General features: G+C 40.3%; 2 protein-coding genes across 2 annotated transcripts in view; one reads left to right on the forward strand and one right to left on the reverse strand.

Moving 5' to 3' along the window:
- Positions 1-17,022: 17,022 nt before the first annotated feature.
- Positions 17,023-94,843, reverse strand: antxr2a (ANTXR cell adhesion molecule 2a). The gene is given in 19 exon segments (XM_034118126.1): positions 17,023-19,608; positions 58,211-58,291; positions 59,088-59,148; positions 59,150-59,259; positions 61,048-61,137; positions 62,259-62,309; positions 68,146-68,241; positions 69,925-70,003; positions 77,395-77,464; positions 79,900-79,995; positions 81,122-81,182; positions 84,029-84,109; positions 85,271-85,339; positions 85,573-85,677; positions 85,782-85,863; positions 86,229-86,300; positions 89,308-89,379; positions 94,305-94,485; positions 94,704-94,843. Coding segments are annotated over 18 exon segments (1,485 nt in total). The 5' UTR covers positions 94,478-94,485; positions 94,704-94,843; the 3' UTR covers positions 17,023-19,572.
- Positions 94,844-143,851: 49,008 nt separating this feature from the next.
- The window catches only part of prdm8b (PR domain containing 8b), a 5,888-nt gene continuing 5,560 nt past the window's right edge, over positions 143,852-144,179 (forward strand). Inside the window, exon 1 of the mRNA XM_034117700.1 lies at positions 143,852-144,173. The gene's annotated coding sequence lies outside the window, so the exon portion shown is untranslated. The remainder of the gene's footprint in view (positions 144,174-144,179) is intronic.

A 144,179-nucleotide genomic window follows, 5' to 3' on the forward strand; every position in this document is an offset into this window, starting at 1 on the left:
AGCTAACAAGGCTAGCTGTATGCTAGCGCAAAACAATGTATTCATGCAAGTTACATTGTATGGTAGCAGAATACCCGTATAAGATTGCAATTATAAACACGTTATTGCTAGCCTAATATGAACCACTATTGTGGTACTATTGTTCATAGTAGTTTTATTACACTGCATTATAGTTGCCTTTCCTCCAAGCTAACGTTCATATCGTGTTAGCTACCAAGGTAAACAAAGCTAGGTTAGCATATTAGCAGGCAAGCTGTTCATTACACTCCTAGCACAACTACTACTAACGAATCTAAAACAACTAAGTTTCTCTAATATTTTGTGATTTGCATTTGATTTCGTCCAGCCAGATCCTGGCGGACAATCCATAACGGGGACGGGACTTCTACTACTACTGAGGCCTCGTGCTAAAAGGCACCGCACCGGCTGTGCGCAGGCAAGATGCGAGGAGGAATGGATGATATACCGTGTGTATATATGTATATTTATGTTCATTTTGTACATTTCTAAAAATAAAGTTTAATGGAAATACTTAGTAGGCCTATCCTTTCTTCCCTGAATTCATATATAGCAAACCATGATTTGATTTCTCATCAAACAGTAGTAGTTTATTACAGGTAAAAATAACTTACTCTTTGTTATGACCGGCTCGTAGGCCACAACGGAAAGGCAAGGAGACATACACGAGTTTACAAAACCACGGCACATTTATTGTGGTAAATGCAGAGATAGGTGGTCGAGGGGAGAGGGTGGCTGAGTTCGTCCTTCTGCAGCCGCTTTGGAGAGAGACTCCGGGCCGCTGGGATTAATAGCACCGGCTACGGAGGTGTCCGTGATCGCGCTGATTACCCTCTTCAGCTCCACCCCACCGTAAGCCCTGCAACACACCTGAACAAAGGCCCTGGGGCCGTCACACTCTTCTATAACAACAGTTGTAGGTTCAGTTTGGTTAGTTAGTATAAAATATCAGCTGTACCGACGCCATTATTACACTGATGTTCCCCGAAAAAAGCGGGCGGAGCCTCTCTGGTGGTTGACTAATCAGAACAGAGTGGCCGAGCTGACCAATCGGAGCACACTAGGCTCACAGGGAGGGGGGGGCAAGAGCTCCAACGAGTCGTTTAGTGGAGAAAGTGAATACTGCTGAATACACATGCTTGACAGAGATGCTGTATGCGAAACCAATGTGAGTTTGGAAAATTGCACAGTATAAATCTATTTTAGTATACCTCAACAATGTAATTATGATCAGTGGAAATGGCCATGACATGGGCCCTTTAAAAACATGAAATGACTCAACTGTTGAAAAACAACTTTTTCAATCAATTTGCTTAAAAAAGGAAGGTTTGATATTGGCCTGTAGTTATTCATTACGGTTGTGTCTAAGTTATGCTTTTTTAGGAGCGGTTTAATTACTGCAGTTTTCAGGGCCTGTGGAAATACACCCGAGTGGAGAGACTTGTTTACTATGTGTAGTATATCTGAGGCCAAGCAATGAAAAACAGTTTTGAAAAATCCTGTCAGAATAATATCGAGGCTACAGGAGGAAGATTTCAGATTGAATGAATAATGTTTTCCAGGTCTGTAGCATTTATCAGACGGAATTGTGTCATGATGTCTGGATTGACTTTAGGTGGACACAGGGGCAGTACATTTGCTGTACCTGATACAGAGGAACTGACTACTTGTCTAATTTTCATGATTTTGTCAGTGAAGAAGGAGGCAACATCATTGCAGGCCCTGGTGGATAGAAATTCTGAGGCTACTGACACTGGGAGGTTTGTTAGTCTGTTGACGGTAGCAAACAAGGCACGTGAGTTTTTTTTTTTTGGTAATGATGTCAGAGAAGAACTATTGTCGTGCCTTTTTTATTTCCTGATTATAGAAACCGAGTTTTTCTTTATATATTTCCAAGTGAACTTGGAGATTTGTTTTTCTCCACCTGCGTTCAGCTTTTCTGCACTCAGTTTTTGCTGTTCTCACGGTCATGGCTTTTCTCCATGGAGATATTTTCTTGCTAGATACTTCCTTTGTTTTAATGGGAGCAATGGTATATATGACATTTGTTATTTTAGAATGAAAATGATCAACTAGCTCATTTACTGAGAAGTTAGCATGGGCAAGTGAGGGAGAAACAATCTGAGCAAACATTTCCTGTGCATTTTCAGATAAGTGACGTCTAGCGGTTACCTCTCTCTTAACAATTGTTTGGACGGGAATAGAGCTCTCAAAGAAAACACAGGAATGATCAGAGAGTGCAACATCAGTCACCACAAGCTTAGAGATGTTCAGACCCTTTGATACAATTAAGTCCAGAGTGTGCCCCTTATTGTGCGTGGGCTCCGTCACATGCTGAGTCAGTCCATAGTTATCAAGAACACAAAACAGTTCTTTAGCCCCTCTGTCCTGAGGGTTGTCAACATGGATATTAAAATCGCCAACAATGACTAGACGGTCAAAGTCAATACACACTATAGACAGCAGTTCAGTAAAGTCATCAAAAAAGCTTGCACAGTATTTGGATGGTCTATAGATGTTTAGGAAAAGAGCTCGAGAGGAGCATTTCAACTGAAGGGCCACATATTCAAAATAAGCAAAGTTTCCATACATAGTCTGCTTGCATTGAAATGCGTGAAGAGGAGGTCGCCAGACGGGATGAGGGACGCCGAGTTGACTCCACAGTGGCCTGGGAAGCAGCACAAACGCTCTCGGCTACCGGCGCAGAAGTTGCAGTGTCGGCAGGGTGCAGATCTGGATGGGTCAGTGCAGCGGGAGCATCAGCTGGATGGACCGGACCGTCAGACAGGGTCGTGAAGCGGTTCTGAAGGCTTAGGCGAGGCGGTGAAGTCACCCCATTCAATAGGCTCCTGCGCACCACCTCAGACCACGACTGCTGATGGCCAGGTGTCGAGCAGTCGGAAGGCCGTGGACAGGTGGAAGGATCCCACAGAACTGTGTCATGGATAGTTGCACTGAACGAGGCTGTTTAGACTGCACCGATGCCACCTCCATGAGACCGGACACGAGAGAGTCTTTTTCTTTCAGCTCGTCAGGAAGCCGTCGGATGTCCTCCTTGAGGTCTGTTATCTGTGTATTAGCTCTTTGAAGTAGCACATAATCCTCAGGGTGTTTTGATGGCATTCTTGAGTGTGAAAGGTTAGGGCAATTACTGTCCCGTGCACAGTGTCAGGCGTTTAAGGTACTTTTCAAGGATTTTAGGATCAACCAAACGCCTACATGGTAGATTTAAATATTACCATATATTCTAAACATTTTACAGAAATATTACAAAACAGAGTGATGTCCAGTACAGGCATTTTTCACCACACACTTCAGATGGTAGCACCCGACATCCTGCCAGCCTCATGAATAAATTACTTTACTACTCACTGCCAAGTGTGCTACAATGAGCGAGACTGTATTTTTGCCATTTAAATTCCTGAGCCCATTTTTATGCAAATGGAAATGTATTGTCACAAACCATGTAACGCTGGCAGTAACACCTTATCTTAATGAATATCAAGTGCGGCTGTATTTCCCTGCTGCAATAGCTCACTAATCAACTTTTAGTTGGAATGTGATTCATAAAGGGACGATTCATGGCCTCTCGACTTACACTCAGACTCCGCGGCCTATACGACTGCGCGTGATGAGGATTGATGAAGTCATCCATCAGATTGATCGCCAGCATTCTACCAAATGAAAATGATTATCGAATTACTGTGGCCGAGCCGTTTAAAGACCCCAGACTCGTAAAACCGTGAAGTTAGAGCTTCTCTGAACCCACTCAATTAAAAAGTACGAGGTAATCGCTTATACATGCTGTTAGTTTGAGTTATGGTGGTTAGCACCTTCTCTCGCCACTGGTGCTCCTAAGATATTGTGCAATTACTTAAGAAATTATACATTAAACCTTTAAAAAGTATCAAAGGTTTAAGTTCAGGTGACCTTTAGAAAGTGCAGTAAAGTTAAATACAAAGTTGGACTATGTTTTTTTCCTTTTATAAAACGGCTCAGCTGTGAAACATAATCCTTAAGCCTCCCTCCGCTATCAGTAGCATGACATGAATCTTAGTCCATAAGCTAAATATTGATATTAATCAAAACCTGAAAATGAATTAATCCTCTTTACTTGTTTGCCCATGTTTTTGACCTTTCTCACCAGGATGAGTATCCAGAGTAAACAGTAGATCTGTTGTTTTCTACTGGCCTCCTTGTGACTTGAATGCAACATCAGCACTGCAAATATTACAGATATCAAAGTTAACTTTGAACAGTAACGGTAAAACGTGATTTAAAGAATAAACTTGGATCCAAACAAAACCATCTGTACGTTTTAATTGTTTAGGCCAGAGAGAGTGGCTTTATTGGAGATGCTAGAGTTGAAATTGGGCGATAGAGGAGATGACATGTTCGGTGGGCTTGGGAGTGGAACCTGCCATATGGGCATTCAGCTCTTACCATAGCTATCCCTTCGGCCCCTATAAGTTTAAAAAAGAATTCTTCCATCAATATATGTCAACTGCTGTAGGGTTAAAGGGGCAACCTGGGCCAAATGCAATTTTAGGGGTACAAAATATATTAAGCATATTGTTGCATACTACCATTAGATTGATTATCCGAAAGACTTTCAATACAAATGCATTCAGTGTCAATGTTGGTTTTATCCATTGCTACACGTTAATAACTAAAGCATCCAATTTGATGGGACAAATATGGGGTGAAAAAAAAAGGAAAGTATTAGCCAGAGTTAGTGGGGCCAAATGGGCGTTTATGCTTATCATTATGGAGCCCCAATGACTTGACTTGGTTCAGTTTTGGTGGTTATCTGGATTTGTTGGCTTAAATGATTCTCCAAGTTGAAACGATACTACTCTTTTTTTTTGTTCAACACAAATACAGCAAGTAACATAAATATATAGAATAAACCGCATAGTCCCATTGGAAATCTGCGTTTGCCTAATTTGTAAAATTGAAATAGTCATTATAAACGTAACATTTCTAATGAGGCCTCCACATACTGACATACATATTGCAAATATGCAACACTGCCTTATAACTCCTATTTCGAGACTAGAAATGTCGGCCTCGATGGATACCTGCTGCATATCCGTTGAGTCCGTAGGAGGGTTTTATCTATTATTTATTCAAAATGACTAAGTAAGCCTTCATATTAGACAAAATAAGACATAAGTTATCATTAGCTTACCTACAACAATACATCCTTTGAGCTAATTGAAAACAAGGCTAAATGCAGATATATTTTAGAAGGATTTCTGGTATGGTGATGAAAAACATCCTCTCTCACTAACTAAGCTTTTAAGTCCTGTTCTTTGGTTAACAATCAGAACTATCTCCGTGCTTTGAGGCTTTCCTCACCTTTTGTCAATAAAGATGCTTTATTTAAAACAAGAGCTTTAGTACAAATGATGATTGGCCCATATGTAATACTCTCGATTTCACAGAGCAGAACGACAACAACAGAAAATCCCCGAGGGCTTTGTCCCGTTTGTTTTTAACAGCTACTCCAATTACCATCATTGGACACTGGGGACAAGGTGACAAACATGTTGTTGTCTGTGTGCACATGACATTGTTTGTTTGCTCTCACACACCACCAGGTTGAGCTAATACTTCAAAGCCTTTGGTTGGATTAGAACATTTGGGAGGTGTCAATCAGTAGCCCCGCCTACTACCTTTCCATTGTAAGCGTCCTGTGGACCAATAGAAAAGCAAAGAGGGAGCATTCACCCTCCACCTTTCCCTCCTTCACTCTGCCTGTCTCCCTGTCCTTCTCTCCCTTCATTCACTGAGGATCAAGCCTTCATAATCCCAGGATTTTATATCCACCAAAACAGCTTGGGCCCATCAGCAAATTGCAATGGCATATGGTATAGGTTTATGATTCATCTGGCACATGCATAGCAATGAGAGCCTCATCATCCGTGGGCAAACACCGGGAAAATATTGTAATGTTAAACGATGCCAGCCACGGAGAGAGAAGAGGCAGCGGCCGTGTGGGAGGCTGTGTTTGTTCGGCCCAGCGAGCGCAGCAGCTGAAGGTTGTAAACAGCTTTTCAGATCTGCTGTCCCCCCCAGCGGACCGGGCCAGATTAAGGACGGACTGGACACTACGAGAAGAACCTCCAGAGGGAGAGAAGATGGAGACAGGCAGGCCTGAATATGTCTTCAACAAAAAGCCCTAAACACCAGGGATTCATTTACAATGTCGACACTTGTTTAAAACGTTTTAGATACAAAATTCACAAACCCTCAAAATAATTAAACATGAAGTGAAATGGGTTTAATAAAGTTAACTTAAAAATATGAAGCAACAGCCAGCGGGGACACTTCCAATGCAAAGATATGTCTGATTCTATAGAAGACTATGACAAAATTACCTCTCTTTTTACTTGATTTATTACTTGTTCTCATTAGCTAATGGTCTAGATTCCTAGTTTTAGGTCTATCTCAATGAAGACTTGTGTTTATTTTATAAATGATGGTCCTGTTTGGAGTTAAATAACAATAAAGGAGGTTGTGCTTTTATGATGCATTATGATTGACAAGTTGCTATCAAGAAGTCGTTGCCAGCACAGTGCTGTTAGTTTTGTTGAACTAAAAGACAATGACTCTTTATATTCCTGCATGTAACTTATTTTGCAACCATCCTAATTTAAATGATGGTTAACGTGTTATAGCCTACAGATGGAACTTGTTAACTAAGTTAGCCTGGAACTTAGCGTTTGATATGCTGGTTGTGCCGGGCCTCGCTCCTCTCAAACTCCTCCCTCCCATTCAAATATGGTCACTTCAAAACAAGATGGCACTGGTCAAAATGCCAAGCTCGGGCTATCAGAGCGTTGGTGGCTACAAAGATATCCTGTTCTTGTGTGTAATTTAACCAAGTGTTGAAATGAGAACATTCACTGCGAGCTAATATGATTACAGTTACATTTCTTTGTAGATACTGTTAAAGGCACAGATCACCCAAGCTACCTCAGTTATCATTAGTATCATTGTGTTCCCGCTGCTTGTTCACCCACTGACATAATCCACAACATTAGCACCATTTCCAAACATCTGCTGGAGAAGTCAGAGGCGATCTGCTGCCTCCTCTGCCCGAGCCTCTTTGGAAATGTGACATGATAACACACAAACACCTCCAGCCAAACTTTCCCTCTGCCTTCATTAAAGCGCGAAGCAGAGTGCTGCTGGCAAGGTGACTCCAGCCGGCCCTGCCACGGCTCCACCCCCCCACCAGGACTCAAACAGCCCCATGCGATTGGCTCAGAGGGCTTTCGGTCAGACGCAGTGCCAGGTCAATATGGGTTCAGACGGGGAGCAGAAGCGACCGTGGATGTGCAGCTCGGAGAAGGCCTGCCATGAGCTAACAGTCAGTATGTTGGAGGTTTATCATTAGCGGCCCCCGGCCGGACAGGTGATCTCGCTCAGCCGCCTGACTCAACATATGCCCCCGCAGAGCTTCAACACACATATTGTGCCATCATTATTTCATACCTAGCAGGAGCGTCTCTGAGCGCGGCACAGATAGGTGCAAAAGCAGGTTGCTGTGAAAAGAGTTCTTTATTTGTTTTCGGTGTATAGCAAAAGGTAGGAAAGGGAAAATGGCAACCTTTTGCATGTGCTGACCATCTGTCCGCTTGAAAATATGTTCACCTCATATTTAAGGCAAAGTATTATTAAAAAAACAACCTGAAAGTTCTAGGGTTTTTTTTTTTCTACCGGAAGAAGTCATTAGATCACTTCCTGGTTGGATTAGCTGCACAACAGTACCTCCATAACCTGCTTCTGACATAGCATATGACTTCATAGAATATCTTTTAGTTCTTTTAAAGGTCAAATCAATAGCTGGGGGAGTGGCTGTTGTTTGTTACGGTGCTAGTTGGTGGTATACTTATTAGAGCTTTGACATGCTGACAGTCCCGAATTAAGCCCAACTCTCTGGCTGGGTCGGCGGTAATTTCTTACATTTCCCCTATTGGCAGGATTTCTGGTTGGGTCACATCTATTTCTTGTGTTTTTTCCCCCCTTTCCCCAATAACAATGAATGTTATACAATCTCTAATCGATGGCATTGTTTGGGGTGAGCTGAACATTTGGTTGGAGATCATTTCCGTGTTTTTTTACATTGGAAATTTAGGTTTTTCGTTAAGCTCTTGTTTAGGCCTTACTTTTGGGCGTGATTATAACTGGACTGCAATAAAACATTTTTGTTTTCACCTGCATTTTTATTTTACTAAATGTTTTGTGTTAGATGTTGTTACATGTTACACTTCATCTGTATGAATGGGGGAACCAATGTTGTTGCATTTCAAACATAAAATAAATGTGCCATTAAAGGGGCCATATTAAGCTCATCTGTCATGTCTGTATTGGACTTTGGGATTATTATATGAAAAGTAAGTTTTCGAGGTATTATTATATTGAATTAGTTTTGCAGGGTAGTGCAGTATGTGAGTAATAAAAGTACTTAGTTACCCAGTTCTTTTTTCTAAATATGTTTAAAGCTTTTTATTGTCTCATGGTTCGACATGATTAGGTTTTATATAGGTTAATATTACACAAATTGCCTAAATCTTGCATGTAATATGATTGTTTTTATATGCAGTAACACATACACCAGTGGGTTTCTGCTTCCTCACTGCTCTCGTGGAATAACTGCACACCATCAGTGACATACAGTCTAATCATCTTACAGGAATCCTAAATCTTTATCAGCATATATAGTATATTGGGCTTTAAAATTCACAGGAAGCTCAAAGATAAAGCTCTGAAATCCCGAGCCGTCAAGCTACTCCTAATCCCCCCACCTGCATTTGCCACAGCAGCCCTCCATATCGCCTGAGAAGGGGATTTAGTTGTAATGCTCTCAGAAATACAATGCATAAAATCAAGTGTCAACTCTAACAAGCTGTTCTCAGGGCGGATGGGCGGCCCTCCGGGGTCCTGCGAGGTCCGGGCTCTGGCTTTGAACGGTTAGCGGCCGTGCAGAGTTGCAGCATTTGATCCAACAGTTACCCAAATTTCAGAGACAACTGTGAAAATCGGGATAACCTGGGAAGCCAGACGGGCTTTGGAGGGGGGGCAACAGCTGCTTAAGTCCGTCCGCTGCCTGCCAGAGAAACTTTATCAGGGGAAGTGGAGGTTGACATTTTATGGCAGCTAAGCCCCCTCCATCAAATTGCGAAAACAGAACCTTGTGGCGCAGCTCAGGATGGATTTAGGGGTTTGTGCAGTGTTTTCTTGGCTGTGATCGTGAATATAAAAATAGAAGAATAAGAAGACCTTCGGAAGCTGCGGTCCTCATATGCCTTTTAATTTTCCAAACAACATGTTAGACCAGATACAATACTGAAGTTATTTCTTCATTATTGGGTTTGAACCTAAAAATTGCCACAGTCATTCTGTGGATTTTATCAAGAACACTCATAAGAATCTTCACAATACATTTCTATTTTAACATTTTGTCATTGTGTTTATCTCGTGTCAGTGTTGTGAGTTCCATTTCCTTCTGAAATAGAAAATACTTGTGGCGTCTAAGCCTCTTTAAACACAAAATACATCTTTTGGGTACTTCAGCTGCTTTATTCTCATTTCAGATGTCTTTTTATCTCAAAACTATTTTGTTTGTTTGAGTATGGCAGTGTGTATGCACTGAGCCCGTTTACGTTACACAAGATGTATAAGCTTGAATGGCAGCATGGTGTATGTGCAGGCTCCAGTGTCACAAAATAATAAAGTGTCTTTTAGCGTTCAGAGACTGGAAGCAAATAAGTACGTTGTTGTTTTTAGATTGATTGAGTATCAGGTTTTTTTTAAGGGTTGAATGAGTTGTTCCTTTTTTTCATGTTGGTAGTTTTTACTCTTTTTGTTCTTACGTAAATGCATTAATCATGGAATTGATCACCACATTTGCCTATTTTTGATAATGCATAATTGTTTCTGTACGAGTCAACCATGGTACTGGCAATAGGGATAACACAATGAAATAAATAAAATTAAATTCAATACCCAATTTGATGCCATGGTAGAACAAAAAAAAACAAGCTTATTTTATAAAAAAATTAAACATATCATGTTGACGTCAAAATTATCTTTGGCCCAATATTGCTCGAATGCATAATAATGTTATCTAAAAGAAAAGTCAGTTATTGTTAGCTAATCGCTCAGGTATTTAGCCGAACATGACTGCGGCTAGCTAACGGCTAACGTTAGCTCTCCAACGGTCTTTGATTTTTGGTTTACCAATGTAGAATAATCAGTGTAAATGTATAGATGACAGGAGGCTCTTGGTCTCAAGCCCTGACCTTAGGTACCTGCTGACTGTAGAGAAATAGTATTGTAACGCTGTCCTAATTTTCGAAGAAGATCCAACTTGGTATTCACTCATGTGACATCCTTAAAGGTCACCTATATCATGCTATTTTTAGGCAATAGCATAGGTCTCAGATATATAAAAAGATATAAAAAACATGTCTATGAAGTGTTTTGCTCAAAATACCAAACAGATCACCCATTCTAGCCATGCCTCATATCCCTCTATTACTGATTTTGGGTATAAAGCTTTAAAAAAAAGAATTGGATAAAAAAGAGGGGCGGAGCTTATGCCTGCTCGTGCGGGAGATTCTACCGGCAGATACTGCCGTGATGAAACGCCATATCATGGATTATCAAGGATTATTTCTGAAACAGTATGGAGCTCAAAGGCTTTCTCTCTTGCCGGTTATACCACAAGATGAGTTCCTTTTTATTTCCTGCTTCTTCACACACATGCTCTCCAGTACAGGTTAGCTCTGAGTGCTAGCGATGCTAATGTGAACACCGACCATATTACGTCCAAAACAGTCGGGCATTGTTTCTGATAGCAACTTTCTGATAGTGCTGTGGGTCTGCATTGCCGCAAATCTGGATCAGCTCCGTTGTAGCCCCGTTTTTAGAGATGTGGGTACGGAGGAAAAGAGAGAGGGTTTTATTTTCTGACGCTGCCTGAGTTCCCTGACACACAGGGGACACATATTTATGTATAAAAGACGTCAAAAAGTGCATTTTGCATGATAGGTCCCCTTTAAAACAAAGGATTTACTATAACAAAGAAAGTCATGTACCTTTATTCAGTGTGTAGAAACAAAACATGGGGACTGTAAGAGCCATAAAAATGTGCTCTTACCATTCATAAACTACTACATCAAACAAAGCCTGAAATGAAACTGTAGAGGGAAAACAATCAAGGATGGTTTATGTGCTATCGAGACAGTGGTCAGGCACCAGCAGTGGCGTTTTTATATGTACAAAAGTGGTGGGGCACAAAAAACTTAGATGTCTATATATAAGCTTCTGCAGTGACGTGCAGTGAGGTTCATGGCTGGTGAGGCACTGGCACTGACTCTTCAGGTTTACAAATATTATATTTTGACCTAAACCAAAATATAATATTATTTTCAAAAGCTTTTTTTGTCTGATGCTTCGATTAATTTTAAACAGACAGTTCAACAAAAGGATACCCAAAAAATGTCATTTTATCATTTAAAGCTCCCATGTCATGCTTTTCCGGTTATTACCCGTCCCCTTGTGTGTTATGAAGGTTTTTATGCATGTAAACGGTGTGCAGAGTCAAAACCCTCAAAGTACACCCTGTAGCGAGTAAAACTCTAACACAGAAAATACCTCCCCAAAACGCCTCGTTGGAGATACGTCACTGCCCATTTGATTCTTCCGGGTACCGCATGATGTCATGCGGTACCCGGAACGAAATGGACCAATCCCGAAGAGCTATGGCCACACCAGCAGCGGCGTGTTCCTCCTCCAGAGGTTCGAAGAACCGGCATTTCACAGACGAAAGCTTCCAAAACATTGCCCAGTTTGAGGCCGGATATGCACAGCTTGTTTGGACCGTTTGGAGCAGGGGAAGATCTGGGTATACAACCTGTAAGTTTGCATTGTTATTTGTGTATTTATCAAACAAGACTGTTTAAATGTGTAAACTGTGTTGGACTGCTAAGCCATTGACACAGTGCTAACTGTGCTAACTAAGTTGCTAGAGTTTCCATATATCAACTCTAATATCAGCAGATGGCCTTGCATACATGTATCTCATAGCAGGAGAATGTCTGCATTCACACACAAAATACCTATTGACAGTATACTCCGGGTGATTTGCCGGTCAGTCGCGAAACGTAATTACATTATAGCTGGCGTAGCGATCTAACACACGGAGCTAGAGCTAGTTTTGGTCAGAAAAACATTTTTGTGATGCTACGTTGCTAGCGTTTAAATATATCAACTACAATGTCAGCAGATGGCCTTACATGTTTGTCATGGCAGGAGAATGTCTGCAGTCACACACACGGAATACTCATACAGTATACTGTACTGTGATTTACCGTACATTGTGACCGTACATATACTGCATGTAGCTAACGAGGCTAGCTGTATGCTAGCGCAAAACAATGTATTCATGCAAGTTACATTGTATGGTAGCAGAATACCCGTATACGATTGCAATTATAAACACGTTATTGCTAGCCTAATATGAACCACTAGCTTTTGTTCATAGTAGTTTTATTACACTGCATTATAGTTGCCTTTCCTCCAAGCTAACGTTCATATCGTGTTAGCTACCAAGGTAAACAAAGCTAGGTTAGCATATTAGCAGGCAAGCTGTTCATTACACAACTACTACTAACTAATCTAAAACAACTAAGTTTCTCTAATATTTTGTGATTTGCATTTGATTTCGTCCAGCCAGATCCTGGCGGACAATCCATGACGGGGAAGGGATTCTACTACTACTGAGGGTGCTAAAAGGCACCGCACCGACTGTGCGCAGGCAAGATGCGAGGAGGAGGAATGAATGATATACCGTGTGTATATATGTATATTTATGTTCATTTTGTACATTTCTAAAAATAAAGTTGAATGGAAATACTTAGTAGGCCTATCCTTTCTTCCCTGAATTCATATATAGCAAACCATGATTTGATTTCTCATCAAACAGTAGTAGTTTATAACGGGTAAAAATAACTTACTCTTTGTTATGAGAGTAGCTCGTAGGCCACAACGGAAAGACAAGGAGACATACACGAGTTTACAAAACCACGGCACATTTATTGTGGTAAATGCAAAGATAGGTGGTTGAGAGGATCGCAGAGTTAGTCTTCCTGCAGCCGCTTTGGAGAGAGACTGTGTCCGGAGGTGTCCGTGATCGTGCTGATTAGCCTCTTCAGCTCCACCCCATCGTAAGACAAAGGCCCTGGGGCCGTCACACTCTTCTATAACAACAGTTAAAAATATATATGTATATAAAATATACCGCTGTACCGACGCCATGATAAGACTGATGTTACGCTGAGAGCAGCCGGGAAAAGCACTGACATGGGCGCAGCCTCTCTGGTGGTTGACTAATCAGAACGAGTGGCCGAGCTGACCAATCGGAGCACACTAGGCTCACAGGGAGGGGGGGGCAAGAGCTCCAACGAGTCGTTTAGTGGAGAAAGTGAATACTGCTGAATACACATGCTTGACAGAGATGCTGTATGCGAAACCAATGTGAGTTTGGAAAATTGCACAGTATAAATCTATTTTAGTATACCTCAACAATGTAATTATGATCAGTGGAAATGGCCATGACATGGGCCCTTTAAATATTGAATTGTTCTCTCTTAGTAAGATCCCATTTTCAATAAAATGGCGGTCTTACCTTGACTTGAAGATGAAGTCCATTTTCCTATCCTTCTGGACAAACATTTCTATTACTTTTTTGTAAAAGTCCTCCTTATGTTCTTGTAGTTTCAAAAGTCTATCATAAATCTAATCCATAGATTTATGATAAAAAAATTATATAAGTAGGGTAGACATGTGGATGTTATCCGGCTAATCAAAACGTGCATTTATCTAACAGGTACGTTTCCCACAGATCTTATTTCGAGCTATTTTCTAAAATCCTCTGGAGAAATCTCATTGCTTTTTCGTGCTTACTTCCTGGTTTTAGGACGCGCCACTGCAGCTCTCTCGTCTCCTCTTCACACAGCACACTTTTCGCGGCACACGTACTTACAGCCAATCAGCTCTGAATGATTTGAGATGACGTATAGTGGGGATGGTAGCTCCATGCCCCTCTGGTCATTATTTTTTTGCCACACACATTTCATTACAAAATACTCTGAGCATGCGCAGTGAAGTTTTTACAGTCATCGTTCACTTCACAGCGAGAGGAAGGGGCATAATCAGGTTTTGTCCCACATGGCTCTAAACAGCTCAATAGGCACACACTATGACTGTAGACACACTAATTAGAAGAACACAGACTAAAACAGCAATGTACAGACGAATCAGATGATTAAACATGATCTTAAAATATATTTTATATTTTTTTTTATTTTTTTTTTTGCATTTTTGTAATCATTATTTGTAATACTTTCTGCTGACACTAGGTGGGGCTGTGCCCCACCTGCCCCTAATGACCAGTCGCCACTGGGCACCAGACTTCAGTTTTAAAACGTCATCTTTTGCACAATGCATAATGAAGTCAGATTAGCTCAAGTGTTTTCTGCAGCCAGCTGTGTTGAAAGCCACACCGCCTGCATGCTGCAGCTGATGATCATCATAAGCACAACAGTAAACAGAGCAGATAAGCAGATATTTGAATCAAGATGTTAAATGAAAACATGCTCCCTGATCTCTCCATAGCTTGTTATAGTGGTGACATTTTAACTGTGTGTGGATCAGAATGACACAGAGGATGTGTTTAGTCTAATGTATACAGAATCAGCAGTTCACTTTGAAAAAAACAGAATGACTCAAAGTTTTGTTTGTTTCCCACAGCTGTTTTTCAGTCAAATGTTTGTAATCAAGACTTGAGTAAACTAAGAGACAGGAAACAAAGAGCTCATGACGTTGGTACTCATCAGTACAGCTGGAACACAGACTGCAATTCATAATGTTTTTACCATATATCAATTGAATGGTGCAGGAATGAATCCTAAAACCCGGAAATGAGTTAGCATGTTAGCACTTTCGCTTCCCGCGTCTCAAAGTCAACAGTTTTTTTTTTACTTGTTTTTGGTTAGATGAATTAAGATTTGCAAGTTTAAGACATTTTACGCTTTACAGAAATGCGTTAGTTAATACCCAACTCGTAATTGTCCGAAGCTTCATGTGTCATAAAAACAGGGGTTGGAAACAAGTGGCTAATCGCTAATAAATGAGACGTTAGCAGCCCTTAGCTTAGCAGTCGAGGCACAGCCATGCTTCCATGATGTAGTTGGTTTATCGGCTAACGTTAGCTTCTAGCAATTGTATTTTCTCTTGCGTTGCTAACTTCCGGTGGGCCTACAAAAATACATCCTCACTGCACCACTATGTGTGTAGTTACATTATTTGATAGGTTGATTTTCTAGTGGATTAAATGTCAGAAAATAAAGACATTGCCATTTTAACTTTTCAAATGAGTTGTCTGAACAGTTTGCTCAGTTTCCTCGTGTTTCCTGATGGGGGATAATAAAGTTTATATCACCTTAAAATCCCAATAACTTTCAGTTCATAAGGGTATGGAGACATGAGAGAGAACTAAATAAACATCCTCATAGTGGAAGCAACCAAAGGTTTTGCAGCAATCCCATTTTTTTCCCTCGCTCATTTATGCTTTAATCAGATAATTCATTCCATAATCTTTTTCTAAAGTTTAGATAAAATGAATGTCTGATGATGTTTTTGAGAAACGATTAAGTTACATTAGAAAATGTGTGAACAGATGAAGGTACCACAGTTTTTATGGTTGTTAGTTCCTTTGTATTGTGATGTATTTACTATGTATAAGAAGCCTGTTTAATTATAACGCTCATGACAGAAGCTGGCTCCACAGTTTCACTTCATCAGCTGATATGAAATGCTTAGTTCTGGTGGATTGTAAAACTAAAAGTTATTACTATATTTGTCTTTAGCTGGAATGTGGGAGAAGCCACTATCACTTAGTTATATATAAAAGGTACATTACTAGTGTATCTCCATGTGCTACTTTCACTACATTTGCCTTACAGCTACAGTTATTGGACATAAATGCTCTTTAAAAGGTTATAGCTATGATACATTGTTATAAATGCTCTACTTTACTGTGACCTACTATTTATATAGCTCAAACGTGAAGAGTGACAGCATTCAAATACTATTTAAAACTTTATGCATCAATTACGTTATATACAATACAAATACAGGGCCATTTTGCATAATGACTATTTTACTATTGATATTTTCCATTTTTGCATTACATAACATTTTGAAAACAAGACTTAAGTGTTTTACCGAAGTATAGTGATTACATTATTTATTCCAATGCTAGCTGGTTTCAACCACTTTTGACTTTTTTTTAAATATACTTTTATATTTCTCTAAAATTAACAGAAACAAAGTTTAATTTATTTTTTATGAATTGTTTTATTTGTATCTTATTTTATGTTGAATATGGCCTTTAACTGATAAACACCAGTGGACAGAAAAAGTTTTATTTATTTTAAATCTGGAAAAAACACAATGAATTTGAGAGAAATTAGAGTCGAAAAGTGAATTTACTAAACAACCCTTTTCATCTTTATGACGTCTAAAATGTAAAGAAGGAGACATTACTTTCAACTTGGACACACACACACACCTCAGTTGGCATCTTGTCACAGCATGCAAACATGGACGAAGCAGAAGGTGTACGAGTGCATATCTTTACTAAATGCAAGACCTCATTTTTGGGGCGGTGAAGACCTTGGAGGGATTCTGAGTGTGTGTGTGTGTGTGTGTGTGTGTGTGTGTGTGTTGCCTCCGGTGGCTGACTTCACAGGGGAAGAGGCTGCACACTGTCCACTCCTCTGTCCACACACACTCGGAATAATCACGTTCCCTGTCGGGCCCTATAAATCTGTAAGGGCCAATTAAAGATTGCCTTTAGCATGTCCACCCCTACCAGCACACACACGTGTTAGAAAGAGAGACACACGAGAAAAACAAGAACACGGCTCGCTTTCATGAATATATATTTGACACAACATACAGGCAAGTAAGACAAGTAGAAAATAATAACAGTGTACAAACTCATAAAAAAAGCGTTGCAAAAAAACATAATTTTCTTTCTTTTGTATAAACTCTCACATTTGTGCAGCTTGTGTGCCTGGAACCTGGACTTAAAGGTGCTACGTGAATATAAAAAGGCAGTATAACAGAACAACTATACAATTAAAACATCATAAAATTATGAATTACATTATTTGCAACTGAAATAATGTAGCAGATATAGTGCATGCAAATGAAATTCAGTCCAAAAAAAAAAAAATGTTTTGATGAAAATGAGCCAAAGATAAATCAACAATTGTGACAATCTACTTTTTCGATTTGATAATAAGTTGGTCTAAGCGAATACATTGTTTTAAATTAAATTATACATTTTTTAAAACTTTTTTTCACTGAAGTGCAGAAATACAATAATACTTTTTTTCTCTTAATCAAATATCAAAAAGGCACACAGAAATTCAACAAATACTTATAAAAAATCTCCAACAATAGGTGGTAAAATGAATATTATGCATAGCATGATGAGTGGAGGGGACACGGGGGGGGGGGGGGGGCATGTGACGTGTTATTAGCGGGCCGACTCGTGTTGTGACTGCTATGTAAATATCTCATTAGTTCGGGTTAATAACATTCCTGTGCTCTTGGTTGTAACATAAAAAAAGATCCGAGTACTAAAATCTCCTCGTCCGGCGACCGTCCAGCGAGAGGCTGATGAGCCTATTAAATGTCAGCCCACAAAATTATGCAAGAGGTTAAAAGCGTTTAAGTCGGACATAAATACCAGCACACCCCGAGGAATTTGATTTGGAATTATTTATGTCCCTGCGATCGGGACGGAGAGGAAACAAAGGAATAATTAGAGTGGCGTGGAGCACGCCCTCGTGCCCGCCGAGTGTGAGACCCATTCCCCCTCAAACTTGATGGTTGTTGAACTTATTTTTAGTGTCATTTGATAAGCTTCCCTGCTTGCACAGAGACATCCCACTGACCCAGCCACTGGTCATTGTCTATACCGCTTCCCGTCAAAGCCGGCGCGCTTTGTCAGGTTTCGACTCGAATATCCATTTTTCATCTGAGGTACGGTATCCAAAGTGACTGGATCATTCGAGCCTTTTTCTTCAGCTGCTGCCCCCTTTCCTCCCCCACAGTGTTTCCGCTCACACTAACATCATTTGGGATTGGCGTCATGACAGCACGCTTGACAAATCCACAATATATATAAGTATATATACCCTGCTTTTTGGGGTGAGGGGTGGAGGGGGGGCGGAGGGGGGACATAATTTCTGGAAATGAACAATACTTATCCGTCCGTCGCATCCGTTACTTTGGGTTTGCGTTTTGGACGTGGCGCAGCGTCACCGCGGCGCAGTGTCCTCTTTTTTCCTGAGAAGAACGCAGTTATAGGTCATTCAATGTCAAAAGGCATAAAAAAGAGACAGCCAAGTCTTCACAGGCTGCTGCTTGCTGTTGCCTTTAATTATTTTAATTAAACTTTGATATTCTGGTGCCAAGGGAACTAGTGGGTTGTGACGCGTCCGGGAAGCCCCTCGGAGGATTGAGGCGGTGGGCAGAGGAGGGTCCGGGCAGCTGTATCTATATCTCTGAAGTCTTAACTGATAGGCCGGTTTATGGGCAGTGATGTGCTACGCCTTACTGAGCAGAGAGCAGACTGCACTGAAAACAGGGGCAAAAAACACCAAGCGCCATGTCAAGGTCTTCAAGGCATCAATCCCTCAAACCTAGCTGGAGATCGCCTGGTCAGGAGGCTGTCCTGCGGTCGAATAACGCTCTATTAATTTTCTTGTCCCGAGTGCATAATGAAAGGAAGGTGTCTTAACAAAACAAAAAAACGAGAAACTACAGGGCAAAGTCTTGGTGCCTTCCAATACCTTGGGGCATCCTGTCTACAATTTGTCATGCGTGTGCACTTCTCAGTGTTAAAATGACAAGATAAGCCAGTCAAAGGGCAGCCGGCGGGCAGCAGCACACTGAAGTTGGACAGGATTTGTGATGAGACATTGCCGAAAGGAACGGACTTCTGCACTTGTGAGGCCCACTGGGATTATTCCGACTTCCACGCCAAAGGCAAACAGCCCCTTTCTCTCCGTTTTTTTCTCTTTCTTTAGATAGCTTCCGTCTGTGTCCATGAAATTAGGTTTTTCAGAGAAGGCACAATATGGTCAGAATATGTTAAGCCTTCGGTGCGCACGAAAAGCTAACCGAGTTTGAACGCTGGGGCGCCCCTTCTGCTTATTTTCATCTTAATTAAAAAAATATTTGATCATAGAAAAAGGTAGTTTAATAACTTATTGAGTTAATATTAACATTCACCCCGTGTTTTTAAGAGCAGAAAACCAGGAAGGAAACTTTGTGTGCAGAGTAGAGCCGTGTGAGCAGAGAGTGGTTTGAGCTGCAGGATTAGAAATCTTCAAAAGACCTGAACTTCTTCTCTGTCCACAGCGATCAGCACATGTTGGTTTCACACAGCCTTCCCCTCTACTAATGCTGCACACGGTTGAAATTCATACACCGACCCTAAAAAAAAACACAAAGGGAGAGAGAAATACACATTTAATAAAGTAATATAATACAATAAAAAACAATACTTTTTTTAAATGTGCTAATATTTCTAATTATTTTCTTATAATCTAATTTGCTTTTCAGTGTAGTCATCATTATTTTATGACTGACTCTTTGATAACATTTCTATTACATAAAAAAAAAAATTGAATGAACCCGGAAAGGAAAACGTATGCAATAATGTTAAATATACACAAAAAGACAATAACCAACAGTTATTTCCATTATCTACTGTATTCATCGGAACATTATTTTCTTGATAAACGAGAGGTCTAAAAAATGCCTGAAAATATAGAAACATTTCGAGGTGATATATATATATATATATTTTCAAATCGATAAGGAAAAATGGGAAGTATGAAATCTCCATATTTGAGTTATGGCTAAAATTAGGAAATGTCCTGGAAATGTTTGCATAAAAGATACTTTTTTGATTTATTGATTATGAAAAGATAGTTACAATTATTTTGATGTCTATTTCTCGCAGCTGTAAAACACAGCACAATAATAACACATTGTACATGATTAACAAACATAACAATTGAAAACATAACGACTGGATTACGCAGATTAATTCATGACGGTATAATTTCAGGACAAATCAATTAAAACAGTATACCTAACAGCAGAAATTATGTAAAAAAAAAATGAAATGAAGCACAACTTGTGAAAACATTTTGATACCCTTCTGAGAATACTGACAACAAATACATTTCACCTTTGTCATTGTTTACATGCTCTCACCCAATGTGTGTGTGTGTGTGTGTGTGTGTGTGTGTGTGTGTGTGTGTGTGTGGCTGTCTGGGCCTCTTGCTTCAGCCTGCTCACCAACAGTAGGCCGACTGGCACCAAGAGGGAGCTCTCGCACAGCTAATCTTCAGCAGCCGCAGGCCTCCACACACACACACACACACACACACACACACACACACACACACACACACACACACACACACACACACACACACACACACACACACACACACACACACACACACACACACACACACACACACACACACACACACACACACACACACACACCACACACACACACACACACCACACACACACACACACACACACACACACACACACACACACACACACACACACACACACACACACACACACACACACACACACACACACACACACACACACACACACACACACATCCACACACACACACCACACACACACACACACACACACACACACACCTTTCTGCACCACCTCACATCAGAGTCGACATGTGCTTACTGTAACCTGGACACTGCATCAGAAAAGGGAAGCTACTTTATTTATTCCTTAATTAATCCTTGATGGGAAAAATGGCTCCTCGGATTAACTCTAGATATGGAGAGGCAGTGAGCAGCATCATATGAGACGGAGCGCAAAGGATAAGTTTAGCTAAATCACAATATACATTTTCCAGCCATATCTGTTCATGCAGATGACCAAAGCAGGGATGGTGAATGGCTCAATGACGTGAAGAAATACTCAACAGCAACATGTTTTCTCACAAACAAAGGGCCTTATTGACCAACTGTAAAACCACATTTCTTCTGAAACGCAGTGTTTACAAAGATTCGGACAATCTTTAATGTTTCCATTTTTTTTGTAATTGAAGAACAGAGTCTACACACTTTGAAGAGCACACTTGAGTACCGTCATGTTTTTGCTAATAATTACTTATGGCATTTTCTTCAAGTCTACAGTTTTAAAATTGTGTAAAATGTAAGTTACACAATTCCTTTTTTTTTTTAAATTGTGATTAAAAAAATTATTATATATATTACAGTATGTTGGTCTTTTAAAATAAACACTACAGCAACACTGAAAGAGTAATAGCATCACATGCATTTTATAGACTTCTTTTGATATTCTTGACTTAATTTTTCTCACATTTATTTCCATTTCCATTTTCTGTATGGGAACTGAATGGTTGTTTACTTGTTAATGCCAATCAACTGGCATGTGCAATTGACAAGACTATTGATTCATAATTATAAGAATGTTATTATGTTTCTCGCAAACAAATTCAAGAAAAAACTTAGGAAGGTTCGGTGGATGAGAACCAGTGTCTGTTCTTACGAGGACAACTGTTTAATTAGCATCCGGAAGATTTGGTGCTCAAAACTCAAAAATAAAAGCTCTATTTGGTTTTGAACTCAAGACCTTGTGGCTTTGAGTGTGACCCTTGGAGCCACCATGCAGGTCGATGGCCATATATCTGCTAAGAATCATCATGTTTTACTGGCCATGTAGTCGCATACCTTCATCTCTACCAGGTCTTTTGCAAGTAAGCATGAATACACTTTGATACAGAGAGTGTATCCCTTTGGCACAGTAAGTGTACAAATAAATGCATCACGGTATCCTAAATAGGACAATCCAAAGGTTTATTCAGACTGAAATAAATCAGCATGGATAAGATGATTTTTACAGTATTGAAAACAAATCAAGTAAAAATGTGTGTTCGCTTTACACAGACCGTCCTCTCACTGTCTTCAGTCCAAATCTCTGATAAAAAAAGATCAAGCTGCAGCGTCATTTCATTAAGGCAGCAAACCTTAAATAGACCCAAAGTATGCCAATATTGGTTTACAAATTGGGAGAAAGGATGGAGAAAATGTGTGATAACCAACTAACTGAATTTAGAGTAAAATAAGAGTAAAACCTGCACATGTAAATATGTTTTCTGATTTCAGACCTGAACTCTGTAACCGGTGTGTTTTTTGTACCTATTATTGCATCTCTTGTGATAGTGTGGTTTACACAGTGATTAGTTAATTATGTTCACGCAAAAGACACATTTGCTGATAATACTACTCAGGTGGTCTTTGTTATACGAACCTTAATGCAGTAATTAAGATTAAGAGAAAAATAAATGCTAATAAGCATGTGTCACACAATTCTGATTTCCAATTCGTGCCCCAAAAGGTGGATTGAAAAAAACCCCTCTGAGCCAACTTGGTTTACTGAGACAATTTAGTATTGAGTCATTTGTCATTGCTCTGATAGTCAAACTCTTGAACTACGTCCCATAAATACATTGGCCCTTAGTAAGGTTTAGTTTTCTGACTTTCTGATGGGGAGAAGTGATTTCCTTAAAGAAAATCTGTGGGTATTAGTGAACAAAAAATGTCTTAAATTTCAGTCAACGATGCACTTGTGTTGAAAAAAAGTCTAAGGCGTGAGCAGAAGTTTGGAACGTTTTAAATAAGCACAGAACTTGATTTAATAAATGTGCTGATCATATTTGAGCTGCACATCTCCTATCTTTTCTGATTGAGAAAACAAAAGCACATCCTTGCACACACACGCAGTGCACGTGGATGCCTTCCATTGAGGCATTATGGACACAGAGACCAGGACATTGGCTCCTGAGCTGCAGAGCATCTGCAGGAGTCTGGTGGGGGGACTCTTACAGTATCCGCACTACAGTCTGGCTCGGGAGCAGGAGTGTGCGCGGACCGACTGTGACGAGGGCTTTAGACAAGCTGGAGAATCTTCCATTTCTCATTATTTGGCAGGCCTGGTGGGTGTTTGATGGAGGGGTGGGGGCTTTGCTCCGTCTCTGCATGGTAAGCCCCTCGACGTGTACCCTCTGCAGCTAATCTCGCACAGTCAACAAATAAGGCACATCAGATGCTGTTTTGGCCACGGCCATCAGAGCGGCTAAGTTCAGTGGATTTTACGGGTTTTACGGGACGCAGGGGGGCTCGGTGAGGGGAGAGGTGCTCTGCGCGGCAGCAGAATGGCAGGCGAAGCAGGGGGATCTGGTGCGAGGGTGAAGCAGGTGCAGCACAATACGGTCAAACCCATTCCAGCTCCCCAGTCCCCCGGATGAGCGGGGCCCGATTTGGCAGCAAGCGCCGCCTTGTAACTGGGCCATGTTGGAGGGACGGGGGCCCACCTGTGCCACACGGAGCAGCAGAACAATAGTCTGAATATGTCAGCACGAGATGTCAGTGAAATCTCGTCAGACGGACACGAGTGTGACTGCAGATAGACGGGTGGATGAGTCAGGGGGAGAGATGGAGAGGTGAAGAGACAAGAGGAGGGGGGGGGGTCAGGGAGAGGCGTCCACTTCCAAATGAATACTGTGATTAATAAGGTTCATTACAGACACTCCTCTGGCTTTCTATTGATACAAATGGATATATAAATATTGAACCTTTTGATCGGTGTACATCCGTCATTGATATAAATAATTCCAAATTAGATAACATTTCTGAAAATCAATGCTTGAACTACTGAATGAAACTTATCGATCAATCTTTTATAATTATTTCACAAAATGTAGTAAATAATGATAAAAGGGTGCAAATTGCACTGAAAGAGCAGGAAAATACTGTAAAAAATGAACTTGAATAATACAAATTATATTGATTATTGTTATTATATTGATTAACATGAGTCCATTTTTTGTATGGATCTCACAACGCAACAAAAGGCTACAATGCTGCCAGCCAACTCCGGATTCCTGCAGTTTTTATTCCCTTGTTTTAATTAACTATTTGTAACTTAAATCAGAGCTCTAAAAGTGAAGTGGAGAGAATGTGACTTTTAGTATGTATTCAATTTTTCTTTATCTTCAAACATTATTTTATACTATTTGCCTCATTAACCATTCTGTTAAAATTAGATGACAACCTCTCTTTTAGAAAAGGATGTTAAAGTTGTGTATGGGAAGTTTCTGATTTCCTGAGGTTAAGGTGGGATAAGATCATTTGAGGCGACAAAGGCTGGAAGCTTTTCAAAAGCTTTAGGTTGCAACCATACATGTCTTCCAACTCACCAAAGAAATAAAAAGTTAACATTAGATCCATTTTTTTCACAGCTGCTTCAATTCATTTTGTGCAGGTGTGGAATCTGGTGGTTTTCAGTGAAGATAGATAGATAGATAGTAAGTACTTTATTGATGCTCTGTGTGCATGGCACCTAAAGCTGTTGGTTCCACTTTAAACCTTAAAGGGCCCATGTCATGCTTTTCCGGTTATTACCCGTCCCCTTGTGTGTTATAAAGGTTTTTATGCATGTAAACGGTCTGCAAAGTCACAAACCCTCAAAGTACACCCTGTAGCGAGTACAACTCTAACACAGAAAAGACCTGTCTATGCTGCCCCAGAACGCCTCGTTGGAGATTTCTCTTTTTCCATTGTTTGCTTCCTGGGTTCTGTGACGTGTGAACACCCAAATCAACAACAAATCACCGGATTGGGATCGCGGAGAAATGCTCTCCGCAGACCCATTCTCACAGCGTTATAAACCTTTTTCTTACTCAATATCAAGCCACACTTATTGTTTTTACTTCGGCTGTGTGTGCTCAGGATGAGTTTAGCTTGTTTTCGCTGTATCGCCGACCCGGAAACCTGTCCTCTCCTCGCAGCAGCTCGCAGCAACGAGCCTCGCAACGAGCCTCGCAACGAGCCTCGCAACGTCCCGACCAATCAGAGCACACTGGGCTCACAGGGAGGGGGGGGGGGGGGGGGCAGGAGCTCCAACAAGCCGTTTCGGACAGAGAGTGAATACACATACTTTACAGAGATGCTGTATGAGAAACCAATGTGAGTTTGGAAAATTGCACAATAGAAATCTATTCTAGTAGACCTCAACAATGAAATTATGATCAGTAGAAATGGCCATGACATGGAACCTTTAACACTAAGAAACCCCCATCTAGATTGGGAGTCAGGATGTGAAAGTTACACTTCTCACCTTTCCAAAGGGGCCCCATTATGCTTTTGGGGGTTTTCCTTCTCCTGTATTAAGCCACACTCTACCCCCCTGCCTGAAACACCTCGATTGGACTACTTTGTTTACTTCTGTAACATAGTGACATCACTACGTAACACATATTACGTTTCTTTTGGCTAGTGCTCCACACAATGTACGTGATAGGCAAAGGGGCGGGACATCTCTAAGCGGTTGCCCAATCACAACAGAGCCGGCCAGCTAACCAATCAGAGCAGACTGGGCTCTGGTTTCAGACAGAGGGTGAAAAGAGGTGCTGCAGCACAGGCAGTATGAGAAAAATAAAGACCTTTTGAATGTAAAAGCATGGAGACATGTCACAGAGTCACAAAATACAATTTACGAAACCTGAAAATGAGCATTATAGGGCCCCTTTAATAGATATTTATCAGTTTTTCCTTTACTATTTAAAATATTGTCTAAAAATCCTCAATAATCTTTTAGTTCAAAATAAATACAACTGAAAAATTAAGTTGCCATGTGTACTTCTCAAACGAGTTTGAAACGGGTCTCCACACATTTTTGTTGGGTGACAAATAAATTGAAATAAGCACAGCTGATGGTGCGTTAGACCCCTTCCAAATGTTTGTATTGGCTCGTCGTATTAATTGATTGTATAGTTTTGTCACATTTACAATTTTAAAGAACAAGAGAAGATGCGTGAAAGAAGGCATCCATTTAGGTTACAGAACGAATCTCCCATCTGGACTGTAGTGTGAAAACACTTGCAAGCATGAGAGTTGTAATCCAGTTGCAAGATGCTTATTTTGCAGTGATAAGCTACAGGCTTTGAAAGATTTTATTACCAGAGCAGAGACTTTTTTCCACATTAGAGCTTCACAGCCTATACAGTATCTTAGTTAATCTAGGGTTTACTTAATCCAACAGCAACACTCATCACATTATTCCAACACTTGTCTGTTGTTTTGTCAAATTGTTAATGAGCTGAACAGCAAATCCGTTCTGCATCATATAGTTGTTGTATGTTTCACTGCAGTATGTACTGCTGCTACACTTGCATTTGAAAAGGGTTTGAGGAAAGCTTTGGTTTCAGAAATCCCAAGGAATGTTCAGGTCATAAACCACAAAGAGAATCATTGCTCCATGTTTAAGGTAATATAAGGCACATTACTTGTTGACTGTAAGCCTATTACGTACAATGTGTTGGGGCGCTATCCAATACAACTAACAGTTAAGATAATTTACCTTTAGGGCTAAATTCTGATATGGACAAAGTAAAATAAATGTACGAATAAATACAAAAAGATGTTGTTATTCATTGAAAGTTATTGGTAATAGAAGGCAAAATAAAAGTTATACAAAAATGTGCCATAAAAATAGCAGAAACACACCCAAAAAACATTATTTTTAATAAAGTATAGTCACAAAAAAGAAAACATGGTGTTTTTTTTTTTTTTAAATGTACTTCTGTAGGTTGTAAAGAATGATGAGTTGATTTTAAGTCAATATGTTTTGATTTATTTTATTCAGGACCTAAAGTTGGCCGTTTTAACTTTAAATCCAAAAGTTTTACTTTGCCAGGAAATAATTTCAACGGTCAATTCTAAATCTGGTTGAATGTTTTAACTGTTTCCTGCTGGTGCATACAAACAAAGTACAACAAATCAAAAAAGTGTGAACTGTTCCTAAAGCAATGTAACAGTCATGCTCTGTGGTGGAAGCAGCAGACTTTTACAAGTAAAAAAAAACTAAGAATTAACACCACACAGTGTCATCATCCCTCTTCAAGTCCCTGCCTGTGGAGCCTCAGCCACCAGACATGTGTTCTGTTTTACTCCGTGTCCTCTGCCACATATTGAACAAATTAAAAGTTCAAGTTGGAGGGAGAAGCACAGCTGCACGGGGACAGAGGAGAGAGCCAGGGTGTGAGCAATCCTCCCTTCCATGAGGCTGCTGGCCCTCTTCTCACAGCCCCTTACACACACACACTGCCCACACAGCGCTGCCATCTGGCCTGCTGGGAAATCAGAGCCACCTGAGACTCGGCCAAATACATGATGATCGCTGACAACTCGGGCAGTTGCACATAAGGTACATGGGAGGACAAGATTTAAAAAGAAAAAACACGACTTTCACTGTTAAGTTTAGCACACATGTTGGAAGATGCTGGATAATAAGTAATGCCTTAAGGAAAACCTTTTTCTGCCTAAAAACAGGAACGGTATATGCATCCATGTTTTATGAAACTGGCTTTGTCCAGGGAGATTGTATAGTGTACGAGAAAAAACAACCCAACTTCTCACTTGATTTATTACTTCAGAAACATTACAGTGATGAATTTTGGTTCTCAATTTCTAGTTTTAAGTCGTCCTTCATTCAGCATGATTACAGCCCTATTCTGAGACAGAAGATAAAGCAGTGTATTCTTAAGGTCACAGCCACTGCGTTGTTTAGCGTTATATGAAAAGAAACAAAGGAAGGCTGTCCTTTTTTTCCTTAGTACATTTTGTTATAATCATAGATTACGCTAGTCTTATATATGCACTTACACTCGCCAGTCACTTTATTAGGTACACCTTGCTAGTACCAGGTTGGACCCCCTTTTGCCTACAGAACTGCCTTAATTATTCGTGGCATAGACTCAACAAGGTGCTGGAAACATTCCTCAGAGATTTTGGTCCATATTGACATGATGGCATCACGCAGTTGCTGCAGATTTGTCGGCTGCACAACCATGATGCAAATCCCTCGTTCCACCACATCCCAAGGGTGCTCTATTGGATTTAGATCTGGTGAGGCCATTTGAGTAAAGTGAACTCATTGGCATGTTCAAGAAACCAGTTTCAGATGATTTGAGCTTTGTGATACGGCACGTTATCCTGCTGCAAGTAGCCATCAGAAGATGCTTACACCGTGGTCATAAACGGATGGACATGGTCAGCAACAATACTCAGGTAGGTTGTGTCTTTTAACCTGTTAAGCACCAACTTAACTTCTAAAAGGGTTATATGAATAATTTCTTTTATCAAAGCAAGGTTACATCTGTGAGTTGGATGTAGAAGTGTCAGAATCAATATAGATGTTTTTTATTTTAAAAAAAATTCAGATTTTACATAGTAAAAAACTGTAAATTATAGTGTCCGTCCAAAAATTATTTTTTACAGATAGTGAAAACTACCCTTGGTTGATGGGTTAGTAGACTAAAAGCTTTAGGAATCCAAAGTACAACATATAAGTACCCTGTATCAAGATTGATGCAAAACAAGTGACATTTTACCTTTTTAGAGAGGTTTAGCCAAAACCACCCCACCTCTGAGGTGATTTGGGTGAAAATGTTTTTTTTTTCCATATCTCTGGCCCCCCTTGGTCAATTTTGATGGTTGACACCTCTTTCTGACCGTTAGAGCCAATAGAATCAAAGGGGAGTCCCCCACACACACACGTTGTGAAGTGAAAAGGTGGGGGCTGCGCGCATGTAATTTGAAGACCAGTTTTGACCAAGGTAAGCCATGTTAGCGTTTCTAGCTACCTAGCTCCACATGTTATGATGTACGCTTTCGTTTATAGCGTCGCAAATGTTTATCACTGAGTGTTGAGGTTTTTTACACAGATTTTGTGTCTCCAGGAGATGCTAATCGAGGGGTTGGCTGTGCATCTAGGATAAGTAATAAGGGAGTTATGAGTGAGTTTAGGTGCAGAGATAGGTTACATTTTTCGCTCGTGGCTAATTCAGAGACTGAGTGTTAGCATTGTGGGTTTTTTTTAGATTTTTTTTTTAAAAAGATCAGTTAGCTTAGTTTCTTCCCGTTACATGGATATAAAACATTCATAGTTTATTAAATATTAAGATTCTTTAGACGTTGTTTCCTGCAAATGACGCATTTATCCGCCCGGTACCGGGGGGGCCGTGCGTAACAGGTTAAACGATGCTCAATTGGTACTAAGGGGACCAAAGTATGGCAAGAAAAATATTGCCCACACCATTATACCCTCACACCCAACCTCAAGGCAGGATGGACTCATGCTTTCATGTTGTTTACGCCAAATTCTGACCCTACCGTCCGAATGTCGCAGCAGAGACTCATCAGACCAGGCAACATTTTTCCAATTTTCTATTGTCCAATTCTGGTGAGCCTGTGCAAATTGTAGCCTCAGTTTCCTGTTCTTAGCTGACAGGAGGGGCACCGGTGTGGTCTTCTGCTGCTGTAGCCCATCTGCTTCAACGTTCAGCGTGTTGTGCGCTCAGAGATGCTCTTCTGCATACCTTGGTTGTACAAGTGGTTATTTGAGTTACTTTTGCCTTTCTATCATCTTGAACCAGTCTGGCCTTTCTCCTCTGAATTCTGGCATCAACAAGGCATTTTCGCTCAGAGAACTGCCACTCTGGATATTTTCCTATTTTTGGACCATTCTCTGTAAGAGCTATACTGTAGATGGTTGTGCATGAAAATCCCAATAGATCAGCAGTTTCTGAAATAGTCAGACCAGCCCACCTGGCACCAACAACCATGCCACATTCAAAGTCACTTTAACCACCTTTCTTCCCTCTTCTGATGCTCTGTTGGAATTCACCAGGTCGTCTTGAACATGTCTATATTCCTAAAGGCATTGAGTTGCTGCCATGTGATTGGCTGATTATATATATGAGTTAACCAGCAGTTTAACACGTGTACCTAATAAATTGGCCAGTGATTGTATATCCCTGTGAACATAAATAACGGCTAGACGTTGCTTACAAAGCTGACTAGGGGAGCAACGCTTCTCTTCAATTCCACCATCTTGGCTAAATATGGCCACTTGTTTTCCAAAAAACAAGAAGCAATAGCCAATATGCCAAACTCAAGGCCACAAAATTATAAACTAATGGATGACATCACTGTGATTGCGTCTAATCTTATATCCATGGTTGTTTCTGCAATAGCAAACACTTACCATCAAACCATATGATAAAGAAATACCATATTTACATCTCAGGCAAGTTGTGGATAGTGGGAAATCAAGCTCTGATGGCTACTTCAGTGACCCAGGGAGCAGAGAGGAAATGAGTGACAGCTTGCAGTAAAAAGTTATGCTAGCGGGCAGCAGCATATTGTCGGCAGACTGTCAGAGCATTGCTGACTCCCACTTGGTGCAGACAGGACAATATTTTACTGAGTGGAGAAGGAGAACATTTTTGTGAAGACAAAAAGGTCAGCTGCTTTGGTCATAACCATCAAGCCAGCGTTAGCATTTTTTTGGTTTGGCCTTTTGTTGAAGTTTGCACTGCCATTTGGAAATAATGTTTACCAAAACTTTAGCTTCTGGGTGCAGATCATCTGTAGTAATCTCTCTTCATGTACGTTTTCTATCATTATGAACTCTGATAGCTCCATTAGAGCATTAGATTGTGTTTGATTTTAAAGTGTCTGTTTTTCTTGTACGACTGTGTTTGTTAAATGTGACTTTTGTAAAGCATCTTTGTGCGTCTTGAAAAGCGCTATATAAATTAAATGTGTTTAAGATATGATATCTGATGAAAAATTGTTGTTCATTCTCCCTGCTTCTTGAGGTCACATTTTGTTGGTATGCCAATAGTGTCATTGGCTCCAATATGTGCTTCCTTATTCTACAACACTTCCTGTAAGCTATGGAACAGTACAAGTTGAAAGTCTAAATTATAAATGCTAAAAAATATAATCGGTCAAGTCTGTATCCCAGGTATTTGCCAGAGTAAAGGATGCATCTGTTAAAGGGTTAGCCACATGGCCAAGTCACAATGGCGGCATAACAATTGAGATATTCAGTTGGAAAACAGGACGTTGGAAAGATGAGGCTGCTCGCTTGATTTCAAAACGGAACCGTTTACACCTTCTGATGCATGATGACCTGGTGTTTTTCAGTTTTATTTTGTTTCCTGTTGCAGCATCTGTTAACATGTACCTGCTCAATCATGCACCCAACCATTGTGCCCAATATTGCCAGCTGAATGGCTAAAATGACACAGCTCTCGACTCTGTATCAGCTGTCAGATGCTGCAGGGATAAGTGGTTTCTCCTGAAGCTTAAACATGGACGCCGCGGTACAGTAGGTGCAGCTGTTTCCTGCCGGGGCCTCCTGCTTCCTTCCACCCCCTTCCCCCCCGCCTCACCCTCTTGGTTTTTTTTTTCAGAGTAAGTGCACATCATTGGCAGCTAAAAGCTCTGGGCACCGTCCCTCTGGTTGTTCCAGAGAAATGCCAATCGTTTTGGCGTCGACAGGGCCCTCACAGACGGCGCATGAAGGCACAGATGGCACTAATGGACGAGCAGAATCCAACCGAGGGACCGGGACAGAGCCACACCGGAGCGCCGTCCAAATAACTGTAGTGTGAATGTACTGTATGGCCAACGCGCCGCTCTGCTCTAGCGGGGACGATGCCACGGGCAATGCGGCATAAAGAATTTAAAATGATAAAATAATCATAAGAGAGGGAGATCGTGGGAGGATCGGCGTGGAGCGCTGCCAGGAAGATCAGACAGAGGAGGGATTGTTCTCAGGATGATATGTGCCGAAATGAGTTAGACAGACGTCGTCTAAGTCAACCCACTCCAGCCAGACAACTGGGTTTACAGCTAAAGGACTGACTGAAGCACTGTCTATTAAAGAAGATCCAGTTCATAGGCCGCACCTTCTCCTGATACAATGGTACTTTTGTTCTCACCTGTGATGGGACTTACATAAAAAAAATATTTCCCATACGATGCCCGAATGCCGCAGAATTTAACTTTTGTTTTGCAAAGCATTCACAAAAACATCCCTGTGTCAACCACTTGCTTCTTAAGCTAGTAGTGCTAAGCAGATGCTTGTAGGAAGAACTAGTCACAGCTTTTAATGGTGCAAACAGGCTACTGAAACCCAGTTTGGAGCACCATGTTCTTTGGATAAAAGTTGAAATACTTCTAAAAGGTCACGATAGCTTAAGTTTGGGCCATTTTCAGCCGTCTGCGTTGTTTCTAAAAATGCGAGCGGCTTTCAGAGGTGAGAGGAAAAGCAGATACAGTAGGTGGGCAGAATGGAAGAAATTATGGCATTACATTATTTTGCAATCTAGCAAAATATAGATAAAAGTTTCTCAGGTGCTAGTTGGCAAAGAAAATACAGTAAAAAGCATTAAAACCTTAAATGATGACACAAGTAAGATACTAACTTGTATAACACTTTGTATAAAAACATGCAAACTGCAGTAGCACCCAAATTCCACAAAAAAAGAAAAGGAAAGAAGAAGAAGCCAGTTGAACAGTGGACACACAGCTGCTCAGTGTCCCAGAAGCTCAGATCTGCAGTACAACATGCTCAGACAACATGTGCAAGCCTTCCGAACAAGGATTCCAAACATAAACTGAAAATAAAGAGGGGGCCATTTGTTAATTTTTCTTCTGGTTGCCACAGTGTATCAGCGTCGACAGAGGGCCAGTGGGCTCATCTGTACTTTTAAATTACGTGTCATCGCCACAACCGTCCTCCCAGAGAAGCCAGGAGAGACGCCACAAACACTCAGAACTGCACTTAAAACATAAGCTCACACCATGTCTCCAGGCAACAACCACATCAACTAAACAACTCTTATTTTTTGCTTTAAATAAAGTATGTGTAACATTGGCCCTTCTGATACAACACTGTTTTGGTCAACAGAATGAACTTGCTGTTGCTGAAACCTTAGGGTTTTTAGATGCATACATACCAGCAGCAATGATGACAAATAAATTAACAGGAAAAAATGTGTTGTGGTATTTAGGACATCTAGCATTTTCTTCTTCTCTATATTGTTTCAAGATATGATATTAATATGACTTTGTTGGGAATTATTTATTTAACCCCTGCGGATAATAAAGATATTATAAAAAACATTATAAGACTATTATAAGCAAGCAGCCTACACAAACTAAAGAAGGCGATAGGATTACCTCACTCTTTAAACTGGGCTTGTTGAATAATAGTGTCAAAACCGGTAAGAAAAAGTATATATTTCCACCTGCATTCCGCAATTATGTTCTGTAATTTTAGAATTTCCCCATCACCCCAGTGGACTGCCTCACAGGCGAAGCATTGACTAGTTAAATATCTAGTAATCAATATATATTTTAAAGTCTTCAGGGAGAGAAAAAAAGCATTTATTGTCTGAGAAATTGAAAAAATATACAGTCCAGCCCCCACTTTAAGAAAAACGTTGGTCTTTGGACAAAAGTAGTTGATAACCTCTTCCAGATAGCAAAAAAATAAAATAAAAAAAAATATATTTTTGCAGATATAAGGGGCAGAGAATGGAGGAAGAAAATTGTTGTTGCTTATGTGTACTAAATATTTTCTAAAACTATACTTTCTTATATACTTTCTATATTAGACAATGATCTGTCTGGATCACCTGCATTTGAACAAATGTAAAAACGTATACATCAAGTCGCACTAAGGCCTCTGAGCGTGATACAAGCAGTTACAATGTGTAGATGGTGATTATAACAGAAAGGTAGTCATTTGGCTTTCCTCATTGCTGCAGTAGATATTATATTCAGAAATAAAACATGTGCATATATGTAAATATCTTTATAAAAGGAAGCAAGTACAGAGTTGTTGGTGAATTAGATTTTGAATGATATGATGATGTTCGCCTTCATGATGAGAGATATAACACATGTGTTAGGCTATTCAAGGTTATACATTGATTCTAACTTCTCAATGAAGCTCTTGATAAAGTCTGAAGACTGGACACCACAATTGATCTTTTTGCGTTCCAGTCAAGTTTCTGATGTGTCAAGGAGACCAAAATATTTTAAATATCACTCATGCATTGTTTGAGTAAATGTTACTAAATCAGTTTCCCTGTGTGGCTTGTTATTACTGTACACCACTTCTAATAGAGGACAGAAGCCTTTAATATTAACCATTCAAAAAATAAACTGTTTCTTTCCAAAAATTAAATATGGTAGATATCCACTTGGTCTAACTTCGTTGCCTTAAATTCATCTGTCAACATAAAAGTAATTAGCGTTAATATGCTTTACTTTGACGCAAGTCCTGTTTTTGTGAGAGTAAGCAGATATATTATCAAGTGCTTATTTTGGAATGAAGATCTTTGATTGGCCTACATTTTTTGGAGTGTCCCTTCGATCAGTGTATGTGGGAGTGGGTGTGTTCTCTGCATGGTTCCCCCTCTCTCCCCCCCCCACCAGCGGCATGCTGGACGGGGTCACATGTGATCTGCTCTTAGCAGAGATGCAGGCCATGCGACAGGCAGGGCCAGTAATTAGAGTGAGCTGTCAAGACGGGGCGGTGTGTTTGTGTGTGTGTGTGTGTTGTGCACGTGCCAGGGAGGCTCCCCTCCAACAGGGTGGCACATATTAAATTCCCTGATGAGACTAATGCAGGAGGATATGGGTTTGGCGTGGCGCCTGGTTCGAGAGGTGAAAGTGAAGGCTGGTCTTGGGCGACCCTGACCTTAAATGAATCTCGAGCAATAAGAAAAAAAAGCTTGATTTGTAATGTTGTATTCCTTCAATGTAAACATGGGGTTTTAATTGTTCAACTGGATTTGATTTGCAATGAATATTTATATATTTGCCAAGCGATTTCCAAAATCCCCCAAACATTTCATATTTGTATCATTACCGAATCATTGATCCTTCAGACATAATTGGTGCGAGAGAGACCACACACATCCTGGTTTCTCTTTTAAGAGATAATCAACAAATTAAAGGCGCAGATTTGCTGCTAATGACATGCCCACGCATACTGCCAAAAACGTGCAACGCTCCCTTTCAGTTGACATGATTAACTTCACATACAAAAAAGGTAAAACAAAAGACTTGATGGGTAATTGTGTCTAATCAAAGAAACAAAGGAGATAATTGCGTCGCGGATTGATGAATGAGTTATTATAAGTTTCTCTGACAATTTTCCTTTATCTTAACGTTGCCAGCACATGAACATCTGTAGCTGCCTTATTAGTGTCCTGACTGACACAAAAGTTACTTCTGAAACACATCAAGTCATTTTTAAATAGATTAATCAATTATGGGGAGTAAATGTTTTATATTTATATTATTTTAGTTTTTTGTAATCATATTAAACCTTATTGTTTATTATGGTTTTATCAAATAATATTTCGATTTAATATTTTGGTAGCGTTGTTAATATCAAGAATTAGGGATCAACTCATAAAACCGAACACACCAATGTAAATACTTAACTCCATACATTTGACAGATACTAGAGGATTTCAGCATTATGAATATTAACTCGGTGTTGTTGTTGTGCTGTATATTCACAAGATATTTTGCTTATTTAGCAGAGATCAAACTTGATTTACACTTCTGGGTCTATAATTCACAACCAAAATCTGTCTTCATGTTCAAAGTTAAATCAGATTTTACAGCAAAAACTCCAGCTTTAAATCTCAGCGGGAGAAAAGTTGTTATTTACGAGGCTGTAAACTAACAGGGTGGAAATACGAGCGAGCGACGGCGGCCCGCTAGGCCGGGTGGAAAGGCTCGGTGATAAAGCATCTTGTTAGCTCCACTGAGGAAAATATGCTTATCAAGCCGCATGTTAATACAAGCAGTAAATAATGTGATCATCGGCCAGCGATGCTGGAAATATAACAGCGTGAAGGAGCCTGAAGCAACGCTGACAACAGGGAGGTGTTGTGTGTGTGTGTGTGTTTTAAATAAACTGTGAGAACTGGGTTAATGTGACCTGAGCAGTGAAGACAAGAGCCCTAACACACACTGGGTGGACCCACAACTAGCATTTTACCAACAAACATATATCTTCAATTTAACATGATAAATCAATGCACAACACAAACTAAAGATTCATTGTTAAGCCTTACTGGATGTCGGATGCTGCACTAAGTTTAGTGCTGTTTGAGCAAAAAGGAATACACTGAAACCGAAATTAAAATTGAATTGTGTTTAAGCCATTTGTGAACATGATTCAAGTGTACATTTGTCTGTTTTATGTTTTATCTTAGTACAGCTTACATTGATAAATAAATATGTATGCCTCATCATTGCGAACCTAGTATGACTACAAAAGCATAACACATAAGCATGGATGTAGAGCACAGCAATTTACCAAAATGATATCAATAATGTCAAATGGGACTAGGTATCATCTTACATTTTGGATATCCTACTTTGTTTTCCTGGTTTTATTACTCAACCCAAAAATATTATTTTCAATATTAATATCGAGTTGGACACTAGAAGCAGTATCAAAAATACTTTTGATACTGACAACTTGTATCTTTTTGTAGACCAAATTAATGGATATTAAAAGCCATTGGATTTGAAGTAGAATTCAAGGTGGAAAGACTTCAAACCCATCGTAAAGTAACACAAAACATTGATGCACCAATTACTTATTAGTTGTCACGGCTAAGATTGTATTATTAACTCTGTACCCACTTCCTCTCTTTCATCACCAGGAAGGCTTCTATAGGATGTCCATTATCCCCACACACTAACCTCCAATCTTCTCAGTTTATGTGCTCACTGCTTGCAAGTTGAGAGAAGGCCCCCTTTACATGTTCCTAAACTGCATTTGGAGTGTAGAAACATACCTCTAGTTTTAGTTTCTTGCTGGGTCTTATGTGCTTTAATCACAAAACAACACTCATTTACTGGTTTAGCTTCTGATCTTCGTTCCTGGACCTGCTTTTCTTCTTTTGAGATTGTTTAGTTAAAAGGCCCATCACACTCCCTGATGTGATTTGTACCCCAATAGTCCCTCCAAATCCTACATTTCCTCCCAGCTCATAGTGATGAATTATGCACAGTGCAAAATCATTGAGTATTTCTTGAGGAAAGCCACAGGTTGCCACAAACTCAGCAGAGGTCTTGGTCGCAGTGGGTTACATCCTAAACAATCCAGATCAAAATAATACATCTGCTTTTTTAGGGGACCACCCTCTTGCGCTTCAGAGCAGTTATCATGGCTGTCCTTATGCAACGCTCTTGGCTGCAGTTGTGGAAACGTCGACTGTGAACTTGAGTCAACTCCGGTTGACCTGGGAGTTAGGAGAAGAATGGGGGTGGGAGCCTTGATTTGCAGTATGATGAATCGTCTCACAGCATGCTCAAACCTTCCCGGAGGCCCAGCAGTGAAACTAACAAGTTTGGCAGGCCGTCGCCGAGCCTCTCAGGCGCTCACACAGTGTGGCTTTGCTAAGGGAGGGCGGGCAATGCCTCTTTGTCTCAATGGAGGCAGATCTTGGGCGGACTGTTTGTTTGGGGAAGGGGTGTGAACGGCGCACAAGTCCATCAAATCAATTAGAGTCTTATGCGGAGACGGCCTGGCTTGGCCTGGGCTGAAGGAGCTTGGCCAGATCTTTTGTGAGGGGTTATGTGAGTCAGAGTGTTGCCTCAGCCAACAGTCATGACTTGTGTACTCACAACAGCAGTATCAGTGGAGGGAGGAGGGGTGAAAAGCTTGCATATGGCCAGAGCCAGTGTGTCACATTTGGGCTAGAGTTCACATTGGGCTCAGATGCTCACACCAATGAACTCGTGAGAATTGTCGAGCTGCGGCACTGCGGTCGTGTCGGAGGGTGAGATATACCAGCTTAGAAGCGTTGGGTAGAAAACTGTACTGTATGTACACTGACAACGACTGTGCAAGTCCAACTGCATTCACTTATCCTCCATCTTCTCATTAACTATACTGCTGGCAGTCTTTGTTTGAATGATATACCCTTGTTGCATCATATTTAGTGCCCATACTGTAGGCTAAAATACTCTGCTTTCTCTGGTGTTACGTCCAACGTCAAAGAACTGAAGCATGGCAATGGAAACAGGTGTTACGATGTTTAGTTTTTTGTGTTTGATACTTATTCAGTCTCTTTTTCAGGTTTACAACTATCGATGTAGAAAAAAACAAGTTTCCGTTACTGCTCTTTTCGTGATTTGAAGCCCTGCGGTAACACTGTTTATTAAGCAGGTCTTCAAGCTCTGCAGTGGGGTCAACTCTCGTTTCAACTTCTGCTGCTGCCATGAGCACAAATCTGAGTGCGATCTGCATTATGGTAATTTATTTGCATATGTTGGAAACTACACACATTCACAGTTGCCCGAAGCCTCATCTCAAACACTCAGTATTAAGTGTAATTATTCAACAGTGTGGAGCGGCTCCATCCTCTACTGCATGGCATTAAAAAGGCTAATACAGCTGCTGTTTTCCTAATGGCGAAGTTGGTGGCCATGTAGATCATTGCTACGTGCACAATGCAAGTCTAAGAGGATATTTCACCAGGAGGACCCGCAATATGATGTTACATTGACTGGCTGAGAGCATTTTGTTGCAAGTTTCCACGTTTTCGGGGGAGTCAAGCTGTACTGTTAGTGTGACATGCATGCTAATCAGCAACGCCTCGTTTCGTCTTTTATTATGCACGTTTCAACACAGCTTGTCAAGATTATTTTGTTTGAAGGAAAACGCCAGCTGTCATGTTTTATGCATTCACTTTTCAGTTCAATTTCTTTTTTTCGCGTTTGCTTTAGGAAAATGAGGCTTGAGTTGTGTCTCAGCTTTTAGATTTCACAGGTTTCATACATTCGCTGCAGATGCTTACAGTAGGCCTTGATCGCATGCCAGCAGACGAGACGCCCTAAAGAGGTGATGGAGTACGACACCGACGTAGCGTCTGGATAAGAGTGTGTTAGGATGCAGCTTAATTTAATCTTCTTCTAGTTGAAACGATTGTGACGGAACAGTTGCTTTTATCTGGGTCAAAAGACTTTACCCTAAAAACAATCATTAATTAGGATACAGGATGACAACTGGCTAAATGTTTTACAGACAAAGTCTAGCTTTGGTTTTGAAAGTGGACACACTTAAACAAGATTTATCAATTATATTGGATTGGGGGACTTTGCATTACATTTGCTTAGATGAAAAGTTGTAGCAGTGTCACACAGATGCTGTGGAAGCAACGGCAATTTATTTATTTAACTGATTGCTTCATGTTTGTTCTAATGGTTTTTAAATGTGATGGAGCATGGGATACTTTTTTGTAGATTTGACTGTTGTCTGTGATGTATGTATAACGTCTTTTAACTGCAAACCAAATCTCACTACGGGTACAAATAAATAACCTAAATTGATTATCTTTTACAAAATTGGTACCACAACTCAGGAAGAGTTTTGTAAAAAAAAAAAAATGTAGGTTATTTATTTGTACCCGTATTTATTTGAGATCAATTGATTAAGAAATGCAATCTGTTACAGTTACTAGTTACCTGAAAAAACTAATCAGTAACTTTATCGAGTATCAAAATATAGGAGGAATGTAACCAGAGAACTTTCCACTATTTTTGGATTACATCAATATCATATATATACAGGGGTGCACACAACTTTCTCAGTGAGGTACTCAGATGAGTACCTGGAGTCAGTGTTTGGTACTCCAACTTCTGACGATTGTCAATGGGGGGGGGGGGGGGGTGGCGTCAGTGGAGTACAGCGCTTCGCGATTGTCAACGGGGGGGTGGTAGTAGAGTACAGAGCTTCGTGACCGCGGAGCGTGTGAACGTTGTGATCAGCTGTTTTAGCGACTCTCGTCCGGTGAACTAACCGCCTTCTGGAAAAGCTTCACATTTACGTCGGTACGCAAATGCGCTTTGTGACACAAGTGACGGTACGCATTTCAGATTGTTGCCGCGCATGCGTACCTGCGTACCAGTTATGTGCACCCCTGTATATATATATCATATTTGTATAAAAAATGGTCAGTGATTTTATTTATATCCAGATAACGTAATCCATTACTTCGTGTGAATATAGGCAATATGTTTTCCACTATCAGTAAATCACTGTATGTTTATGCAACGATCTGGATAAACCATTTTCTCATGTGCACCTAAATAACCTATTTTTGACAGATGCGCTTACTAAGATAATGATTAGAATAAAGTTATTGTAAAATATCTTCAAATCATCAATATATGATTCCACTAAAGTCACTATACGTAGTAAGCACTAAATCAGTAAATGATAACATTGAACTATCACTCAGGCATAAGAGTGATCTTACATCATGAGAGCAGTAGCCAGCAGGACTTTCAGATATACTGTATGAGAAAAATGGACTTATCAGTGTAAGTGCAGGGCAGCGACTCTCACGTACTCGATCTGTCTAATTGACTCAGATATTCTGCCCTGATATCCCAAAGGCCTCTGGGGAACACACACACACACACCACACCACACACAACACACACAACACACACACAACACACACATCACACACACACACACACACACACACACACACACAGCACAGCACACACACACACACACACACACACACAACACACCACACACACACACACACCACACACACACAACACACACACACACACACACACACACACACACACCACACACACACAAACACACACACACACACACACACCACACACACACACACACCACACCACACACACCCCACAACACACACACACACACCACACACACACACACACACACACACACACACACACTTCTCCATAGCCCGGCTTCATTAGCAGCGGTTTGCATCATCCCCGGTGAAAACGTCACATGTCATCAGTGACTCCATTCTTTATCACTTCCTGCGCTATAGACAGTGTAACCTTCAGAAACCTGCTGCCCACAGTTTTACGTCTTAATTAGGAGTACTGTCAGAGGAGCCGGGTGCCCCTCGTCCCGATGTGAACAGACAGAGAGGGATGGAGACGAGTGTTGAGACGCAGAGGAGGACAAAGTCAGACACCGAGGCAGCAGACAAAGGCGGTGAGAGAGAGAGGGAAGGAAAAGATGTACAGTGGAGGAGAGAGAGGGGCAGGCAGGGAGAGGAGGGAGAGAAAGGCAGAAGACACGAGTGGAAGTAGAAATGTGTGTGAAGCAAAGTTTCATCACGCAAAACACATCATAATTCCCATGATATTAAGCTGAATATCTTATTTGATACCTTAACAGTTTTTTACATTCCTTTCTTAATAAATATGATTGAGATTTACATAAAGAAACATTGTATTTCTTATTTAAGAACATGCTAAGGTTCTTCAATGTTTATCATTGTCCAACTATAAAACTAAATTTGCCCTTTAAAAAAAAAGAAGCGATTTGATCAAATTAAACCAAAATGACATGCCTAAATACATTTCAAGTGTTAAAAAATACAAACAAAGTATTGGGCTTTCATAGCCAGCCAGTTATGTCAGCTGCAAATCATTCAAATTGATTGGAAACATCAAAATCAAAGCCAAAAAATGAACCTGAAACACACAAATGCATGTGCTTCATCAGTTTCAAATGCTTAAGGAGTGGTTGAAGTTGAACAAATTAATTAGGTAGAAACCAGAAGGGGTTTTAAACCATTGTGTCTGATTATAAAAAACCTTCAGATATCATTTTTCTCCTGGCTTACAGTGCCGGTCTGGCACCGAAAAAGCATATTTCTACATTTTCCATTTGGGAAAGTTAAAAATAATCACATCTGGAGATACTTTTGTGTAAGACAGCAGTAGTCAGGAGGAGAGTGGAGAGAGAGAGAAAAGATGGAGGGGGATGGAAGACGAGCTGAAGCGTTTGTGAAGTTGTGTTGGCTACTAGCTCGGCGAGAAAGAGTGAAAATCCGGCTTAGTGGCGAAAACACTGGAGACGCTTGTGTCCTCAGTTTGGGGACAGCTGACGGGTTAACACTATTAAGACTGCGGAGAACACAGGACTGAATGTGCATCTGTGCTCCCAAACAGTGGGATTGCACAGCGCTTTCGAGGCATTCGCTCAGACACAGATAAACAGACAGACGGACCGCAGAAAAGCAAAGAGAAGCCTCAGGAACACACATACTTTCCTTTTTTTCTTTCTTACCACACTTCTAGGATGGCTTTATCTTTTCATAAGCAAACACAAGTAGATTTTATTATCTGCAAAAAGTAAGCTTGAGTTTGATTCAACTTCTAGTTTCTCTGTCATTTGCCATTGTTGGTTTAATTGCATGTACACAACTAAGCCTACATTTTTGACTGCTCTCACTAACCTTTGATAAGAGGGCCTCTGGGTGGATATCTGTTACTACTACTACTGTGCAAACAAACAGTCATAATTAAACAAACAATAAAAGGAAATCCCCAGTGAATTTGCACGGGCGAGCTGCTGTACATGTCCATGAGAATAGCCATTAGAGCACTTAAGCATTAATTAAATCTGTATCATCATTACTCAGTATAATTGAAGGTGAGACAACCTATCACTTGTAAAAGATCACACTGTCATTAAGGTTAATAAGCTATTTTATAAACTATCGTCATTAACATCAAATACATCTATTATAATGGTTAATGACATATTGATCAAATAGGCGTTAAAATGGACGTCTTCTTCAAAGATGGTGTATGGTTGCATGGACGAGGCGAGACAAATGACACCCGAGTGAATCAAAGTCTTATTGAGATGAATACTCGGACGCTGCAGAGGGGCTTAAAAAACGAGGATATTTCACGAGGTGGGACAGAAAAACAAAACAAAATGACAACTACATCTGGAACCCCTTCAACAATGTTTTCAATTAGCCGCAGGGACGATTTGCCAACTATCGTCACATCTGCATCCTTTCTCTCAATCAATTATGAAAGGCTTTAATTTATTCATGGGATGCTCAGGCTCCAGTTGTGAGAATGTATGAAGAATTCAACCCCTGCAAAGCAGGGGGAAAAATGGCATTCAGCAGCATCCTTAAAGAAGACATCTGTTCAAATCACAAGACATGGAGTGTAGACTTGTTTTCACTGTTTTATTGTGCAACTGCAGAGCTTTTGATGCAGTCAGATTTTGAGTTTTCTTTTCAGCCAAAGGACGTCACGAGGAAATAATTAGATATTCCTTTTCCTAAACTGTACCACACATTTAACTCCAGGCACCTTTGAGAAATGTCGAGGTTGTGTTGGAAGGGAGGAAATCACACACACTTTCTTTCTTCTCAGCTGAGGTCACTTAACACAAAATTAATCAGTGTCAAATAGGAATTAAAACGTCTCATAATAGCTGTTGAGCCTACAGTTTAGGATGAAAGAGCCCGGGCCATTTGCATGCTTAAGCTCATTAGCATAATTAAGATCATGTTCGAAAAATGGCAAAGGCCTGGCGCTGAAGGAGTTAACGAGGTGGAGCCAGTAATTGGACGAGGAGTGACCCTTTCACCGCGGCTGACGGGGACGCCGTTAATTCACTTAAATGGTCACTGGGGGCCCATCCTTACTGATGCAATTAGCATCTTGGGGTGGCTTACAGTACAAAATGTTCAATAAATAAATAAGCAAAATTAACTGCATTTCTCGGTCTTCTGGTTGAGTGACAGTTTCTTGTCAATTTGAAGAGATACTAGTAACTGTATCTAACTCTCTGCGCTGATTTTGTGACAACTTTATATTTTCAATACATTACACGGGACAGCCATTCAAAGATCCAACTACAGTGGAAATATCATGACAAAGTGTGTTACGCAAAGAATTAAGATTCAAACAGATCCAATTTCCACCCTTGGGTACACAGAAATACACAAACGATCCTTTGTAGAACAAAGGCTTTTTCGACAGTTAGGTATGTTAGATATTACTTATTAGATCTATGATTACGTCAGATTGTGTCTCCTTGTAAATGTAAATCAAACAAGATGTTTTGAAGGGTTCTCTTACTACGAGTTATTAAACATTGTTCTTATTCAAATGATACAATATCTTAAATGTGAACATTTTGATTTGATGCATCCGTGATGCGATTCATTGTTGAAGGGAATGATCATTTTAGCAGCAATATTTTTATTTTGACATGAATTGACACCAACTCCTAATTGTAAACTTATTTCTGGCCCTTTTGGGCATTGATCATACCTTGTACACAATTATCCTACAAATATGATATCTATCGTATATGTGGCTAATATATCCCAAAATTCTAGTCATTTTATTGTTGAAGTTTATATTCAAACAGTTGGAAAGCTGCAGAACTGATTACATTCATTTGATATTTTTTGGTTTTTGACGGCATCCGTTTGCAGTACTGTAAAATATCAAAATGGCTAAAGAATTGAAATTCAAAAACACTCAATGAACTATAGGCCTTTTGCAATGAAAAATTCAACTTTCAGAGGGCGTGTGACCTGTAGGAGTGTTATCAGCCGTAGAGGAGCAACAGGACAACGGCAGAGAGACAGAGGAGCAGAGGAGGAGGAGGGCGAGGCCTGCACTCCAATGAATAGAGCCACATTAGTGACACTTCACCGCTCTATTCACAATGGAGGAGAGGGTCTCCTCTTACCAAAACATGTATTAAAAAAAATCACAATAAGCCTGCAAGAAACTGTTTATGCTGAAAAGTTAAGAAGAAAAAACCAGAGGCTCATTGAAAGGGTCATACTAGTTGTTGGTAAAGCGGAGGATTAAAGTACAAAACTGACTTCTGTCATGTTGAACATTCAGTATGAGAATTACAATCTGAGGCTCACTTGTTTACATGTTTATTCATATTCACGTCTGTTATCAAACATTTTAGAGCGTATCATATTACATGTAGCTTCCCGCGAGGGCCCTTCACTACATATTAGCCACCGCTGTCACAGCGTTACATTTATGTATACAAAATACGAGCAGGCTAATTGAATATTCACTGTGAACATATTCCCTGCATAACACGACTCCCCGCTTCCATCTTTTAAAAAATTCAAATCGATGGGAGGAGAGGAGGGGGAACATTTCGAATACATTACTGCATGTATGTGAGATGCCCCCCCACCCCCAGCTTCTCCCCTGCTTTTCCTCTATATGTCTGTCAGGAGGTGAGGAGGAGGAGGAGGAGGGCAAAGTGCACGCGACGGAGCCGGCCTCGACAAAGCTGACGTTAACAATAATGTAATTTAATTAAAGCCAAGATCCCAGCGGTCCTCGCCAAACGACGGGCTTTTGATTTTAATAGGTGATGAAGAAAAGGCTCGGGACGCGGCAACACCGCCACTGCTCCAACCAGTCTCAGGGGTTCTGGGGAAAAAGGCACCGGCAGGACATCAGTTTAGATCGTATCAGGCAGAGGAGGGGTAGGGAGGGGGGTGAGTAAAGGGGGTGCAGGTACCAGCCCCGGCCACCCAAATACAACAACACGGATCAGCTAAAGGAGAGGAAAACGGGTGCGTTCCAAAACAGGGGGGCTGGACATTCCCAAGAAACAACAACACTTCAAAAATACTTGATTGAACTGCAAAATACTTTTTGTAGTTGAGTGAATAAAGCTGTGTTCAAAGTGGATTTCACTGCAGAATGAGATTTAAAGGGAGGAGAAAAACAAGAGCTAATCCAAAACTGAGCGAGGAGAGATCAGGATCTTTACATGCAAATAAATGGCATTAAATCTGGAAGGATATTAAAATATCCAGTAAACAGCTTGTTTTTTTTACATCTTGTTGTGGGTGACGTGTTGCTTGAGAAACTTCATTTGCTTTGTTTTTTATGTTAATCCAATTCTATGTTAATATCAATAATTATTTTTTAAAAACAAAATACAAAATACAACCTTGGAAATAAAAAGAAACTGTTTTGTCATATTTGGCTATTAAATGTACGCCCCCATTCTGGGCTGTAAAAAGATATATGTGCGTGTCGTAAATGTATACAGATACATCAAAGTTGGACGATCTCAGAATAACATGATTAACATGTTTATGTTAATACTGTTTGTGAGCTTTTGAAGTCATTTAAAAAAATATATATTTTCAGGCATATTTAGCTGTTAACAATTAACTTGATATAATTGTGAAACACATTTCAAAATGAAAGCTTTTCGAATGTTTACTTCACGGGGTCCTATGGTGAAGACTAAGATTCTGAGACATTCAGGAAGAACTTGAAGGGATTTGTTCCTGATGTCTCACTAATCATTTTCTCATTATTTCACTTTTTTCCCACATTAGGTTACTTTTCCTCCTCCAACCAGCCACCACCAACAATTAGCTCCCTTTTCCCTGGTCCAAGGAACGCACACAGGGAGGTCCCCTCATTGGTAATCCTGTTACCAGCCAGGTCCCAGCCTGGACTTGCCGTGCAGGGGCAAGGAAGAGGAAGGGAGGGGCGGGGGGGATTAACATGGCGGTCATTATCAAATTTACAACCAGTCATACAGACATCTGCCCTACTTTTCCTCGGTTAATGTAAAAAGAACTAATCTGGTTAAGAGAGCATGGGCGCGGCTCATAAATCGGCGGCGCTCTCCGCTATAGTTAAAGCTGTCACTTCTCTTGTGGGGGGAGCGGCGGCTGAATGGAGCTGTCAGCTGGCTACTTGTTAGGGCTAACAAGGCCGTCCACTGATAGGACTAATGAGGCCCAGGGCTCGCCGCTGCCCCGCACAGCCCACCGCACAGCCCACCGCACACTGCCACCGCTCAGTGCTGCAGCATGATGGGCTGAGTGATATATAAAGAGCTCCAAGGTGCATAAAGAACACAGATCTATTGTGATTGCTAGGGGCAAAATGTAAACCATGAATAATCTAAATGTACATTTATCTGAACGTGGTTTAGTATCATGTTCTCACTGAGGCTGCAACTAACTATCGACACAGATCGAAATAATCTGTGGATTATTATCTAGATTTATCGATTGGTCATTAAATGTCATAAAACATTGTTAAATGCCCATCCCAGTTTCTCAAAGTCTAAGGTGACGTCTTTAAATGCTAAATATATTAAGTTTAATACAATATAAAACAGAGAAAAAGCAGGAAATCTAAAATGTTTTAAGGGCTTGAAACTATTTATTTCATTTGCGATCAAGACAGGATGCTAATACAAAAATACTGTTGACTTATTTCGTCAGCAAAATGCGGCTTTGCAACATGCTTTATTTCACCAGCATGCTGTAAAAAATAACAACTTTTAACTAATCAAAAGCCAAAAAACAAGAAGCAAAAGTCAGGTTGTACAGTATATTCATGGCTTTAAATACCCAGATTTAGCCATTTATAGTAGTACTGAAATCTTATGTGGCACATATATTCATCATCTAAGTTGTAAAGAAATATGGAAGAACAGGGATGCTTTGATTAGCAATAAGCCGCCAGAAACATCCTGACCAAGAAACACCTAAAAACCAAATATCAGATCAAATGAGCACACTATTTTATTGAGATATACTTGACAAACTCTATTGAATTATTCATTTTACAGTGGCAAGATACAGTATTACCACTGTTGTCCATCTCTCTCTCGTATAACCCACACAATACATACATGAAGCCATAACTCCCCCTTTCAGCATGGACAGATAAATGTGACGATGGTGGTTGAGGGTTAAATGTCAAGCACGAGTAACATCTGATTGTTATTTTTAAGCATTGTTTTTCCTAGTCATCTCCAGCCTTTTCCAATAAAGCCACAGCTCTTCTCCTAACGCTTCATTATTTGCGACGCTCTGGTTTAATTCCAATTACCCCTGTTAATTAGCAAATCTCATGCTCTCTGATCTGGAGGTTCGTTTTAACTTAATGCCAGGTTATTTACTTTCGATTAAAGCCTTTTATTGTGAAATGAAGTGTTACATTTGTTTCAACAAGGTATTTATCAGTGTGATGGTAAACATCCAGACTGATGTCGATGCGTAGAAGAAGACATGCATTAGCCTGTGTTAATTCTGCATTAGTGCGGCTGTCAACTCTTTCTAAAGGCATATATTAGTACAACATTAGCATATTGTCTTATCAGACGTTTAGGTACCAAATTATTCATTTCAACGGCTGTGTGGAGAACACAACGTGTGCCTTCTGTAATGTTGAAAGCCTTCAAGGATGTGTCATCTTTTGGCTCTTCTCAGGCATTATCTTAACACCGAACAATACAGTTTGACGGCTTTTATTAGTTTCAAGAAAGATGTTCTCACCATATTCAGTGTGGCATTGTAATGCGACAAGACAAAGGCAACAAACGGGAAGCGTGAAAGGATGAGTATGTGTGCATCTGTTTAGGTTTTGTTTTTTTAACGATACCGAGCAAATGTTTGCTCCGCTTTACATACTGTACCGAGATCAAGCGACAAAAGATGCAAGGGAAGAAGCTGTTAAATATCATGTGGAAGACTGAATAAACAGTCTGCTGAATGCATTTCACTGCTAAGCTCGGTGTAAGAATGTTCATCCACTCTCACTGTTCTTTATGATTCTATGGCATTCATCAAAGCCATTTCACTTTTTGTATCATCTAAATGGGTTATTGTGCATCTCAGGCCACGATCTGCCTGCCTGACTTCCTGCGAGGCAGCCATTTCCTCTCTCGGATCGTTTCCATGTGACCATCCTGTTCAGCACATACTGATACACCAGTGGAACCAGTATGGCAGCCAGTTTACTGTTGATCCTATGGCATGGCAATAGTCCAATATTTAAATCTGGATTTAAATCTGATTCAGTGAGTTGGGCGAGTTAACCACTGGTGATATTAGTCATGCAGTATGTTTGTACAGTATGTCAGCAGATCAGTGATACTTCACTCTCTACACAGCCAATATGTTGCATTTATAAAACTCCTATATCAAGAATGTATATACCTTTGGTTTTTTTTGCACACGTTTTTACTTATAGAATTAGAAAAATGGTATTGCTCTTAGCCGATTCAATCTGAATGAATGAAAAAAAAAGGGCAGCACCTTACATTTAAAGACTTACCTCGTACTTTTTACTAAGTCACAGGTTTCAGTTCAAACCTGTGCATGAATTAATTTGAAATATAAAAGAAAGTTTCAGGTACAGTATCTCTCACTTTCTTGAGATTGCTTCTGCTCACCACAAAGAAGCAATTATTTGTACCTTTAGGGTTAGTTTTATCCACGCTAATGTGGTTCTGGCTTGGTTTGTTTCGCCGTGTAAAGAGCAGGTATAAAGTATCACTGATCTCCTTTGTTTGTCAGCAAGACTACCAAAAACCTCTGGATGGGAAAAAAGGAGGAAGCCATTACAATTTGGAGCAGATACATCTTGAGATAGGGTATTAATAATGTGCTGTTTGAGTTATCAGAAAAAGTTGTTTCTAATTGGGATTACGCAAGATTTAGTTCCCCACAGAGTTGGAAGAACAACTAAGAAGCAGATGTCCATGTTTCAAATCACCACCAAGAACACAGAAAAGTTCGATGGACAACCAGCCATTGGCCTTAGCAGAGATTACTTCCAATACTTTTACTACATTTTAGTTTCGTGTATGTTTGCTTAGAAATCTGGGTACCACTTTACAATAAGACTTTCCTTATAAAGGATTCATAAAGGGTTTATAATTAGGTTATTAATTAAGTTGTAAACACTTTATTAATCATTAAGAACCATTTATAAACCAGTTCTAACATAGTTTTCATACATCAACACAGGCTCACTATTTGGCAAGATGACTAAGCCTTATATTGGCACTCGCTTACTTTGTCTTCTTCATCAGCCAGCATCCTTGGTATCTGTTGTTCACTGAGTTGATTCCCCCACTTCCATCTTGATGTTTCTTGGCATCTCTTTATGACCATTTATTTACGAGTTACTAACATTTATAACTGCCAAAAGGGAGCCTTATTGTAAAGTGTAAAACACATTCCCATGTATTAATGAGTTATTACCGTTTCTAATAAGGCTTAGCAGTACAGATAAATGTGGGCTCACTATTTGGCAAGCAACCGGTCACAGTTGCCCTATTTATCTCATGTCTTATAAAAGCTTATTAATGATTTATAAAGTGTTCACAACCTAATTAATAAATGAATTACAAACTATTCGTAAACCCTTTATAAGGGTAGTCTTATTGTAAAGTGGGACCGAAATCTGTTTGCTGCTGGTGGCACAGATGCTGAATTATCAAGCTTTTCAAACACAAAAATACTGTGCATACTTGAACACATTACAGGAAGGGTCTACTACATAGCATAAAAGCAACTGTTTGTTATAGGTAATGGATTACAAATCTCAACCAGTTAAAATAATATAAAGTAGAGGGTAGTATATCAAGTTAAAATGCTTTGGAAACAGGGTAGTACACAATTCAGAATGTCAGAAATCACTCTCATTGCTACAAAATCTGCATTTTCCTCAGTGTTTTTTTTTCAGAAGATGATAAACATATTGGAATTTGCTTTCCCCCTCAATTCGATCTTCACTCCTCTACCATCTGCCATTGACAGAAACTCGGGAGAGAAACTTGAGCTCCATTTGCGCCGGAAAAACATTTCCCACAAAATGTGACCCGGTGGCTCACAATGTAGAAATGCAGTGAAAAGGCCAGAGAAAGGCTGCCAATCCTCTCAGACATGGCCTCGTTTGTTTACAGTCATTACATTCATGTCTCCAAATGTGTGTGGTAATGAGTGATGACTTAAATATATTGATGTTGAAAAGCTACACAAGGATCCTTCATGGCAGTCAAATATTGAAACTGAGAAGCAAAAATCTATAGTCCATTTCCACTGTATTGTTTCTCTTGGCTCAATCTCCGTGCAAACACCTCGCAGCATCCTAATTGAGCCCTGAGCAACCGGCAGGCACTGCACGAGCTGCTGAGGAAGGAGAAAATAAACCCCGGCATGTATAGCTGTGACCTCAAAGGACAGCTCTGCCATGCCGTGCCGTGCCATGCCAAGCTTCGCCAGGCAAGCAGACCTGACCTCTACCCTCGGTGGCCCTCGGCTAATGCCAGCCTTGTCCTCCTTTTTTTTGTTTTTTTCTTACACCTCCCATTTACATCCATCCCTTTCTCTCTCTCTCTCTCGCTCGCTCTCGCTCGCTCTCCTCCCTCCCTCTCCAGAGCAGATCCATAGAATCACTCTGCTCACAGTCCTTTAATTAAACTCTCCCACAGCAGCGTCTAAAACGTGCCCGACGGCTGCTGAATGAAGACCGGTCACTTTGGGGGCACCCAGGTCTGGCAGAGGGAGGGAAAGATAGAAGCAGCTGATGGAAGAGCAGAGGAGGAAGAGACACAGAGAGGTGGGAAGCTGCCACTGCGACTGCTGTTCACTGCCTCACGTGTTCTTCATCTTAAAGGCCCAGACACACCAGGCCGTCACCAGAGAACTCGCCGACACCGACAGTTGCATCGGCGAGTTCTCCTGCGTCTTGGCCGTGTGTCGCACTCGAACACACCGCAAAGACTTCAGCCGAGCACGTACGAACTGCGCATGCGTGAGTGGCAATAACTCTCCTTACCAGCAGGCGGCGGTAGTGTGTATTCGTCATTCAAAATAGGCAACAACCGGAAGACAGAGAAGAAGAACAGACTGTGATATAAACAAACAACAAATAGCGTGTGCGTTCCATTTTCACTCTCGTCCATCGAAAACATGTTTTAGAATATAAAAATACATGAATGATGAAATGAGCACATAAAGTGCAGACATACTATAAAATCACAGTTAATAGACCTGCATCTGATGATCGCAGTGTTCTGGCGGGTGTGGAGTCAGCAATGTAATAATGTATGTAATGTAATAATGGCCACTTCTTGCTAAATTTACATTTCCATGTGATGCTTTTATCCGAGGCGACTCACAATAGGTAAATGAACAGCAGTAGACAGTATCTCATTTACTTAGACACTGTACTTAAGGACAATGTTGAGGTACTTGAGACTAATCCTGCAACTTTATACTGACAAATAAACCCATGAGATGAAAAACCGGACTTGACCAAACAAATCACGGAGCTCTCAGCAGAGGACAGCCGGGGACGCTCCCGCCGATATCAGAGATGTCCCTGCTATGTGTGGAAGGTAAGAGAGGACATTTAAGGGCTATGTTTGATGTCTTTAAGTATCACCTGCTGGGGTTTAGCTGCTGTCCTGTGCCTTCTTAAATCGTTTGTTTACGTCCCTCACTTCCGTTTCGCTTCTCATTTGCTAGCTGAACAGCTGATCAGAGTGGTTTCTTGGCCCGATAGCTTGTGTCCGACACACGGCCGATTCAACATGTTGAATCGGCCGTGTGTCGACCGTGAAAGGCCAAATAAGGCGTGTCACGGCCGAGGGTTCGGGACACACCAAATTGACTTTGGGCGACAGGGCACGCTTCGTCGCCAGACAACCGAAGACGGCCGATATCGGCCTGGTGTGTCTGGGCCTTAATAGTGTCTTGGAGGGATTTTAGGGGGGACATCTTAACTGTTTTACACTTGAATCCAGAATTTCTTCTAATCTCTCTACTCTGACTTTTCTCTTGATGTGAAAAAGACAAGGTCTGTATATCCCTCACCTCTTATTTCCTTTTAGGTAATAATGTATTGCCTTGGGAAACTGTGCTGGCAGCAAGTGTTCAGAATCTGACATAAAAGGTTTACCAAGTCAAATATACAAGCTAATCAATAAATCAAGCATCATTGTTTAAGCACTATATGTCAGAGCGCTGCAGCTTTAAATCCTGCACTCTCTACTAATTGTTTTTATAAAAACAGGCCAAGGATTTACATGTTTTCTGCTGATGCATGAAAGGTGCTTGTGAGTTTACCCAGGAGATGTGTGCACATGTTAATATGACCTTAACCAATTAAACAGTTTTTCCGCCTAGTTGACATTTATTAACAAGTATGTCACGTGATAGAGACAAGTTAGGACGAGTGACAGAGAGGTGGAAGAATTGTATTTTAATTACTTTATTAAATATTGTGTAATGTGTCCTCAAAAGTCGTTTGAGCTCTCGAGTAATACCCAAGATGTTTGCAGACACACTGCTTCATTAAAAAACATCCCCTCATTAGTTATTTTCATCTTAAAATGTTCAAGAAGGAACTGTCCCTACAAGCAACACAAAAAGTGGAATCAATATATTTTATAAACTCAACCACAGACATTCTTTTTGTATAAAGGTCCATCAGATAAAACTATTGAAGCTCACACACGTACTCAGCCCACACATCCCCCTGGTGAGGAACAGATGAGAGCTACAGGACCAACTGGAAATGCACATTCAGTGACTGCCTTCAGGTTTTGGCTTGTGTACTATCGTGTGACTTCTTCTGTAGGAGGTGATGTATGGTGATGTATGGTGATGCATCATTCATTACACACCTTGTTTGGACATTTTGTAGACAGCTGCTTTTAGAAAACAATACCTAGAGTGTGAAGGTGAAATGAGGAAAAAAAAAAACCCAGATGAATGCAGACTAACGCCTCCTCAAAAAGAGTGAGCACCAGAATATAAGGCCCACCCCTCTCCCCCCCTCTCTCTGTCTGTCTCTCTCTGCCACCTTCCTCTACCTGCTGTCCCCAGTCGATCCCCGGCAAAACTTGGCGGCAGATGTTGCTGTGCTAAGTTGGCTCTGAAGTGCCTCCCCGGCTCCCGGGTCTCACCAACAACACAGTCAAACCACATTAGATCTCTTTATTTGTGCCTGGGGCAAGTTCGGCACTGCAGCTGTGTCCACCCCCACTCTACCTTTGGTGTTGAAGGCCCTCGGGCGCTAAATGTGAGACCACAAAAAGAAGAAAAGAGAGAAAAAAAACGGTTTCACTCTCATTTTGTGTCTCTCTTCCGCATCTGCTGACAATCCAGCAGTCTGGCTCCGGGCGGCAGCACTGAGGGAGGAGGAAAGGAGACTGCCGAGGGAGGGAAGATGGGTGAGGATTGGAGCTCAGCAAGGAGAGGGGGTGGCATGGACACCCCGGTCCCCGTGCTGAACAGATGTCTGCGACAACCTGCTTCCTTACACCTGTACGAGTCCTTGTAACCCCACGGACGCGGCGCACTGAAAAATTCATGACCCTGGAGGTTTCCTGTCGCCATCAAAGAACAGTGCCCTCCCTCGCTCTCTCCCCTCCCCTCCCTCCGTGGCGCCTCTCCTCTCCCTTCTCCACGTCCTTGCTGCCCGCTCTGCCATCTACACCTAACCTCCCACTGGACAGTTCAGACTCTGCTTACTTTGATCAAGTCAAGTTTGTTTGTTTGTTCAATCCGATACCTCACGTACATCTCATTGAAGACCAGACTGGTGGCCAACAACAGAAGAAATTAGTGATGCGACATCAGCTCTAAGGAGACAAGTAACTTAAAAAAAACATAGCCCATAAGAAAATAATATATAAATATGCAAAGATAAGGTGGGAAAATGACAATGGCTTAAAACAGAAAGCTGTTTATGTGGAAGAAGCCCAACAATAAGATACTTATGTTGTATATCCAAGACCAGTAGAAGCAGGACTCAAAAAACGGTTCCAGACAAAAACGAGTTGAGCATCAACTAAACTAAATGTGTCCAATGAGAGGCTGACTTAAGGTATATATGATGTTACCAGTGTTTAAAGCCTTTGGACAATAGACTGTTAATAGGAGGTGGACGTTGTCACCCATTGGTTTGAAGACTGCAGTTTTGAAGTAGCGAGTTTCGTTTTTTGGCCGTCACTATCTCTGTTTATTGGAACCACAAGAGACACGGGTGACCAAGTAATTACAATGAACTTTAATGTAATGAAAACACTCTGTAAAAGGCTTCAAGCTCTGAGAAAAAAGATTCTGACAACACCTAAACTGGACAACAACTTGAGAGTTGCCCGTTCAATTACAAGGTAGCCCCATCCTAAAGCTTACGGTGCGTTATCCTCCAACATTATGCCATATTGAAATAGACTTTAAACTAGTAATTGAGACAAACAATAGTTTTGATTCATTTTTTTATCCGAATATTGATAAAATCATTGTTCACCTTTTTAAAAATGTATTTTTATTGTTCATACTAATGATTGAAGCACTATGTTGAAAGTCACCAGAAGATTTTAAAACATTTTGGTTCATTTAAAAATGAATTATTTCTGCTTTCACCAATATTCAGTTTGCATTTACTGTCATCTCTTGAGGATGTAACTTCAAACACACACAGCCTCCGTGGCCTGCTGTTTGATTCTCGCCTGTATCCGCTATGTACAGATTTGATCAAAGACTTAAAAGTGGAGTTTGGCTCAGTGATCGGCATGTGAATGAAGTGAAGCTGCCAGCAGTGCGGGGGACTCCGCTGGATACGGCTCTTCCATGTCCCCTTCAATGCTAAGTGCTTTGACATTGCTGGATCCCTCACTAGTGGGCTTCACTCACGCTTTCCTACACATCCAAACAGTTTTCTGGGAAAAACTGAGGTGACCTCTTGTGTGGGAACATCTATCATCATCTATCATTAGTGAGAGCCGAAAACATAATATTTCCACATGCCCGCGATCCTGCTTAAAACTCAGTAGGATAACTATAAACTGGGCAGGTGATTTGTTGTCATTTCATTTGGAAAACAGCAGCCCTTCCAACAAGTATAGAGCAGAAAAATATGCCGCTTTGGTCATCCGATGAAAACCCTGGACTCCACTTCAAGCCTCATGACGCAATACAAATACCACCATCCCATTTTAACTTGGGGCCAACTCGTGTCATACAATAATAATTGTTACCTTTTCTACAGCACCACCATAGTTTTAGAGGCGGCAATGGTATCGCTTAAGAAAAATAAATAAAGCAAGGATTTAGTGATTGGTAGGTTACTATAATTTAATCAAGTAGCAAAACTGCAGTTCCTTAAATGGCCACTTGAGGCTGGCTCCAAAAGCCAGTTAATCCCGATAGACACTACCACATGTTGAGATGCCTAACTTTCAGTGGCGGCTGGTGGAAAATATTTTTGGTGGGGCTATGGAAATGGTGACCAAACCACACTAGGGGGGTCCGTGGGGATGCTCCCCCGGAAGATTTTTTTTTTAAATGACCCCTTAAATTATGACTTCTGGTGATGTTAGAGTGGGGGGGGGCTTAAAAATATGAGATAATCCATAATCTTCAGTGTGGTTAGCTATGAATCTTCCAAAACATCCAAATACCTTGTCCTGGACATAGTTTCTACAGTATAAACTGTGCAACAGTACAGTAGGCCCACACAAACTGCAGAACACTGGTGCTTTGGGAACACTGTGTGTGTGTGTGTGTGTGTGTGTGTGTGTGTGTGTGTGTGTGTGTGTGTGTGTGTGTGTGTGTGTGTGTGTGTGTGTGTGTGTGTGTGTGTGTGTGTGTGTGTGTGTGTGTGTGTGTGTGTGTGTGTGTGTGTGTGTGTGTGTGTGTGTGTCTGAAATTATGTTTCGGCGGCATAGTTTACAGATAGCAACAGTCAGCAATGTGTTGGCTGCTGCTGCACTGGCTGAGGGCTCCTTTCTTAGCACCCAGACGAGAGAGGGTAATGATACACGCTGCGGCCAGGCAGGAAACATGTGACTTATCAGTAACTTTAGACATCGTAACACAAAGTTTACGAGGTCTTCACTAATGTTCTACGACATAGAACATGTCAGTGAATACCCAACTGGTGAAGGTCTGAAGCTTTATGTGTCATATGTGATAAAATTAGATTGCCAAACGTATTCATGACAAACATCCTTAAGCTTAGCGATGGTGATGCGCTGCAATGCAACAGTGATGTAGCCTGTTGCTATCACAGTGTGCTGAATGCGGCCTATCTCAGCTGCACCAACGCGTCACCTCTTTTCCCATTTTTGGATTAGCCAGGAGTTAGGGGCAGACTATCCCTAGGTTAATGAAGCCACCTATGCTGCATCTTCAGAAGTACATGGATCATGTCAAGGAGTCTATATGCATAGTTCTTTCACTTCATGAGTTTAATGTACACCAGGTCCTAGCCACATGTTAAAATATAGACTTATTGATTGCAAACAATGTTTAATGCAACCTGGCACATCTTCAGGCAAGGTGACTCCCTCAGTAGCAAATAGCAAGCTCACAGCTGGCACACCGGCTCGGTTTTGTCCTTGTTCTACAAAGTGGCAAACGTTCTTTCACTTTAGACATAAGCAGCCTTACATTATTCTGGAAACCATTAAAAATATATGACTTCTATGTAGAGGAAGATCGTTATAACTGGCCACCGCAGTGGATTAAAGACAACAGGGATGTTAGGTATGAATGGTCAGAGGAGTCATTTTGTCCTTTTAAGCTTCAGCAATACTCTACTTCATTGACAATCCACTGAGCAAACATATGTTCTTCATAAGAACAGGCCAATGAAAATATTTCTGGGCCAAGAAATGAAATCCAAAATGCTCCATCATCACAGGGGTTTATGTGATTTGTGAAACTAACTGCTGCCTTACAAAGCTAAGAACATATCATAACATCTGGTTAACTGACTTGGTGGCGGTTTGTGAGCAGCGTGCTCTCCTAACCGCCTGCGGGGCGTCAGGTTTCAGTGTGTTGGTTTGTGGAGCCTAGATGCTTCCATTTGACTCAAGTGTGACCATATTAGGATGTCCCTGTCATTCTCTCCTTAGTGAGCCGTTGCAGCTGCAGCTCACATCGTCCTTGTTAGGTAACAATAACACAATGCTAAAGTCGTGCCAGCAACTTCCTCTGTAATTCAATACTGCAATAAAACAATGACTTCTTAACTGTAATTGTGATGACTCAAAGGATTAGGAAGAATAAAAATACTCATAGTAGGGATAATATTGTAGAAGAGTTACAGTCACATAAATAGTCAAATAAGAACGTTCATCCTGCTGACTGATGCGGGAAATTCTCTATTTATATCCCTGAATGCATCAAACTCCACACATGACCACTGATGAGACTGTGAGTCACTCCCTTCAGGGTGTAGTTTGTGAAACTAAAGACACAACACAACTGTCTGGTGCGGATTAAGTGTACAAACCTACAGACAAACACTCGCATACACTTCACTGTTTATGCAATCCTGCCTGCCTCTGCATATTTGTATTTTCAGGCATCTCTGCAAATACTTTTTCCAAAGGAACCTAAAGTGTTAAATGCTGCACTAGTGGAGATTCTTTTTAAATGACTTACCTTGTCTGCGTCTGAGGGTCGCATGAGAGAAACTCGGTCATACTGCCGGCCCAGGAGAGCCCACAAAGCATCCAGACGACCCTGATGATGATGAAAAAAAAGAGACAGGACTTTAGTTCAGCAACATGTTTGTTGATGAAATTACAAACATCGTGATTTACACTATTATTTTCATTTTAGTGTTGGTGTCACATGCATCTAATTTAATATAAGACCAGACCATATTGATTAACATGTCCTCCAATGTTTACCTTTCTTTTGCAGCACAGAAATATAATTCTCAAAATGTGTTACAATGTACAATCAATTTGAAAAGAAATTATTGCAATTTCAAAAATATGTTTACATCTTTTCACCATCAATCAGATTACTCATGGTCATGAAGATTACATTATCATTTACATGAAAAAAGTTACTTTTAGCCACATGTATTTTGAAACAGAACCACAATATAGCATTTTATTTCTCTGTGATTCAAACAACTTGTCGAAATATTAGTTGTATTTTGTTTCCCATATGATTACAATCATGTGAAGTAATACAGGCATCATCACACACAATAAAGCTTTTTCAAACCATGCACAAATCCCAGCTTTCCACTGAAACTGCTTTCAATGTTTAATATCTTTAAATATGACTCCAATAGGTGTCATATTTATAGGAATTAGGTTTACATTAGGAATACTCCCACATGTGTAAGTTGCCAGTATACTGGTACATCTTCAGTAAATAAGAAATGCACTGCATTGTATTGGAAATTAAAAATGATTGAATCTTTCCAATTTGCATCCAGAGGGAAGAGAAGTGAAAAAGCTCTACACTAAAGACAGAAGAAGCAACATATTGAGTCCTATCAGTTGCAGGTAGTACCGCTCACCTTGATGGGAGTGTACCATTTGTTCTCGATGTGATGGTTTGTGGGGGCAGCCTTCGGGGGGGGGGCGTCTGATCATCGGCTCCTCTGAATCCTCTGGCATGGACACTATGGCGTTCTTAGCCTTCTCGAGTCTGGCCCCCTCCTCGGTGGAGCCTTTCTCCCCCCACCGCACCTGGACAAGTAAGAACACACACAGTACCAATATATGAGACATTCATTAAATAAGGAATATTAAAATAACATTAGTAACTGATTTTTAAATCAAAGGGCTGGGCAGGTATTCATCAATAAAATGAGAATATAGAAAAATAGACCAACAACTTCCTGGTTCTAACTTCTATAATTAGGGGGTGTACTGCTTTTAATAGTTGAACAAAGCATCTTGATATGTCCACCTTCCATTTTTCAGACATTTTATAGGACAGAAAGTTTATCAAATTATAATAAAAAAGGAGCAAAAAAGGTAAAATAAGGAAACTTAATAATTTGGGAAACATTCAAAAAGAATGATCCAAATTAAAGACACAAAACTAAAGGTATAACCTAGCAATTCAATGTAAAATCACACATTTAGTATTTGCATATAGCCAGAAGTGGATGATCTTTTGTTTCATAAACACAAAGGAAGCATAAACATGCTGATAATAACAAGGGAGTTGGGCAACTGGTATCACTATGTATCCATAAGGAAATGAAGTGACCTGTAAACCTGTGTTTGCTTGTAATAATAAGCACATTTACATGTGCTATAATGTGTCATTGTGTTAGCGTGTGAACACAGGCCTGTGTGTTAGTTAAGCTGTCCTGCTTTTTAATTGAATTCATCACATCTGTTTCAAGGAGGAGATAAAAACATGAATGGGGAGAGGTGATTAATTAGCAACACAGTTTTCAAGCTGTAGGTTAAGCCGTGACAATATAGAACAGCTTTTCAGAATCATCTCTGGGATCTATCCCCGGCCTGCCGCATCAAGAGAAGAGCGGGCCGCGATGAATAAAAGATACGTTGTCACCTCGGCCGGCTCAATACGCGTTTGAAATATTGGCAGCGGCAAAGTGTTGGAGGTGGAGGTTGGTGTTTCTCAGCATGACGTCTTAAACGTTGATGCAGAGGAGGGTGCAGGTTGACCTTAACAAGCACCTCGTCCTCCATCCGCTGGGGGGGGGGGGGTCTTCAGATGTGGAGATAGGCCTGTCGGTGGGAATCAACCTGCTCCAGCAAGAAGAGAGCCAAGGATTTCCGTACTCGCAGCTCACAAACTCTCATGGGAAAGTAAAGAGATAGGACCTCCCGGAGGATGGGGGGAAAGCCGTGCAACGGAACCAACTTCCTCGGGGCTGAGAACCGGAAGGGGGTAAAAACAGCGACGGGGAGGAGGGGAGCTTGCCTTTAAACCTGGATTCCCTTCGGAGGACGCGGACAACAAAAGAGGCTGCCGACGTTTGGGAGTTGAGAAGCGGGGGAGGGGAGTTGAGGTAGGTGAGGTGGATTTGTCAAGTTGACAGCAGCACTCAATCCTTCATCTCGGCGATGACTTGATCCAATCAGGCCCCGGACGGCCAAGGACGAGATGGCAGGGCCTGTCATGTCTGCGGCATCAGTGGACTGACGAGGACAGCGGGCCGGCCTCTCAGTCAGCCCCCTCCCCCCCCCGCCTCCTCCTGCCCGTGTAACTCGACAAACTTGTAGCTTCAGAGCAAACTGCTGACGTTCAGTGTTCTGATTTACAGGATAACAGCTGTCAGAAATGTGTGACTTCCTGCTGTCTGGGATTTTATCTTTCTAGGATTTCATTTGATAAGAAAAGACGCCTTATTGTTTCAACATTCACTGCTCAAATCATTTTACAACTTCAAGGAGCGTGATATGTGGAACATGAAAGGGTGTCTTTGTGAATGTGATGAAAGGGTTTCAAGCTCCTGGAAGCAATATGTCGGGGGATGATATTTAGGCTCTGACCTCCATGCGTTTGATCCCGCCGGCTCCTCTTCCTCCGTAGTAAGAGGCGTCCACAGACGGCCATTTTGACTTAGGCAGTGGCTCTGGCTCCTTTAAGGAAAAAGAGGAAATTAGGAAAATCATATACAGTATATATATATATATATATATATATACACACACATATACACAATTGTATTACAGTGTGAGGAACCATATGCAAACTTCATTGTTATAAACAACTACATCCACATGGACAAAAGAAAGGAAGTGCTGGACTGCGTTAACTATTGTTTTAAACAGGAAAGGCTCATTACGACATTTTGGCAGAAAGGAAGAGACACTCTTGTCCACAGAAGAATATTAAGGCATGAAGGTACAAATAAGAAGAGAATAAAGTTGAATAATCAAACGTAAACTTCAGATCTCTGACTATAAATAAAAGTTATAGCACGAGCACATATGATTAACAGTTTTCTTTCCACATAATTATGCAATTTTTCTCAATTACACGTTAAAAGAGTATTTTTATTCCACCATTTCCGACCCCAACACAATGTCCTTCCTGATGCTACAGCTGTACACTCTTTCAAAACGGTCCAAGAATTTCCTCCGCTAAATATCAGTTAATCTCCTCAATTTTCGTAACTTTATCAGGAAAGTATTTTGAATGACCTGCAAATGAATTTAGTCCTGCAAAAGAAGCTCTTAATATCTATTGTTAATTAAAATGACTTTTTTATATCATGAGATATATTTCCAGTTGGGAAAATACCCTATATAGCGTAAGAAAAATATAGAAATGTATGTATAGATAATGATAATAATAATTAATGAATAATAAAAAACACATCCCTTTAACTATCTCGGTGTAAAGCCAGCAGTAACTTCTCAAATACTTTGAAAGGAATAGTTCAACACTTTAGGAAACGTTCTTTGTCTTTGCTGTCTGTGTAGTTCAGCCAAAATGCCCTAAAGCACGGGGAAAGCATCTAACCTGGCTCTGTCAAAAGTTCATATTGTGAATGGTGTTCATCTTTTGACATTGTTCATCAGATATATTCCCTCAATTTAGATGATAATCGTGTTATATATTATATTTAATGAAGATATAATGAAGCACAACATTTGTTCTGTTACTCTACCTGGAGAATTTGATTCATACAAGTATCAGCACACACATTTAAAACAATGTCACTGGCATCATGGCAACACTATATTGATGTACTCACAGGTGGTGGAGGGCGGGAGGGTGGAGGAGGTGGTGGCGGGTCTTTGATGACCTGGATAAACACGAAAGGCAAAAGAGCATCAGCAGAAAGTCCATCAGGGGACGTATACACACACAAACACACACTTGTGAGGACAAGCACAGACGAGGCTGACGGAGGTGATTTGTGACAGGTGACTGAGTCAAAGAGAGACGTCCCTGAGCTCCACGCATAGGCTGCTCTGTGACTGCAGCAGGACCCCCGTCACCCCACTGACTACTGATTACAAGAATTCTGCTTGTAAACCAACATCAGGGGCCCCCTGTGCAAAATAAAGAAAAGCTGAAAATCAACTTGTTGACAGGGGAGTCTTTGGGGCGAGCGATGCTGCCCGTTTAGCTCTTAATTAATTGGATGGGGTTCAGTGCTCCCCAGCACTACCCCCAATCATAAAGTCCTAAGGAGTTAATTAGCTCCAATGAGATACAGAGGCGGAGGCTCGGCTCCGCTCCAAGCCCCGTCTGCGTGCTCCGTGAATGGCAGCGTACACACACACACAAAAAGAAGGAAAAAAACTGGTAACACACGTAAGCACGACACACATCTCTCCCGCAGCAGAGTGAGCGGCCCGGCGGCATTGTTCATGACAACACTGGATGACATGGCACCTGAGGAGCAGGTTGTCCACAATGTGATTCCACTCAAGGACAAGATGCCTCCACTGGGGTTTTCAGATGTGCCTTGCAAAGCAAAGAGCAGCCCGACAGTGACATTTGTCAGGTGTCAGTCAGACGCTTCACATACTGATGTCCGACTTTTTTATTTTTTCACTTTAGGATTGCTGAAGATACCACTGCCACTCACTCCATCTGTGAGAGCAGTCACGCTGGAAAGGTGGAGTTTATTCCTCTGTGTGTTCAGGTTTCAGGGGTTGGAAGTCAAACACTCTACAAACACTGAGATCCTTTCATGGGATAGAACAAAACTGCATACTGTAGGTCCTTATGTTACACGAGAGTACAATGCTGAAATGATTCAATTATTAATCAATACAATCCATCATCATTTCTTTATCGAAAAGAATCCCAAACTTGAAAATTAGAACAAATTTCCAAATGTTGTATCCATAATTTGTTCTACTTGAGGCCCCTTGTCTTGTTCCAGATTCCCATGTGGAATTTCTCCTTTTTTTCCTGTTCGATATCATTATCGTTAACTAAATATCTTTGGCAAACTATGGCATTACGTTCATTGACGATGTTTTTTGAAGATAAAATGATAAGGAAAATTAGGTGAGTACTTTCCTCGTCAGCAGAGGGTTGATAAGAAAGGAAGGAGAGTTTCCTGTTGACTTCTCCACCCAGATGTTCCCGGGGTAGGTCTGAGATAAGCCTCATCTCACTGTTACTCTTTTTACACAGTAGAAGTAGTAGTACTTTTTACACCCGAGAGTGCTGGCCTATAAATACTAAACATACCATTATAAGTGAGGAGGTTTCTCAACTTGGAAAGCGGAAAGCAGGCCTTTGTCTATTAGTCATCAGAGACAGAAACTTCACCATCATCACTGGTTATGCATTTGCTAAATTGGTTTTGGAAGAGGAAAAACGAGCAATATAATAATGGCATATCATAGATCCTAACAGCTGTTTCATGCACTGCTGTGCGCAGGGATACCACCACACTCTCGACATACTGTTGTCATTAGAATAATGAAAAATAATCAATTAGGGTTAATTAATTGCTCTTTGACACACAACTGGCTGTAAGCAAATCCACAAAAGGTCTACTGGTAGCCTCTCCATACGCTGGGTGATTATTTCAGCCACACCTTACGTTGACAGGATTATCTCTTTTTATTAAGTAATTACGCAGCAGATTTCCTGGACATATTGTGGGATAAATAAAGCATTATACAAATGACGGCGCTCTGCTGCTCTTTTCCCAGCTACCTGATGGACAGATGTGAAGATGAGCGTTTGCCGGCTTAATTAAAAACTAAACCGCGGGATACTTAGCCGTCTGACATCAGCCCCAGAGGCTAGCCACCGCAGTCACGACTCCAGGGGGAATGGGACCAATCACAGGGGCTCGGGGCATCGTCCCCATATGGCTGTCTCTGCAACTGTCCAACGGGACTTGGTAATCCGTTAGTTCCCAACCTCCAGCTCAAACCGTGTTGTGTCAAGCTGTTTCGGGAGGCTTATTGTGACGAATCGGTGGCAGATAGCATATTTTGAAGTTTTAAAATGATTTTTGCTTTTAACTGCGGACAAATAAACCTTTGTGGAGTCTGAGGGGGTACAAATTGTTCAATGCAGGGCAACACTAACAACTTTGAAAGTCAACTGAGATTATAAACGTATAATGCACCAACTAAATTGAAAATATGTCCCAAAAAAAAATTGCATACAATTTAGCAGCGAATCTTCGGTTTTTCAGATAAACCAGCAATGTCATTTTGAAAACTACATCTCCGGGCCTGAATCCTTTCATTTGAACTAAAGGCTACGCATTCTGAGTTTAATTTCCAAACAAATCATAAACAAAGAAATTACCACTCCACAGCTTGTATGACCTCTCTCTTGGCATCAATCCATGTGGGAAAGAGACAGAGAGGCAGAGAGAGGGATTGTGGGAAAGAGGTTGTGCATGTGTGTGTGTGTGTGTGTGTGTATGTGGCCTCATCCCGACTGCTGAAACCTGGCAGACTGGGGGTTTAAATATTAACAAGCCACACATGGCCCTCCTCTTCTGCCGCGTCCCTCGATGGAAGGCAACAGCAGCTCTCTCCACCAAGACAAACACGTCCGCGGCCAGACATGCTGCAGGGGGTTTACATTTTAATGCCTTTGTTGGTTTTCCAAAATATGCTTCCATCTCATCCTGGATGGGCTCCCTTCAGGTCCACAAAGCCAGGTGACGTCTATCAGTTAAGGGGCGGTGCGGGTGAGAGCGAAGCGGCGGTGGAGGGTAAAATTTGCCTTTATCAGATCTCGGTAAAAAAAGGCAGACACACAGAAAAGACCAGGGTGCACCATCTGCGGCCCCTCTCCCATAGCCCCAAACGATAATCTGCTGTGGGTTTTTGTAAATGGTTAAGTGGGTGAGGCTGTTTTTTCCAAAGGCGATGAGAGCTGGGTTTTTTTATGAATATCCACACTAAAGAGCAGTTTAAACAACGGATTTAAGAAGTAAATACCCTCCATCAAGCAAAATCAAGTTGTTGAAAGGAAAACAATTAAGGAGAGCTCAGAATTTCATCGCAAGTTTAGATTTGTTAATTACACACAGCCTCAGGTTCCACCTGTTCACGAGGGACCAGTAACATGTGGCGATCTGTGGAAATAATGAATAACCTTGGACAAACACGTTGGCACTTAGTAATGAAATTCTCTTTTATCGTCACAGCGTTCTTACTTGAGTCAATATTATATATTTACATGTATTTAATTAAAATAGATATTATTTGATATTAAAGAGGAGTCAGTTCTGCCTTTTATGCTGCCTCAAATTACAAGAAATTACTTGAAATTGAAATAAATTGCTTATGTTATTAAACAATTAGAAAATAAGGCACCAATATAGAAAATGTTATGTTTGCACGTGAGCTGACGTTGCGATGCTTTTATTATTGCTTCTCTATACATTTAGTGGGTTTAAGGTTTATTATGCTAATTTTCATGTTCTTTGGTATGTTTGTGCTTCTACTATGACATGTTTACCTGCTTTAATGGAAAGGGGAAAGCCCAAAAAGCATAATAAGGCCCCTTTTTAGAGTGGACAAGGTATTAACACTGGTCAATGAGCTGTATCAGATGTTTAGCCTTAACAGCCCTAAAACATGAGAAAACAATATTTTCTGCGAAAGTTATAAAACTTGTGGTTATATTACATGTGACATTTGTCTCTGAGCTGCCTCTTGAAGGTTTGAAATTGGCAGAAATATGTTGCCCAGCTAACCAATCAGAGCAGACTGGGCTCTGGTTTCAAACAGAGGGTGAAAACAGGTGCTGCAGCACAAAAATAAAGAGCTTTTTGAACATTAAAGCATGGAGACATGTCACAGTAGAGGCACTAAATACAAATATGAACCTGAACATTTGCATAATATGGCCCCTTTAACAGTATTTGACTGAACATATTTGCTTACTTTGCCGACCCTATCAATCAAATCTGATCAAACCACACACATTACTGATGAGGCAGATTCAATCAGATTAGTTTTCCAGTGCTAAAGATGAAAACCTTTAACTTTGTTTGCTGAATGTTTTGTCAGTGTATTCAAGGTTGAAAAGAAATACCCAAAATGTACTTTTATTCATAATGTCATTAATTTTGTCACTTTGGCTAGTTTAGTTGTTTTAGATATAAATATAATGACATTTGTTCTCAACTATGATATGAAGTTAAGAGTGAGGGTGTGCTGTCATTGTTTTTTGTTTATACCAGGAAGATGGTTTTATAGTGCCAGAGCCGTTTGAAAAATTATTACGTGGCCTGAAACGCTGATAAGAAATGTTGAAACGTTATATATTAATGTCTCTTCTTATTTTTTTGATAATCAAAGGAACATATTCACATTGCACTAACGCAGCGTTTCTCAAAGTGTGGGGCACAGAGATATGATAGGTGGGTCGCGAATGGACGCGATGAACGGGAGATTTTTTTTTTTTTCTTTTGGACCTCAGGCCGGAATCGAACCTGGGTCCTCGCGGGCGGTAGTGGACTGTTACAGCCGGAGCCTCGCAACGGCGGTGGACTTTCACTGCGCCGGAGCCGCCGGAGCCTCGCAACAGAGGGTGTTTGCGGCGGCGGGTGCGGTACCGGCGCTGTGAAAGTCCACGGCCCACCTATGCCAGAGCCAGAGGCCCACCGAAGGCAGCAGCCCACCAACGGCAGCGGCCCACCAACGGCAGCGGCCCACCAACGGCAGCGGCCCACCAACGGCAGCGGCCCACCGGGAAAAGTCCTGAATCTCCCGATGGCCAATCTGAGCCTGCTCACACACACACACACACACAAACTGAAACCAAAATCATTTACAGACATATGTAAACATCTCTCATACACACATGTGAAACGCTCTCACACACACACACACACACACACAACAGCGTTGCAGTCAGGAAGAAAAGCAATGTGGAGCGGCACCTCACCACTTCATAAGGAGTTTAACCGTGACACTTTTCGAAATCCCGTTTCACAAATATACAAATAGATTTCTGCGTTTACCAAAACAGAATGGGCATTACAGATTCAAAAGTGATAAACCATAAATAATCTCTGTGATTATTAATAATCACTTCAGTCCCCAGGTAGGCCCAATGTTAGTCATGGGCAAACAGAGATTTTGTTAACGTTGGTGCAATCTGTCACTCAGTGTCCTCATCTTATCTTTGGTTTGTTACACTCTTTGCTTACTATGAAACAACTTCATCTCTTCTCAGAACTTGATGCAGGATGTGGTTTCCCCATTTCCTGTTTGAGGTTCTTCCTCTGCGGTGTTGCTAAGCCACCGAGGTGAACGGGGGGTGACGGAGCCGAGCAGATGTTCGACACCACTTCCCCTCACAGCCCGCTGCCTCACAGAGTAGCATGGAAGTGGGACACAGTTAAACCTGCCACTGACCTGCTGTTCATCACCGGTATATTGTTACAGCTTTGGGTTTTCCACTCTACAACTCAATTTAAAAAGAAATATTTTCAGCTGAACCAATTTCTTAAGACATTTGCAACAACAGGAAGCTTGACGCCATCATCAGAGCTAGAGAAATATTCAAAGCAACTTTGTTTTACATGAAGGAGCATGGTTCTGTGCTGGCAAACATGCAACTCAGAGCAAATACATCGTAGAGATCTGGTTGCCCAAAGTTGAGTATGTTATGAGCAGTGTAGCAACACTCACTATTGTGCAGCAAAGGGGCCAGAACCACCACATGAGGGCCAGAGCGACGAGGATCAGCAGCACCAGGAAGACAATTGCGACTGCCCAACCATCCGACTGCAAGGAGAAAGTCACGAGTTTAATACAAAAACATTTTGAATTTTCCCCTGCATAATTATCAAAATGTCTGATAATTAGCTGGTGGAGAATTATTTAAGATGAGATGCAGACAATGAGGGATATTTACAACCTTTTGATAAACCAAAACATTCATTTGGTATAGGTTGGTCACACGCAAGGAGGCAAAATGACATAATTGAATTGAGTTTATCCCATTAAAAGGGCATTTTTTTGCATTATGATTTATGGCATTATTTTTTCTTTGATTACTACTATTTAGGTTGAATTCAGCAAGACTTAATTAATGAAAATGTATACATTTCGAGGTAATCAAGTTCTCTGGGATATCTCTTTAACTTGTTTGTGTATGATTGTGATCATTTGTCAAGGGTAAAAACCTATCCTCCCTTAAAATGACCATAATTATATTACAAAGTTTTATCATCATTTTTGTCAGAATATTAAAGTAATAATTTAAAGTGTATATGTGACCTGCTCTATCGAAATCAGTCGCATTGACCCGGAGACACATTTTGAGTTGTATACACTGTTGGAAAGAGGAGATTCCTAGCTTTCTAATGATATCAAGATTGTTTTTGTACTCCAAATATTAAGCAAAATATGTCACATTATATAATGACTGTCACCGAGTCATCATTTTGAGAAAAAGGCCTTCAAAGTTTCCTCTTCTCTGGAATCCATCAATCTGATTGATTATTAGCGGAGCAAATGATCAAAATACTACGGAGGGAAGATATTTTCGTTTGGATTACTGGTCTGGGGGAAGCTCGCGAGTGTGTGTGTGTATGTGTGTGTGTGTGTTTGTGTATTTTTGCGTTTGTGTGTATTGTGTTTGTTTCCCGGGGAAAACACTCACGAGAAACACCGGCTGTTGTTTTGCCTGCTGTGACGTCAAGTTACTCCGTTCTCCGCTTGTAATTATGTCGTTACAAGCTTCAAAGTTGTATTTATCATCTGAATTTGCCGAAACAAGTTTAATATTCTGAAAGCCAAGACATTGTTTAATTGAAATCAGATGAAAACAAACTGTAACGGACCCTGCCGTGTTATCTATGATTACTATACGCCTTACATTCATAATTTCAGCCGGAGGGAGGGGGGCGACGCTGAGGAACAGCAGAGTGGCGAGGGAGAGCTGTCATCTTCCCTTTACAAGCTTCAAAAATGAATTTATCGTGTGATTTTGGAAATAAAAGTTTCATATTCTGAAAGCCAAGACTTTGTTTATTTAAAATCAAACAAAACACCCGAACCCCAAAAAACTATTTATTTACACAAATTCACGTTTATTTTGAAATGAGCCGTTGCGACTTCCGACTGATTTCGATAGAGCGGGTCACATATTTTACTCATTGATGATATTGAGCCTTTCATTTACAATTTTACTTGATTGTCAACATAAGAGAACTGAATTGCTTTCATATTTTTGCAATTGAAAATACAGTGAGAAACTGTGAACTCACTACAGAAAACAAATGATGATCTTGGAACAGAGGATGAGGAAGTTCTACTTATTAGGATGGCATCCAAAAGAGAAGAGAAGCAGGAAGAGAGCAGTTTTTAAACTAGAAGGTGGAAAATACAGGAAAGAATATAAGAGTCCATTATCATCTCAGATGCTTTCATTTTGGTATGAATAAGAAAGTCATCCAGACTCACACATGTGGACGCAGTGATGGTGTAGGAGCTGGAGATGAAGGATTTGCCATGGTTGAGGCTGATGAGAACATCCATGGTCCTGTAAAGACCAGAGTTGAATTAGTCTCACATAATTATATCCAATGTGTGGACTGCATTGACATTAAATGCAGAAGAAACATGCGTCTTATTACTTTGTCTTCGAGGCATCTACCATTAATCCATCAGAAAATACATTAACAACATAAAGCAACATTTACTGATTTACCAGCAGGCGTAGAAATGTTGTTCCATGCTGCATTTTTATGCATTTATGAGTCATATTTTGCTTTAAAAGGGGCACCTGTGGGTCAGGAAGTAGAGCTCCACCTGTCCAAGTGTCCTTGAGCCCCCCAACCCAAAACTACTCCCAATGGACAGGCTAGCACCTACGTGGTAGCTTGCAGCCAATGGAATGTGAGTGTGTGTGAATGGATGAGAAGAAACTTGTAAAGCACTTTGGATACAAAATCTACCATACAAACTACTATATAAATGCAGCCATTTTTGTTGTATTTTAGGTGTATTTTCTTTTTTAAATCATTTATTTTCCAGCTGTGTTAGAATGTATGGTCATAGTTTTGCTTTGATAGAAAAGATTATTCTTTAACTGTAAATATCATGCCTGATCTCCAAGAGGTAAATGCAAATTCATAGATTAGGCTTGTTTTATTTTTATCTACCAAAAAAAGGCATGCTTTTCTTTTTGGATATAGATTTAGAGAGGGTGTTTTTCAGTAGATATCTTTGACACAACCCTTTAATTAAATATAAAGGGGTAATAGCCAAAACTGTTTGGCTTCGAGTAAAAGAAAGAGGCTTCAAATACTTAAAAAAAGAGTTACAATACGAACATCCGCTGATGAATTAGCAACAGATTTTCTTTTTTTTCTCAAGCTCATGAATTGGTAGGGTTCTACAAAACGTCCAATATGACTTCCAGTGACAGAAAAAAAGCGCTAAATTGTGTTGTTTCACATGCAAATCCTGTAAAAGGAGTGCACTGCTCACATTAACACAATGCTCAGTAAAGAACACAATGGGTACAAAGTAAATGCTCAAACTCAGAGGGAGGAAATGGTCTCATTATCACGGCCGTCAGCGTGAGGGGATGAAGTAACCTGACTGGCAGTAACAAGGCTCGTGAACTCCTATGACTTATTTAGAGGGGGAAACGCGGAAGCCAAAATGGGCGCAATTAAAACCCTAATGATGAACGGCACCGCAATTTCCATATGTCTATTACGCCCAATCCAATTACTGCAGGTTTAATGAGAATTCAGGACATGGAACGCCTGAAATCCTCCCCACAACACAAAAAGAAGGAGAGAAAGAAAGTAGGCAGAGTGGTATTGTGTGTGAGGGGCCAGCTGTGAGTGTATAGCGTACAGGGGAGGCCTGCATAAAAACTGGTGCTGCGGAATAATAACAAGAGAGCTCTTTGCTTTGGATTTCGCCTCAGGCAGTGCCTCGGGCCTCCAATTCTCCTGTGGTTCAGAACAGATGAGCAACCTGACCATGTGTCCATTACTATGCAGAGGGTTCAAAATATTCTAAAGTGACTCCTTTGCACCTTTCCTAATTTACCCCAGATAAATATTTAAAATCCAATTCATGGAACTTTAAAACCGAATGAACTCTGACACTTAACACAACTTGTTGGTGTCTCCAGTTTCCCTTTTCTACTCTATTATGCAATCACCTATTCTGTAGTCGTTGAGGTCAATATATTTTTTTTGTAGCATTTAAATCTTCTTTAACGGCCCGTCCACACAGCGGCGTGCGTTGAAGCTTGCTCCATTTTTTGGCATATGAGGAAATGACCTGCGGTGTGTCTCTCCCAGCATACACGGGATTTGGCTGACGCTTCCACCGAAGCTTCAGAAGCTTCAAAAGTTGAACATGGCTCAACTTTTGCAGCGAGCAACGCGTAGCTACACTCCCCACAATGCAGTTCGGCGAAGCGTGACGTCACCCCATTCAAGTGAATGGAGCAAGCTTCAACGCACGCCGCTGTGTGGACGGACCGTAAGGAATGGTTTAGCAATGTAGATTGTTTTTTAGATTTTTTTTTTTTTTTTTTAAAACAGACAATATACAAAGTGCAGGCTCAAATAATGCAAGTAGAAGACAATTAGTATCAATGGTTATAGAGAGGTAGTTAGTATGAGTTTTTAATACAAACTGTATTGAACGTTTAGTAAAGGTTATGATGGAATTTGTATTAATTCTTAAACAGAAATGATTACATCGGTTTATTCTACAAACTATGATATGCTCAAAGTGCGCTGTTTCTACCTTTCTGTTGAGGTGTGGATGTACATTAAAGAAGAACGCTGCAGGTCCTTGCATGTTAACTAAGTGCTTGTGCTGAATGGGTGAGGGGAGAGGCTAATTTAGCTGACACCCTCAATCCGTGATAATGGTGGGCAGGTTGTTAATCAAGCTGGAGGTGTGGACCTCGCCGTGTGAAGGAAGAAGGCTCCCAAGCGAGTTACACTGACGAACAAACCCCCACCTCGCCTGACATCGCTGGACATCCTTAACGCACCACAACCCAACCATAGTTGGCGAGGCCTTTTTTCTCCCTCCCTGAGACGCTGAGTGCTAATTTAGCCAGTTACTGTTGAGTAGGCAGAATCTGCTCCAGCACAGAGGCATAAGTCATATATGCTCTTTTTATTCTCACCCTTTAAGTTCCAGGAAGATTAACAAAAGAATGATTAGCAATTGGATGACAATGTCTACCTAAAGTGGTCCGTTTGTGCCATCGTATTAGAAAAAAGGTGGTAAGTCATTCGCTCGACAAATGAATCGGAGTATTTTGATAATTATCTAATAGTTAAAAGAATTCGCCAAGAAAGAAATTACATTAATTAGATGTCTCCTGCTCCTCTGATTTTATCTGTTTGATCATTGAAAATTACTTTTGGTCAGACAAAGGAAGAAACTGGATGTTCTTCATTAGCTCCTGACAGTTTATGGCAAACAATGGTGATAGCTTACTTGAAAATAAACCCCTGACATACATTGATAAAAAAACATGGTTAGTTACATCTTTTTTTGTCCACTTCGCATATCTAGTGATGATTATCAGTTACATTATTTGTTTCTGCGATGAGGGCCATTAGTGAATGTTACATAGAGAAATGTACACACAGACAGGAAATAAAGAGGGTCAACAAGTGTTTAAACAAAGGGAAAAAGGCAGCTGAATGACTTTAAAAAGGAGCCGGGTGAATCATTTATTTGTCACGCTCCCCGTCATTATCTTTAACTTCGGTGAAAATCAGTGTGTGACACCGAGGAGAGAGCTTCAGCTGCTTGGTGGTTTCATAGTTATGTTTGAATAAATTGGAAATGAGGGGCGGATTGTCATGGTACATTTGGTAGAAAGCGTGGTAGGGACACCAGTTGAATGGCAGAAGGATTCTTCCTTCAGCAGATCTCTTGCTCCACGTTAGAAATACTTTGTCCCAGGGCTCGCTATAATCTGTCAGAAAGTAAGGCTGCTGTGACGCTAAGCTTTGGTGATTTGATACAGCTGGAGCGGCTGACAATGGTGACGCTAATGACTTTCAAACTTCCCTTAAAGATGTGAAAATTGAGGAGGCTGAATAATTCACGGCAGAGCATATGCAGGTCCTGTCACTCTGCATCCAGCAGTCATCACTCTGAAAGAGTTTGTGTGGCAGAAGTTCTGACGGAGGGGGGGAACTCGACCTCACGAAGCCTGGGGACCAGATGAGAAGTTGTGTTCCATGGTAACACATCCACTCTAACTGACTGATGTTTTCTGACAAGGCAGCTGGTCATTTAGAGGACCATATCAGTGTGATGCAAAAAAAACTACTTTTTTTGCCACAAAGCTTTTACTTTTGTTGGGAATATTTTTGAATTTCCAAAAAACAATATGACAATAATTGAAAAACTTGATGTCCGCTGCGGTTAGATCCAGTGATTTTTCTTCTACTAAAACTTTTCCTGAGGGTGTTTTTACACCAGCATGTTGAGCCCAGTTAAACAGTCAGCCAAGGAACAAGTTGCTCATTAAGTCAAATTTGCTTCATCCACATGCTCTTGTCACAGGGTAAGTAAGTTCATCACACGCAACGAGGCAGCTTCTGAGTCCTATGCGGAGCCTATTGTATAACCCATAGTCAAACAACATTTCCACTACATGATTTTGTTTACAATTCCTGGACAACTGGAGTTATATCTTTGTGAATGCAAACCAGAACAATTGGCATCGGTTCCAATCAGGAACCCAACCTTTAGTTTTCAACCCGCCCTAAGTCTAATTTGCAGAATTTTTTTAATTGAATGTTTATTTCTCTTTTTGATTCCAGTACCGAGAAAGCCTTGAATCATCAGACATAATAAGTCTGAGGTTAAACGTTGCCGCTTGCATCCTTTAATCAAATAGAACTGGTTCCAATCTTATTATATGGCAATCAATTCCCATTCAACATGTCTGTGTCCCACAACACGGAGGACAATCAAACAACAGGACATCTTCATAGCCCCACTGGAGCAGATGGAGTGAAGCCACTGCTAGCAGCAGCAGCCCCAGGACAGCCTGTTTAATTATTGACGAGCATTAGCATTAGCTACTGTACCTGCTATGTAAAGCAGGTGTCGACTCCCCCCTCAGTTATTTTATGCTCTCCACCGTTATTGTGAAAACACCAGGTGAGGACATGCTGATGCAAGAGCGCAGCCACTTAACCTCTCGATCGACGGCCCAGCAGGGGATGCTGGGTCTCCTAATGGGGATACACTGAGGGGGGAGGGAGCGGGGAAGGAAGGGATTCAGCAGATGCCAGCATTTCTTGCCTGATGCCGCAGCTGTCAGGACAGATGATGCCTCCGCAGTGAGTGCTCCTACACAGTTAGATGACCAACTGAGGATGCTGTGATTCCTGGACTTCCAAGCAGAATGTGGAACCGCCTGCTTCACGTTCCCAGTGGAACGGGAAGCTGCCGCTGAGCACCTCAGAGCGAGTGACTGCTGCATCTGAAATATGTTCCCCAGCGACCACGTTTTTGAGGTCAAGTCAGAAGTTAAAGCAATGTTTCCCCAGGACAAAGCCTTGCGTGTAACAAAACATGGTTTAAGAGGGGATACTGGTTGACGCGATGTGCAGTGAAAAGACGATTCTTCTTCGGCTGAGTAGAGCCGTGCTTACGGAGCGCCCTGTGCACCGGTAGCGGTGATGGAGCAGAAGCAGACAGATGGACAGAGTCGGAAGTTCCCGGGCTCCGCTGTTCCATGCAGGTGGTCCTGGGTGCGGGGATTGTCAGTGCATGGTGAATTATTTAAATGGAGAGCGTGGAAAAGGGAATGGCTACATCTGTCACACATCCTTTTAAAGCCCCTCCAGCAGATGTGTTTACTCACCGCCCGTACCAGCTAACTACTTAATGGGTCACCATCGGCAGCCAAGAGTTAATTAAGCAGGCCTTTTGCAAATGGCGTGTACATAGCATCGGCATCAGCTTAGGTCTTATCAGGTCGCAGCAGAAGCTGTAGGACTGTGGCTTTCAGATGTAGTCCCTTATGTTTCTTTTCAACGCTTCTTTGTCGAGTTGATTGAAAGATATCAGATTCTGTTTTGCTTTCCTGATTTCTGGATAAAGCAAGAAGAAGGACATGTTCAGTGGCTGCCACTGTAATTCCAGTGAATAGTATGCATTTCCCTTTTTATCTGAAAGTGATGCCAGCTGGAGAAAGTGTCAAATATAGTATTGCTTTTCACCGGAGAGAGAAGATGCAGTGACACGCTTTTTTAAAAAAAAGAGAGACATACCTCTTGGTCTGAAGTAGGTATTGTTTTGAAATGTTAGCAAATCAGAACCAAAATGCATGTGGCCTTCTCTCCAAGAAAGTGGATAAAAACTCTTTTATGTTTAAATCAAGCCTCAAGACTTTTCCGTTTGCCGCTGCCTTTTCTTGAATTAATCATTAATTGATTACACTGCACAGTAACTTTTCTTTCTTGTAATTTATACGGGTCCTATTTAATGTGCCTTATTCATTGACTTAATTTGTATTATTGTGTATAATGTATTGATTTTTGCAAAACTTTTTCGGTGTTCAAGTGCTTGTTGAAGATAATAACTGAGTACACATCTGCAAGACCGTTTTGTTATATCCAAAACAAACACAAAAAACTAATAAAGACATGAATGCACATCTAACTTGGTGTTTTATATCCCTTCAAAAAACTCTTTCGGCACCGCCGGTCAGCATCTGGCAGGAAAACATGTTATCATGAGCAGTTTATACATTAAAATGGGAGGATTATCTGAGGTGAGGTTCAAGTTGATTTGGAGTGGTTACAGCATCGCCCTCATCATATGATACATAATCTGTTTTAGAGCTGAAAGACCTTCAGGAGCCAGCAGCACTCATAATCATACATTTTTGATTGGATTGGAGTCATCGAGGACATTAAAATCTGTTGTTCCATCTAGAATGCCTTAGCGATCATCTGTTATGGTTTGGGATTATAAGAGATGACGTTAAAATCAAACAATAGCGATGCAGCCAGGAATAAATGCATATTTACACTGTTTTCACTTCAATCTTTGTGCGTTGTATGTATGGGGTGTTTTTCTGTCGGCTCCCGTCTACAATGTTTACTGCGTCTTGACGCTACAACAAAGTCTTCATCCCTACTTCTACTGTTTTAACATACTGCTAATCTATAGATTTAGGAGTTGTTTATGTGCACAGAAGAAAAAAACTGCATGTAGTAACGTTGAAGCGTCGTACTTAAATATCAGATATAACAGCTCCTAAACTAAACAAAGAGCAGCACAAAGATATCTACAAGCCTGCAGAAAAGAGGAAATAAAAGTGTTTTGAAATTGTTCTGACAAAAGTAGAGAGGAAGTAGCCGTTTGTGTGATTTCTAGATGCAGCTGAAAACTTGACACCAAGTGTAGACCTTTACTAAACACAATACTGCTTTGTTTTGTTCATTTTCAATGGCAAGATAGAAATGTATATATTTATTTCACATTTTAAATGTTGTTTGACGGTCCAGTTTATAAATGGCAGTGAGATGCCTTTCTTTAGAATTTCACACCTTTCATGTTGACCACGTGCCAAGATCAGCACTTAAAATAAATCTACAGAAACACAACACGCACACCAACTATAAAGTTATTCTGGAAAACTTAATTTAAGAGACTATGTGTATACATCCAGTCATTTATCAATTGTTTTGTCTAATTTGCTTCTTTAAAATGTTTATATTGTTTTCCCACTCATTAGCAATATTTGTCTGAAGGACAGAAAAGAAAAAAAACTGAAAGTTTGGTCTGTCATACACTGTAGGTGCATATAAAACAAATTAAAATCAGAAAAAAAAGAGTAGATATTTGCAGCATATGTAACACTAACAAGCTCCTCCAGCTCTTCCCAAAACAGAAATCTGTACTTACTGTCCCACTTCATAGAGCACCGGAGCAGGACACAGCAGATAGTCATTACGCACATAACTGGGCTTTTGGTCTGTAGGAACAACAGAAGAAAAAAAGACAATGTGTCAAAATCTGTTCGCAATGAGCACTGCATCCGAGAAAGAGCAAAGAAGTTACAGCAGCATTAGGGACTGTGCTTTATTTATATTAAAAAGGTCATATATTGTGAACGGCACAAAATAAAATCTTGGCATCACAGATTTGTAGATCTCAACAAAACAAACGATTTTTGTTGTATATTAATTAGATTTTTAGTGTCTGTTGATTAACATCCCTTTAATATAAATAAAAAACAATTATAAGCAATATTACACAATGATTATGAAAACTCCGTGTATTACAATGTTTATCAAATGTAATCTTTAATCAGTCAGGAACATATTATTTCATATGACCAATTTGATTATTTTGTGTGTGTGTGTGTGTGTGTGTGTGTGTGTGTGTGTGTGTGTGTGTGTGTCTGATGGAGGTCGCTAACATGATTGATATCATTTTTTCGTGCTCGTTTTCTCGGGGCTCCCGCTGGTTTGCTGATGGAGAAGACTGTAGCATCTGTTCCACATATGTGCTGTGTGTGTTCCATAGTTGCCATGATGCCTGTCCATAATTATAAGGTGCCCCCCTGTTGCAAAGGTCTGTGCTGAACACATGCAAAAGCCAATAAGGGAATTAATAGCCCCAAGTGGGCGAATGTGAGACAGCCTAAACTGAGAAAGGACCAACAAGAAGACATCTGCTAATGGCCACTTACTCATTCGGATGGAGTTATTTTTTAGTGTTTTATAGTCAAGTTGAGATGGAAATCAAAAATAGCCCGTCAAGGAGGGAAGTGTTGTCATTGGCAGTCGTCGATCCCGCAGATCCCACGGCCAAATGAGAGATTGGCTGTCGGTGCCAAATCCCGTTTGCTTCTTGAAAAAGGATTTCTCGACAGAACAGACTGCGAACTCAAAATAAGGAGCACAGTGACCTACATAGCCTCCGCTCGTTAGCTCTGATCATAAAGGTGGGGAGCTGCTAAGAGATAGCAGTTGGTCGGGTTTGTTCTGGTGACAGGAAGATGTGGAGGGAGACTGAACAGCCCACAGGTCTGACTGCACTCATATAGGATGTTGGTTAATACGCATTATAAAATGAACCACAATGGCCCTCCGACAGCATAGGCCTCAGGTAAGACCAATGGTGCATTCAAGTGCTCCTTGGATGGTCCCATGCAAGAATTGTGAAGATGTTCTTTAAACTGCTTTGTGTAATAAGCTTTCTTTAAGTTCACCTTCCAACTATGAAACGTGGTCGTAGGCTTCAGAAAAGGTTAGAAAGTGTTGAAATCCATGAATATTTAGATATAATTAGACAATACAAGCAGGTCTTACATGGCACTTCAAACATCACCTTTCATCGCCAAGGTCTTCAGATTATACTGACCACATTTATTATCGATTGGACTAAATGTCACATAGGACTGGAGTTTGTTAAGGTACAGATCCTGGAAGTGGCGGAAATTGCCATAAATTGCAAAGTAAAGGCAAAATGGCAGACTTCCAGTTGGGTTTACAATAAACCTCCAAGAGGCTTTTTATTAAGCCGTTACATCATGATCACGAGACCCCTAACAGATATCTATTTTTGCTACTCTATTTTGCTAGAAACTAATAATAATTAAAAAAAAACATCAATAGGTTCTTGTCACCCAAATTGCTTGAAACTGCTAAATATATTGATTAAAAAAAAAAGGTGCTTTTTCATAAAATATGTATATAAAAATGCCTCGCAAAGCATTTTCTTTCGGGATTGCATGACATTCCAACTGCGCTAATGATTTTGTTGTTCAAAACATTAAGTAGCAATGAATCCTTAAACGGAGTTGCTGTAGACAGCATGGCCAAAGGCAAACTGTGGACTGTGTGACAATCCGCTTTGTTACCAATGATTTGCATGTGTTGCAATCGTGGTCTGCTGTCGTTTAAAAAAAACTGACATTTTTAAATGAAGGTCCAAATTTAGATCACACCGGGCCGTTTCATCAAATGTCTGCTTGTATCTTACGACCTCACAGCAGTGTTGATATTATATCAATTAAATAAATGATTAATAATTACAAATATACACGTAAGAAACTGAGCACAGTAAAATACAATTTGACAAGTACTATATATAGTCTTTATTTGTAATTGGTTACAATAGTCTTTATAATAATACATTTTTTGGCTCCTTTCTTAAAAAAATGTATTCTTCTTTCTGTGTCTTTTATGCACCATTTACACCAAAGCAAATTCTTCGTATGTGTAAACCTACAGAATGTATTATGTGACTCCACATTTAGTTTGCTTTCATAGTGATTAAAACATATCAGATCACACAGCATGAAGAGCCTGCTCATTACGGAGCCCTGTGGTTAAGACTGTGCTGTGCATGTGACTGTGAATGCAACATGTACTATATCAATTGGTGATTTCCACAACTTACCGAAGGTTTGCTGGTTGACTATAAAGCTGCAGAGGACGCCTTCGTTGCTGCGGCCGAGAGTGAAGCCGTTCCCTCTGAGGACGATGTCGAAGGACTCTGTGGATGCAAGTAAATGGAAGATAAGAATGGGTGGAGGAAGCATGTATAGAATATATGTAAATAATGCAGTCGCAGTGCGGTGCAGTGCAGAATACTGATGCTGATGTAAACCAACAGCAGCTGTGTTATCACTATACTTTTCTTTGCACATTTTATTTTGTAACAATTATTAAGTAAGAAGTTATTTACAGAGCCTTGGAATGCAGACTAGTTCCTGCTTTATCCTTTTATCCTTTTTACCAACTCACACTATGTTAAAGTGGGCCCTATTTTGTTCATTTTCAGGTTTCATATGTGTATATTGTACATTTACTGTTACTCGTTACATCATTTAATGTTCAAAAAGAGAAACTCCCTCTGGAGGGAGCTTTGGAATGTGATCCTTTGCAGACCATTTACATGCATTAAAACCTTTAAAAACACACTAAAGGAAAGGGAAAACCACAAAAAGCATAAAAAGGGCCACTTTAAAGTTTCACGAGAAAAATAACAAAATGAGCACCGTGGGAGTCTGAATGATGGCCAATCAAAAGACAAATCAAAGCTTTCAGACAGCTGGCAGGACCATGCAGAATCATGTTCGAACTCTATGTAACTTCTGTAGTTTATGTTGTGTGTTGCACAGCTGGACACTTGACAGTGTCTCTTCTGCGAGTTCAATGATCACATATGTTATTTACACCAGATGTTCACAACCCAGGGGTCTCACCCAATTAATAGAGGGGGATTAATAAGGGTCACAGGATGCATTTGTAAGAAAGAATAGATTTTCGATCCAAAACTTTTCTTTCTGACTTTACTCTCACCTCAGTTTTTCCATGTGAAATACAAGATACTTTCATGAGTTCAGGCCACCAAAGCCCAATGAAATTAAATATTTTGACGGGATGAATTCAAAACTCATGTTCAGAGGAGGAGCAAAGGTTGATAGCCACCGATTTAAGTGGACCAACCTGTAAAGGGATGTGTTAAAGTGATAAAAGAATGCAAAATGTGCCTTGATTTAAAAGATCTGAGGTTATGCAAGTGTCCTATACTGCCCTTAGTGATTGATCCAAGCAAGAAGTAACCACGAGCCTGGAAAGCACGATGTGTGCACAGTGCAGCAGGAGGGTCCACTCACCGTTCACACAGACACTGGAGGGCTCCACACTCAGGATCTCTGTGCACGAACGCTTTAATATCTGGAGGATGAGGGGAAAAAGGAAATGGGTACATTATCGCTTGAGGGCCAAGAATAAATACATCAAGTCCTGGCTGTTATCGGCTCTGTCAAGTTTAGAAAACAGATTAGGGTGCAACACCTGAGAAATGTCTCGCTCCTGATCGGGGCCTGGCGTCTAAAGGAGAGCGCTAAATATCGGCGGCGAGGAGAACAGGAGGGAAGAACGGCAGCTGTGTCAGCCTTTATGGGAAAATTATGCAAGACTATTACATTTCTCAGATCTATTAAAAAACCTCCGGGATCCCGCATTATCATATAAAGAGGCCTGTGTGAGCCCACTGTCATGGAGCCGCACTATCCGCCGTGATTCAATAAATCAACAAAGGACAAACTATGCAAATCCCAGTACACAGTCGGTAAAAAGAAGCATATTAACTGCAATACAGGATACTTGAACCTTTCATTTGATGTTGGGTGAAACTTCAATCTAAGGAGAGGAAGACGGGACTGTTTACAGCGGCCTTATTAAATATGATGGTTTGATATGGGATCGAGAAAAGGGGAGAGGCTTGCAGATGACAGCTGGGAGGAAAAGGATCTGCTGCTGTTCCTCTGAGCCACTATTTTCCCCGTCTAATTACTTCCTTGGCAGTGCCCGAGCAAAAAGGGGAGGAGAGAAAAAAGGAGCGTTTGCGTGCCTTTGCTTAAAATGAAGGAGGGACTCAAAGAATGACATCTAGGTGTAGAAATGTTGCTCTGAATAGGGAATTTGGAAGAGTAACATTTCCTTTAAAATGTAAGGCTTTTTAAAGATTTATGGTTGTATTAAGTAATCCATCAGGGTTGAAGGACCTAAGCATTTTGGAGATACATATATTAAAAGCTTTAGCAGTGGAGATTAGAGGCATTAGAACTCAAACAGCAGCTTTTCATTTTTCTTGGATCTAGCAACAAACATTATTTACAGGCTGCAGCGGGGAGACAAGGCAGTCGGCCAAATACTCTAATTAATTTGTATATCTACGACAGCGTAACTGCTGGGCTTTCTGAAAGCGTGAGACCGGTCTTTTAGCGGACATAATTAGGTGGAAGGGTAATCCAATGTCAAACAGGAATGCATGTTGGAGTTGGCGACACTGTACAGATCGCAGCTGAAGTAAACGATAACGTCATGGCTACTTCGCAATTTGGAGTTTTCCCAAAAGGCCCACAGCTTAGACAACAGTGGTCCAGTGAAGCACAGAGGACAAATAAACGGCGCAGGAACACAACTTTCCTGAACTCTCTCTGTGCGTTTTATCACGCCGGTCACTGAGGCAGACCCTGCAGCAAAAGGCTGCACAGATGATCTCAAATCCTCCAAATCCAAAAAGAGGAGTGAGGAGGCCAACTAGTCAGGAATCCAGTATTACTAATCAGAGAAGAATGCACTTGGATGCTGGCACTGTGAGCCTCCGAAGGACTGACGGGATGAGCTTTATTTTGTTGTGCAGGACCATTTTGTACAGGCTGTAATCATTTTTTGGAAAGACTAAAATATATGTAAATGGCTTTGATGCAAAAGGACGACCTTGTGACCCTGTGCATGCTCTTAAAATGAAAAAAAGAGGATTCCCTTAACTCAGCAAAAACAGATTGAAAGCATATTTCTCCCATTTACAGTATAGATAATCAAATCCACCCTTTCAGAGGCTTTCAACACTTTGTAATGTTACAGGATGGATTCACATGCTCCTTAGAGATGATGTTATAAGTCAGGACTAGTGCGAGTCATGGTTACTAATGCTGTATAATTATCTAACTAACATTATACCTATTTGAAGGTATCAGTGTTGCCTTTTTTAAACCACTGTTTCAAGGACTTTATTAAGACTTAATTCCTGATTCAAGAACCAAAACATGGACGATCAAATGAAAATATAAAATATATACTATATAAAATAATTATACATGCACTTTACCTCATGTTTTTGTTGTTAAAATAATTTAAGATAAATATAAGGAGAAGGAATAAGTATTTGGCATATTCTGAATTAAAGTGCATGGTCCCACATTTTTGGGGGAATGAGAGCCACAGTTTTAGACAACCTTCTTTCACTCTGTAGTCAGGCTGTGCAAAATCAATCATAGTTGTTTTTACTTTGGATCACACAACAGAAACAAGACACACCCTTTGGCTCTGCGTCCCTCCGGCTGCAAGTCTCACAGTTTGGTCTTTCTCTAAACACAGAGATGTAAAGTCCAGCTCAGGTCGGTGCGCTCCGCAGTGCTCCGGGCTCACAGTCATGTAGAAATGATGCCATACAAACCCCCGCCTTGGCTGACAGCGTTTCGGCTCAAAAAGCGGCAGCAAATGGAAAGTATCACTAATTGGCTAGCAGCGGGCGAGGAGGGAAACTTCATATAAACACTGTTTAAGGGACTCTATTGACTGATACAGCAAGATGGGGTTGATACCTTACGCTGGCTTTTATTTTCAGAAATAAAAGCAATAGTGTACTAAACACAATAAAGACACGGTGAGGAGGATGGCACTGTGGACAGTGACTAACTGTCAAGCTGCTTGCATGTCTTCATTTGCTACAGAGTGGCAAAGACATTTCCATTTCCGCCTACAAAGTGGAGACACAGCCAGCAGTTATTTCCACAAACAGTTTCCATGCAGAGGTTCTGCTTTAATGTGTGCAAACTTCAATGAAGCCAGGGCAGGGAATTTTTCTGAACACTTATATGTTTTTTTATTTTAACAATTTCCCATTTTGGACATTAGTGTTAAATTCCACCTATTTTTCAAACATTTACATAAACCTGAGCCGACTGCCGTCCAGGACCACATACACAAAAACAGAAAGTAGGCGCACTTACAGAATTGACGATGCCTTTGAGTGCCTGGAAGCCATCTTTGACAGGAAACACTTGGTCCTTGGTGTCCGCTACATCAGCAAGCTGTTGGTATCATCAAGAGTTGAATTAACAAGAAGAGATGTGATAACGGCTTTCTTCTTTTTCTCTTATCCTCTTTATGACGGAGCACTGTCTTTCCTTTCATATCATGGGCAGGAGGAGACATAGCAGATGGCATGACTGTGGCAAACACTTTGCTCAACCATTAAAAAAAAAAAAAATCACTTCAACACAAACTTGGAGCAATATTGTCTTTGTTATTTGACTTAATAAGAGCTCATCACAGGATTGTTACCAATGGTTACCAAGGGACAGGCCACCATGTTGCGAGAGGGACAGTAAAACGGCAGATAGCACTGACTTTGGTGCAGACTGAAATCAGTGAAGATTATATGCTGTGGACATTTTTTTTTCTGTGGCCAATTCAATGTGTTGAACAGTGTGAATAGTGCAAACGGTCTATAACTGATATGACTGGTATATACTGCAAATATATAACCCGATAATATATTTACACATACATTATGAGTTTTGTTATGTATTTGAAAATCCTGAAAGAAATTGGTAAAGAATGATCAGATTGATTTTCTTTGTTCATGGTTCCACAATGGTTCATAGATTGTTGGAATTCTAAAGGTAACACCCACCGTTTAATTCAGTTTATGAGTTCACTTTGTGCAATATCAGTAACATATGGTCATTTGTTGTCATTGAACCTGTTGCACATCATCACAATTTAGTTTGACCTATTGCTTTTTGTCTTTAATAATGGAGCACCACAGTAGCCGAATGGTTACAGCACTCTAGATTATCAAGCCAATATATTATCTAGCTAATAAAGTCAATTCAAAAATAAATAAATCATTAACAGTGACGAAATGTCTAAATATACAGAGAGTGATGTCAAGGGAACTCGAGAATTCTACTTGAAGCAGAATATTTCACATTATTCAAACAAAAGAAATGACTACGTGGAGCTAAACCAACGACAGACGAGCATCTGAAAAGTGGATTATGCTGCAGGAGTTGTTTACTAGAGTTTGTATTGATATTACTTTAAGACATGGATTTTCATTACAGGTAATAGCGCTCACAATACTTGTGTTTACCTTTCTTGACACTCTTCCAACATGGCAAGATGTCTCTCGCTTTTAAATGTGATTTAGCGCACACTGCTTCAGATTAAGACTCAAGCTTTCTTACCTGCTGCTCATCGAAGTCCTTGATACCCACACAGTAAACACGGGCTCCGAATGTCCTCGCCTTGTCAGCCTGAGGATCAAACAAATGAGGGGATGATGTGCAACAGGTTGGATGTAACAAAACATTTTGAAATGCCAGATCCTCATCACATTCAGAAAAAAAAGCCACATATATTTCACATATAAATAACAAAAGGGTGTTTTTTTTTTATTTTAGAAAAGCTAACTCTGTTTGCAGGTAAAAAAAGCATAGCATTTTAAAATGTGTAAAGCAAGATTTGTGTTAGACAATGTGAACCTAACCTCTTTCACTGTGAGCTCGTGAATGTAGGTTTCCAGTTTCCCGTCAGTCAGAGCCAGGATGATGCTGGAAGACTTGGTCTTCTGCGCCTGTATCTGAACTGAGGCCTTCAGGTTCAAATGACACCAAACGTTACATCACATGCTCACAAGTATATTTACAAAAAAAGCTTCTGAGCCGTAATTGCGTTTATTTTAGAAAGTAACCTTACCTCTTTTATTCCCTCATGCATATACGTTTCACCTGCTGGCATAACGGCCCGCAAGCGTTTCAGACCATTTTCTATCTCGTATCTAAAAAACACACAAAATAATAAATGGTTGACTAATAGTCCACAACACTATCCAGTTTGGCCTTTTGAGGCCCAAGGCAAATCTCTCACCTCAATCATGCAAACATTTCCCGCAAGAAAATAAGTTATTGAAAACCCAAATCAACTGAACCTCCCGATAATATGTAGCAATAAACTTTTGTTCTGGTACTAAACTTGCACATACAAACAGTAGTCGTATACCTAATTTAGGCGAAAGACTAGACTTTGTTATTACCGTTATCACCGTTACTATTTATCAACAATACAGTATTTAGGCCATGAGACTTCTTAGAGTTAAGGTACAGTAACCATTGAAACAGAATTGTGTGTGTTAGGGTTCAGTACCCGTCTCCGGTCAGAGGCAGCAGGACTTCTGCTCTGGCCGAGAACACGATGAACGAGACTCTCGTTCTGGGGCTGAAAAACAAAACAGGAAAGGAATCAGAAATGTCATGTTTTATCAAAATATATGGACAGTATATTATAATGTTGTAATATTTATTCAGATTTTCTCTTCCTTATCATATCCGCCCTTCATCTTCTTCATCCACCCCCCACACAGTATGACATGTAAAACACTGTTTTAGGAGTCAGTGTGACTGACAGTTTTATATATAACTTCATAGAGGTTCAGCTCAGTTCAGGAGAATTAAACAGATGAGTATAATTAAGTAAACAGCTTTTTTAATGTCAACTAATATTAATGTATGACTTAAAGCAGCTTCAGTGGGACTGAAGGAAGTGATTAATCAATTCACAGACAGTAAACATGTTGTGAGGATGAGTCACACGTAAACACTCGAACACACATCCTGTTACACAGATATAGTGTACTTTGTACCTGTGAGTGTTTAAGGTGTGAACTGTCACTGGACACTCCGATGTGTCCCTGACCACAGAGGCTGTTTACATTCAGTATCACTCCCTCTGTTATATAACAGCACACTCACTGCCTCAGAAAACTATACACATATATGCATCCTGCTGTGAACATTTAAATCAACAAAAAAGTGAAGGAAAATGTACAAGTCCCACTGCACAAATGTACTTGCTGGTATTGACAATTACAAAAATGGTTACAAACCAGTCAAATACTTCACTCTAGTTAGAGCTGTAATGCCACAAAGGAAAAATATTTCAATACAAATACAATTCCTGTGATTTTACTGAAGTACATTCAAGAACAGGTACCAAAAGTACTTAAATCGTAAAGGTAACTCAGAATCTTAAAGTACCCCAAACTGTCCACATTTTAAGTGTTGCCATTATTTGTCTCCTTGTTTGGCAGGCAGTTGTTTAAACATTTTCAATAGTGGTGGCGACATAAGACCTGAGGTTCTTTTTATTTATCCAAGCAATATGACATGCTCCTCAACAAAAGTATTTTATATTTAACATAATAAATAAGCCTTCAGGGATGCATGTCTTCAATTATTTTCCTAACATAAAGGTTTTATTGTTGCCTTATTAAGATATAGACTAAAATGCAAAATATGAGTTATATACAAAGGAGATCAAATGTTTTCAAAACTTTGTGCAACACTTTTTATTAATCTTACTAATATTGTAATCTTATTTCTCTACATTGTGATTATATGCTTGTCTTTTCAGTCTCTGTGAGCTGTTCTCAATGCATCTAAGGCTTTAATACATGTTTGTCCATCTTGGAGAGGGACTCTTTTTCTCACCAAGTCTGCATGCAGATATGAATAAAATAATTGAAATGAACTTAATTCTGAGCATGCATAATGGCCTGAAGAATTCAATCTTGCTCTTCACATCACGCTGACAAGACAATTTTTTTTAACATCTCATAATAAAATATTGTTATCGCGCAACAGCATGCATCAACTTATCTAACAATGAATATCAAATTAGAAACTATAACGACATTATATAATGGGTTGAGTAAAGTACGGATGTGAAATACATACATTTACTTTCTCTTAGTTGCTATCGTTTACAAAACAGCGCAATTTGAAAACTAATACAACAACAAAAGTTAGAGTTGAATTAATTTTTTACACATAGGAACAAGAAAGACTCAATCTGATTTCAGAAATGGAATTTGAAAAGAAAAAGTAGGATCTAAGCATCTCTATTTAAAATCCTGCATGCAATCAGTAACCTTTAAAATGTAGGTGAAATAGTCAAATGTTTTCTTAAAAAAACGTCCCCGATTCCCATAAAGTATTAATATTCTAAAGCTATAAGACTTGGGAGATGTAGTCAGAGTTACTTCCTGTGACTGTACCAACCACACGGATTCCATCCCACGGAGCGAGCTAAACTTCAGATAGTTAAGCACACAAGTGTTTCCTTCAGAGATCCGAAGCCTTCGGAGCATAAGGAGAGGTGCTGATATTTCTCACCCACGTGACACATGGCCCAGTCGCGATCCTCCCCCGCAAACCTAGCACAATCTTTAAGCCACACGGCCACATTTGGCTGGTGGCGGTAGCAGCCGTATACATCCACATCCTGTCTGCAAGTTTCATATGTGGACTTAAAAGTAGCTCGAGACCAGGATACATGGTGGGTGGTGACTTAAGGCTTTCGGTGGGGATTGTGATTGTATACGTTACCGCTGAAGCAGTATAGAAAGACTAAGACGCAGTGATGCCAAGGACATATCAGAGGGTGGTGGTGGTGGGGGAGGGGGTTGATGAAGTAGTCCAGTTTGCTCCACATGGCGCGACAGAAGAGCTCTTGGTGAGCGAGCATTGTTTAGCAGATTGTCCTCGTCGCCTTCCAGTGTTCTTTTGCTTTACTGTACATTGTCTGCCTGTCAGCCGTTCTGTGGTGGAAGCAGGGGATAAGTGTGGAGCCGGACCCCCCCCGGTGCGAATGGCCATTCTCACAGCCCAGAAGACTGCTCCTCTCTGCCACCCACTCCCACCTGGTGCCTTTGCTATTTTCTTCAACCAACCACTTCATTCTGGCTGGGTCGCCGCCGTCTGTACTGTGCTGGCAGGCGCCGTTTGACTCGAACGTTATGCAAGCCGAACGTTTCAAGCTGGTTTCTCTGCTTTCGTCTTTTTAATTAATTATGTGCAAAAAGGGTGTCATAGATTTAGCTATTTGATAGTTTGTAAAAACAGGTGGGAGATGCAACTAATGTCGTAGGCTCTGTAATTATAGCCATTAACTGCAAAAGATCATTTAATATATTAAACATGCAAAAAATGTGGTATTTTGGTACGGAGGGTATGGTTGACCTACTACGTCATCTTTATAAAATAGTGAATTTTGTTTTCTCTATGAAAATTATTCTAACATTAAACATTTTAATGGCTTTTTTTATATTTATTTGAAACCATGAATCTTATTCTATGGAGCATAATTCACTTCTGCGAGCATTATGAAACCCTAAAACTTTGTTTCCAAAGACAATGCCTGACATCAACACTAGCTTTGTACTGACCTCACAAATCTGTCGGTGAGGTTCTTCACGAACGAGTAGATCTCGACCCAGTCATTAGCGACACTTCCGGACCTGAAACGAGAAAACAACAGTTAGTTTGCAGCTCGTCAGTGGCAGCAGATTGTGTGCTGGGGAGTAAAATACTGTCCAGTATTTGTGCTATGCACCACAACCACAGTTGGACATTAACACCAGCCACATGCTGGATAATTGTGCTGATAAGTCTGTGTTGTATAGCAGCCACTTCAGCTGTTAGAACACACAAACGTTCACAGGAGCTTAGTCTTTCTACATATCTACTTGGCAAGACATTTTTCAAATGCAGAAGAATCACCAATGTGACAGTAACTGTGTCCAGGCCAATATGAGTAATGGAAAAGATCCTCAAATATAAAAGATCTAGGTTCAGAAAAAATGTGTCAGGTATGCACTAGGAGCAACGGGCAAGAAAAGATGAAACAATTAAACGTACTAAATCCAAATATGTCAACAAGTCCAATAAGGAGTCTTGTTGCATGATTCTAGAGGGTAAGTCCAGTAGAATGGATGAATTGTGCTGGCATTGTAAGATTTATTTTACTTAGAGAAAAATGATCTTTCCCGATTGAATTCCTGCTTTTCTGTCCTTTATTGATCCTTGTATATCTTTCCATGTGGTATTCAAGCAAACCTTCTTTCCTTCCTTGTTTCAGCTGGAATAAAAGAACAAAACATGGAAACTGTGTCAACCTGTAGCCCTCGGCCCTTCTCCCTTTTCGATAAGTCTGTACGAACACAGTGAGTAAAATATGCCCTTGATGTTACGACAAAGAGGTTATTAAAGCAATAATTACAATTCAATGTATGTGCGGAGAACATAAAACAGAGGGGTTTGACCATTCGGAGGCTCATCTTTCATGACACCTCGTTCTCCTCCCTGCTGCCCTAAAGACAAGGTCACACAGCTCGAGGGTAAAGGAAAAGTTAAACTGCACTTTGACAACATTGTGTCAGTGGTGGATTAGCAGTGTTTAAGTGTGTTAAGTATTTCATGTGGTGACAAATGTATTTGATTTGCTCCAGGACTAATCTAAAACAGGTCTGTGTGTTACTCTCTGAGTGTTTAGGGTGTTCCTGTAAAAGGGAGCGTGGATCTCAGTGAAGCTTCCCTTAATAAAGAAGGATTAGTCAAATGAGAGAATCAAATATCATTACTTGGTGTTAGAGTACCAATAATGTATGTTTTATTGTTCAGAAATGCTTCTGAGCATGCTACTAAAATCTACAGCACAGCAAAAAAGTGCTGACTTAGGATCCTAGTCTTATCAGGACAAGCAGGAAGTCTGGGAGTAGAGCGATTGTATCTGCAGGGACAAACTTCAATCAAAGAGACATGCTACCATTTGGCACCCTGACAAACTGATGAAGGAGCATGCACTGCAGATTGGGCTTTTATATTTCACAAATATAAACGTGCAAAAGGAAATAAAACAGACCCCCAATTCAAATAGGTATTCATACACTTGGTTAAACTTGTTGCAATAATCTCAGTCATCATCCTGTGATTTAGCAATTTAGACGAGGGTGGAGTAGTTTAAAAATGGGTCAGGGGAGCAGTGTTTCAACTCAACGGCCCTTGATGGCATGTTTCCAAGTTGGGGGAGGAAAGGATTAAAAGATGCTGTGAAGGCTGTGAACTCCCCAACATTTATTAGAGGCCTTTTGGCATGACGCTAATACAAAGTATTGCTGAACTGACAGAATCTAGCGTGGTATGTGCATGTTTGAAGCAGCACTAGAAAACACAGGAAGTGGTGCATTGCCAAAGTGTGTTCCACATGGTGATGCAATTCTTTCTTGCTAGTATGCACAAATAACACACAAGGACTTCACTGACATTTAAGGTCTTATTATCTCTGCCTAGGAGGCTAGTTATCGCTTTGTGTGTCTGTGGGAAAACCTTTCCAATTGTAAGAATTCACACAAACTCCTCCGAACGTTGTAACAAAAACTTGGTAACAACTTTCAATTTGCTTTCAAACACTCTGAGCAAAGACATACAACACATGTTCTCATAAACACCTGCATTTAGAAGAATACACGTCCCAACTCGGGAAATGGGAGGTAAATGGATCACTTTCCTTGAGACCTGCACTTTTTAAATGCCATCCTAGTTCTGGTGACTCAAAAGTCTGCCCCATATTGGAGGCTGGAGTCCTCAATTAAGATAAACAATATTATATGGTCAATGTTTCTCATAGACAGCATGGCTACTGCTTAACCTTAGCCAAAGAAAACTACTTGGTTAGGTTGAGGTCAGGTCGGTTAGACCAGTGTGGTTTTATGACATTTATCAGATAACTCTTTTCCTTGCGGGGAACCACTGAGCATAACACAACTACAGCCAATCAAGTACAGGCCGCATGTATATATATATGATTGAAAATGCAAACCTATGTTCAACTTTTAAAAGGTTTTGCATGTTGCAGTCTGCACACCACTCAATTTTGATATTACTCCTAACAATTTTGAAAACATGCGGTTTTGTTTTCCAGGCCGGCACGGTTTCAAACAAATGTCTTGCAATTTTCACAAACTTTAGCTGAGTTCTGTAATGCATCGTCAGGAAGAAAAAGGCTATTTTGGTCTAGCCAAAGTTTCGATGCGGCTGCTGATACATTTGAAAGGCCTGTAATGCATTACAAGGATATGATAATGTCACTTTCAATTTTCATAACAAATGTTATTAATTTGTTGCTTTGTTATTCAGAAATCTACACTTATATTATGCATGCTTCTTCATTAATATTAAGCTATTTTGGGTTCTTTACTTTTGCTGTAACAATGTGAATGTCCCCTTTGTGGGACGAATAAAGGTATTCTGATTCTGATCGAAATAGGCAACTGCTTTTTCACCGTGTCATGCTGTGCTTCATGCAATTCACCTTCGTAAGTGTTTTTAGTAACTTAGTATTAGTCAAGTGTACAGTAACTTGTATTAAATGAACTAAACAGTTGCCAAGTACAACAGCAGTAGAGTATACTGATGGACACTGTGCAGCTACATTGAACCAACAAGCTACAGCCATCAGCTATCTTTCTCATCATGAACACCTTTGTGATAGTTACTATCTGAAATATGTAACCCCTCTGTGATACAAGAGGGAAAAAAGACAGATGCTGACAGGTGAGGTGGTAGGGTTCCATAGACCGACTGATTCACATTCAGAATCAAAGGCTCTGTTGTCATATGCCAAACACCTACAGGCTGGCAATGAAAATCTTAATCCCAGGCTCCGTCAACAATGCAACATACATAAGGGCTAAAAAGACACACAAATACAATTTTGCAATAAAGAGGATACAATATAGGCCCTACTATCACAGCTACTTTCAAACGTTAGTGAGTATACACATACTCCACCAACATGTGATTAGTTAACATGTCATTCCAAAGCCATAGGCATCAATGTGCGGCTATACAGCCTCCACTCTTTTGGAACCTGGCTTCAGTGAGGTCCAAAACTGATGTTGGCTGATAAGGTTTGGCTCATAGTCTACGTTCAAGTTCATCTCAAAAGTTTTGCAATGGGTTGAGGTCAGTACTCTCTGCAGGCTATCTTCCACACTAAACTGTTAAGTTTTGGCCTTTGTGGATATGGTCATGCTGAAACAGAAAAGGGCCTTACCCAAACCATTGGCATCATTGTCTTGGCAAACTGTAGCATTCAGACTTCCCTTTAAAGAAAAGTAAACTTTGTTGACACCCCTTTCCGAATGTTTGCCATATGTTTAGAGAGGAGTATCCAGGGCCGTCCCTCCCTACAGGCCGATCATGCAGGCTGCATGGGGCCTCACATTGCACAGGGGGCTTATGAGCTCGGCTTGTGCGCAGTTCTCCGCGCACCCCGCACCCCCCGACATCTGACCAATCACGGCTTTGAAACGGCCACTAGTGCAGGTGAAGAAATGTCGGCAAAAAGACAGTTTCAGTCCGAGATGCAGTTATTTCCAGCATTTTTTATTTACCATTGATTCAAGTATTTTATGCCTTTTATCTGCTAATGTACAGGAGGAAGAGTGATAACCTGTCTGTCTAGTTGGCTTACATAGCAGTTAAAGTTTACAGCCTAAAAAACATGGAGCATTTTTTCCCCTTTTATGTCAATTTGCACATTTCATGGTGATGCTCAGCCTCTCCCCTTAACTCCTAACAGTCATCATCATGTCAACCACAACACAGAGAAATACTGATAGAAATGTGTGTGTAGTTGTTGATACATTGCTGACAGAGGGAACTACATTTGAATACAGATTTAAGAAATATTAGTTTTTGAGCATGTAATAAGCATGTTTTGTCTTGACTATATTACAACTATATTATAATAAAATAATATAGTATTTATATTATTGAATTGATTATGATTATTATTATTAGTAGAAGTAGTTTATTTGTATTAATTATATTTTAATCTTTTTGAGGCTAGTATTTGGCAGGAAATGCAGATGCATTCACCTGTAAACGCATACTGAACGACATACATGCACATTTACCATTTACCCTAACTGTGTTGATAATAATAATAAACAGGAATTATATTTGCAAAGTACTTTGTTTCTAAAAAATAAATGTTCACTCCTGTCGGTTGGGGGGGGGGCCCTCATCTCACAATGTCGCTTGGGGCCCCAAGTTGGCCAGGGACGGCCCTGGGAGTGTCCACACGCTTTTAGCCAAATGTGAAGCAAACCTAACACTGGCGACACCATTTTTGGGTTATAATATAAAAAAACTGTTCAGCATTTGAGGCTATAGAGCCGTGTGCAAAGTGACATGTTTTCTAATCAGGTCAAACCATCACACCTGTGTTAAGCGACCCTTTCCCGCTCCCCCTGGCACATACCGTTAAACTTTATGAGAAAGTTAAACTTAATTTAACAGAGTTATCTTAGCAGCAGGTTACTTCCATTGTTATTTTCAATGAGAAGGGACAGAAACTAAAGCTTTTTTTCGTACTTACCTGTCTAGAACAAAGTAGAGGTCGTAGGCTCCATGACAGGATGCTTCTTCTGCCCAGCAAGATGAAGCAAACACACCCAGGAGGACCACAGCGACTGCCGCCGAAGTCCACCGACTCTTTCCATTAAAAAGTTCCCCCTCCGAGTTGGAACAGCGTGACAACTTTTCCAGCATTGTTGATACTAAAATGGAGTGAAGTTTCGAGTTGAAAAACAACAAAAACAGCCTTCAGGGAGTTTCACACAGCGCAGAGAGTTGAGTATGAAGTGCACATCCCGCAGTGTGAAGAGCGTATGTCAAAGTTGCTCCAACACAGCCAAGTTAACTAAGACCTGCGAAATCAAGAAAATTACCGCCCTGACGTCACGAGCGTTGTAGTTTCTTCATCTTCCTTACTCACCTTTAACTGACTCACATCCTCAATAAAACTACTGCCTGCTGAGCTCACATCGACCCTGTTTAGAGTATACCCCCAAATCACTGTTAACAACAAACTTCCCCGGGCCGTGCTAAAGTACACACTCAGGGGAAAAGTTGCCTTCATGTATTGCTCCAAAGCTCGTGTTTCTGAGCGCTACAGCCCCGACTTTCTTTCTTCTAAAAATGGTTGCAATGTAAGGCATAATAACACATCAATGGCTTGGTTATAAAAGTTATAATGTGCGTTTGATAGTTATATTTTAAATTATAGAGTTTGTTGTACAACATCATCGTTATATTATTTTTGAAAGTTTATTCAATTGTTTTTTTCTTTTTTTCTTTCTTTACTAGCCTACTTTTATCTTTTATTTTCTTCTTGACTTTTGCATTACTTTGTATCTTTATTTTATATGTGATTTGTGTGCACTAAACCTTGTAAGTTAAAAAGCTACTTGGTAATATTTAGAGGAACAATACAGGATTGCACAACGCTATTGTTTGGCATTCATGTCTGTACTATCCAATTTTTCCAACAGTACTTCAAGGCGACATCAGCTTCCATCAGTGCGCATGCCCGATGTGGAACCAGCTGTTGGACTTCAGAGCTGGAGGTCCACTCCCAGTGAACACACCCAATAACATCTGCTTCATTTCTTTACAAGGCTCCTTAATAATGTTGCATTAACATTTTTTTTAATTGTTACATATTACATTACATGTTTTATTTAGATGAATTCAACACAGTGTGTTTGCTGTTAAATATGTAAGACAGAATTTGGAAAATGTGTCCAAAAAGATTGTTTCATGCCTGTGGCTACTTAAAATAAATCCAAAATAAACATTAATAATGAATTTGTTTTGCACTAAAACCTCATGGGTATTGTTTGGCCTGAAAGTATTATGCTTTAACAGAAAAAGAGTAACTTTGATATGTTTTCCATATCCCATTTCATTTTAATAGCTATTATAACTTATAAAATGTTGAGAGTCTCTCAGTGATGAAAATATATGAGCTTGTCTTGTTCATTACATTAGATTACATTATTTTACATTACATTGCATTTAGCTGACGCTTTTATCCAAAGCGACTTACAATAAGTGCATTCGACCAAGAAGATACAAACTTGAAGAAAACAGAATCATATAAGTACATCAGGTTTCATAGAGCCAAAACATTTCAAGTGCTACTCAACTGGCTTTAGATTAGCCAGTCCTTTATTAGTATATAAGTGCTTTGTTAGTAATTCTTTGTTAGTAATTCTATCGCTCGAAGTGGAGTCGAAAGAGATGAGTTTTCATAAAACAGTATGAAAACGTGGCAAACAAAACAGGCATGCAAAACGGTTTTCCCAATACAGAGAGAACACTCACTCTTAAGGAAACAGAAAAAGTATGTTTGGCAAATTGAGAGCAGGAAGAGGTTGCAGATGTGAGGCGTTTCATGTGTGAAATCAAAATGTTTCAAAAAACATGTTGCATGAGGATAGATTTAGAAATGTAGCATTAAAGTATTTCTTATACATTTAATTTGGAGTGTGAGATGTGATTTTTTTAGTCTTTTTGTGTTTACTTTCTGTTCCACTTGGGGTTTCTTCATTGTTTCTTTTCCAATGTTTTAAACTCATACGTGGAATTAGTTGACGATACTCATATGTACCCAACAATACACAATACAAACTGTTTAGAAAATGTTGGCCTCTCTTTAAAGTGAGGGTTACAATGTTTCCAAGGATTGAACAGATAGAGACGGAACAGGGACCCCCTAACTATGTTTATGGATCTCATTCATGTTAAACTAAGCCTTCAATCAAGTGTATAAAATCCTTTTTAGGGTGCATAAAATACCAAGTTATAAAAGTAGCCTCAAGTTAAAATTTCGAATAGGTTGGGTAAATAAAGGTTTTAAAATATGTTTTGGGGCAACCCTTGCCTTTATTAAGTGACAGTGATGAAAAGGGGAGACAGAGAGCATGACATACAGCTATGATTCCATGCCGGATTTGAACCCGGGACCAAGCCCCAATACATGGGCCGCTAGCTCTACCAACTGAGCTATTAGGAGGCCCAAGGTAGGGTAAATTAAATGTTGTTTAGCTCTTTGCTAATACGTAAAATCCATGTGACTATATTGGTATTGGTTTTTATTTTGAAAAACACAATTTAATATAAAGCATTATGAAACACATTTCAGCGCCCCAAGCAGTCATGTTGTGGACCCTGTAGACACTGTATTGTGGATCTGGTTACCTGCAGTACTATTTACAATGCAATGCAATCAGAAACACACATTTCTGTTTTGCCATGGTAACTCATTGAAAGCATATACTTAATCACAGATATGACATGCAACACAGGGAATTTTCTGACATTTAATTAAATGTGCCTCTTTATTCAAGGCACATTATGGAAGCTGCAGGTGCCTCAGTCCTCAGCATGGATAGGCTCATTGTGTGATTCAAATCCCCAACCCTGGCACACTAAGTGCATTTCTCTACTCATTGATCTACACAGGGAGCTGAACCTGTAAACCTGGCAATGCACCATGGCGCTGTGTGCATAAATCTGGATCCTGCCTCATCTTTCTGCTGCCACGCTCCACCCACTGAGCTACACAGCACCACTTAACCAAATCCAATATGAACATGTGGCCAAAGTAGCTTTCCAAGTCCAAAAGTCTTCAAGGGAATACTACCAGGGATGAGTCTAGATGAGTTATTTCATAACTCCTGACTACCTTCCCCTCAGGTTACAATAAACACTAATGGCACCTTTCTTCACGTGTTGTTTTCCAGGACATACAGGGAGCTCCAGGTTCTTCTTATCTGATCACGCGTGTGCCTCTTGTTTGAACAAGGTGTGTGCAGCTGGTGAAGGATATGACTTTAGGCTATGGAATTAGGTGAAAACCCTGTCAGGCACTCACAGTGACATCATCACAGCTGTCGTTGAGCTGTACCTGTATTGGCTGCAACACATGTTCTCAATTAAGGTAGAATTAAAAGGGATTCAATACTTATTTTGGTTAATTTCTGTGTTTGTTTTAAAAGGTATGTTGCTGGTTGGTACAACAAAACCAATTTTACTCTTTAAGGGGCCCTATTATGCTTTTTGGCGTTTTCCCTTTCCTGTAGTGTGTTATAGGTTTTTGTGCATTTAAATGGTCTGCAAAGGCCAAAATGCCATAAATCAAGCCAGAGGGAGTTTCATCCAATGTACTCCCCAATGCCGGAAACGCTTCAATTGGACTCCTTTTTACTTCTGTAACATAATGACATCACTTTATATAACTCACACTTGTTTTAAAACATAATTCAAATTCTAAATGTCTTAGGTTTAATTTAGTTTTCATTTATTGTCTGAAGTCTTTAATTTATGTTACTCGAGTTGAGACCAGTCTGGCTGGTCTACTTTGGCTTCCTCTATCACTGTTCTTAAAATACAGATGGTCTCAAGATGATTTTGGGAACATGACATTCAAATGTATTTTAGGGTTAAAATCAAGTTCCTATACGGATGAGTTTCCAGTTTAACTTACACAATGCACTCAGGCTGAAGCAGTTTAAAAGTAAACACAACAGCCTTAGATAATAGATAGATTAAAACAATTAAATAATTCAGTGCTCATATTATTTAATTAAGTTAGTTATTCTTAATAGTATCTTAAGTGTACAAAAATGTCCTGAAAATTCTACATAATGTAATAAAACATCAAATGTAAACACATTGAGTCATGAATACCAACTATAGACAACATTAATAGGACTGCTTATATCCTGTTTTCTTCATGCTCTTATTTTTTTCTACTCTTTAGTACACTAAGAACTAATTACCCAAACCACAGCCTCTACTAAAACATGGATTGCACAAAGGAACTACGTTTTCTTTTGTTTTGCCTCAGTGTGAAAACTGCGCTGTCACACAACTCCATATCAGCGATGTAATTACCACTAACACACCTCATCAAATCCGAATAGTCCAGAGAACAGCTACACGAGTATAATTATCTGGCAAATCAAAGTATAATTAGATTTTAATTAGAATGTTAATTCCTTTGCACGCCATTTGGTTTCAGTATATAGCTACCTAACTTGGTGGATCCTGAGCATGGCTGCATTAAACAAAGAGAACAGAAAAAAACAACAAGCATGTATTTCCCATTATTTGGGAAATGTACTTGTATATGAGAACCCAGTGGCTTGAGAAAACAGTTGTAGTACGTCAATTTGTCATGCGGCTTTTAAGCTAGAGGAGAAATTAAAAGTGACAGTCAAAACAACAAGACTAATTCATGGATGCATTGAAGTGTTGAAGCTAATCAGGAGATTAACCCATGACAAAATGCAAAAGTGCAAGAACAAACAAATATTTCCGTTTGTTAAAAAATAAGCGGAGAAAGGTTTCTTTCAGCACTCTTCCCCTAAGACCAAATGGATCTCGGGATAGGGATTTTTTAACAGATACATAGAACAATAATAAAATGTTGACCTCTTCCTTTAAAACAACTTTTACATTTTGACATATGTTAAGGGAAATTTGTTCAAAAATATTACCTGAACTTTCGAGATGAAGCAAAAAGGTTGATAGATGTTTCACCCTCACATGAGCAAGTAGCGGTACTGCACCCGCTGCATTTCTTAAATGGTCGAGTGAGTAGAGGGAAAATGTCAGAAGCACATTTCTTTAATTATGAACAACTATAAGTCATCATTTGGTATAGATGGCTAGCTTGATATCTAACCCAATTTGGAATTTGCTGAAAGATGTGTTTTTTCACTTTTTATTCAAGCTAACTGTTTCTACTGGCCTCCGGTGTTTTGCGAGGATAAGCATAAAGGCTGAATTATTATAGTTTGCTGGACATTAGCCAAATGTTAAGGCAACACAGTTTGTAGTCAAAAACCCATGCACAATATAGTATTCGATTACAAAATGAAATATTCAATTTTTTTCCCTTCTCTTTTTTTACAAGTTCACTGAAGGCAAAACTGATAGGACCCTACTGTTTCAGGTATATTTCAAGAACTTCATTGACAATATCATGTGTGGGTCTATACTGTAACAAACATCGCAAAACCAATTGAGAGCATTACTGAATCAGTTTCCTTCTGTGTGACTCAATATGGTTTAGTGTGCAGTTCACTTATTTATCTCAGTCCTCTGAAGGTTCTTGAAGTTCAAAACTGCTGCATGTTAATGATGCTTCATCGAGAGAAAAACACTCGTTATCAATAATTGGAGAGGTGTCTGAAAATCATAGCACCTCAAGAAACGAACCAATGAAGTATTAGTCACAATAACAGAGATCCATCGAGCACTAATGGCATCTATAACTCATAATTACCTTAATAACTATTATTTTAGCTTTTTTTACTGCTTTGGGAAAGCATTGTTTGTCACTAATGGCATCTTAAGTTGAAATTGAGTGCCTTGCCCACAAGTAAACAGCATCTATCAATCATGACTTGAGGCCAAGTGTTACAACTCAGTATAGCCAAAAGTGTGTGTAGAATGAGTGTAGTGTGACAAAAAAACCCTGCCTGATGATGATTATGCACACAGTAGCCATCATTTCTTGTTTTTAACTTCGACATGTAAACCCATCACCTTCATCAGCACCTGGTGTTACAAAAGACACTCTGACATGTTTGATCTCCATAACTAATTGGGGGCTTAAATTGTGCCATGAAGACAGGCAGGGCGCCGTAGGAGGGCATGGTTATTATAATTTGTTTTTACTTAGCACTTTATTGCTACGACTTAGATGAGGTTATATGCTAAGTCAAATCCTAAAAATAGGAAAATATGTGTGAAATATATAATATTTGTGATTAGCTCACATATAGACCAATTGCTATTCAGAACATCTCACGCAAGCAAGTTTGCCCCAGCCGAAGCCTGTTGCAGTTGCTCCTGCAAGTTGTTACTATTTTAAATGTTTTGCTTTCTTAATTTTGATCTTCCTTGTGATTTTCTGTTAATAACTTCTATTTTTAACGTATTAAGCTGTGTCCTCTATTATGTGTCTTAATCTTTCATGGTGAGAGATTTTGTTTGTTTTACGAATGGGGTTGCGTGTACACTAGGGAGAAGCTAATCACGCTAAAGCCGGCTAGCGTGTTGGTTGGAACAATAGCGATCCCAATGGCAATCTGAAATACACAGAGGATGCAGGGCAAACTGAAGATACTAAGGAGGAGAGCTGGGTCCCGATCAGAGATGGGGTCGTTACTAAAAAAAAGTAATATATTACATATTACATATTACTTTAAAAAAAAAAAGTAATATATTACACTACTTCGTTACTCTCTACATAAAGTAACTCGTTACTTTACTCGTTACTTTACTCGCAGGGCCGGCCTGCCCCTCCCTACCGGCAGATCACGCAGACTGCTAAAGTTTCAAATGTTCTCTTTAGTTCAGTTTCCATTGTCGCATAAGACTGATCCAGATAGCTCTGACCATGGCTGTCCTCTGTCTCCTGCTATCTGTATTTTGCGCAGTATATCTCTGAACGATGCGATGGTGATTCCACTGTGCAAATGGGCAACATTTTCTCTACTATGAAGGATGCTACAAGCCTGTCCATCTCTGCTTTGGTTACCGGTAATTTTTGCTGCTTCGGAGTCGGCGGCGGCGCACTCACAACATCCTCACTCTGGGTTCGGGGGTCCTTAGCTATTAGCTTCAGCTTAGCATGTGTTCTTTGCAGGTGTTTGTTGAGGTTTGACGTGGTGTTTACAGCAGTGGATAACAGCTTCTGGCCTGGACACAGTTTGCACCTCACCGTCACATTCCTGTCTATTCTTCGGACGAACTCAAAATAATGGGCATACCTCCACCCCTCGAAAGTTATCGCTGACTCAGCCATGTTTATGCAGCACTGCACGTGGAGATGTGGACGCGCAAGTCGCGCAGATTACGTACATATAAACCTGCGGCGGAAACCCCTCTAGTCTGTCAGTGTGATTATGACTGATTTTATAAAAGTAACGAAGTAACGCGTGTCGGGGCAATGTTAGTAACTGTAGTGTGATTACTGAATTATAAAAGTAACACGTTACACTACTCCGTTACCGACAAAAGTAATATTATTACAGTAACGCGTTACTAACGCCTTACACCCAACTCTGGTCCCGATTTATGGAGAAAGGGAGATATATGCTGTGTCTCTGTCTGTCTCATCATGGGCAACATAATATCACTGGCTAATGGAATATCCAAGCTAATGTCGTTAGCCAAGAGTCACCCTGAATATCTGGAGTGTAGTTTAATGTGCTTCATGGAAATATGGCTGCACCAGGATTTATCTGACAACAAGGTTTCCATCAACAATGTTTCCATAAACATTGATTCCAAAAACAACTTTTCAAGCAACAATGTTTCGAACATTTCCATTGATTTTGTTCCGGACTGGTCAGCGGTTGTAAGTTGAAGGCCCAAGCAAAGATGTTGCTGAGATGTTTTTTGTAAGTTACACAAGATACTTTGCTGGTTGGCCACACCAAATAGTAATGAAAGAAAACTATATATTGGAATCAAACCATACCTAGACATCCATTAACCATGCTTTCAGATCTCGCAGAAGTTGGTGTTTGGATCTTCATTTTTGGTTCTCAATCAAGGGGTACATTTTAAAGTCTATGGCCAGATACTGTACGTATTTGTTGCCCCTCTACTTTGTGATTTAGTGTAGGCTAATATAACAACATGAACAACATTTAAGCCATAATCACGGCTTAAATGTCAATAAAAAAAAACTACTTTTCAGGTACACAGTCAATGCCAGGACACTCATGGTCAATTGTACATAAAAATGCAGCTTTGAGTACGATATATATTATAATATTATACACGTAAAAGCCTGGGCCTTCACACACTTAACAATTGGAGAACTCTGTGTCAAACTGCAGATTAACATAATAAAGAAGATAGTTCAATCTTGTGGGTCCACTACATGCCTACACAACGCGCGTCAGATAAAGCACACATCTTCACTGACTCCTCGGTGGCAGACGTTAGCATTTAGAGACGGACATGCAGCCAGGCATCGTCCAGATAATGAAATGAATCCACGTTTTATCCTCCCAGCATCTCCCGGTAATTGTTCTTGATTCCCCCTTTGTGTTTCACGCTTGATTCCCCACTCATATCAGGGCCCGTGTATGAAGACGTGCTCGTTCCCCCTATCAGTGACAGCAGAGTTCAGTGATTAACAAATTAAGGATCTTCTTTGCCTTAATCTGTCTCGAGGCTTCTTTTCAGCTGGCTCCTGCAGAAACATGTTTGGCAGTGACAGCACCTCTGCTCCCATGTTTAATTGGATTAGAGTGAAATCGGGATAAATACACTCTCAGACGGGGCTTCGGGGAGGGCTGGATGAGGGGAAAACAGGTGATGAAGTTGTTTCTGAATTCTTTTCTTGAATTCTTTCACTGCGCTGTTGAGACATCAAGAATTTCTTTGGCGTGGAGTATCAGGGGAGGAAGTAAAAGCCTGTGTGAGGACGTATGGATTAATTTCGGGAAACATTAGGCTGAACACATTAATGTCAAAGTGTCCAACTGTGGGGATGGGGCAGTGCAAGGTTCTTTTAAAGTCTAGAGTTGAGTTATTCCAAGACTGAACAGGATGGGAGTTTGCACTGTTTAATATCTTTCGAAAGTGACCATTTTCATGTTGTTATGGGAAAAAGGTTCTTTGTTTTTAGGCCAAACTAGCACTCTGTTGGTCGGTCCATTACCTTAGTATAGACTCAAATAATCTCAGCAACTTTGTATTCAATAACCATGAAATGATGTACATATGATGGTTTCAAAACAAGGATTTTATTGAAGCCTTGAGTTTTCGTACTTATGCTCACGTTGTTGGACTGTTCATATTGTCAATGCTACAGAGATACGCTCCTTACAAATGTAAGAAGAGTTTAAATAAATAACTAGTAAGTTATTAGGCAAATCTAGCTCTGTGACTACAAAGCACATTTCATATTAAAGTATGTGTTAAATAAACTGGTCAAATAAATAAATGCAAATGTAATACTAATGGATGGTTTTATATATTTATGCCATCAAAGTCTTTGAGCTCGTCCAAAACCATTTTAATAATGAAGTCCGTTTTTTTTTTATGTCTTTAATAAGGACAATAAGGAGAGACAGATAAATCCTGTTTGGGAGAAGAAGAAGAAACAGCAGAGAGAAAGGCAAGGAACTGGAATGCAGTTCATTGCTTGCTACAGACATTGTTCTGCCTGGGTTCATGTGAATATTACCAACATTCATGTCATCTTAAATACATTTGTATTCATACATGCATTAAAAAAATTCTGTTCTGCAAGATTTCTTTGAAAATTAATCATCCTTTGTGTTCCTCAGTGACGCCATAAAAACAATTGGGCAGCAGATTTTCACAAGTGTTAAGGAACATGAAAAAAAAAACTCTGAGGAATTTATTGTCTGGGCCACTCATCAGACTGATTTCATAGTCATACAATACAGATTATATACTTATTTACTGCTTCAGCCTTAGATGCTTTACTAACAATGTAACAAACAGCTAAAGTTTAGTGATGCAGTATATGTTTACGAGCATCATAACAAGCAATATATTCTCTTAAACTCCCTACTTATGTAATTTATTCTCTTGTCTATAAGTGTATGCAGGATAGATGCTACATTGATCAATTATAGAAGTTTCATCTGCCAAAATGACTGTCCTTTTCGAAAACTGTAATCTTTTCACTTTAGCTTACTTGATAGCTAGCGTTAGCTAATATTACTTAACTTAGCTAATGATAACTATCGCTAGCGCAGGTTAGCTAATGTTATTTACTACCTTATGTAAGCACAAGATATTTGCTGCCCGACGTGACGTTACCTTACATTCTCAGTTACAGTGATATTGTTTAAAGGTTGTTTTGTTTACCTTTGTGTTATTGTGGAAGGGCTGTGTGGCTTATTCAAACTACCAAACCCATGATATTACATTCTGATGATCGTCTCTGGCTTACCCAACTTCATACATTACTTTCTCCTCCAAGCTCGGGGAACAACGGGGACAAAGGAGGAGGTGGCTAGACCCTTCTTTACCATACCAGCCACAAATGAAAGCTTTGCATTTAAAACTACTGCCAAACAAGGTGAAATGGGGTTGCTGTTTCAATACATTGTGCTGTTAATCCAAGATAAAAACAGCTAGCGTCATCCGTGGTAATTTAACTTAATGTAACAATTTAAAACGTAGCTGTTTCCATTTTGATAGATATATCAAATAGTGAATACCTGCTACCTCTCTCAGTTCTGACGCCGCCCCCGGTCTGTAAAAGCACAGCCATCAGTTTGTATCTATCTCTTTCTTCTGTCTCACCCTCCCACCGGCCTCCCCTCCCTCCTCCCCCCCACTTCTGTGTTATATTTACTTGGCTGACATGCAGCCCTCGCGCTGGCAGCCTTGTCCATCAAAAGGCACCTGCTCCTGGTGATTGTTTGCTCACCTTCCTGTCCAGAGTGCTGCAGATGAGTGGCAGCAATGTTTCACTCTTACTATCTATTTTCTTTCTTTCACCCCCCGGATGAAATGTCTTCCAGGCTCACGGACTGCCTGTGTAAACATCAGGTCAGCGTGGCATCCTGAGGCATGCTCGCCTCCGGAGAAGTCACTGAATTTCTTCACTGCATTACGTTTGGCACATTTTTGGATGAGTATTTTGTTGTGAATGCGTGTGTGTAAGTTGGGAAGTCAAAATCTTGCTCAAGGACATTTCATAATGTATGTTGATGAGCACATAGCTCATAATCGCAGAGCTGATCGTGTGAACTTCCAGGTACAAGAAATTAAACTTTACTGCTCACCATAGGTGCTAATAAAATGGACAACGGATTTCTTTCATTAGTTTATGAACTGTTTTGGTAGTGGCATTCACAACTACATACTTTGAGGTATTTTAAGTTAAGATCCTAAAGTGGCACCACTTCAATAGTTATTTTAACCCAAACCTTTATAAAAGGCAATTTTAGGCGCTATGGTTGATTTTCTATTAACCATGATCATCACTTAGCTTTATTTTTACATAGTAAAACCTATGACGTGTCTATAGACCGCAGTGACTGATAGAGAAGCCAAGAAAAAGTTTCAGCCTTTATTTGTAGTAGTTAAAATATTGCCACACTGAATGAGAACATTACACATAAACACATGCTCTGTATGTGTTCACACATGCTCTCCTTACAGTTCCTCAGGCATGTTGTTTAGTGCTGCGTCACATAGAAGCTATGATTCTTATCAAAAACCAAGAGTTTGAATTTAAGAACGAATACAACAGCTTTCCTGCTCCAAAAGACGGGTGTGTATTCAAGTTCTAAGGTAAAACGGGATCACAACTTCCAATTTCAAGCACGGCAAGAATATTTGACAGAAAAAATAAGAGGAAAGAGATTAAATATACAAAAAAAGGGACTTAACCGACAAAGAACAGTGGGTCCAGACTCTAGACAAAATACTAACATGATCTAATCCCTATTTATGACATCATGCTGCTTCGGCAGTATTTTATCTTGATCCACAAGGTTTGTGTGGTTAACATGGTTAAAAAAAAAGTCCCGATGATGCGTTACACTTCCTCCTACTGTACCGGTCTAAACGTCAGAATTGTGAGAAAGAAAATCAAATGTTTGGTTCCTTATTTTTATGGGTAACAGACCTCAACTTCATATCTTGAAATGGTGAGAAACAACACATTGTACAAATCAATTACATGAGTTCAAATGGGAACAAATGAAAGCATCAAACAGTAAGCAATATTCCACCTTTATCAACCTCTGTTGGCAAATACTTGCCATTGCAACAGTCCAGAGAGACTTGACTTCTTATCTGGTACAATTCCTATCATGCTCCATTGGCAGGAGCTTCCAAAGGAGAGTACACAATGAAAGCCTCACATCTAATCACCTGAACAAAATAGTCGCCATGCAGAAATGTCAATGCTACGTTTACTGCCTTTTTAAAGGTGTAGATCAGAAGTTCAGAAGAAGTATTACATGGAAATTAGGGTTGGGCTACTCCACAAATTTCATAGTGTGTTTGACTGAATGAGTACATAAGAGGCAGAGAAACAGTGAGTGTAACAAAGAACGACAAAGAGAACGAACAGCAAGAGCGCAACCGCTGATGTGAAACCAAAATGGACGAGGTTTCCAGTAGCTGTTGCTTCACATGTCAGGCTGCGGCGCTGCTGAACACTGACGGGGGCTGATTGGCGAGGGCCATTCCTTTACAGCTTAATGATTGTCCTATAGCACCCTGTCCCTCGGGGGCTTAAACACTTTTTAAAGAAGAAGGAAGTGCATGAGCCTTGCTGTCGCTTAAGTTGGCAGCAAATAATCCGTCCAACCTCGTCACCTCCTGATCATCCCACGTTCCCCCCCTTCGTTCCACCAGCCCTTGTTCAAACTGCCCCGGGCTCTTGGAGCAAGATAGCGGAGAACAATTGCTGTGTTCACTGTTCATCTTGCCGATGTTTTTTCCAGCCTGTCATGGGAGTCTTTGCACTTTTCCAGCGTTAGAAGAAAACTTGCTGGCACATTGTTGTTTTCTCAGGAAAGGGTTTGACCTCACATTGAGGTCGTGTGGGGACAGGTGCTCCGGTGAGTGTATCAAAGCACAACATGCTGTGTGAATGGTTGCATTAAACTTGGACGCTAGTTCAGTGAATCCATATATAGTAAGGAACACAAACATAACTGAGGTATACTGTAGGACTTTTGATCACACATAACATAACAGGGCTGGGAATTATCTTCACCACTCCTGTTACTTTAAAATGGCATATTGCATTAGATGACCATGATCATTTATCTTAGAATAGTTTGAATGGTTAATGCATTTGAAGATGATCCTCCTTTCAATTGAATTTCAAACATTTATCTCTATCCATTTTATTTCAGTAAAAGTGTCAACAATGTCAGCTGTTTTTACTTTGATAGGAGCCTTTAAATATTCCCCATTCTCAAAAAGTTGCATGTGTTTTTTGCTTTAAATATATATAGTACTTGAGGCAATAAATCAAAAATGAACAAGCTGCACTGGAAGTGCTAAAGACTAGAACATTTGAATTTATAAAGAAGGCAAGATATAATTGAGGACTCAAGAAAAGCATTTAAATGTCTTCTAAGGTAATTTTGTATACAAGGAACAAGTTGTTTAATTCCATGACCTTTCTAGTTTTTCGCGCATAACTTCCATTCCCACATGGACTACACATCTAGAGTTTTGGGGAAATCTGGCAGATACCATTTCTAAATGTGTAAAAGTTGGATAGTTTCTAAGAATGAAATATATGACTATTTTATGGTTTCGATATTCCAACCGTTTAGGATGTTGCTCTACTACAGATTCAAACCTCAGGTACCCTCCAATTCTTAAAGTTTAAGGTGTTTCAGAGATTATTTAACTTTACATTATTATTTGTTTTCTGGACATGTCTGCAGTATATTATGCATGATGTTCATATCATCTGTACCCTGGCTTTGGCTGAATAAATGAATAAATCCCCCCTGTTCTCAGAGCTTTAATGGATTTACCTAAGCAGTCACACTTGAGTTCATGCACGGACATACCTCCTCACTCAACTTGACAAGCTTGCCGCTCCGCATTTACTCTGACGACCAGGAGTATCTAACGCATGTGACAAAGTCCTCAGACAGACCAGGGCAGCATTGGGGGGGGGGGGTCAGACCTCACCCGCTCCACCTCAGCATCACATCTCTTGACAGCTGCCATTTTCAGTACCGTGCTTCGCCCTGGTACCCAGCAGACCGCCAAGTCCCCATCGACTTTGCTTTCTCGCCACCTTTTCCTGCTCAGGTTTCCAGAGCGCAGACTGGAGACAGCGGAGGCAGTTCCTGCAGTGTCGTCAGAGATTAGCAACATGGGCTTGAGGGCCAGCAGACCTCAGGCCAAGCCAGAGTGATAGATGGACAAGACAGAAAAATGTAATGAAAAACATCCTGAACTTTGCAGAGTCAGAAATTAAGTTGAGGTGGAGGGGATGTCCTGCCTGATGCTGGTGTGATGGCTGCCACCAGTGGAAAATCCTAGTGCCACTTCAGGGCTGAAGTGTAACAGATAGGCCTACAAGATGTGTGTCTTTTGTCAGAGCTTAACCTGATATTAACCTACAACAAACATTTTAATATGAATTTCATCAACATTCTCATGCTACATTACAGGAATGTAATAGGGTAAGAAGATGTTACACTTAAATGCATCCCTCCTTCAGTTTTAATCAATAAGGCTTTTCAATTAAGCATGAAGAAACCCTTTGCAAGTTATATTTACACCAAATGTATCATTTCAATTTTTTTAGGTAAGGAAATTGGATTTTCTTGTAACAAATGTACTTTCAAATCATCAAACCAATGATGCTATTACATCTCTTACTACCTCCACTTCAGTCTATTCGTCTGGAGTATAGACATGCCCTTGTTGGTTTTAAACAATACTGTGTCCCCACAAGACTCATTTCGTAGCTCTTCTGCAGGTTACAATGGGATCACATATTCCTCAGCATATTAAATGTGTTCAGTTGTCCAAGGTGTAAAGGTGAGTTGAGGGAGAAAGCAAAGCAACAATTGTGCAAATTTAACAGCTGGACTAAATTACAAAATAATTGGACTAAAGCAGGTTTATACATATAAATGATAGGTGAGCAGTTAGCTAGCTAGGAATGGACAGACAGCGGCTGTGTGTTAATGTGATTTCCCTTCAGTATGATTTTCCTGGTCACATGTTGTTTTTCCTCTCCAGTTGAAATCGTTCACCTTAGCGTCAATTCCCACCTGGCAGATTTGGCCATTTGTACAATACTACTTAAGCACTACTTAGCAAATGTTAGCGTGCCATTGGGAAAAACTAAGATGGTGAAAACAGTCAAAGTTATACCTGCAAATAATCTAGTCATTAGCATGTTGGCATTGTCACTGTGAGCATGGTAATGTTTATGTTTAGCTTAAAGAACCGTGGTGCCAATCTAGCTGCTAGCATGGCTGTAGTCTTTAAGTAAAGTAAACTAAAGTAGTTTTGAAAGAATAAATATATTCTTCCCATTGTAGTCATCCTCTAAGGCTCATAATTAAAAGACCAAGCCAAGACTTCAGTTTAATATTGGACAACATTTTACAGAAAAGTCCCCTACTGTGACAAACTGACAGTGTTGATGAAGATAGTCACTACTCATATGAGCTAAGACATACTGGCTGAGACACAAGCGAATCTATACCGCCTGCAGTTCTCAGAAGTGTAATCAATAACCTCAAGGCATTCACTCTTTGCCAAATCCTGAGTGGGAGAAAACACATGTTAGGTATGGTAGAAGTGTCAGGCCAGGCCGCATAAGTGAATTCAGCCCTTGTGTGGGAAACTTCTTGTTTAGAAGACAGAAAACCCAAAGATTCATCCAACGCCAACGTCTGTAACCTAGAAATCAGCAAAACAAACACAACATGATGACATTAGGCGCCTTCACACCGTACTTTTCCTGTTTAGTTCCGTAAGTGCCTGGAATTTTGCGTTCACACCAACAAGAGAACTTAGTTCAGAGAACCTTTACCCCCATTGTTAGTGCCTGCTAGAGAGGTGGGACTATCCTGGGGAGAAAAAGTACCAATTTCTATTGGCTGGGCGAATTGCAAACCACGCCCCGTAAAACTCTGAAAAGTGTTTTGAAGCCATTGTATTTGCTGGCATTAGCATTATTAGCATTAGCATTAGCCCCGCGCACCAATGGAGAGAGAATAACTTATGGCAACACAAAAGAAAACATGGGAGCGGTGGAGTGATGAGGAGGTGTCGGCGTTCTGGCGATTTACTCGGAAGCTTCAGTAGAAGCTGCTGGGAGTCCCAGCAGCTTCTACTGAAGCCAGTCCCCAACTCCGGGGACTTCCGGCCAGGGACTTCGGGTGGCAGTATATGCCGTGAAGTTGTTTGCGGTCTGCCAGTTAACCCAAAGCAGAAGAAGAAGAAGTGACGTCATCGGCTTCATTTGCGTAATCTTCCCTCAGGGAACTTATTCCGGTGTGAACGCGATCGGCTCTTAGTTCCATGGGGGTACTAAGTGCTGGGAACTAAGTGCTGGGAACTAAGTACGGCCAAGTACTTGGTGTGAAAGCGGCTATTGTCAAGTTTCGCTTATTCGCTGCTAGTTTACGAGGAGGCAGCATGATGGCAATCATCTTGTTTGTTTCTTCTGGGAACTTTTTGTTTGACTTTAGCTGCAATAGCCGCTTTCACACCAAGTACTTAGCCGATACTTGTCCCCAGTACTTAGTACCCCCAAACTCTTTAGTCCCTGGAACTGTCCTAGTAGATCGCGTTCTCACCAGAATAAGTCCCTGAGGGAGGATTACGCAAATGAAGCTGCTGACGCAACCCAGTCTCACGGCATTTCGTGTTATAATCACGACATTTAATCTATTGATTCGTGTTCACCAACACGATTTTCCCCTTTTTTTCGTGTCACACAGAACAATTTTAAAAGCAATCTATTTCTATTGGTAGTATGTTTCGTGCCTGCACCACGTCTTTTTGTCCGGTCGGGTCTTGGAAGAACGGAAGCTGTGTGGTTCATAAAAACATTTTCTTACTCAATATCAAGCCACGATTATTGTTTTATTTTAAATTGTATAATGTCGGACTTTCTTTGCCGTCAGCGAGGAAAATAAATGGGGCTCAGAGCCTCAGAATACTGAAATCTGTATTTTTTAAATATGTTTTTCATTCTAATTTGTTATTCTTTTCTAAATAACACACTGTTGGTTGTGTGTGTAGACGGTGGAAGCAGGGAGAGGCATATACGTGCCTTGATCCCTGCCGAGTCGACGCACAACTGTTAATTGGTGTCAGTGCCAAAAAAACTTTTAGGAGCAATGCGCTCATGGTATAGACGTGGCGCATACATCTTAATTCCTACTCTTTTCCCTCACCCTATCCTAAGGGAGTGCATGTACGTAGACACATTGTGCCTCTCCACCTCTGTTCCTTACTTCTTACTTGCTACCCTTTTCCCTCAACCTATCCTACGGGAGTGCATGTACGTAGACACGTTAGTTTAGCTGCTATAGGCTTAGACTGTCGGGGGACACCTTACTTCTTCCTTCTGTCTGTCTGTACCTGTCTGTCTTATCTCATGTTCCGAATAACTCAGCTTCCCCCAAATTTCTTTTTGGTGTCTATATCTACGCCGGGATCCTGAGTCGTGGCTGATCCTGTTGCTGCGGTCCTGTGTCCTGGATCCTTTATCCTGAGTTCTGGATTTGAGTCCTGGACTTCGAGTCGTGGCTGAACCTGTCTCTGCGGTCCTGCCTGACTCTCATCATACTACTTCCCTGATGGCTCCCACAGGATTGTTGACATCCTCATGGATTCATCTTCTTATTATAGACACATGCATTTCCAAACATTTGGTCTACCTATGTTGTAAATGTATATCTTTTCAATTTACACACGGTATCTATTGCACTTCTGTCCATCCTGGGAGAGGGATCCCTCCTCTGTTGCTCTCCCTGAGGTTTCTCCCATGTTCCCCTTTAAACTGTGGGGTTTTTCTCTGGAAGTTTTTCCTTGTATGATGTGACGGTCTAAGGACAGAGGGTGTCGTATTGTCATACTGATATTCTGTACAAACTGTGAAGTCCACTGAGACAAATGTAACATTTGTGATATTGGGCTATATAAATAAACATTGATTGATTGATTGACTGTTATTTACTCAACAATAACACACAATTATCCTTGTTTTTATTTATTTGTTTAATTCTATAATATCTGGCTTTTTTGACGTCCGTCAGGAACTGAATTTCAAAATAAAGTCACTTTGGGGGGGCTCTTGGGAAAAAAGGTTGGGAACCCCTGGCCTAGTGGTTAAAGCACGTTATTGAATTTTTTTGTTGAGTATGTTATATTTGATGAAAAAAATATTAAGAGTACATACAAAATAGTGGGAAAGTAGAAGGTCAATGATAGCAATATAGAATATAAAATATCAAGAAGATACTGTAAGTGATCTCTACAATAAAACAGTTTAGTGCCGGATGTACAAAGATATTAATAGGAGGATGTGCAAAACAGAAAAACGAATTAACCTTTATTTAAACATTAAAGAATACTTTAGGTTAAGGTCTTCTTTTAAATAAGAAAAAAGCTTTGGGGGTATCTACAGATAAATATTAAGTCTGACAAAGTACTTAACGTCTAATATATTGCTTTCCTGCAATGTTAACTATGTTGAAGCACTTATTTTAACTGATATTATACATATTAATTATACTCTTATAAGATGTATGTAGTATAAGAAATGTGCAGAATATGACAGTTTAATGGTGGAGGTATACACACATATTGATAGATGTCTTGTAATGCACTGTTGAGGAACCTGCGACCCAAGTTTTTCATCATTGCATAACTACACCGTAGTTGTGTATATGATATGTCAATAAACCTTAGAAAATCTTGAAATCTTGAAAGAGATGTGCAAAATAGCCATTATATACAGTCTTTAATTAACCTGTTAAGCCCGAGAGACCCCGGTACCGGGGCACTGCCGCAACATCTTGCAGGAAACAGTGTCTGAGGGCATGTTCATTTAATAAAACTATGAATGTTTTATATCCATGTAACGGGAAGAAACTCATCTAACTGATCATTTAAAAAAAAAATTCAAAAGAAAACCCACAATGCTAACACTGAGCCTCTGAATTAGCAATGAGCGAAAAATGCTAACACCTTACTGCACCGAAAATCACTCACAAAACCTTATTATTTATCTCTTCTCTACATCCATGACATCGTTTCACATCGTGAGGTGACACAGAATCGATGGACACCCACATTATCACTGAATTATACGAAATGGCGACGTTATAAGCAAAAACGGACATCAAAACAGGTGACGCGAGGTAGCTAAAAATGCTAACATTTTTACCTTGGCTCTGTAGTCTCTCCAAAGTGGTCTTCAATGGCATTAAAACGATAAAAACGCTGCTGAAGTTAATCCATAGGTTAATCCAATGTGTCTGTGTCCCTTTGAAATGATTTCTGATAATCCATAAGCATTAAAACTGCTCTTCCGTTTCCAGATGTCAAAGCTAGAGATAGGTTCACTCTGATGGAAAATGACATGCGCGAAGCCCGCACCTTTTCTCTTCACCCCTTCGATTCTATTGGCTCTAACGGTCAGAAAGAGGTGTCAACCATCAAAATTGAGCAAGGGGGGCCAGAGATATGGAAAATCCACCCAAATCTTGATACAGGGTACTTATTATATGTTGTACTTTGGATTCCTACAGCTTTTAGTCTACCTTACCATCATCCAAGGGTAGTTTTCACTATAAGTAAAAAATAATTTTTGGACGGACACTATAATTTACAGTTTTTTACTATGTAAATTCTGAATTTTCTATAAAATAAAAAACATCTATATTGATTCTGACTTCTCTACATACAACTCACAGGTTTATCATTACTTTGAGAAAAAAGATTATTAATGTAACCCTTTTAGAAGGGAAGATATGGTCATTTGTTCTGGGAATGTCATTTTCGAGCCTGAGACCTGAAAAACAGGCTCAGGGCTTAACAGTAGTAGAGAATAACGAGTAATGAATATGCTTTATAGAGATCTGCAGATAAATGTTTAGTCTTTTCAAGCACCCACTATCAAATATCTCGCCTGATTGTTGGCACTTGACAATCACCTTCCCTTAATTTTACTCAGGTGTAACTAAAGTCTGATTTAAGGGTTGTTTATATTTCACATCATTAATCAGAATTTGAAAAGTAACTAAAATAAATGTAGTGGAGTAAAAATACCAGGTTAACCTCTGAATTGTAGTGGAATAGAATTACAAAGTAACAATGAGCTGTCATGTGGGTATATATTAATGCTGCCCATTATGGACACAAGCAATTTTCACCCATTTATTAATTACATGTTTTAAATGTGATAACACCAATGTGTTTCTTATCCCCTAAACCTCCAGGGGTGTACACAGTTTAATACTGGCAACTTCTAATTGTGGGAAAAACGAAAACGTCTTTTAAAACTACAATTCCCAGTAGAGACGTGCCATAGAACATGTTGCGAACATAGGTTGCGAAACACAATAGCCAGCATGTGTAGTTCTGGTGGGGGGAGACTTGGATAGTCTACCGTGGTTTCATTCCATTTCATAGAGCCGTTTGACGCTCAGCGTAACCTTGGCACACTGCCACTCCAACATCCAATCACAGAGCTTGAAGATTAATCACGGGGTTTGTCAAGCGAAGGGACTGTAGTCCCAAACGATAGTTGAGGATTATGGGTAGTGTAATGTCTTCGGCCAGCCTAAACTCAGAAAAAAATATTTGTTTCTCCGAATCGAAGGGGGAAAACACAAAAGCATTGTACACAATTTAAACCAATCAATGTTGTGTAATTAACAAGGATAATCTGGTGTGTTTAGTTGATGAGTACTGCAGATTACTATGCAAACTTCGAGACCGGAAATACTGAACACCCCAAGCTGTTGCCTGGCAACGCAATTCTGTTGATAGTTATTTCATATTGCATTAACACCATATCCCAACGTGCATTTCTGCTAAAACATCCAATCACCGAGCTTCAACCATATCTGGGTAATCAGTTCAGTGGGTGTGTATCGCACGTCTGTTTCCGGTGACTTTATTTTTAAATTCAGTTCCTGACGGACATCAAAAAAGCCCGATATTATAGAATTAAATAAATAAATAAAAACAAGGATAATTGTGTGTTATTGTTGAGTAAATAACAGTGTGTTATTTAGAAAAGAATAACAAATTAGAAGGAAAAACACATTTTAAAAATACAGATTTCAGTATTCTGAGCCCCATTTCTGTTCCTTATGGACGGCAAAAAAAGTCAGACATTATACGATTTAAAATAAAAACAATAATCGTGGCTTGATATTGAGTAAGAAAACGTTTTTATGAACCACACAGTTTCCGGTCTTCCAAGACCCGACCGGACAAAAAGACGTGGTGCAGGCACGAAACACACTACCAATAGAAATACATTGCTTTTAAAATCGTTCTATGTGACACGAAAAAAAGGGGAAAATCGTGTTGGTGAACACGAATCAATAGATCAAATGCCGTGACTATAACACGAAATGCCGTGAGACTGGGTTGGCTGACGTCACTTCTTCTTCTTCTGCTTTGGGTTTACTGGCAGGCAACTTCAAGGCGTATACTGCCACCCGAAGTCCCGGAGTCCCCCGAAGTTGGGGACTGGCTTCAGTAGAAGCTGCTGGGTCGCGTCTTCCGAGTAAATCGCCAGAAGCGCCGACACCTCCTCATCACTCCACCGCTCCCATGTTTTATTTTTTGTTGCCATAAGTTAGTCTCTCTCCGTTGGTGCGCTGGGCTAATGCTAATGCGAGCAAATAAAATGGCGGCTTCACAAAACCTTTCAGAGTTTTACGGGCGTGGTTTGCAATTCGCCCAGCCAATCACAAATGTTTAGTGTGGCCGACACACCCACGAACCATTTCCTCCAGAGGAAAGTACCACCTCTCTAGCAGGGACTATCTGGGTGTGAAAAGGTTCGTGCGAACTAGGGACTAGTTCCAGATCTTTTTGGTGTGAAACCAAATCTCCCCCCCTATCGGCCTATAGTTCTTGGGAAAAGTACTCCACTGTGAAAGCGCCTATAGGCATGAAATTGTTAGTATTATCTGGTAATCACCTCAGGTTCTTTTTATCTTCTGGAAACCACTCTAAAACCGATTTCTTGTATATCATGTTTTAAATGTTGTACAGGTTTTGTCGGTTCACCACAAATCTATGCTTTGTGTTCAGAAATACAAAGTCTATATTTTTGGGTTTAATTTTGTCCAGTAGATGACACTAGAAGAAGTATAGAGAGGAAGACACAGATACATTATATGTACTCTTTTGGGGACCTTAAATGTTTAATATGACAAGATTGTTAAATGTTTTGTAATCTTGCGAGTAATTGATTAGATGTTCTGTATTTGGCAAAAGTGCTGGAGCAACCCAAAACGGAAAACCTCTTCAGCAATGTCATCCTTAATCCTGTCATGAAGCTAAATGGCGTTTCACTTGTACTGCCTGGTCCATATTTAAAGGAAACGTTTTGGAAAAAATGTTGATCTTTTTAACATCATGCAATACAAGATTTTTTGAGAATTGCAGCTTTATCTTCTGTTAAAGTCCCCTCAGTGTCTTTACATAACTCCATAGGACCATCAGCTAACACGCTCCATCTCCGCCTGGAGTCATGTTCCTTTAATGTACACCAAAGAGCCAATCATCTCCATTCACATGGGATCCCTTTGAGGACAGCCACAGCACAGCACAGTTTCTACATCTCTGACTACTGTGTGAACTTTTAATGCGATTACCGGCCACATAGGATGACACGAATCCAGGCCACGGCGTCCGTTTTCCCAAAGCGAACATAAGAGGTTTGGATGGATGGTGGGCAAATACCCCTGCACACCCCTCCTGGCTATCACTCCAGCCTCCTTCTCTGGTCATCCTCTAATTTCCAAAGGGTCACTAATCTAATCTTAAAGGGCTGTGACAGTAATGAGCGCTGCGGATGTGTGGTCCGAGGCGGCAAGATTAAATGAGCGCATTTACAATACCAGTAAACTCGGGCCAATCCCAGCAATATTTAGCCGGACGTTGAGCTGCAGTGCCTGAGCCTCAAGTCATGTTTGCTTAACACCAAACGCCACTCAAGTAAAAGGGGGTTGGGAGGTGTGTGTGTGTGTAATGCTCAGTTAGGAGCTTGGATTTGAACCAGGGCCCAACATTTTAATGGGTCACATTCTTGGCTTTAGCTGCAAAACATTTGCTGCTTCCCAAAGTATTTAGCTTCCTCGGGCAGTTTCACTGGATACACCTGAATGCCGTTTCAGTTTTCCAAACTCCGGAGTTACCATTTTCCAATTCATCCATGCTGCAATAATAGCCGATTGATTAATCTGCAGATGAAATATTTAAGCCTTTTATACCCATGCAACAACTTCTCTGCTGGATTTTTACGGCAATGTGTGAAAGATTTTCTATATAATTTTGACATTTATCAGCACTTAGTAAGAATTGTATCTGGTAATCTGTTGGGTTTAATTATGAAGTGTATTGGCAACCAAGTTTCTGTTATAAAACAATCAAGATTTGATTTGACTTTTGTTGCATCCTCTTTCACATTATGCTGCCTTTTTCTTCTTTCTTTCTTTCTTTCAATCTCTTATCTCAAGGCCAAGAATATGAGACCAATTAAAACACGGGGCAGGGTTCTACAACCGTCCTCTCTCCTGGCAGCCGTCCTGGTAACACGTTGCACATTCTTTGCTCCAGAAAGCCTTGCGCTCTACGCCCCATTTCCCAAAACCACATAAGACAAACGGGGGCTGGTGGCTCGGGGTGCGTGCCAGGCTCAGACAACAACATAGACAAAGGAGATCACAGTGGGAATTAGGGGATTCCCCAGAGAGCAAGGGGGGGTGGGTGATGGTGGTTATGAGGTAAATCTGCTGTGAAATCTCCCCCATGTAGAAAGTGTGCAGGGCAACGCCGTCTGCTTAGCCCTTAACATGACAAGAATGAGGTCGATGAAGCCCGGGTGCATGACCCCTGAGTAAGTCCAGAGAAGAAGGTGCCGGGGGCGATGATGGGCTTCGTTAAAACCAGGGGTCACTCATTAAGGGCAGGATCCTTTCCTCGGCTTAAACGTCTTGAAGGAGAGGGGGGCTTCAAAGCGATTATGGTCAGACATGGTTATCCATGTCAACCAGGGTCAGAAGTCAAAGGATCCCTGGTGACTGCCGGCATGTCCTGGGATGGTGCCCCTCATTTAGGCATCACTGGATGTCCATAGGGATTTATTGTCTTATTAATTGATGCCACCACTCAAATCCGGTGAGCCATATGGTACTAAAACAATTTCTAAGAGAATATTGAGTCAGAGTAAAGGTTTAGATCCCGAATTTCCGGCTACAGTTTTGGACCGGGTAATATAAATGGGGAAATTGGAAAATACCTATGAGTGCTCACATAGCAATAACAGTATTTTTATGTGATAAAACATGAAGTAAAATGTCCAAAAAAGAGAACTGAAACAAAGTATTTATGGCAACAGCTGCGGCAGGAAACAGAAAACAGTATCATTTTATCCGTTTTTTTGTTGGGAAATGGCAGTGCTTTTAATACGTTACAAATACATAATAGATTAACACATGTCCTTCTTCATTTATGCTGCAGACAAGTATGTTTCAAGGACAAGTGGATTAAAGCAATTCAAATCTACATTCATGGCCTTTTAAATTGTCGTCAGTCCCTGGCAATTCAGCAGCTTTATAACAAGCACGTTTCAATTTTTTCCAAATCGGATAAATTCCTGCATGAGTTTCTGTTAGGACTTGAACCACAGAAGAAATGTGGTGAAAACGTGTGACTTCTACTACATCTGCATATGCGCTGCACATCCCTGTGGCCACGTGTCGTTTTAATTTCCAATTTTGCACTTGCTGCTCATGAACGTCCATGATGGAGGTCGTTCGTCCAGACTGAGGCTTCTTTCTTCTCACTGTCGAAACACTTTTTGATTTGAATATTTATTACCAAACAAGTTCCAAAATGACCCTTCCTGTCCTTAATCACTGTCATCTGATTCTGAACAGGGTTTTACTTTTTGTTTTGATTCCAGTCCATGAGCCAACCCCCCTGAATTATCTTTCTCTGTTCTGTCTCTGTGAGCTTTTGTCTCTTTGAGATGAAACTTTGATGCACTTATGGAACGCAGAGCTCTCCCTGTGCAGGGAGGCCACACACCCCCAACACACACAACTACACACACTTCGAATGCCCTCCACTCAGCAGCTGTGTCCCACTATTTGCTTAAAAGAAGCCCCCCTTCACACACACACACACACCCTGCTCTGCTGGCTGCCCGTCGGGACCCGGCTGTGTGTTTGCTGCTGCTGGCTTTGATTTGCTGTTTTGTGCGGCGGTCCTGAAACCGCCACGGGTTCGAAGGGGGGGGATTGGTTGGTGCGGACAGCCCCTCCTCAAGGCATTCCATCATTTGTCATCTTCATCTCACAACTTTGCTCTCTGCTGCATTAAAATGTTTCTCCCCTCCCAAAGCATTTTCAAACAGAAGTTCAACATTAAAATTGGTGACATGAGCTCTATTCAGACAGGACTCAGATGATGTGGAGAACTCGTGCAAGTCATTATACCACAAACTGTGTTCAACAACCCACGTGCACAATGATTCACTAATATGTGTTGGTGAGGGATACAGCATAACGTTTGTAGGATTTCTTAAGGAAAGTTATAAGTCTGAATTAAACAATCATCTTTCTTTTTGTGTTTTACCTGTATACAACCATTGTTTCCATTGTTGTTCTCATGGCAATATGGCTCCGTACAAATATCATCAATTACAAAAGAAAATGTGACTCTTTAAATCAAACAGCTCAGCCAATCCGTAGCTCAATTATTTAAGACAAAAAGAGGAGGCCCCACGCACTCTGCGTGATCTGCGTGTAGGGAGGGGCGGCCCTGTTGTGTTCTAAGGAAACCATTTTTAGGTTTAACTACAAAAACACACTGGAATAATACATTTCTGTAAATCAATACTGTACTTCCACATGTAATCAAAGTTACAAACCGTACACATAGCTATGGCGTATGCTGCATTTACTTTTCTGTTTGTTAAATATATGTTGGTATTTTACAGTTTGAAAGTTGATTTAAAGTTTATGTTTTTAATGTTTCATGTGGAACCTACTTGAGCAGGTCTCCCTTGAAAAAGAGGTCAATGATCTCAATGGGATACAACCTGGATAAATAAAGGTTTGAAATGAAATGAAATGAAATTTATAACAAACTTTTAAAATTCAGTCTGTTTGAATTATCCTGTTTTTGTGAGACAAGTAGAGCAAAGCCAAGTTGAGCATTTGAAGAGTTTGGAGGATGCTGCCCTGCCTAGACGGAGGCAGCTGAGCAGCTCTCCTCCCAAAGTGTGTTTTGGTGTGTTGGGTTATGAATGGGAGGATGCCCCGAGGGCAGAGGAACCTGGAACATTAAGCCTTGCCATGGTGGTTCAGAGCGGCTCTCAGCCTTGAGCGACTCTGGCAGCTTGCCGAGGGTGGAGGTGACAGTGGGGGGGGCACAGGTTTGGAAGAGGCCCCTAACTCTTCTGGGACACACAACCACACTCCCTGTCCGAGGAAAAGGAAATGTTTGAGTCACTTTACTTTATGAATCACGTACGCCACAGAAGGGAGAGTTGGCCAAGGTAGCCTTTGTTTGTCTGTGTTCATCCAGAAGAGAGAGCAGCAATAATTAAAACATTTTGGGAAAAATGGATGCCAATGACCAGATCCTGTTCAACGGCTGGACAGTGTTCGTGAAGCAGACAGAAAATGTGTCACTATTCTTTTTGAAAACGTCCCAAAATAATCACTGTTTGAGTTGGCGCCAGGTTGTTCTCCTGGGAGTTGAGCTGTCAAACAACAAAAAACAGATATACATGACAGAAAAACTTCAAAAGGAAGCTAGGTCCGCACTGTGTGTGAGTGCTTCATGGTCGCTTACCGGAGTTGTGTTAGGGACCAGTTTGATGACAAAATAAAAAGAGATCACAAGAGAGAAGCTTTCATTGACCTATCAATTCATTTTAAAAGAGTATTCAAATTAATGTGAAGATTTTCACTTTGATTGACAAGGAGGCACATTTGAGACATAGATATGTGCCGTACAAACCTTCCTCCATGTGTTGGCATGGTTTTCTATAAAGTCCTAATCCTGGGGAACCGGGGAAGTTCATCTGGTAAAGCAACCCCTTCGAAACTGGGTGCATACGCGGTACATCTGATACAGACGCTAAAGGGTGCTTAGTGGGCGAGTATCAGAAGACGCGGGCTGTGACAAAACATCAGTACGTAACACACTGCAACGAAACCATGCAGGGCTGGTCAGAGCGGATGCCTCATGCCAAGTCTGGGTCAACCAATTTTACTGGAGGGGCCAGGCTGGGGCCCAGTTATTGTTTGAGTGGGGCACAATAAATGTGGGTTAAAAAAGACAACAACAATGTAAAGTAATTGCGTAAAATAAACATAAAATACAATAATTGGTATGTGTTTCTGTACGGGTATTTATTTTAGTAACTTGAATGAACATTTCAATCTCTACTGTACATCAGGGTCTCTGCATCCCAGGCTGACTTTTTCTGTTGCAGAATTACACATGACAGTAACAATATCCTGCGATTTTGGTGAGTTTTAGTCTCTCAAATAGGTTTGAATATTACTTGAAATAAAAAGGGAACAGCCTCTGGTCGGAGATGACAAGTGTTGTTGTTTTTCCTGCGCGCTTCAGCCGGCCAGTGGCGGTGTTCCGCTCTAAGGGGTACGACTAGAATGCTGAGTTACATTAGTTCTCACCAGCGCTATAGCCAATAAATCGTAATATTATAAACTTTTCTTTTGGAGGGGGGTGCCAGGTCAGCTTTACGGGGGCACTGGCCCCTGTTGGCCCCCAGTTTTGGATCACTTGTAGTATAAAAACAACTATTAAACTCAGGTGTGTTCCAAATAATCTGTTTAGGGTCCTTCTCAAAAGGATCCAAAGGATCAATGCCACACAGAGTAGCCTATGCACCAATTGTATTAGAAATTATTTTATGTAGGTTTAGGGAGGTAGTGCGTAAGAAATATAACTGCCATTCTTTATGATTTCAGAACAATATAATGTAGAAATAACGCCCCCTCGCAAACAATTCAAGATCCTGGGAATGGATTCAAGTCTTTCGACCAAATGTGAAAACTGAGACGGTCACAAGACCATTGTTCTGGCCTCCACCCAGGTGTGACAGCAGCCTTCACTCTTAAACAATTGTACAAAATTCTCTGTGACAAACAGCATTAGGTGCAGTCAGCTCAAGTGTGATGACACCCTTGGAGAGTCATCACACCTACACTTTATTTTCTTGGAAGAGTTGACATTGTTACATTTGTGTTTTTGATTCATTTATGATCTCACAACTAATCAGAGCTTAAGAAAAAAGTCATTTAGAGGCCAATAGGAGTTTGTTCAACAAGGTAAGACGTCACTGTTCAGTCTTTCGTTGAGTAAATCCGTTTTAATTAAAGTTTTCACAAGCATACTAACCAATAGTGGCAGACCATGAACATATTCGGAATGTATAGTGGCCTAACCCTAAACTGATATTTATTTTGTTTTGTAAGCATTTATTTTAGGTGGCCATTATATATTTGTTTACATGACTTGGTTTGTTACTCGATTCTGATTGGTCAATTTGGACATTTCAGAAGTTGCTAATTCTGGCTAACAGACTGCTGCTATGGAGAACAGACCGTTGCTAAGTAGGATCAAGGGATGATGTGCAGTCAAAACAATCTGCAGAAAGGAGCCCGGTCAATTTATCTTCAGCTGTGGGGGACAAACATTAGTTTTCTCCATCAGAAAACACCAAGCAATACTTTTTTATAATTCAGTTTTATATTTGTGGAGAGCACAAAACGATGGTTTATGATGGCCAAACTGTCCCAAGTAAAGACAAGAAAACAGTGCAAGAGAAGGAAAGAGTTTAAAAGACAGAGCAATAGATGTCAGAGAAATCAACAGAAGAAGACAGACAGGAACGGAACACTAACGGGAACCCGGTATGGGTTCTGGAATTGTTTTTTTAGGGCCAGAGAGGGCCTATATTTGAGATGTTTAGAGTTGAAAGGGAGAGACAGAGGGGAGGACATTGCCTGAATCGTGATTCAAACCAGCTAACTAGGCAGCAGTCACCAGATATGGGCTCTGGTGTTGATTAAATACAGGAAAAAAAATTCAAGTCATTGGTTTATTTAGTAAGAACACCGACATGGTGATCAGGATCCTGACGTGAAGTGGAGTGATCACCATGCTGCACATTATCCCTTACATAACAATAAGCATCAAGGAGGCAAACTTCAATTCAATATTTTTTCAATCTTAGCAACAGAAAAATACATTTTTCATTTCCATTCAGCTCAAGGTGTCACTACTGTCACTATTAGGACCGGGGGTGGATCATTCTCAAAATCGTCCAAAAACACTGAACTGTTCTCAGTATATGTTTCCACCTCTGTGTGTTCTATGTACAAAATGTTATTTCTTTAAATCCATTGTGCGACCCTCCAACTAAAGGATTGAGTGACGTTGTTCTCATTGACCGAACAAGCCAAACAGAGGTGAAGAATAATGTTACTTGATCTATACGCAGCCAGTTCCTTTGTCTCTCTCTCTCTTCCTCTTTCTTCCCCTTTTATGTCCATCTCTTTCTGTCTCCTCTTTGTAGTTAGAGCACCAGAAGCTGTGGAGAGAACAGTCCAAGCAAGCCAACAAATCTATTGAAGCATCACTCCTCTCCCTCTCTCTCTCCCTCTGTTCAGGCCTTGCTGTGTTTTTGGCAGTTACTACTGACCATCATGAACGTCATTGCCAATTTTTGTGAAAACTGGCACATATGGCAGCTGAAGTGCCATATGCCATACAGAATATTTGTTGGCCCTTTCCCCATTTGTATAATCACTGGATCCGGTATAAAAGTGGCTCATTATTAATTCAGTCCTTCCCAGATTTTTTTCCCCGTCTTAGTTCCCCTCTGAGTTTTTTGTTCTCAATTTCCTTCATTTTTTCATATCCATTTGATGTCTTTAAGTACAGGAAGGACAAGTTAATTTAATGCGCAGTGTGGGGATTAAAGCGTTTGGTTCATTCAAAGCTAAATATGGGGATTAGTGCCAGTACTCAGGTCCATATTCATGCATTCATTTGTCACTACAATAGCACAAATTAGGTTTTAAATGCTTTACATGAGATACAAATTGCTTTATTGTGTCAACCTCTTTTGACATTGGATGATGAGGAAGAAAGCTCAGAAAAAGTTCTTTACCTTGCGGGTGAGCAAGCTTTTTTTCTGTCCGTTTCCCATTTCCTTATCTTGAAAGTCTTTCAAAACTGCTCACAAATATATTTTTTAATCAAAAGAAAAAAAGGCTTAGCCATATCCTAAAATGATCCTTTTCAACGCTGTATTATTACGCTGAGTACTGTATCTATACCAGGAGTGAAGTGTATGTGTGTTTGAATAGAAATGTTGTACTACAGCAGTGGTTCTCAAACTTTTTCTGTCTTTGGAGAAAAAAAAAGTCGGGCCCCCCCCAACACAAATAGTCACGTAATGGGCCAAGTTACATTTATTAAAATACATCAATATGAACGTGAGCATTCCTTTCAAAAAATAAAAAAATCACTTTGCTAGAACAGTGATAATAAAACAATGCTCCATAAGTCTGTGGTAAAAAAAAAAAAAAAACATAATACAATTGTGCAATCCCTTTGCTAGAACAATAAATTATAATACTTTGCCACTTTGCAAAGAAAATGCTGATATGTGGCAAGAAAGTGTGTCTTATCACAGCATTAGTGGCTGCAATGAGCCTGTTTTGCACTGCACATTTCTTCAAAACAGGGTTGCAGGCTCAGTGGCGGCGCCAGAGATTTATTTTGGGGGTGCTGTGGGGTAGCTTGACGTTTCATAGAGGGTGCTCAAACATTTAGGGTTTCCCATTAATGTACCGGGCGCTACAGTGGAATTTTCTACTGCAACAATCCCCACGCACATACACAGTGTACCCGCGACTGTTACAATGAAGGCTCGATAATCAGCTCACGGCATATAGGTGTAAGCAGGGGTAAAGTGCTATTTCTATAGGTGGTGTGTGGACCTCACATAGGGGGGTCCGGGGGCATGCTCCCCAAGGAAGATTTTTTTTTAAATATTGAAGTTAAATGCATCAATCTGGTGCACTTTGAGAGCAAAATGAAGAGATCTATGGATACCTCTCTCAACACCCATATGAAACAGAACTGTAAACAGATTTACTCTTTCTTTATGGATATTTTACAAATCACCCTTTTAAACTTTATTATTTTTTTACTGTCATATAGTATTTCAAACCTGTTTTTCATTTATTCTCTTATTTTTATATAACTATAATGATCATATAAACGTGTGCCTCGGAAATAATTGTTTACATTAATGGTGACCAAAACGTTTGAGACCCACTGAGATAACTTAGACTAAAGTTAACTATCTAAACACTGAGAGAGTCCTTTAGCTCACTGAGCCTCTCAGTCTGACAGGAGAGGACTCTCCTCCACTTTGTTGTTGAAAAAACTTCTTATATCCGTTAGCGTAGCTCGCTAGCACCAGAAGCTAACAACAACGATCTCCGGTACCGGTGCGCTCTCTCTCTCTCTCGCGCACACAAAATGGCTCGTGCCACACACACACAGAGCCGAGCTTGAATGAAACACAGAGACCCAGACGTAATTGTACTGTACTGTATCATATTATTTTCGAATCAATAATTTTTTTAATTATGATTTTTTATTTCTTTTTAAATAACACATTTTTTTAAATAATCATTTTTCCTCCAGGTCTCTCGCGCCCCCCCTGTCATGCCTCTGCGCCCCCCACTTTGAGAAACACTGTACTACAGTGTGTGTGTTCACCCAGTGCAACAGTATGGCTCATTGATTTGTTTTTAATGTTTCTTCTTGGACAACAATGGATCTTTATCGCAGAGAAGAGGCTGTGGCTCAGTGGAATAGTGCGTTGATCTTTGGATCAGGGGAGCACGGGTTCCACCCCCACTACCAATGCAACCGTTGCATTGGTAGATATAGAAGGGCTGGGTAATTGAGATAGCATATAATGCCTTGCTTGTAAATATTTAAAAGAATCAGACTTAGGGAGATTACATTTTTTGCTCAACTGCTCGAATGATGCCAAAGTACTTCCTAAATTGATCCCATATCCTTAAAGAGTGTTTAACCACTGAGTTTCTGATATATTTGATTGAGGGTAGTGGATGTTTGGATCCAAGCAGTGTAAGAATAGATATATTATCCTCTGAGTGCAACTCCATGGCTACCCAGTTTGGGGGATTGAGGTGGCTGTGGAAGTGAGAGGAAAATGTAAAGTGGTGCAGATTAGTTGACCAGTTGTAAAACAGAAGTTGGAAAGGGCCGTACCATTAGCCTTATTTTTTTGCAGGTGGGCCTTGTTGAGACGGGGATGCTTACATATACATGGCCTGCCATATATATGAGGTAATACGGGAATCCAGTTGGTTGAAAAAATGATCTAGACATAAAGAGCGGTAGGGCCTGAAAAAGATACAGAAATTGAGGTGGATGGTCATTTTGATTGAATTGACACAGCCTACAAGGGACATTGAAAGAGGTGACCACTGTGTTATTGTTTGTTTCATCTGATTTAACAGAACCAGCAAGTTTTCCTTGAATCTGTCTTTTTATTTCCTTGTAACTGAGACACCCAAATAAGAAAGCTTGGAACTTTACATTTTAAAAGGCAGGTAGGTGAGATTTAAGGTTTGTGCTTTGTCATTGATTAGAAAGAGTTCGCTTTTGTGAAGGTTTAACTGACAATTGACCAAACCGACTGAGCAGTGACATGGCGGGGGGCAGAGAGGTACTCGGGTTTGATACAAAAATGTATGGGTCGTCAGCTAGAGTGAGACCATGTGCTCCATTTTGGTCCTTTAGATACCGGATTTGTCTTTGCTATCGTGCAAGGCTGTAGTGAGCGGTTCGATGGCCAGATCAAAGAGCATGGGGCTAAGGCTTTTTAATCATATGTTTTATTCATACAAATCTAAATGCAGTCTTTATGTATCAGTCTCATAGTTTAAAATTCCCTTTTGCAACAGATACGACTGTACGAGTTTTCTACCTACGGCATCAGTCAATTTTGAAAACAATGACAAAAAAACAACATTTATCTAGTCTATGTTTCAGTCTGTCCCACCTTCATGAGGTATGAGAATCTATTACTCTTTCACACGATGTAGTCCGCTATAGTTCCGTTAGCCGTTAGCTGTTAGCTGTTTGCTGTTAGCTGTTAGCCAAACAAAAGCAGTCTAAAGCAGTGGCCCCTACTTTAGACAGTCATTATGAATGACAGTATGAATGAGAAAATAGTTATGTTTTTTCTATAAAATGAAAGTATTAAACAGACATTGAATATGTTTTTCTCAACACATTCTCACCCCCAACTCGGCCTATGTTGACGTTATGTCAGGGTCCCTGTCGTCACTTTCCAACGCAAGGGGGGGCCCTTTAGCGTCGAGTTTCAACTATCAGGGAGTCCCATTGACTTGCATAGAGCTCCCTGAACGTTGGTAATAGACGAGTTGGGATCGCGGCAAAATGCTCTCCGCAGATCCATTATCACAGCGTTTATCAACCTTTTTCTAACTCAATATCAAGCCACACTTATTGTTTTTACTTCTTTATTTTAATTGAATAATGTAGGACTTTTGTTACCGTCAGTTATGGGGAGAGCAGGGGCTCAGAATACTGAAATCTGTATTGTTTCATCGTTTTTTCCTACTAATTTTGTATTATTTTCTGAACTACACACTATTATTTACTCAACAATAAAACACTATTATCCTTGTGTTTATTTATTTGTTTGATTGTATAAAGTCGGACTTTTGGAGTCCGTCAGGACCGAGGGTCGGAGCAGCTCATTCGAACACAGGATGCTCTATTTTCAAAATAAGAGTTCATTTTAATATTATGTTTGATAATATATTTTTTATTAACTAGACCACTGGGTCATGTTAAGACCATGTTTTCTGTCGGTTTGGTGTTACAAATATAAAAACAATATATGTGTGGATAACAAAATACATCCATCATAAACTAAACTGGAAACAGCAGTACATTTTATTGTGTTAAAGCTCCCATGTCATGCTTTTCCGGTTATTACCCGTCCCCTTGTGTGTTATGAAGGTTTTTATGCATGTAAACGGTGTGCAGAGTCAAAAACCTCAAAGTACACCCTGTAGCGAGTAAAACTCTAACACAGAAAATACCTCCCCAAAACGCCTCGTTGGAGATACGTCACTGCCCATTTGATTCTTCCGGGTACCGCCTGATGTCATGCGGTACCCGGAACGAAATGGACCAATCCCGAAGAGCTATGGCCACACCAGCAGCGGCGTGTTCCTCCAGAGGTTCGAAGAACCGGCATTTCACAGACGAAAGCTTCCAAAACATTGCCCAGTTTGAGGCCGGATATGCACAGTTTGTTTGGACCGTTTGGAGCAGGGGAAGATTCGGGTACACAACCTGTGAGTTTGCATTGTTATTTGTGTATTTATCAAACAAGGTAGCTACCACGACTGTTTAAATGTGTAAACATGTTTCGTACTGCTAAGCCAGTGCTAACTGTGCTAACTAAGTTGCTAGAGTTTAAATATATCAACTACAATGTCAGCAGATGGCCTTACATGTTTGTCATGGCAGGAGAATGTCTGCAGTCACACACACGGAATACTCATACAGTATACTCCGGGTGATTTACCGTACATTGTGACAGTACATGTATAGCTAACGAGGCTAGCTATGCATGTATAGCTAACGAGGCTAGCTATACATGCTAGCGGGAAACATTGTATGACCGAACGTAGCAGACTACCCGTAGAATAATGCAATTATAAACACGTTATTGCTAGCCTAATATGAACCACTAACTTTTGTTCATAGTAGTTTTATTACACTCCGTTCCTCCAAGCTAACGTTCATATCGTGTTAGCTACCAAGGTAAACAAAGCTAGGTTAGCATATTAGCAGGCAAGCTGTTCATTAGATATATCCACACTCCTACCACAACTACTACTAACGAATCTAAAACAACTAAGTTTCTCTAATATTTTGTGATTTGCATTTTATTTCGTCCAGACAGATCCTGCCGGACAATACATGACTGGACGACCACACTGAGGCATCGTCTCAAAAAGCCCCGGCTGCTATAGGCAAGATGCCGACAACAATATATGTATATTTACGTTCATTTTGTACATTTCTAAAAATAAAGTTTAATGGAAATACTTAGTAGGCCTATCCTTTCTTCCCTGAATTATTTGCACCTATAACATATCATTCATATATAGCAAACCATGATTTGATTTCTCATCAAACAGTAGTAGTTTATAACGGGTAAAAATAACTTACTCTTTGTTATGACCGGCTCGTAGGCCACAATGGAAAGACAAGGAGACATACACGAGTTTACAAAACCACGGCACATTTATTGTGGTAAATGCAGAGATAGGTGGTTGAGAGGATCGCAGAGTTCGCCTTCCTGCAGCCGCTTTGGAGAGAGACAGGGGCCGCCGTGTGACTCCGGGCAGCTGGGCTTAATAGCACCTCGGCTCCGGAGGTGTCCGTGATCGCGCTGATTAGCCTCTTCAGCTCCACCCCATCGTAAGACAAAGGCCCTGGGGTCGTCACACTCTTCTATAACAACAGTTAAAAATATATATGTATATAAAATATACGGCTGTACCGACGCCATGATAAGACTGATGTTCCGCTGAGAGCAGCCGGGAAAAGCACTGAGACATGGGCGCAGCCTCTCTGGTGGTTGACTAATCAGAACAGAGTGGCCGAGCTGACCAATCGGAGCACACTAGGCTCACAGGGAGGGGGGGGCAAGAGCTCCAACGAGTCGTTTAGTGGAGAGAGTGAATACTGCTGAATACACATGCTTGACAGAGATGCTGTATGCGAAACCAATGTGAGTTTGGAAAATTGCACAGTATAAATCTATTTTAGTATACCTCAACAATGTAATTATGATCAGTGGAAATGGCCATGACATGGGCCCTTTAATGGCGCGTTTCCACTACAGCGCGGAGCACGGTTTAAGAGGGCTGTGACGTCAGCGGCCCGTCTTTGGTTGCGTTTCCACTTGGCCTAGTACCGGCCGGCGGGTCCTAATTCACAGTTTTTCTGGCCTCATAAAATCGTGGGTCTAGGGCCAGAGACAACGAGGCTGAGTCGGGCTGAGTATGCTAAACTACAGAGAGCATCGCTGGAAAGGGGGCTACAACTACAACAAGATGGACATATTTGACCGTGATTTAATTGTAATACACGTTTCAAAATGATGCCGAAGTAACAACATACTGATACCGGTTAGTAAAAACCATGAATTAATGCTTTGTCAAGTCTGCAGACAGACGGCAGGGGAAAAACCTTTTAAAATGCTTGTTTTCTAAATGGAGATTGGCTAAGCTAACGCAGTATATGCTCCGACCGTCCACACTCACAACAACGGCCTATACAGACATAAATAAAGCAGCGACTGTATTCACCATGACACAGGCAGTCTGTGGTTTGTACTTGTTTAACTTTTGTCTAGTTTCTGAACATATATGAGGAGCTGTGAGCTCTGAGTGCTAACAGCTAACGGCTGTGTTGTTTTTCTGGGGTTTCTCTGAAGATCACGTCACGGCTCCGCCTACACTGCGTTACTATAGATACTACCCCAGTTCCTAAACTGTAATGGAAATGCGCCATAAAGTGAGCCAGTCCTAACGAGGCCCAGCCATACCGAGCGGGGCCGAGCGAGGCCGTGTAGTGGAAATGCGCCATTACACTGTAAACCTGAGTGCTTTAACCGCCTAGTGGTTAAAGCATGTTATTTAATTATTTTGTTGATACGTTATATTTGATGAAAACATAAAAATATTAAGAGTACATACTTTCATAGGGGGAAAGTAGAAGGTCAATGATAGAAATATAGAATAGAACATATCAATAAGATACTGTAAGTGATCTCTACAATAAAACAGTTTAGTGCAGGACGTCCAAAGATATTAACAGGAGGATGTGCAAAACAGACAAACTAATTAGGCTTTATTTAAACATTAAAGAATGCTTTAGGTTAAGGTCTTCTTTTGAATAAGAAAAAAGCTTTGGGGGTAACTACAGATAAATATTAAGCCTGACAAAGTACTTAACGTCTAATATATTGCATAATTTGTTTTGGGACTTGACAATCAACTTTCCTGCAATGTTAACTATGTTGAAGCACTTATTTTAACTGATATTATACATATGTATTAAACTCTTATAAGATGTATGTAGATAGAATAAGAAATGTGCAGAATATGACAGTTTAATGGTGGAGGTACACACATATCGATAGATGTCTTGTAATGCACTGTTGAGGAACCTGCGACCCAAGTTTTTCATCTCTGACCTTGTCAGGTATTGAACATTCAATAAATAAAGAACACAGAATTATTCAATATAAAACACAGAATTTGTGTGATTATGCTAAATGATTTACAAATAAACACCACTGCATATTTACAACTGTTACACATGCTGCTGTAACGAAAAAATGTCCAACTTGGGATCAATAAAGTATATCTTATCTTAAGACGATCGATGGCTACTGCCATATTTGCAAAATGTGCCTCTGAACCTTGACAAGTGCATGTTTCAGGCTTATCAATTAACAACAGGAGGGGTCACAGACATAAGACCAGCTGTTAAATAAAGCTCTTCTGACCTTAGCTATCATATATTAATGCTGCCCATATGGACACAAGCTATTTTCACCCATTTATTAATTATATGTTTTAAATTTGAGTGTTTCCTATCCCCTAAACCTCCAGGGATGTACACAGTTTAATACTGGCAACTTCTTATTATGGGAAATACGAAAACGTCTTTTAAAACTACAATTCCCAGTAGAGACATGCCATAGAACGTGTTGCGAAACACACAATAGCCAGCATGTGTAGTTCTGGGGACGGGGTGGGGGAGGGGGGGACAGGTGTGCGTTCAAATCCAGTTTTGGACAGTCTGCCGTGGTTCCATCCCATTTCAAAGTGATGTTCGACGCTCGGCGTAACCCTCGGCGCACACTCAAACATCCAATCACAGAGCTTGAGGACTAATCACGGGGTTTGTCAAGCGAAGCGGAGAGAATACTTACTTCCGGGTGTAAAATTCTCTAAAGCAACTACTATGAGCTGCTCCGACCCTCGGTCCTGACGGACTCCAACTTGTGTTTATTAATCAAACAAATAAATAAACACAAGGATAATTGTGTGTTATTGTTGAGTAAATAACAGTGTGTAGTTTAGAAAAGAATACAAAATTAGAAGGAAAAAACGATGAAACAATACAGATTTCAGTTTTCTGAGCCCCTACTCTCCCCATAACTGACAGCAACAAAAGCCCGAAATTATTCAATTAAAATAAAGAAGTAAAAACAATAAGTGTGGCTTGATATTGAGTAAGAAAAAGGTTGATAAACGCTGTGAGAATCGATCTGCGGAGAGCATTTCGCCGCGATCCCAACTCGTCTATTACCAGCGTTCAGGGAGCTTTATGCAAGTCAATGGGACTCCCTGATAGTTGAAACTCTACGCTAAAGGGCCCCCCCTTGCGTTGGAAAGTGACGACAGGAACCCTGACATAACGTCAACATAGGCCGAGTTGGGAGTGAGAATGTGTTGTTTTTCTATACACCTCTCCAACCCAGGGTTGGACTGGCCATCTGGCATACTGGGCACTTTCCCGGTGGGCCGACGTACCTTTTGGGCCGACTCGATTTAATATGAATTAAAAAGAAATTCTGATGGCCGTTCAGGTACATGTATACTTTTCAAATCCTGTTTGTGTCCCCCCCACTTTCAAATGTGTTTTCTTATTTTGTTTTAACCGCAAGCTGTCAAGCTCGGCCCTGTGTGTGTGTTACAAAGCGCATTTTGTGAGTGAGTGAGCGAGAGAGAGAGAGAGAGAGAGAGAGAGAGAGAGAGAGAGAGAGAGAGAGAGAGAGAGAGAGAGAGAGAGAGAGAGAGAGAGAGAGAGAGAGAGAGAGAGAGAGAGAGAGAGAGAGCACCAGTTACGGGGATTGTTGTTGTTAGCATCTGGCTAGCTAGCTATGCTAACGGATATAAGGAGCTGTTTCTACAACAAGGTGGAGGAGCGCTCTCTCCTGTCACACTGAGAGGCTCTGATAACTACAGCTCAGGTGAGGTAAGGGACTCTGAGTGTTTACATCTCTTCATTTTACATTTAAAGAAAAATCTTCCCGGGGGAGCATGCCCCTGGACCCCCCTACAGGATGTGAGGTACACCCTAAATAAAACAGTTTCACATGGTTAGGATAATAAATAAGTTTGCACACGTATTACACAATACAGTATGTCCATATGTTTCTGTAGATCGGTCTATTATAGGGAGTTACAATTAATTCATTACATTTCATATTGTGTATTATTTGGAGTCTATAGTTATATGAACATAAATAAAAGAAGGGGAAAAAAACGAAGTGAAAATGGAATCTCACAACATTAATTGTGAACATATTCCACTGCTTAAAATGGTTCTCTCCAGTGTTGGCTATCGGCCCCTATATTAAACAATTCAGAAGGAAGGACAGCTTTTTCTTAGACATATTTTAGTACTATTCTTTCTGGCAGAATTTATCATTATGGCCATCTTTTTATAACCATAGTCCCCAAATGTTTGTAGAAATGCAGGAAATGGGATTAAAATCGAGATAATTTTTCTGGCTGAGGACCCCCAGACCCCGTGTTTTGTGTCCCCCCCACTTCTCAAACCAAAATACACCTTTGTGTATGTTGGTAGTTTTGTGTGCACTGATAGTAAGCATTTTCCTCTGGTCAGGAGCCGCTACTGTGTTTTGGTTTGATGGTTGTGGGCCGGTCTGGGCCAAAATGCCATGGCCAATCAGTCCCAGTCCAGCCCTGCTCCAACCAATAGAGGTGTCTAAGCATACGGTCTTGAATGAGATTAAAAAGTCCAAAAAGTACTTAGCAGTTCTTAACATATTGTTATTTTCTTTTTGTGAAAGTGCAAATTCCCTTATTTTTAACTGGCTCTTACGTAACAACCCAGCTCTTCTTGTTTATTTCACATAAGCCAAAAACACAAAAATAAACCTCATCACTTCCTGTGTGACACAGAGGAGGACACAGCTAATTTTAAGAGCTCTCCCGAACTGTCCGAAGGTTGAGTCACTGTTATATCATTGAGAGTGAGTGAGCAGGATTGACATTTATTTTTGAGATGTGATTAAATGAGCCGGCAGCTCTTATACAGTACAGAGAGGCTGCCTTTTCTTCCTCCTCTGTCTCACATGAACAGCTTTTCACATTCCTCTTCCACTATCACAGGAATTGACACACAAACATCCCACACTTTTTTTGCTACTCTCTCTTCCCTCTCCTCTTCTGCCCTCCATTGGAAAGAGACTGGAAGGTCTGCAATACTCAGTCAGTCCTGTCTCAGTGTTGCTGCTCGTCCCTCATAGTGTCAGTTTGGGATTTGGGTGTTATTTTCTTATCTTGCAACTCTTCTTCAGTGCATCTGGTCTGTGTTTACAGCAACTCCACCAAGAGCCAGGGTCTCCTTGTTGATTCATCCGAACAATGATGACATCACTCATTATCTGATGCAGGTCCAAAATCAATCTCTTCATCCACTATACCAACCAGGGTCAGATGGTGGCAAAATCCAAAATGTAAGAAAGGAATCCTAGTCAGTCTAACTATAATTTAATAATTAAGGTATTACAAAATTGAATATATTTTGTAACTTAATAACAAAATCCTTTTAATACATTTAATCTGTATCCATTCAGAGGCAATACGTGGTGAGGCGATCCAATATTTTACATAGGAGCCAAGATTTACAAAAAATAATAACAAATTACACAATTTTATTAAGGTAGGTATATCATTTTGTGTTTCTTATTTTGTTAATCATGATGTTTGGTTTGTAAAACCACTGGTTTACTGTAGAGGTGGCATTACAAAGAAATTGTGCACATTTCTACAGTGTAAATAGTGTAAATGGCTTTTATTTCTATTGGATCTACATTATGAAACAAATGTTTTTTTTTTATCTCCCCATAAATCCACATCAAAACGTATATCAAAAATAAAACAATGGATCAAGCAAGGTTTTATTGATAACCTGACACAACCTGTGTATCAATTCTTAACGCTAATATCAAAACCTAAAATGAACACTTGGGGATAGTGCAAAAACGTAAAAGAAAAAGGCATTTCCTGGTGAACCTGTTAAGTCCCTTTTGTTTATGAACTTTATATTAAAATGTTGACTCCTCCAAGACATGGCACTAGTGTAAAAGAGGAGCTCCTCCCATTCAATGAAGGCACTAACCTAACCCTAACCCTAACCTTTTCCATCTACACATGGAGGCTAAATTATAAAACTCAAATTTCATTTAAAGTCGGCTATTGAGTGACATGTGTATATTATTTTGTTAATTCACAACTAAAGACCATGTCCTCTTAACAATATCAAACATCTCCATAGCCTTATACTGAATTACCCTGGTTTTCTTTTCTTTGCTGAAAGGCACTTTAGTAATCCAGTCAAGAAGATCTTTGTCATTGGAACCAGAGACATTTTCAAGTCGAAAAGAGTGTGTGATATATGCACTTTAATAAAAAGGAACAAAGTGTCCTATCGTCCTTTTATTTAATTTATGTGTTTGTGTGTTGGACCATAAAAAAAAACATATTCCGCTCCACGTATCAAAGCGGAGAGAGATTTATTAAACAGCTTTGTTGGAAGCAATAACTGTCAACATGTCCACAGCTGAGGACACTGACATCATGGGTGAATAACTGTGATGTGTTTACCCATCGAAGATCAATGCATTCATCTCCCGGGCTGAATTTCTTTTTTTCTTTCCGAAGCACAAAACATGCCTAATATTTGATGAGACACGATGACAGTACGTCCGGGACGCATCGCTGCCACTGTCTGTCTACTGAAATCCATTTGCAAAAGCTTCTGTTGTAATTCTCCTGATGTGTTGAATGGAATTTCTGCTTGTGAATTTTGCATCAGATAAAGTTTAGTTTAGAAGTTGCAGAGAAAATATTGAATAACGCCTGTTGAGCCATGATAAAAATATGATCCTGTCAGAGACTCTTTCTATAATTGATGGCTGGGCATTTGTAATCAAACCATTGTTCCCACAAGATGTTGAAGAATGACGGTGAATTAATGATGGCGTGGGCATCAACCTGCTTTCCTCATACAGTATTTACTCAACAGGTTATTTTTCCCGATAGGAACTTCAGTTTTGCAGTTGATGCGAGAAAAGGTAAACAAATTGTTCATAATGTCAGTTTTATATTTTGAAGTTATGTGCTTATTGTCGGCTCAGAGCAGTTGCCTTAATTTTGACAAATTAACTGGGTTGTAATTTCTTAAATTTAAAATACACGTAGGTGGGCTAACCGTATAAATCGCAGAAGTAATTAGAGCGATTCAGAGGTGTGGAATCAGAATATCAATCTTGAGATAAGTCGCTTTGGATAAAAGCGTCAGCTAAATGCAATGTAATGTAATGTTCCTCTACAACATGTTTTTTTTTAATTGTACTTTCTTAAATGTATGCTTTTACCAATATCTGCAAGACATAAGAGCCTGCATTTGTTCTATTAGCCGGCAGGGGGTGACCTTTCTGGTTGCAAAAGAAAGTCTGATTCTATAGAAGTCTATGAAAAAATTTCCCTGCTTCTGACTTTATTTATTTGCTCAATAAACACTTTTCAAATGTGTTTATGATCTCAATCACAACCTTTAAGTCTTCTACAATACAGCATGATGTTCATTTCCTAAAATATGATTGCATTTAGGGTAAAATAGACAATTAAGAAGGGTAGGCGTTAAAGTGGGGCTATCTTGGGATTGCCATTTCCCATGGGGACCCTTTCACAATGTGTTTTCAGTTCTTGAAAGTTACATTTTAACCTTCCAAACATTTCTTGTCCATCTTTCAGGTGTTCCAACTCATATTCACTTCTGGGTCCACAAATCTAAGATGGTGACTGACAAAAAAACAAAACGCCAAACACGCCTATTTCTTATATACAGTATATATTTTGAAGTGCAACTGTTAGGGACCAAGCAGTAACGCAACAGGACACTTGATTAAAAAAAACTGTTCTTTTTTATTACCCCAAAATAAAAAATAAACATTATAAACCAAGAATCTCTAACTAAGCCTATAGAAGAGGTCAACAGGAAATACCTCCAATAAATATAACAGCAACTTAACAGGTGTTAACTCAACAAACTGACCTGCCTCATGACAAAACAAGGAACATATATAGTGGCTTGGCCAAACCAAAGAGAAAACAAGGGGTCATTACGATTAACCAAATACAAAAGGACACTGACAAAACCCAAATCCCCCCTTTGACATGGAACCATTTGGTTTGTCCCCATTTGGTTTGTCCCAATGTGGCCCAATTGGCGGCTGCAGTATTTATCCAGCCTCAGCCCTCAGCAACTCCTTTTGCTGGACCAGGAAGTAACCTCCCCCAACGACCACGGTAACTCAAAGACAAAGAAAGTCTTCAATACAAATAAATACTTGTTAGCTGTTTGTGTGACAATAAATTAAATAATGTCAGGGTTACAAGCAAATAGTTTACCATTTAAAATCAAATGTGTGGTATTAATTGTTGGCTTGTTTTACTGAAACTGAAATGAAGCAGAACTACTGGAGGTGAGTGTGCAGTGTAATTGTTTAACCCTGTGTTGCTGTGGCCATCCCAGTCAAATTAACTCAAAGTTTGCAACAGGATGCATGGAGTTCGGGATTACAAAAGGCCCATTTGCCATCTGACATCCACTAGTTGCAACAAATTACTTGTATTGATTTATTATTTTGTACTGCTTATTACTTACTGCAGTGGCACTACACTTTACTGAATATGACTTAAAGTCAAGGCTATCATCTAAAATGAACATGGGCAAATTCTCATTATTACAGCTGGACTGGTACTTTGTGTTGATTTGAAACACGCTTGTTTTTCTTTGCAATGGTAATGATTTCAACACTTAATATCCATTTATCAACATCCAATAGTTGTAAACATGACTTAATTCAAATCAAATCGTATCCTGCTACCATTAGCATCTAGCCAAATATGAGGCAATCTAGAGGCGCGTTCAGACCGCAGTACTTTTCCCACTTTAGTTCCAATATAGTTCCGAAATGTCGCGTTCACACCAAAAAGAGCCGGAACTCAAATTAGTTCATGAGAACCTTTTTACCCCCTTACCCCGAGAGCAGAGACTTTCATGGGAGAAAAAGGTTCCTATGTCTGATTGGCTGGGCGGAATGCAAACCATGCCCCGTAAAACTCCCAAAAAGTTTTGTGAAGCCGCCATTTTATTATCCTTGCATTAGCATTATTAGCATTAGCATTAGCCCAGCGCACAAACGCAGAGAGACTAACTTATGGCAACACAAAAGAAAACATGGGAGCGGTGGAGATGAGGAGGTGTCGGCGTTCTGGCGATTTACTCGGAAGGCTTCAGTAGAAGCTGCTGGGAGTCCCAGCAGCTTCTATTGAAGCCAGTCCCCAACTCCGGGGACTTCCGGCCGGGGACTTCGGGTGGCAGTATACGCCGTGAAGTTGTTTGCGGCCTGCCAGTAAACCCAAAGCAGAAGAAGAAGAAGTGACGTCAGCGGCTTCATTTGCCTAATCCTCCCCCAGGGAACTTATTCCGGTGTGAACGCGATCTGTACTTAGTTCATGAGAACTAAAGAGTTCTCATGAACCTTTGTGGGAAAAGTACTGCGGTGTGAAAGCGCTTTAGGAACCCAGAAGCTTCAGGTCTAAATACTACTTGTACTCTGGACGTAAGGGGCTACATTTTTAGGTTTGTAGCCATCGGACAACCTTTTCCTTGTGCTGCTCATTGTCAGATTAGCAACTTGAGATGTAAAAAAATGTAGCTGTAAGAAGACCATAGGCGCATTCACACCGCAGTACTTTTCCCACAAAGGTTCATGAGAACTTAGTTCATGAGAACTCTTTAGTTCTCATGAACTAAGTACAGATCGCGTTCACACCGGAATAAGTTCCTGGGGAAGGATTAGGCAAATGAAGCCGCTGACGTCACTTCTTCTTCTTCTGCTTTGGGTTTACTGGCAGGCCACAAACAACTTCACGGCGTATACTGCCGCCCGAAGTCCCCGGCCGGAAGTCCCCGGAGTTGGGGACTGGCTTCAGTAGAAGCTGCTGGGACTCCCAGCAGCTTCTACTGAAGCCTTCCGAGTAAATCGCCAGAACGCCGACACCTCCTCATCTCCACCGCTCCCATGTTTTATTTTGTGTTGCCATAAGTTAGTCTCTCTGCGTTTCTGCTCTGGGCTAATGCTAATGCTAATAATGCTAATGCGAGGATAATAAAATGGCGGCTTCACAAAACTTTTTGGGAGTTTTACGGGGCGTGGTTTGCAATCCGCCCAGCCAATTAGACATAGGAACCTTTTTCTCCCACGAAAGTACCTGCTCTTTAGCAGTGACGGAAAAGGGGGTAAAAAAGGTTCTCATTAACTCATTTTAGTTCCGGCTCTTTTTGGTGTGAACGCGACATTTCGGAACTATATTGGAAAAAGTACTGCGGTGTGAACGCGGCTCATGTCTCCGACTGGATTGTTCAGTAGCCATTTTACAAGCTAACTTTAAGCTAAGTCATTGACAGACGTTAGCAAATTGCCCTCCACAGTGACTGGCTTTATTCAATCAAAGATTAAACGCCATATGTTACAGGGATAACAAACAGAAACCAGAATGCTTCCAAATCCATTTATATGCAGAATCTGATAATAGAGATTGATGTTAAGGCTAGGCTAGGTAAAGGCTAGCTACCACTTTGGATAGAACTAACACAACGTCTGAAAAAACGATGAGCCTGACATGTGGTAACATAGCTACAATAAACAATATCAATTAAATATTTTTTAACATCAAGCTTAATTGCTCTCTCTTCCATTTATTTTGAATATCTTTTTAACAATATAAAAGCATCTCTTTTAATGCTTTATTTGTTTCTCATGACAAAGATCATCCACTTCTTAGGTTGCTTATAGTCTTCCTAAAAACATCATCCATACTAATTTTTTCCGAAGAGCTTTCGGACCCTCACACACGCTGTTTCTCATTCTCTTCAGAACAAATTGACTTCCCCAGTAATGAAATATGAGAGCGTTGGAATCTACTGTGCTAAAGGAAACAATGTAGCTGTCAAATTATCCAAATGACACACTACTCCCTCAGTTGTGAATGTCTGTCTTGACACACACACACACACACACACAGATTTTATTCATATTTTTTTCTTATAATGTCAGCGCAGAGACTATATTTTCCAGAAATAATAAATCTAAAAAGATCATATAATCATAAATCCATAAAGTTAAGGAATACAATTAATTTACATTAAAAAAAACTAGCACAGCAGAGTAATTGATTGCCATATATTAAAACAGATTTTACTGTAATTCATAATTTCTTAACATGTAATTGAATCAACAATGTATTTCTGCGGCAAGTTTATACATGCTCACATTGCATGAATATTAATTACTGGAAGAAATTGGCTTTTAGACATATTAATTTATCAAATAAATGTAAAAAATAAGATTTCTTATCAATTTGTTTATTTTACGGTTAACAATTTGTCCAGGCAACAAGGGCTATTTCATCATATGACTCCATTGATTTTGCATTGGACATGTCTACACATACACATTTTGACATAGCAAATTAAACCAGCAAACTAGATTAAAAACCTAGAACAAGTAAGAGTGTGTGATTTATTTTTCCCCCCCTCTCAACACGTGTGAGGCCAAGCTCCCAGCTAGCTGTGACAACTGTCAGGCGCTCATGGATTTGTGCTCGAGTGTATTTGTGATAATTTATTCCTTATCCAAAAATATTTGGTTCACTATACTGATCATTTAGTCCAGGACAGGATGCTTCAGCTCATCTGCATTACACCTCAAATTTACCTGAAACATGCTGTGATCCCCTGGCATTTCTTTAAGTGTTTTTTCCATCTCTTTATTTTTACGACCAGGCGAAGGTTTTCACAATAAAAGCAAAACAAAAAAGATAAGATATTGCAAAATATAACAGAAAATGTGGCTCTCACTTGATCTGAATCCAAATGTAATACAGATAATTACGTCTTTTTATTTTTCTTTCTTTCTTTTGGAATCAAAGCATTTGATTTCTTTTAGAATTGTTGTATAATTGGTGTAAAGGTACATCAGTGTTGTTTTTGCTGTCAACAGGGGGAAGTGACAAGAGTGAGTATTAAAATTGACTTCTTGTAAGATTACATACCACTTTTTCCTTCATGTTTCCTGCTGCTACTCTGTTTTAGTCTAAGTCTTTTAATGGTATAATCTAGATTCAATTAGAAACAGGAATTACACCCTCTTGTCACACTAATATACATACAGCACACACAGTGAAATGTGACCTTTAGCTGCAGTTAACCCATCCTAGTACTACGAGCAGTGGGAAGCTATTGTACAGCGCCCGGGGAGCAGTGGGGAGGGGGTCCGGTGCCTTGCTCAAGGGCACCACGGCAGGGCCCAGGAAGGGATCTGGGACCTCTCCAAGTACCGGTCCACATTCTTTACTGTGATCTGTTCAGGCCAGCCTCCCGTTTCCAAGCCGACTCCCTACAGACTAAGCCACTGTCGCCCTACTGCTGCTAAGACTCACAGCAAGATGATAATGATAGGAGAAACAGATCAGCAGGGTAATTTAAGGGCAGAAGTATGTCTAACAACATGTCAATTCTTTATTTAATTTCTTCCATGCTGAGGGACCCTTTAGCAGGTCTCTTTCTGCATCCCTTTTTTAGGGGGACATTTGACATCCTGGGTTACTTCTCCTCTTATTTCAGCTGTCTTTGGAAGCTAGATTTATCCAGAAAAGAAAAAAAACTCAACCTGATCTGCAGGTTGCCAACTTAATGTTGTCAGATTTAGTACCCGTATCATTATTTGTTCTTCAGCAGGGCAAAATACACTTATATTGTAAGTTCAACATGAGCCGTAAGGTTGACAAGTGGTGTTAAGTGGAATAAAATAATGTATAAATATTGTTTAGAATTCATTCTGTGATTTTTATTTTTGTTTACACTTTGTAGAAATAAACAGCTCAATAATGCAGGAGAGTGGACACTACATTAATGCGTATTCAGCAGTTTAAGATGTTGGAAGGCCATGATATATAGTTTTGATCTAAAATATTTACACTTCGAATTATTTACATTTTTTGGAATTAATATCCAACTATTTTGCATTTATTATATGAAATAATACATTAATAATAGCAAAAAGGTAACATTTTACTTTAAAATATTGTCACAAAAATATATTATCCATTTGGGAAGTAAAAGTGTTCCAGTTTAACATCATCAATGTTTGTGAATATCTGCTAATATACCGTTTTTTTAAAGTCTAAAGATGAATTGTAAGTGACAAAACGAATACATGAATGTACCAAAAATTAGGATGCATTTAATTTTGCAAACATGTATTAATCATTACGTTTTTAAATACATTTCAGAGGGCAGAAATGATTATGTCCCAACATCAGAGCTGCGCGCGCCTGACCTGCAGCTCTCCCTTCCATCAGGAGATCAGCCTTCACTCAGTGCGAATTATACACTGGCGCCCCCTAAATGAGCCTGAACACAGTACAGACAGCAGCGGCGCTCCGCGGTGACACAGCCCGGGCTGCAGAGCCGCTCTGGCCGCGTGGAGGCTCACGGTGCCCCGGTGCTGCGTGCACTGGAAGTCCCCAAAAAGTACTTCAGAAGCGGGATTAAGACAAAAAGGCAGTCCGTTTGATTAGCACACATTTAAATACATTGTAAGTAAGTGTGAGCCCGATTTTTTTTTCAACAGTGGGGGTTAATGTGAAGATAAATAATCTTCAAAAATATAAATAAAACAAAACATTAAATAATATTAAAAATAGTAATGATAATATAAATGTTACAATTTTTTTATCAAGCTTACATTCCTTAAATGCCCCTTTATTGTAATGTCACCACCAACTATTGTGATTAGAATTACAATAATAATGGGAGGTGGGGGTACGGGAGGAGGGGGGGGGGGTTCTCCATCCCTCTGCTCGTCCATCGCATCAAATGACAGTCGGTCAGTGAAGAGTTAAAGGGAGGAGACGGAGAGTGACACGCCTCATTGGGTAGATTATGTGCCGCAAACAAAAAGTGTGTGTCGGTGTGCCAGTCAGCCAGTGCGTCGGGCCCCATCTGCACGCCTCTCGCGCTCTCTCGCTCTCTCTCTCTCTCTCTCTCTCTCTCTCTGCCTCCCTTTATCTGCCCTGCTTTCTCTACCCCTCCCGCTCACTCCCAGTGTCTGCGAGTCTCTGCAGCAGCACTGTCACTTTCACCACACCGGGGGGGAAATGTACTGACACTATACGGAGCAGACCGGGAGCGCATCACCATCTCCATCACCTCCATCTCCGTCACCGCATCCCCCCTTCGCTTGATTTCGGGGCTTTTTTTCTTCTTCTTCTTCCCGGAAACGGGTTTTGATTCGGAGCACCGCTCGCAATTCGATTGTGGATTATTGTTCCTCCTCATCGACCGAAAGGTAGGT

This window comes from Trematomus bernacchii, unplaced genomic scaffold (genome assembly GCF_902827165.1).
Source record: "Trematomus bernacchii unplaced genomic scaffold, fTreBer1.1, whole genome shotgun sequence".
In the NCBI taxonomy this organism is placed as follows: Eukaryota; Metazoa; Chordata; class Actinopteri; order Perciformes; family Nototheniidae; genus Trematomus; species Trematomus bernacchii.